A 116905-nucleotide genomic window follows, 5' to 3' on the forward strand; every position below is an offset into this window, starting at 1 on the left:
TCAGCGCTGTATGTCACGGAGCTGCTGTCAGCGCTGTATGTCACGGAGCTGCTGTCAGCGCTGTATGTCACGGTGCTGCTGTCAGCGCTGTATGTCACGGAGCTGCTGTCAGCGCTGTATGTCACGGAGCTGCTGTCAGCGCTGTATGTCACGGAGCTGCTGTCAGCGCTGTATGTCACGGAGCTGCTGTCAGCGCTGTATGTCACGGAGCTGCTGTCAGCGCTGTATGTCACGGTGCTGATGTCAGTGCTCTGTATTACGGTGCTGCTGTCAGTGCTCTGTATCTCCTGCACCCTCTTGTTTGCCTACCCTGGTCCCTGACCTTCCCTCTCCTCCATTGCCTTCATTAGCTCCATAGTCCTGAATTGTCAGAACAATTTCCCAAATAAAAAAAAAATGCTTGTAGTTATCGATCCCAAATTCACCTCATACATGTATTATGCTATTGTCCAGGTGGTGGGACTACGTGCTACCCCCTAATAATTACCCCGTGGCCGCAAATTCGACCTAAAGGTTTGCGAAATTCGCCTCCCATTGAAGTCAATGGAGCCCGCGGCGAACGGTCGTTTTCGCGAACGTTTGTGTCCGTTCGCGTTTCGCGTTCGCGAAACGTCCCGTCGGAAGTTCGTCCATCACTAGTTGGGACAAGATTAGGAGGGTTTTTAATGGCATTATTAGTATTTGAGGGTTTGTCTTGGTTTGTGTCTTGCAGACAATATGGATCCATTCAAAAACCCAAATTTTATGGGGCTATTCCTCGAACTCTACAAGGAGATGCCCTGCCTGTGGCAGTTCCACAACGAGTTTTATGCCGACATAACAAAGAGGAACGCAGCACTGGAGAAACGGCTTTCTTTGGTGCGGATCATGGTCCCCATGGCAGACATGGCCTATCTGAATAGGAAAATTGGGGCCATGAGGAATACATATCTCAGGGAGAGAAAGAAGCATCTGGAGTCCTTGAGAGCAGGAGATACAGATGCCGTTTATTACCCCAGGATGGTTCACTTTGACAGGCTGCATTTTCTGGTAGACCAGGGGCAGAGGCGGCTCTAGACTTTGTGAGGCCTTAGGCAAAACTTAGACATGAGGCCCCATTCACGCCCATAATGGGAAAAATATTATAAAAACAATAAAAATTAACTGTATAAATGTGCATATATTAACTTAAATCCTAAGAACCATGAATTCACAGTTTCAATAAATTTGTCTAACCAATTATTCTTTAATCAAATATTAAACATATGGTGGGTTGGTGTGTGTGTGTGTATATATATATATATATATATATATATATATATATATATATATATATATATATATATATATATATATATATATATTATAAATATATATGTTACACGCACACAGATATAGATCAAATTGTGCAGCTGCCTGCTTATTATGCTCTGTGATGGTCATAGACTGTGGAAAATTATACAGCAGATGGTCAGAGCCTGCGTGTGGACAATGATATAGGAGATGGTCAGAGACTGTGTGCGGCCATAATACAGGAGACGGTTAGAGACTGTGTGCAGCCATGATACAGGAGATGGTCAGAGACTATGCAGCCATGATACAGGAGACGGTTAGAGACTGTGCCGACAGTGATACAGGAGACAATCAGAGACTGTGCAGACAATGATACAGGAGACGGTTTTATGGTAATGACAAGCAAACCCTTACCTGGCTAACACGGTAAGAAAAGTTGAAGCCACAGACAGGGTGCTGACAGACAATCACACCAGAAAGATACAGGAGATGGTCAGAGACTGTGCGGAAAATGATACAGGAGATGGTCAGAAACTGCGCAGCCAATGATACAGGAGACGGTCAGAGACTGCACAGACAATGATACAGGAGACGGTCAGAGACTGTGCAGCCAATGATACAGGAGACGGTCAGAGACTGTGTGGCCACGATATAGGAGACGGTCAGAGACTGTGCGGCCATGATAGAGGAGACGGTCAGAGACTGTACAGCCATGATACAGGAGACGGTCAGAGACTGTGTGGCCATGATACAGGAGGCGGTCAGAGATTATGCAGCCATGATACCGGAGACGATCAGAGACTGTGCTGCCATGATACAGGAGACAGTCAGAGAATGTGCAGCCATGATACAGGAGACAGTCAGAGACTGTGCTGACAGTGATACAGGAGTTTTATTATGGTAATGACAAGCAAACTCTTACCTGGCTAACACGGTATGAAAAGTTGGAGCCACAGACAGGGTGCTGAAAGACAATTACACCACAAAGATGCAGGTGATGGTCAGAGACTGTGCAGACAATGGTACAGGAGACGGTCAGAGACTGTGCGGACAATGATACAGGAGACGGTCAGAGACTGTGTGGCCATGATACAGGGATAATCAGAGACTGTGCGACCATGATATAGGAGATGGTCAAAGACTGTGCAGACAATGATACAGGAGACGGTCAGAGACTGTGCGGACAATGATACAGGAGACGGTCAGAGACTGTGTGGCCATGATACAGGGATAATCAGAGACTGTGCGACCATGATATAGGAGATGGTCAAAGACTGTGCAGACAATGATATAGGAGACGGTCAGAGACTGTGCGGACAATGATACAGGAAATGGTCAGAGATTGTGTGGACAATGATACAGGAAATGGTCAGAGATTGTGTGGACAATGATACAGGAGACGGTCAGAGACTGCGCAGCCATGATAACAACATAATTAGCATAATTGATAACTGTCTAATGCTTCTTCATCGTCAGCAGGTTTATGGAGAGGGTAACACTGCTGTATTACTTAACTGTAATAGAGAAGGTGGTACTGTCACACCATTCTGGGTGTACTGTCTGGCAGAGGAATATGAATCACAAAAATATCTGCACAGAATTATATATCTTTTGGTAGAGGAAACATTTCACATATGTGTGTGAATAGATGTTTGCCTGGCGTTAATTTTGAAAGCAGAATGAGCAAGATAAGTAGCAAGATAAATAATTAAAATAATTAAAATTAAAAATAAAATAAGCCCTCCAGTTTGAACAACAGCCAGCCTCATTAAATGGCATTCAACTGGAATGTACATGCCCTCAGCCTGTCATTCAACAAGTAAGGAGAAGGGCACAATTATGATCCCATCCAGTGGTGGCTGGCGCTCAAAATTTTTGGGGGGGTGCAAACAAACTGTGCCATCAAACGCAGCCACTGTGCCCATCAAACGCAGCCACTGTGTCATCAAACGCAGCCACTGTGCCCATCAAACGCAGCCACTGTGTCATCAAACGCAGCCACTGTGCCCATCAAACGCAGCCACTGTGTCATCAAACGCAGCCACTGTGCCCATCAAACGCAGCCACTGTGCCCATCAAACGCAGCCACTGTGCCATCAAACGCAGCCACTGTGCCAATCAAACGCAGCCACTGTGCCCATCAAACAAAGCCACTGTGCCATCAAAAGCTACTAAGGTCCAAAGAGAATAAGAGAACCAACCTTCAATATGGTGGAACTATTTTAATCCTATTGATCCAGGCAAACCAAAACCTCAGTAAAGCAGATGACAAGTTATTTTTACAATATGGGAAAATAAAACTGTACATGATACATGAACTATTATTCATTTGAGAAAAGAAGCATTTTGCCATGAATGAAGAAGCTACTCAAAAAATTGATAATATGACCTAAAGCCCATGCAGAGATAATATAGTCTTTGACTTGGGGGTGCATTGTTGTAGTTATATATATATATATGCACTATATTATATATATATATATATATATATATATATATATATATATATATATATATATATATATATATTGTGACAGAGCGAGGCTCTGTCCCTATGAAATTGGAGGAAAACGAGACGCAGACACAGAGTTTGCATATCTCCAGCCCTGTGTCTGGGTCTTGATGTTAACGAGCAGGGTGTGTGCCCAGCTGCATATAAGCCATATAAATGAAGGGCTGTTGGTGTGGAAGGTGGAGGAGTGTGAACAGCTTGCTGCTGGCTGAAGAGTGGTTTGCCCTGTGGGAGACTGTAGTCCGTGTAAGGGACTGGGAAAGGCTGACAACCTTGAGAGTCAGGAAGACTAAGGAAGTCGGTGAGTCCAGGGGGCTGGAAAGAGTTGACAAATCTGTTGGGAGCAAGCAGAGGAACTGTTGACAATTGAGAGCCAGGTGGCTTGGTATGTTCATTTGTGTGCTGAATGAATTTAAACCCCTGCGTGGGATTACTGGATGAACTAAATATTTTTGTTTTCTTATAATAAACGTGGGCTACCAGGCCCTTAACCATAAAACGCCTGCCTGATGTAGACTAAAACGTGCATCTACCAATTGTGCTTAATCACCCCAACATTACAAGTGGTGCGAGAATGCGGGCATGTAGACGGTGGAATCCGGGTCCTTGCTCCACAGTGAGTCGCATCAGGAACTGCTGCTAGCTGTGTGTGGCAGCCAGGCGAACAGCATTGCGTATACGTTTATTTGATGGACTGTGTTGAATGCGGGTTGTGTACCTGTGAAGGAAGAATCAAACATCAGATTTTTTTTTTTTTCCTTTTCTCCTTCTTTGCTGAGAACTGTTACAAGCTGCTGTGTGCATGTGATTGCAAGGATGAGGCAGTCAAAAAGCAAGAAGTTCATGTTTAATCAAGTTAAAGAGGATGTTGTTCCTGGCAGCCTGAGCCCAAAGGTGCCACAGCATGACGCAAGGAGGCCTCTGCGCTGCATCCGTTGTAGTGAGTGGGGACATGCTGTTGCCCATTGCCCCTTGTCACAGGAATGTTTGTGGAATAACCAAGCTGGATGGGAGGTTGATGAATTCTGGAGCTCATCTACTAATGATTGTGATCAGCTGTGTCCTCAGAAGTGGTATCCAATGGCAACGAGTGAGAGCCAGTCATGGAGGAGATGCCAAGAAGTGAGCTCAGCATGGTCTGAGAAGATGTCTCCACCTTGTAGGACCAGTAAAAAGGGGCCAGTGACATGTGAGACAGCGAATGAATGGTTCAAGCGGAATCGCAAAGAGTGGGGTGCACTGCAAGGGGCTGAGATCTTGGCCTCTGACTATGTGCAACCCATGCTGCCTACAGAGGAGGTGGGAGACTTCCTTGTAAGATTTGAAAAAGTTGCTGTAAAGAGAAAATGGCCTAGGGACCGGTGGCCAAAACTGCTGCAAACCTTATTGCGGATAGAGTTCCGGTCGGTTTACCATTTGATGGATGGGGGCCAGGATGACTATCGCAAGTTTAAAGAGGAAATCCTTCTTAGAGGAGAGTTCCATCGTATCATGGGCCGCCAGCAATGCTCCAGGATGGGAGAAGTGTCGCCGGAAGTCCTAGGAATTGGAAATCCAGAGAAACGTAAGGTTTTCTGTCATGGCCACTTAGGCAAAGGGGTCAGTCCAGAAAGGAGAGTATATCAGCCTGAATCCTGCATGAGGTATAGCCAACCAGCTTTGGAGCGCAAGTCTGCAGTTACCCCTAGCAACAAGGATCTTGTGTTACCTACAGGGGGCGTCAGTGGGTCCAGAAAGGCTGCAGTTTTGCTCCCTGGCCACATGGGGGAGTCAGCCTGTGGAGACACCACACCAGTGAGACAACGCACTCAAGTGAAGGCTATGACATCAGCTGCAGGAACTGGTAAGACTGTTTCAGTTTATGATGCTGAATCCAGTGAAGTGGGAGTATGTCCAGTGGGGAGATCCGCAGTACAAATGGACATAGACTTTCTGCATTGTGCTACCCAGAGCAGTGGGGAGGCGCAGCGTAAAGCCCAACTAGACGCAGGGCTAAAGACTGAAAAGGACATGGGGACTCTGCATATGCCTGCTATGATCCAGCAGATGGCTGGGAAAATTGAGCTAGGGGTGACCAAAACAGTGCTGGTACCATGTTCCCTAGTGACAGCTGCTGCAGGGTTGCCCAGGGAAACTTCCAAGGAGCTTGCAGTGTTGGAGCAGAGAGTTTCCCAGGTCAGCTATGGAGCTGCCCAAATAGGCAAAAGTGCCCCTTTACAAAGAGCAGGTGCTGTGAAGAGTCGCTCAGAGGTTATGGTGGCTCATAAACAAACCACAAAAACAGCAGTTGTGTCTACATGTAATGAGAATGCTAATGATCGTACTAACAAAAGTGATACTATTGCTAAACGTGATGAGTGTAATGACATTGAAACATGTATTTCTTGTAATGTCATATCTGAGAGTGAGGTTGGTAATGTGTTCACTACCAGTGATGAGAGTAGGAGATCTCCCATGACAGGCAGAGGCACAGGATTTTCCATGGAAGTCTCATGGGGTCTCCATGTGTTGGAGTCAGAGGCTGCCCAGGATGGCTCTGGTGCTATGCTGGTGGAACAAGGGGGGACTAATTCACACAGTGAGAGCGTATGGGCGCAGCCCCACAACCCTACGTGTAGCCCAGTGGGCAAGGGGTTAATTCAGCCTGCAAAAGCTGAGTGTACAAAGCTGAATGTGTCTGTAGTGCCACCAGAAAAAGGTGTTCAAAATGGTGTGCTGCACCAAGCTTTAGGTGATGAAGCATCACCCCAATACAACGTTGCTAAAAGTATGGTGTTACAAAATGATATATATAGAAATGACGAATGTACAGTTGAAGCTAATGAATCCCAGGTTTCTGTGCAGCTTTCTACAGCAGGTGATGCAACGCTGTGGAACGCCCATGGTGGAACCACAATGGACTGGGACAGCTGGGCCAAACAATTGTTAGCCATGCTGGATAAGGCTAGCTTAAGTAACAAGGGTGTGGACACAACTGCTATGCCAGACAGGGGGATCGCAGAGCTGCCGGTGGTTGAGGGCGTCTTGGTCCCTGCAAAGGTTGCTGCCCTCCACTCTGAAGAAACAGTTCAGGGCACTGGCATCGCAGATGTGTTGTCCACAGCCCCACAGCTAAATGATATTGAGTATCAACGTGATAGTGTGACTTGTAATGACCTGCAGAGGCTCACCAACACTGGTGCAGAAGGGATAAGTGTGAGACATGTGTCTGACAGCTCTCCAGGGGAGCAACAGGCCGTGATGAGTACCTCCAAGGAGGATGAGGTCTCTTCAAATGTCTCACCTTCTCAACCTGCAGTCGCTGAGCCCCTCCATGTCTTGGACAGGGTAGAAGACCCTAGAAAGTTCTGGTGTTTAGACATGGGATGTTTAGAGATGACCGAAACCTTACTGGAAATGCTAGAGTTGGTAAAAATGAACTTGCTGTATACTTGGGTATCTCCACCGCAGTTGGACCAGGTGGTGCTGCGTAGCACCAATGGGTGGAGCCAAGTGGTACAGGCAGTGCTGGGAAACCTTGACCAACAGTGGAATTGGTGGGACCAATGGTTACCCATTTGGCACAGGATCTCAAGATTCTCTGTGAGCGTACTTCTAGTTATTGATTGGTATGGAAGGCACACGAGAGAACTGCTTGAGATATCAGAGGTCTCTCCGTCTGATGCGGTGACTAGAAACATCTCTGCTGGTGTGGTCCGAGGTGTGGCGGAGCAGTTGTCAGTAGAGGGCGCAGATACTGCCTTACCCGCTAGGCCTCATGAGAAAGAACGGCCCAGAATGGACTCGGCAGTAGCAGAGATGCTTTCTGTCACTGGCCCAGAGGTACAAGTTAAGGTGCCTGGAGACACTGTGGAAGAAAGTGTTAATATTGGTTGCCATAACAATGTAATGTGTATACCTGAAAAAAATGGTTTATGATTAGGTCAGGGTAGTTTGTTAGAACAGGTACCCATGGAGTGTTGGACAACGGGTGAGATGGAGCTGTGCTATGGTCCCGTCGGATGTAGTCCCTCCTCAGGTCTTCTTCTAACAAACACTGAATTGGAAAGCTGTGATCTGTTAAGAGTTCGTTCTGTAAACAATGATTTGGTTGCAGTGGGTACCAAGAGAAACTGTTTTAAACCTGAAATACCGATGGTGAAGGGTAAAATGGGTATTTGTAAGGTGAAAGGAGGGCTCAAGGAAGGCAGAGTTCCCCCAAGAAAAGTGAATAAGCCCAGGGACCCCAAAAGAAGAGGAAGGCTGAGTATAGGAAAATATAGGAACCTGTTAAGATCCAGGGGGGAATGTTCCTGGAAGCGCACCCGGAAAAAAGGTTGGGCCTACGTGGCTGACAGCCAGCACAGAGGTGTCCCAACCATCATGATGGGTGCTGGTGTTCCTCCCTCCGGATCGAAACAAAGGGGGGGGATATGTGACAGAGCGAGGCTCTGTCCCTATGAAATTGGAGGAAAACGAGACGCAGACACAGAGTTTGCATATCTCCAGCCCTGTGTCTGGGTCTTGATGATAACGAGCAGGGTGTGTGCCCAGCTGCATATAAGCCATATAAATGAAGGGCTGTTGGTGTGGAAGGTGGAGGAGTGTGAACAGCTTGCTGCTGGCTGAAGAGTGGTTTGCCCTGTGGGAGACTGTAGTCCGTGTAAGGGACTGGGAAAGGCTGACAACCTTGAGAGTCAGGAAGACTAAGGAAGTCGGTGAGTCCAGGGGGCTGGAAAGAGTTGACAAATCTGTTGGGAGCAAGCAGAGGAACTGTTGACAATTGAGAGCCAGGTGGCTTGGTATGTTCATTTGTGTGCTGAATGAATTTAAACCCCTGCGTGGGATTACTGGATGAACTAAATATTTTTGTTTTCTTATAATAAACGTGGGCTACCAGGCCCTTAACCATAAAACGCCTGCCTGATGTAGACTAAAACGTGCATCTACCAATTGTGCTTAATCACCCCAACATTACTATATATATATATATATATATATATATATATATATATATATATGCGCTATAAAATATATATTTAAAATATTGTGCTTTCGGCAAAGTCAATGCTGTATTCTAACTTGACATTACATTGGAGCAAGTACAATTTACATTATATATATATATATATATATATATATATATATATATATATATATATATATATATATATATATATATATATATATATATATATATATATATATATATATATATATATATATATATATATATATATATATATTACAGTTATAGACACTACCTACCCCTGCTCCTCGCCTTGCTGACTAAAGGTGGCAGGATTTAGAGAAGCAACACACAATGCTCTCTCTGTGCCCTGCAGTGCAATCTGGGAGTTGTAGTCTCTGCAGAGCACAGGCACCAGACGGCCATGTTTAAGACTGTGTGCCTGTGCTCTGTGGGAGAACTACAATTCCCGCCATGCACTGGGGCCGCCGTTGCTGACTTTAGGGGAAGGGCTAGGACACGGAGGACGGCGCTGCAGCAGTGGAGCCTGCTATTGGACGCAGGCAGACTGACCATGCCCACACCATGTCGAGTGACTGTGGACATTAGTGTTATCCCCCCCCCCTCATCCACCAACGCGGAGCGTGGCGATGGATCAGCTCACTCTGCACCACAGCTGTGTGCAGCGTGCCCGCCGCCCACTCCACCTGCCGCTTGCAAATCCCAGTCCCAGTGTCCCACACTGAGACACAACAGCAGCACAACACCTAAAAGGCAAATTAGGCAATTGCGCGACGGCGAGACCCTTTCTGTAGGCGAGGCCTAAGGCAATCGCCTAATTTGCCTAATTAAAGAGCCGCCTCTGACCAGGGGGTTACCCAGGCCACCACTCAGGCCACCACTCTCCAGTCTTCCTTCAAGGCATCCTTCACCACCAGCTGAGGCTTCCATCGTCCAACCTGGGCCTTCCAGGCAGCTACATGTGGTGGGGCCCAACTTGAGACAGGTATTGCATTGTTGAACATATTTCTTGTGTTACATTTAATGATGTTAACTAGATGTTCTTATTGATCAGTAAGTTGTGATTTATCAAAGTGGTTTACATCTCAATAGACAGTAGTGACCAAAAATCATTGGGACAGGAAAGAAAAATGCTGGTCTCAGAATGATTGTCTGTTCTATTACTGTAACATTCAATTAGCAAAAGCCAGGAGCACAAAATGGTGTGATTGATGAGCAAAAAACTAAAACTATGTCCCCTTTTCATACACAGGTGTGACTATGAGCATCAAAAGAAGTTCGTTCTTGCAGCATTGTAAAGAACAAGAGAATGCGCTTCATGAATGAATTTTTAACATTGCAGCGTGACAAATTTGCTATATCGCTTACGAGTAGTAGTTTTACCTGAACGAGCGCTTCCGTGACAGAATTTGAATGTGAGCATGCGTGGCACCTTGTCCGTCGGAGTAGGCTACACATGATCGGAGTATGTCCGATCGGACCAGTTTGTCAGAAAATATTTCCAGCAAGTTGGAAAATTGGGTCCGACGGATATTCCGACAGAATCAGTCCGATGCATACCACACACAGTCGGATTATCCGACAAAACGGTCCGATAGGACACATTCCGTCGGAATCTCCGACCGTGTGTAAAAGGGCTAAAAAGTAAGTAGTTGTCGTGTGTTCATATTATTATTATTATTGCTTGCATACTGCTCCATGTGCTTTTCTTTAGTGTTGTACAGTTTAAAATGGCCACTTTCATGTTCATGGGTTCAATCGTTTGTAGTAAACATTGTTTATCCACTTCAAATACGATGTTTTGGAAAAGTTTCTGTTAACTACATTTGTTCAGGCCTATATCTAGTCAAAGGAAGGTTATTGTCTAGAGGGGTTTGTAACTAGAATGAAATGCCAACTTGATTCAGTGTAAAGGAGAGGACACTCAGTAGCTGTTTACACATCTGGACTCAGGAGCACTAGTGTGGGACACCAGAACACCCTTTTTATTAGGGTGTCCTACACACGTGATCCAGTGGATACTATAGGGGTGTCTCCATCTGTCAAACTTTCACAAAAAAGGTAAGTATTCCAGCTTTAGAAAGTCTCAAAAATAATGTTTTCAGCTTTGAACTCTGCCAAAAAAGACAATTGTACGACACTTCCAAGCAATGTTTCATATTCCTATTTTTGCCCTCAAATATCTGTGTGCTAAGTATTCCTTTTTTACATTCACATAGGGGAGAGAAGACTTGGAACGTCTGAGGACACCAGGGACTCCACACCTCCCAAAGAAGGGGAAATCCAAAAACCAGAAGCGGAGGAGGAGGAAGGAGAGGTTGTTGAAATTGGCACCACATCAGGTGAGTGTCTGAGACCACAGCTTCAGGTAATAGATGTATGCCTGCATTTTTATAATACATGGTGTGGTTTTTTGGTTTATTTTTAGGTGATGTGGATGTTGTGGAAGAAGAATCACATTTTACCAGTGAAAGTGCCCAGATCCTCATCAGGGAGATAATCGCTATTTAGATAATCTCAAGAAAAACATCAATGAAGTTCAACAAAAAATGAAGAACATCATTGATGTTTTAGGGAGAATCTGAAACACCCAAAACTAGCTAGCATCGAATTTATATTTTAAAAAACAGTTTTATATTTTGACAAAAGTCAAATTTGGAAGAGGCACACAGTGCGTCAACATGTGCTATCTCCCATCATGGGGGATCAATGTATGCGTTTTGTGGGTGCAACCCCTTCCTTGCTACTAAAGTGGCTGACATGAAGGGTTTGCACCCCCAAAACACGTACATTGATCCCCCATGATGGGAGATGGCACATGTTGACATTAGGCATGGGATCAGAAGGAAAATGCCCAGTTTGAATCACAATTTGTGTGCATCTTCCAAATTTGGCTTTTACAGGGGGGACACCCCATCTGATGAAGGCAATATCAACACAGTTTGGACATACTTATGTCTGATATGCCCTTTAATTTTCAAAGTTGAACTTTGTAAGTTCCTCAATTCTGTATGTTAAGCTTTGATACATGACTGTTTCCTCAAAAACGGCAAGTTATATTAATGTTACCAAAAATAATGTTAAATACACCAAAATATGTTGGTTTGTTGTAAAACCCTTTTATAAACGCACATGTGAATGCGCTTTGAGTAAAAAGTTTAATTATCAACAATGTGCAGCTTTTTTTTTTCAATGCGCAAACCCAGTGTTTGTAGTAAAGTTGTTGTTTTCTGTGACAATGGGTGTTATTTAATAAAACCAAATCCACTTTGCACTCCTAGTGCAGTTTCAAGTGTAAATAACACCCACAGTGCTTTTGAATTTGCCCCAATCACACCATTTGCATGACTCCACACATTTCTGCCATGGTGCTGAAAATGAGGAATATTTTTGTTAGTAATGCACTACATACATTAACAACAAAAACAAGGTGTGTGTATCAGGCCAACAACATAATAATAATATTATCTGAATAAGAGACTGTCACCTCATCTTGCACAGAAATATGGTTTGCACTGTTAAAGAAAAAGGCCCAAAAATAACCCAAAAAAAAGCTAGGCCCCCCTACCTGCAAAGTACTCCATGTATTGGTTTCTGACCTTGCCGGCGCTTTGGGGGGGGGGGCAAGCCAGGACGGCCAGCTTCAAGTACCGTCAGGTTGGCATGTGTCGGAAAGTCTGCCTCAGGCCCAACTGAGGCCACATAGTTTGGAGAGTACTTTTTTTTTAAATTTTGCAAAATGCAGCAGGTAAGAACTATATGGTGCAGTTTATATTCCGCCATGTGGATGTGTGTCAAAAATAGGCGAAACCGGCTGGCCATTATGCCAAAATCATTCTCCACCACTCTTCTGGCTCTGGCCACCCGGTAATTAAAAACCCTCTGGTCCGGGGTGAGGGTCCTCATCGGGAATGGTCGCATAAGATGGTCCCCCAGCGCAAACACGTTATCCATGACAAAAACAAAGGGGAGTCCTTCCACATTCTCCTCTGGAGGTGGCAAGCCCAAACTGCTACTCTGGAGACACCAGTAGAACTCCGTCTGCACGATCACTCCACCATCCGACATCTGGCCATTTTTCCCCACGTCCACATACAAGAACTCGTAGGTAGCTGACACCAACGTCAACATCACGATACTATTATACCCCTTGTAACTATAAAAGTAGGACCCCGAGTTGGGGGGTGGGAGGATGCGGCATGTTTCCCATCAATTGCACCTCCACAATTGGGAAAGTCCCAATGGGTGGCAAAGTGGGAGGCCACTGTCTGCCATTCCTGTGGCGTTGAAGGAAACTGTGGAGTCAAACAAGAAAAAAAATAGTAATTTTGCACATCAACATTGCAAGCAGATTAGACACAATAATTTTTGGCCAACATCAGTATAACATTTTTGGAAATGAGTATTTAAAGAAAAAAGTATAAGGTCCCCTTATCAGATTCCTCACCCCATCTGATGGCCCATTGAAAAAAATTAGGGTGAGGGGGGACGTTTTGGACAGGTAACCCTCTCCACTTCATTAAGAGCTGAATGCATAAATAATGTGATACTTTGGCCAGCCCCTCCTTACTTACACTATTGGCAGCCCATTGGACAGGTAAGAAGTGTCATAATCCAAAAAAAAAACACTAAACAAATGGAAGCACATTTTTACATTCTGCTATTACCTATCAAGATAATAATAGGAGAAAAAAACTTAAAACAGTAGCATTTGAAAGTATTGAGGCAGACCCTTCACTACATGCTTTGTGGAATTCATCCATAAATCTGACCACAAAAGAGGTAGGTATAGTGTGTATTGGGTTTGGAAAAGTCAGCAGATAGAAAAAAGCCTCTGGCACTGTGCATGAATTTAAGGACACACATAACATTTGTACACATTTTAGGGGGCGTTTAGGGGAAAGCACTACTATGGAGCTGACAAAATAAATTGCTAAGTGACTAGGCTATAGGTGTATATGGGCCCAGGAGAGCATGCTGGAGAGGTTAGTGAAGGCAAATATGCATGAAGGACAAAAAAGGAAGTTTAAAAGCTTCCAGCATACATGAGGACAAAGGGGCACAGCATATTAAACCATATTCCAATCATGGTAATTAGGGAACGATGAAAGAAATACAATACATTAGCAAACATTAAATACATAGAATGTGATGTTAAAGGAGAAAACTTACCTTAATATAGTCCTTCTGCGGGACCTGAATGATGGCAGAACAGGTCTCTGGAATAATGATCCCCAGAGCCTGGGGGGAGATGCCTGTGAAGAACTTGAGGTCCTGAAGACTTCTCCCTGTCGCCAAGTACCGCAACATGGCAACTAGCCTCTGCTCCGGAGTGATGGCTTGCCTCATGCAGGTATCCTGCCTGCTGATATAAGGAGTCAGCAAAGCCAACAGACAGTGAAAAACGGGGTCCTTCATCCTGAGATAATTCCTGAAATCATCAGGATTATTCTCCCGGATCTCACAAAGCAAAGGCATGTGCGAGAATTGGTCACGTTGGAGCAACCAATTCTTGCTCCATGAACTCCTCCTCGCCCTGTTCATGGACTGGGCTTGTGTCAAAGCCAAAAGCCCAACATCAAGCCCCTGCACATCACGAACTCTACGACGAGTAAGTACACGCGACATGGCTTCAAAATGGTCGACTGGTCAGAACGGACGCACCAATAAACAGCAAGGCCTGAAAGAACGAACTGAAAATCAGCAACGAGCAGACAATAAGCACTGAAAATCAAAGAGTACTATATAAATATAAGCCACAATGACAAACAAATGCAAACTGACTACACGCACTGATAAGCAGATACACACCGACAAGCACAAACTGTAGAGCAGTAACAATCTGAAGCACAAGTCTGAAAAGCGTGCATTATCTCTAACCAAACTTCTACTAACACACGATAAACACAAGATCAGCAGATGGAGCCCAAAGGGTGCCGCACGTGGTGCTGAACTTCCCTTTTATAGTCCAGTCGTACGTACAATCTTGACGATTGTAAATTCCGACAAATTTGTGCGACCGTGTATATGCAATGGATGGATGGATTTTGTTGTCGGAATGTCCGACCGTGTGTACAGGGCATAACTTTACCATTATTTTTGCTTGTTCCAGTCTAGAATCTCAGTAAATACTGAAGACCTTAGACAACCTTGAACTGCACATGTACAGCTATAAGGCACAGAACAGGAATGTCTAGGTACAGTCATATGTTTGAAAGGGCACTGCTGTTAAGGACGAATTCAAGAAAAAAAACTGCTTAGGCACAATTGTCATTTTTAGATGATCCTTTCAACCACTTGCTGACTGCCCTATAGCAGTTTTACTGCCACAGAGTGGCAGCTGTGCACTGGATCAAATGTATATACAGTATCTCACAAAAGTGAGTACACCCCTCACATTTTTGTAAATATTTTATTATATCTTTTCATGTGACAAAACTGAAGAAATTACACTTTGCTACAATATAAGTAGTGATTGTACAGCTTGTATAACAGTGTAAATGTGCTGTCCCCTCAAAATAATTCAACACACAGCCATAAATGTCTAAACCCAGTGGCGTAACTAGAACCTTCAGGGCCCCGATGCAAGAAACCATGAAGGGGCCCCCTGAACCCCAGCCAGGGCCCTTCCGAGTCACAGGTATGACCTTTGTGAGCCCTGTAGTTCCACCACTGGTATCAGTCGTTTTATTTTTTTTTTATTTTTTTTTAGGTGCCCCATTGGGGGACTGTCCCTAGGCAGGATGGGGTCCCCGTCCCCAGATGAGATGAGGTCCTTTTCTCCAGGGCAGATGAAGTTACTGCCCGCAGGTGAGAAGGGGTCCCTGTCCCCAGGGGACGTGGGGGTCCCTGCCCCCACGTGAGAAGGGGTCCCTGTCCCCAGGGGGAGATGGAGGGGGTATGTAATGGTGTGTGGGGGATGGGGTCCTCTCACTAACCATGACCAAGCTGTAGGCCGCGCACTCATCCATGTTGGCCTGGGCTCCATCCAGTGTGCTGGACGGGTGATCAGCATATCTCCCAGAAAGACCTTTCATCATCTGTGTATGACGGGGGAGGAGGGGGGCTGGCAGAAAAGTCTGCAGTGTCCTCCGGGGAGCCGGCTCTCATAGGGCTGCACTGCATCTGTGTGCTTAAAGTTTGTTTACCCGGGAGAAGTATGCAGTGCAGCGTGGGCTGGACTCGGAACAGACATCAGACTGAGCGGCAATGCATGGAGCAGGAGAGGGGTACTCTGAGGAGCCGGCTGAGGACACAGGTCATGCGGGGAATGCACAACGAAAGAGCAGCCAGTGCGATAGTCGAGCATGGAGCTCTGCTAGTCACCCTCCACCTCCAGCCACCCGTGTGCATGGTGCACTGTTACCCCTAGCTGCCTATGCTGCTGCCGGCCATATGTAGAGGGGGCTGCATGGGCCCCCTGTATCACAGGGCCCGGTTGCGGTCGCGACTGCTGCACCCCCCTATAGTTACGCCCCTGTCTAAACCGCTGGCAACAAAAGTGAGTACACCCCTTAGTGAAAATGTCCAAAAAAGCTTCATCGGTTACCACTGGAGTCCTCCTCCATGATGACATCACTGAGCTGGTGGATGTTAGAGACCATGCGCTCCTCCACCTTCCGTTTGAGGAAGCCCCACAGATACTCAATAGGGTTTAGGTCTGGAGACATGCTTGGCCAGTCCATCACCTTTACCCTCAGCTTCTTTAGCAAGACAGTGGTTGTCTTAGAGGTATGTTTTGGGTCGTTATCATGTTGGAATACTGCCCTGCGGCCCAGTCTCCAAAGGGAAGGGATCATGCTCTGCTTCAGTATGTCACAGTACATGTTGGCATTCATGGTTCCCTCAATGAACTGTAGCTCCCCAGTGGCGGCAGCACTCATGCAGCTCCAGACCACGACACTCCCACCACCATGCTTGACTGTATGCCAGACACACTTGTCTTTGAACTCCTCACCTTGTTGCCGCCACACCCGCTTGACGCCATCTGAACCAAATAAGTTTATCTTGGTCTCATCAGACCACAGGACATGGTTCCAGTAATCCTAAAGTCCTTAGTCTGATTGTCTCCAGAAAACTGTTTGCGAGCTTCCTTGTGCATCATCTTTAGAAGAGGCTGCTATGTGGGGTGACAGCCATGCAGACCAATTTCATGCAGTGTGCGGCGTATGGTTTGAGCACTGACAGTTTGACCTCCCACCCCTTCAACCTCCGCAGCAATGCTGGCAGCACTCATACGTCTATTTCCCAAAGACAACCTCTAGCTATGACGCTGAGCACGTGCACTCAACTTCTTTGATCGACCATGGCGAGGCCTGTTCTGAGTGAAGCCTGTCCTGTTAAATCACTGTATGGTCTTGGCCACCATGCTGCAGCTCAGTTTTCAGGTTCTTGGCAAACTTCTTATAGCCTAGGTCATCTTTTTTCAGAACCTCAGACAATTATTTGCCATGAGGTGCGACGTTGAACTTCTAGTGACCAGTTTGAGAGAGTGAGAGTGATAACACCAAATTTAACATGCCTGAGACCTTGTAACACCAACGAGTCACATAACACTGGGGAGGGAAAATGGCTAATTGGGCCCAATTTGGACATTTTCACTTAGGAGTGTACTCACTTTTGTTGCCAACGGTTTAGACATTAATGGCTGTGTGTTGAGTTATTTTAAGGGCACAGCAAATTTACATTGTTATACATGCTGTACACTCACTACTTTATTTTGTAGCAAAGTGTGATTTCTTAAGTGTTGTCACATGAAAATATATAATAAAATATTTACAAAAATGAGGGGTGTACTCACTTTTCTGCGGTACTGTATACTGACAGGAGAGAAGTCGTGAATCCTGTGTCTCTGCAAAGCAGTAACTAGAATCCATGTCTTCCCCTAGTAAAAGCACCTCCCACACTGTAGTAAAACACAGGCTAGGCACAGAGTTAAACATGCGTATAGGCACTGCAACCTTTCCACAGAAAAGGTCTGCCAGGTGCTCAGACCTTGGGGCTGCTGACACCTCTAACGTGCCAATAAAAAAAAGGAAAGGAATGGTCGGCACTCAGGATGACATCCAAAATAGTATTTCTTTATTAAATGCGTATACAAAGCTGTAAAACAGCCTAAGCGTTTCGGACGTTTGTCCTTAGTCATGGATAAGGACCAACATCCATAACACGTAGGCTGTTTTATAGCTTTGTACATGCATTTAATAAACCAATACTATTTTGGATGTCATCCTGAATGCCGACCATCCCTTTCCTTTATTCCAGGCACACAGTTAACCCTTTTGTTCGTCCTTGATGTTAAACCCTTCCCAGCCAGTGTCATTAGTACAGTGACAGTGAGTAAGCACTGATCCCTGTATTATTGTCACTGGTCCCCAAAAAGTGCCAGTGTCCGAATTTCCGCCCCGCTATAAGTCACTGATCACCACCATTACTAGTTTCATACTTTTTAAGGTTGAATAAAGACACCAGTCCAACCTGAGTGAGTTTCTACAATTGTCCCTATCCCTGTACATTGCACACTCACATCGGTCCCTACCCTCAAGGAGCCCACATTCCAAGGTCCCCATTCATATACCAGGGCCAATTTTGGACAGAAGCTAATTAACCTACCTGCATGTCTTTGGAGTGTGGGAGGAAACGGGAGTACCCGGAGGAAACCCACGCAGGCACAGGGAGAACATGCAAACTCCAGGCAGGTAGTGTCGTGGTTGGGATTTGAACCAGCGACCCTTCGTACTGCTAGGTGAGAGTGTTAACCACTACACCACTGTGCTGCTGTAAAAAAAAAAAAAAAAAAAAAAAAAAAAAGATCCTGTAGTTTATAGACGCTATAACTTTTGCGCAAACCAATCAATATTATGCTTTTTAACACATATGGGGATTTTTTTTACCAAAAATATGTAGCACAATAAATATTGGCCTAAATTTATGAAGAAATTAGATTTTTTGATTGTTTTATTGGATATGTTCGATAGCAAAAAGTAAAAAAAATTTTTTTTTTGTTCATAGCGCAAAAAATACAAAATGCAGAGGGGATCAAATACAACCAAAAGAAAGCTCTATTTGTTGGGGGGGAGGACATAGTTTTATTTGTGTACAGCGTCGCACGACTGCTCAATTGTCAGTTGAAGTAACACAGTACATCGCAAAAAAAGGCCTGCTCATGAAGGGGGTTGGGGGATGGGTGTCAAATCTTCCAGCCTAAAGTGGTTAAGATGGCAAAGAATCACTTTTTGAGTTCAGCCCTACATTGAAGTCTCATTAATATATATGCACTCAAATTGACATTGTACTAGCAACCTTCATCTCCAGTCTTACCCCAACTTTCCTGTAACAGCAATTGTCTAGAGTCAGAATATCACTGTGTATCAAAATGGACTCCAGAGTAAAGCTGGCCATACACTGATCAAAATTTCACTGGTTCAACGTAGACTGGAGTTTCAATCAGTGTGTGGCTGTCCCTGATCAACAGATGTTGATTGTATGATCAACTTCTGTCCAATGGACGTTCTGAAAGTTCTTTACGATCAGCTGCAGGAGCCGATGTCAGAATACAATGTCCTCCATTCACCTCATTTGTGTAGATGGAAGAGTCTGTGAGTTTTTTTTTTTTTTTCATTCAGTCTGTTGGCAGTGTATGGCAAGCTTTTGACCGGCCATAGACGGTTCAAATCTTGGCCGGTTCAACAGGAACGGGCCGAGATTTAAACCATGTGCAGGCAGGCTGAATGTACCACGTTGATCGATCAACTTGGGTACAACCAACCTGCCAGATTTACTTGTGATTAACGCTAGCGGCTGCTATAGCTACTAGCAATAATCACCGTCTTCTCCCCGGGCCGGCAGGGACGGCTTCCCCAACCCTCCACTGCTGGGAATAGACTATTGCTTGGCAGAAGGGATACCCCTGTCAGCACTGTCTGTGCTGATCGGGGGAATCGTGCAAATTTCTTCACTGATTGCACTAGGTCTAAGGTAGGCCATAGATGGTGCAAATTTATTTCCTGCAACCACAGAAAGAAATTTTCACTGTCTATGGCAGGGGTCTCAAACTGGCGGCCCTCCAGCTGTTGCAAAACTTCAAGTCCCATGAGGCATTGCAAGGCTGACAGTTACAAGCATGACTCCCACAGGCAGAGGCATGATGGGACTTGTAGTTTCACAACAGCTGGAGGGCCACCAGTTTGAGACCCCTGGTCTATGGCCTGCCTTAGACCTAGTGCAATCAGTATCTAGCTTCCAATAATAGTATTGGTCTGACACATCCCTCCACTTCTCTTCAATACAAGTCTGTGTGAGGACACTTTATAACTTTTTTTTATGGTATTTCCAAGCAAGAATCTGTCATAAGCTATGATAAAAGGGTGTTATGCCGCGTACACACGAGCGGACTTTTCAACATCCAAAGTCCGAAGGACTGAGTCCGTCAGACTATCCGATCGTGTGTGGGCTGCAACGGACTTTTGACTCGCCAAAGTCCGAAGGACTTTAGAATATGGAACATGCTTCAAATTTTTCCGAAGTAACTCCGCCGGACCCGGCCCCCTTCGAAAAATCCGCTCGTGTGTATGCTACTCCGACGGACTAAAACCGACGCTAGGGCAGCTATTGGCTACTGGCTATGAACTTCCTTATTCGAGCCGAGTCGTACGTCATCACGTTCGAATCCGTCGGAGTTTAGTGTGATCGTGTGTGGCCAAGTCCGCTCAGCCGAAAAGTCTGTCAGAACTTCCGAAGGAGTTCCGTCGGAGTTCTGCTGGAATTCCGACGGAACTCCTTCGGAAGTCTGTCGGACATAAGTCCTCTCGTGTGTACGGGGCTTTAGGCTTCAAAAGAGCTTTAAGGCCTCCCTGAGGAGTAAACAATGAAATGGTTTGTATGTCTGTCTGGAAAGGGAGTGAATCCATACTACAGAGGAACTTGTCTAATATTTCACTACAAAAACATTTATACATATCAGGAGTTCTATTTTCTCAATTCCTATATGCATGTTCATAGTTATTGACTCCCTGAATCCAGACTAGGGCTGCCACCTGTCTTGGATTCACCTGGACAGGCCGGGTTTTGAAGCATGTGTCTGGGTTTCAGTCCACCTGAAACCCGGACACATTATTCAGACAGGAATATGGCTCATAACAGAGCTTGACAGGGGGGTGAGGGGGCCAGGCAACTAGGATTTTCAGAAGGAGGTCATCCATCTTTTTTGCACAGGCTTATTTAAATTTGCTTGATTTTTCTAACATTAAAAGTAGTAGCTTGGCCAATAGGCTTTGTTGCAGAGTAGAAATAACATTAAAATAAATGGGCTTCTCTTCCCTCTGGCTTGAGTCCTGCTATTTTTAAGCATGACACTGATTGTGTGCGAACCTCTGGCAAGTGGTTTGGTTTGGAATGGAGCTGGGTGTATTTTCTTGGCTGGGTATCAGCTTTGTTGTTGTTGGTTGGACGGGGGTCAGACATGAGGTTTAATTGTAATGACTTTCAGTGATATTAGGCAAGGGTTAATTGCTCTGCCATGACTGCTTGCATTGTCCAGCACCGGTTTCTGCCAGGCAGGGAGGGTTAAACGATGTGCGCTGATCTGCACTATGTTTGGTTACATTCCTGTGCAGAGAGTTTTCGGATGTTTATATTTAGAGCATGTGGAACTTATGAATAGGGAGAGAGACATGGAAAGAATGAGATTTCTATCTATATCTGCACATCTATCTGCTCGCTTATTTGTCCGTAGTTCTGTCCATCATTTGGCTTCAACAGTTCATCATTCTGTCCATCCTCATACAGCAACTGTCTTATCCATCTGCCAGAGTGTAATCTATCTGGCCATGCTAGTAGGTGCTGAATCGATTTCTGTTTATAAACTGTGATCTGGCTTTGTCATTTATGGTTCAGGAAGAACAATGTGTAAGAAGTCAGGGGGTAGGGAAAGGGAAAGATAAAATGATGCTAAAAGAAGGAGGGAGAAGGCAGATATAGATGAAGAGCAGTTAGATGGGAATAGTGTTGGGAAAGATTGTGTTAAAAAATTACAATATTGAGAAAGGGAATAATAGCACTATGGAATTGAGGCCAAAAATGGAGAAGGGGTGTATTAAGTAGAGGGGGGCTGAGTTCAAGGTGACAGTGGAGGCAGAATAAAGGGGTGCTGTGGGGAGACTGTAGAGGCAGAATGCAGATGTGGGGTGACTGTAGAGGAAGAATAGAGGGGTGCTGTGGGGTGAATGTAGAGGCAGACTAGAGAGATGTGGCAGGGTGACTGTAGAGGAAGGCTAGAGGGGCGTGGCAGGGGGGGGGCTGTAGAGGCAGAATAGAGGGGTGCGGTGGAGTGACTGTAAAGGAAGAATAGAGGGGTGCGGCAGAGTGACTGTACAGGCAGAATAGAGGGGTGCGGTGGAGTGACTGTAAAGGAAGAATAGAGGGGTGCGGCAGAGTGACTGTACAGGCAGAATAGAGGGGTGCGGTGGAGTGACTGTAAAGGAAGAATAGAGGGGTGCGGCAGAGTGACTGTACAGGCAGAATAGAGGGGTGCGGCAAAGTGACTGTAGTGGAAGAATAGAGGGGTGCTTTGGGGTGACTATAGAGGCAGAATAGAGGGGTGTGGCAGGGTGACTGTAATGGAAGAATAGAGGGGTGCGGCCGAGTGACCATAGAGGCAGAATAGAAGGGTGCGGCAAAGTGACTGTAGTGGAAGAATAGAGGGGTGCGGGGGGTTGACTGTAGAGGCAGAATAGAGAGGTGTGGCGGAGTGACTGTAAAGGAAGAATAGATGGGTGCGGCGGAGTGACTGTAGAGGCAGACTAGAGGGGTGCAGCAGAGTGACTGTAAAGGAAGAATAGGGGAGTGCAGCAGAGTGACTTTACAGGCAGAATAGAGGGGTGTGGCGGAGTGACTGTAATGGAACAATAGAGGGGTGTGGCCGAGTGACCATAGAGGCAGAATAGAAGGGTGCGGCAAAGTGACTGTAGTGGAAGAATAGAGGGGTGCGGGGGGTTGACTGTAGAGGCAAAATGGAGGGGTGATGTGGAGTGACTATAGAGGCAAACTAGGGGAGTGTGGTTGGTTCACTCTGGAGGCAGAATAGGGGTGTGGGATGGGGTAGCTTTCAGGGCAGAATAGAGGAGTGAGGTGACTTTGAAGGCAATAGGATTGTGGTGGGGTGACTGTGGAGGCAAAATAGAGGCATGTGGCGGAGGGGCTGTAGAGGCAGAATAGAGGGATGTGGCAGAGTGACTGTAAAGGAAGAATAGGGGGGTGCATCGGAGTGACTTTAGAGGCAGAATAGAGGGGTGCGGCAGGGTGACTGTAGAGGAAGAATAGAGAGGTGCAGTGGGGTAACTGTAGAGGCAGAATAGAGAGGTGTGGCGGAGTGACTGTAAAGGAAGAATAGATGGGTGCGGCGGAGTGACTGTAGAGGCAGACTAGAGGGGTGCAGCAGAGTGACTTTAAAGGAAGAATAGGGGAGTGCAGCAGAGTGACTTTAGAGGCAGAATAGAGGAATGCGCCGGGGTGACTGTAGAGGAAGAATAGAGAGGTGCAGCGGGGTGCCTGTAGAGGCAGAATAGAGGGGTGCAGCGGAGTGACTCTAAAGGAAGAATAGAGGGATGCGGCAGAGTGACTGTAGAGGCAGAATAGAGGGATATGGTGGGGTGACTGTGGAGGCGGAATAGAGGGATGCAGTGAAGGCAGAACAGAAGAGTTCAGTTGGGTTACTGTGGAGGCAGAAAAGAAAGTGTGTTTAGGTGACTGTGGAGGAAAAATCGAGGAGGGCAGTGGGGTGACGTGAAGGTAGAATAGAGGAGTGTGGTGAGGTGATAATGGATGCAGAATATACTATAGTACGTTGGGGTTGTGAAGGAAAGGAAAGAAATTTGCAAATAGAATGTATAAAGGTGTGAGGTTTAGGCCTTATGCACACTGGACATTATAAAAATGCCAGTAGCGTTAGCTGTAAAAAGCTGTAGCTGTAGAATGAGTTTTGCAGCGTTTTTGCAGTGGCGTTTTTTAGCTGTAGCTTTTGTTAGCTTTTTTAGCAAAACTATACTCCCACTACTAGTAAACTATAGTTATGGCTCAAAAATGTTGACAAACGCTGAACAGCCATGTTTTTCATACATTTTAAGCTTTTATCAGAGTTGGAGCGTTTTTACAGCTGAAAAACTCCTCTTAAAACCCACTAGTTCTGGGGGGTTTTTTTCAGCCAGAAAACGCCCCTGCCAAAAAAAATGCTGATAGCAGCCTATGTGTGCATGGACATATAGGATAACATGCTGCAGAGTTTACTGGCTGTAGAAAAAATGCCTGAAGCCAAAAACAGCAGCTGTAAAAACATCCAGTGTACATGAGGCCTTAAAGGCAGCGCAGAGAAGCTAAAGGATGGAAATGCTGCACAACAGGGTGTAAAAGCAGAATGGAAAGGCCAAGGGGCCAAGGAATGTATAGGCATAATGGGTAGGATATATGGGGTACAAATCAGAAGAAAGGGTAGCTGAGGCATTTTAGGCATGATAAGGGGGCTTATGCCTCGTACACACGAGTGGAATTTCTGTCGAAATAATCTTGGATGGTTTTTCCGACGGAATTCTGCTCAAGCTTGGCTTGCACACACACGGTCACACAAAAGTTCTCTGAACTTTCGACCATCAAGAACACAGTGACGTACAACACTACATCGAGCCGAGAAAATTAAGTTCAATGCTTCCGAGCATGTGTCGAATTGTTTCCGAGCATGCGTGTTTTTTTGCGCGAATTGCATACAGAATATAGTACAAAATTTCCCCTTACAGGGTGGGACTTTATAGGCATGAAATGTGACACAAATAATTTTGTAACAAAATTATTTGTGTCACATTTCATGCCTATAAAGTCCCACCCTGTAAGGGGAAATTTTGTACTATATTCAAGATTGGGATGTTGGCTGTCTATTAGCAGAATCCGTTACAAACCTACATATTCTTCTAAATTGCATACAGACGAACGGAATTTCCGAACTTTTTCCGACGGAAAAATAGAGAACCTGCTCTCAATATTTTGTTGACGGAGATTCCGCCAGCAAAAGTCCAATGGAGCATACACACGGTCGGAATTTCCGACCAAAAGCTCACATCAGATAGAATTTCCTCTCATGGGTACGGGGCATAAGTGGTATAAAGGCAGGATAAAGCAGACAAAAAAATAAAGGCAGGATGGTTTGAAGGATGTAAAGGCAAGACACCTTGAAGGTTGGTTTATAGAAAACATGGATATGTGGTATTATGGGTGGGGGATAAAATCAGATTTGGGTGGTTAATGTGAAGTTGCATGGTTAAGAAAAAGAGAGATTAGATCATTTAATAGTAATAACAGGGGAAAAAGGAAAAATATTTGGGTGGACGTACTGGACTTTCAGTGGTTATATCGGGATGATGGGAGCAGTACAATAAAATCAGTTAGTGGAGCTATGAGGGTGGGATATAAAGTGGTATAAAATTAGGATAGGGTACCTGGGAATGAACGTGGGCTACTGAGAGAGTGATATAGAGGATAGAGTATGAAGACAGGACAGAAATACAAAGTGGTGCAGAGGTAGGACTGAGAGATGGATGTTTGGTTATAAAGGGGGGTTAGAGAAGCAATGAAGGACAGAATAGTGAGGCTATATGACAGGTAGCACAGACTGATAGGGAAGTTGCAAAGAAGAAAGTGAACTGTAAATAAGGGCTTGCAAGTATTGGAAGAACTAAAGGAAACTGAGGATATCAATACAACGTTGTAGGAATAATGAAAAAGTAAATACTAAAATCCAAATATGTAAGGAGTGTGGGGCATGCTAATGGAAAAATAAGAAGCAGGCTTTAGAATAGATTAAATGTAAACATATGAAGACTAAGGGAGACTGCAAAGCAGAACTAGATGAGGAGTGAAGTCTTTATCAGAAGGAACAAGTGATTAGAAAAGAGGAAGAAGAGAATGAGAAGGCAGGGAGGAAAGGGAGAAGGTTGCAGAAATAAATAGGAGTGGTCAGGGATGGATATCACTGGAAAAACCTGATTGGACATAACAGAAACAAGCAGCAAAGTGAATTAGTTGGCTTAGTGAAAACGAAGTAAGTAGTTCAAGCTTGTAGGAGTTAAAGAGACAAGGGAGGTGCAGAAGGGGGGTTGGATAGTGACAGGAAGGAGGGAGAAAAAGGGTGGAACAGAAAACAGAATTTAGAGGATAGGGAGAGAGAAGCTGACAATGAGGATTACCTAGTAAAGGAATAAAGTGGGAGAGAGTCACGTCAAGCGACGATAAAGAGAAAACAGAAAATAGGTGTAAGTATCCGTTGCCAGTCCTTTGTCATATTTTAAATTCTTCATTACAGCTAGCTAGAATGTTGTGACAGGTTCCATGAACATTCATTAACACTGGCATGTATTTAAAAATGTTATTTACAATTCAGACACATTCTTAATATCTAGGTGTAGTTATTGATAGGCAGAAACTATTAGACAGTGATTAGTAATTACTTTTAGTAAAAGTATAATTTGATACCCATGGACTAAGTATGATTTGTAACATACAGACTTCAGGGGCGTGCAATGATCCCTCGGCAAATGTGACATGGACGGGTGGCCTTCCCATTGAATCTCCGTAACCAAGGATGGAGCATACAATCCTAATGCCAGCACTCCTAAATCTGGATGCTTTACTGGACCTGGTCATCTGTGTATGCCATGAATTGGCCACGTCTCCACTGGCCCAGGAGACGTACATTGCGGATTTTCTGCACTGGGGTGAGTGTCTGTCTTTTCCATGAAACTAATGGCTTGGGTACCACATGTGGTTCCAGCAGCCCCTCTACAACCCTTCAGCATGTTTAACTGACTACTTTCAGCAATATGCATTTCTACCAAGCAGAGTTTGCCTATAAGGAGCTAATTTCATTCAGTTTTTTTTTTTGCACATTGCACAAATTACATAGTGGTTTTGAAGCTGACAAAAGTTGGAAATCTTTACAATAAACAAATATTTGTTATCTTGATGAAGTTTCATCATACTGCATAACTGCGTGACATTAAGTTTAGAAACCACAGTGCAAAGTAAAGAGACTTCTTTGTTTTATGTGACTACTTAATAATGCTCTTTTGTCTGTGTGATCCTGTGACTGTACCATATGTGTACCAAAACCATCATGCCTTAGTTGTTATGCCTGTCATTTGGTCACATTTTTTTCGTAATTCTACATATAAAGTAAGAGGAAAAAAAAGATTACGTGATGCTTTTAACAATGTAGTGCAATGAGCAGTAACTAGACAGCAACAACCAATCAGAGACGGGCTTTCATAGATTTACTGCAGTAAGACTCAATATAGCCACATATTAAAATGTTTTTAAAAGTCAATTGTTTCTTCTGAATACATCAAAAGATGTTTCCTCCTGGTGTCTATATGCACAGTATTTACTTTTTCTATGACAAATGTGTTTCTTCACTTAGATCAGATCTCTGAAGTGGTCATAAGCAAAATTGTATGTTTTCACTTCTTTTTCCGATGAGCCCAAAATCATCTGGATACAAAGGATTTTTGGAGAAGTGCCTTGTATTTTACAATCTAACTGTATTGTAACATGTGCAGCTGGCTTAACACTGGTTGTTCAATGGTATCTAATCACTAATGATGCAAGTTGAAAGGTCTTCCCATCTCTATCCAATCCATCATGACTTTTCTTTTTAATATGATTAATGTTTCACTTTGACACACACAATGTAAATGGATCATTTCGATAAAAGGAACAGTCTCACAATTGTGTAGTATTTCCCAGCATGCTGGAAAAACTCTGCATGACATAGCAAGCAGTTGATGTTTAACTAAGTGCTCATTACCACTTAACAAGGATCCCATTACCCTACTTGATTATGAAAATGGTGCTCACACAGCCTCTATAAAGGGTAGCTTTGATTTACTGCTGTTACCATACTTGTCTATCTGAGTTGGTAAATAAGTGCCTTGATCTCTGTTATGGTACAATTTAGATATGGCGTTTTTATATTTTCACCTTCCTACCTCGTGTTCTCTCCTATTCTTGTTCTCAGTTAATGTATTCTGAAAATCTATATGTATGTGTGTATATATATATATATATATATATATATATATATATATATATATATATATATATATATATATATATATATATATATATATATATATATATATATATATGTATGTTTACACACACTAGTCTGACTGGCTGGGTTGGTTGATAAGGCAGGGAGTGCCGATGTCTGCTGCATAACGCCCTGTAATTAGAATTACATGTCTGGCTGCTGCATGAAGTAACACAAACCAAAGGGGGCCTCATTCATCCCCCAACGTGGTGATAATCAGATTTATCAGCACAAATATTGCAGAATTAAGTTATAAGACCTGCCTTGGGGTTTATTCCATGCAAAGAGCCATATGAAAGCTGGGCGCTTCATCAATGATGGCACAGTTAGGAAGAACTTTGCAGTCTTAGGCTTTAACTTGGTGCCAAATGCCTCCTGGGGGTTCCTTCCAGTTGTATGGCAGAGGCCAAAAAATGCATGGCTGCACCTTCACCTTCCACCTAATGCCCTTTTTCTAGGGCTACACAGCAAGATGAGAGAAAGTATTCTTGGCATCAGCTTGGTAGTGACACACGACAGCCTACAAGGCAGCTGACTTAATTCATTGTTTGCTAAAGTGTGGGACATGAGCCAGGGGTGGTACATCCACCTTGTATCTGAGACACTGCATGGCATGGATTTTTTAGCATGGCTTTAAATGGAAGGTAATATATGCTAAACTGACGCAATATACTTTTCCATACTATACTTGTCCATCAGCAGCTAATTAGAACTGCTCTAACCGGCTGATGACCAACGCTGCTTTTTAACAGCTTGGTAAAAAAAATGCATATTTTGCATCAGTTTTGTATATCTTATCTTCCATTTCAAGTCGTGATAAAAGAGATGTTCCTTGACCCCTGAAACACAGTGGCTCTGTGATAATGTTTTTATCTTACCTTGGAATAAATCTGTATCTAGAAAATTAAACTTTTTTTGGTGTGGTGCTTCAGTCTCAGATTCCCTCAGTTTATGAACCAAGGAGACAGTGGAAGTCCATTGGCGTGGAGAACCTGCCAGCCCTAAGTGTCCAGACGTCATATCATAATAAAATACTTTATATTTAAATAATCATAAGGTTCTAATGCTGTCTCTCCACCAGGGTACTAACAGTAATTGTGGGTCTTATTTAAAGTACAGGTAGCACAAGCAATGGGTAGTTGCTTGTCCATCGATTGGACAAGCGATGGCCTTTGTTTGTGACCAATTTTTGGGCCCCTCCATGGAATTACTTGTCAAATAATAACACTTTGTGTCCTATATATAGATCAATATCTAGATAGAAGTGAGCCAGGGTCAGGCCTACATGACAGTGGGATGGATCTCAGCACCCATTTGACCCACATCTAGCATAAAAGGACCCTTGTGCTCCTTCACATACTCCACAAGTTGTATGTAATATGTCAGAATCTCTGAATCACATATGACTGTGTTCCAGTAGGACAATTTTCCCTTTCATTTTAACAATGGCCTAAAAAAAATATTGCAGGTAAAAGCTGATTAATTGCTATGGGGCAACTCATTGGTATCGGTGCATTAAAACTAGAGAGAAAGTCTTGATGTGGAAATGCATGAAAGTGTTCATTTTTTGGGACTGATTTCTTAAAATCACATCAAAATGGAAACCGTTGCCTACAATAACCAACAAAAAAATATATTTTTATAAATGAAGCCGTTTTAGTTGCTATGGACAAGGGCTCAATTTTCCTTTGATGCAAATTTTTTTTCCCAAGATCAGGCCTTCTTATTTCAGACCCTTTAAGCAGGGTCAGGTTCTGTACTTTAGGACCTCTCTGAGACACGTGTAGAATTTTGCTGGTCTCTTATGAATTAAATGACTGCTCCTCATTCCAAGATTATGATGGAGTCGAGGGGACCATGCCGAATGTGTCTCCTAGGGAGAGGGAATGAGTTAATTCCCCAGAAGGGGGGAGGTAACTCTATTACATTAACCATATGTGGAGACTGTAAGAGCACAGACTGACAGAGGCCATATAAGGAAGAGGTCTTACACTGCTCCCCCTGGACCGAGTGCTCATACCGCTGTCCCCACACCCAGTGCTCCTTCCTTGCTCCCCCTCACAACCCCTGTCATGTTGTAATCATTGACCCAGACGCAAGTGTTTCCCCCCTCTAAGAATAAAGGGCCAGTAAATGATAAAAGTTGGCAATATGAAAGATATATTGATAACGTATATATGAATGTATGGCATCATTTCATAATCTATTGGGACTATAGGCTGTGATATCAGGTACAGATTTATTCTAACATAGGTAGAGACCTATTGAAGGACATGGCAGTCAGTCCTTTTTTTAGCTCGAAATGGCTGATATTGTAAAGAAATAGGTTGCACTCTGGTATGCCAAAAATATGAATACAGTGAGAATCATGCAATTCTGTCAGGGAAACTTTTTAAGGACGACTAAATACAAATTCTGAGCTGAATCAAGTATAAGAGTGTATAATGATATATATGGATGAATATCCACAAATAATGTTTTAGGACATTGAACGGAATATATCGAAAATTAAAGGTGTTTACTGGGAAGGATTTTCTTTTAGTCACACAACTAACTCCCTGTCTAGTATTCTCACTGAAGGAAATGAATAGTTGTCAATCTGGATCTAACATTTGCCAAACATGTACAGTGCCTTGTGAAAGTATTCGGCCCCCTTGAACTTTTCAACCTTTTGCCACATTTCAGGCTTCAAACATAAAGATATAAAATTTTAATTTTTTGTGAAGAATCACCAAGTGGGACACAATTGTGAAGTGGAACGAAATCTATTGGATATTTTAAAAATTTTTAGCAAATAAAAAACTCAAAAGTGGTGCATGCAAAATTATTCGGCCCCTTTACTTTCAGTGCAGCAAACTCACTCCAGAAGTTCAGCGAGGATCTCTGAATGATCCAATGTTGTCCTAAATGACTGGTGGTGATAAATAGAATCCACCTGTGTGTAATCAAGTCTCTGTATAAATGCACCTGCTCTGTGATAGTCTCAGGGTTCTGTTGAAAGTGCAGAGAGCATCATGAAGACCAAGGAACACACCAGGCAGGTCCGTAATACTGTTGTGGAGAAGTTTAAAGCCAGATTTGGATACAAAAAGATTTACCAATCTTTAAACATCCCAAGGAGCACTGTGCAAGCGATCATTTTGAAATGGAAGGAGTATCAGACCACTGCAAATCTACCAAGACCTGGCCGTCCCTCTAAACTTTCAGCTCAGACAAGGAGAAGACTGATCAGAGATGCAGCCAAGAGGCCCAAGATCACTCTGGATGAACTGCAGAGAACTACAGCTGAGGTGGGAGAGTCTGTCCATAGGACAACAATCAGTCGTACACTGCACAAATCTGGCCACAAAAAATTTAAATTTTATATCTTTATGTTTGAAGCCTAAAATGTGGCAAAAGGTTGAAAAGTTCAAGGGGGGCGAATACTTTCGCAAGGCACTGTATATACATACTATATACACTATATTACCAATAGTATTGGGACGCCTGCCTTTACACGCGCATGAACTTTAATGGCATCCCAGTCTTAGTCCATAGGATTCAATATTGAGTTGGCCCACCCTTTGCAGCTATAACCGCTTCAACTCTTCTGGGAAGGCGGTCCACAAGGTTTAGGAGTGTGTCTATGGGAATGTTTGATCATTCTTCCAGACGTGCATTTATGAGGTCAGGCACGGTATTGGATGAGACCTGGCATGCATACTCTGCTCTAATTCATCCCAAAGGTGTTCTATTGGCTTGAGGTCAGGACTCTGTGCAGGCCAGTCGGGTTCCTTCACCCCACACTCACTCATCCAGGTCTTTATGGACCTTGCTTTGTGCGCTGGTGCGCAGTCATGTTGGAACAAGAAGGGCTAACCCCAAACTGTTCCCATGAAGTTGGAAGCATAAAATTGTCCAAAATGACTTGGTATGTTGATGCTTTAAAGAGTTCCGTTCACTGGAACTAAGGGTCCAGCCCAACCCCTAAAAAAAACCCCCACACCATAATCCCCCCTCCACTAAATGATTTGGACCAGTGCACAAAGCAAAGTCCATAAAGGCATGGATGAGCGAATTTGGGGTGGAGGAACTTGACTGACCTGCACAGAGTCCTGACTTCAACTCGATAGAACACCTTTGGGATGAATTAGAGCACAGAATGCCAGCCAAGCCTTCTTGTCCAACATCAGAGCCTGACCTCAGAAATGCACTTCTGGAAGAATGGTCAAACATTCCCATAGACACACTCCTAAACCTTGTGGGCAGCTTTCCCAGAAGAGTTGAGGCTGTTATAGCTGCAAAGGGTGGGCTAGCTCAATATTACACCCTACGGACTAAGACTGGGATTATGTACGTGTAAAGGCAGGCGTTCCAATACTTTTTGTAATATAGTGTAGGTACCATTTTTTCTTTTAGGCAACGCCTACAGAGGCACACTCCTAGTCTTTTTTGACTTCCTTCTTGACTGACAGCATGAGTATGGAAAGCTTACTAGCAAGTGATAAAGAGCGTCTAGAGCCCTATCTACAGAGATGGTTGGGGTGGACTATCACAACAAATGTGGATTTGAATAGAATCATAAGACATGCTCAGTCTTTGTTCTCGAATGTACCCTCATATCTTTCTTACCCCATGTTGCCTCTTCTTTCCTCTTTATCAATGTAAACCCATCTACTACAACCTACCACCATAAAACCTTGACACAAGGCAGCCCCTTCTCTATCATCAACCTTTCACTTCTTCCTACACTGTCCCCACCTACCATTACCAGTGGTGTATTTACGTTTTGTGCTGCCCTAGACCTGACTAAATGTGTGCACCCCTTAATTTAAATATGACCCACCCCTTCCTGTCAAGGCCACACCCGTTCCTGTTTAAGACCCACCCTGTCACCTTTAAACCACACCCCTTGCTTTTTTATCAGTGCTGCCTTATTAGTGAAGCTTAAGAGTGGCACCTCATCAGTGCAGCCTTATCAGTGGCCATCAGTGCCCATTATTGCAGTCCTATCAGTGCAGCGCTGCCTCATCGGTGCCCAGCCCAATGGTGCAGCTTATCATTGGCCATCAGTGTTGACTTATCAGTGCCAATCAGTGCAGCCTCATCAGTTTCATAATATCGCAGCTTATTAGTGTATATGAATTATGTATTGATTATTGCAGTACATGAATCTTCACTGAATGTGGACTGTTTAAAGCAAAGTGTCACCCAAACATGGAGGCTCTGCTTATTAGCCCCCCCCCCCCCCCCACCCCGCCACATTTAGCACCTTTCAGGGTGGAGGGGGACCAGGTACTTGTTTTTGACAAGTACCCTTCCCCACTTCCGGGAGACGGCATCGTCCCTTGGAGGTTTGGTCCTCCTTCCTCCGCTGCCAGGCCATTCAGAAAGCACAGCCTGCTTTGCACATGTGCAGTAGGGAACCGGCTGCGAAGCTTCACTGCTGGTTTCTCTTAACATGAATGGTGGCGGCATTAACCGAGAGCTGATCAAAAAATCAGCTGGGGTGCCGATATCGCTGGATTCCCTGGATACGTAAGTGTCCTAATTTTAAAAGTCAGCAGCTACAGTATTTGTAGCTGCTGACTTTAAATTTTTCATGGGGGGCCTGGACCGCCTCTTTAATGAGTTTGCATTGATTTCACCATGCACGGAGCACTTTGCACATGCTGAAATCAATGCAAACTCATTAAACAGTCCTCATTCAGTGAAAATTCATGTAATGCAACATTTGCATTGATTTCAGCATGTGCAAAGTGCTCCATGCATGCTGAAATCAATCTAAACTTTGCAGTACATGATCTTTCCTTGAATGAGGACTGTTTAATGCGTTTGGAGCACAGATCAATTTATTGCAACAAGATCTGCATATGACTGCATGGAGGCGGGAAGTAATGTATGACTGCATGGAGGGGGGGAGGTAATGTATGACTGCATGGAGGGGGGAGGTAATGTATGACTGCATGTAGGGGGGGTAATGTATGACTGCATGGAGGGGGGGTAATTATGACTGCATGGAGGGGTAATGTATGACTGCAAGGAAGGAGGGGTAATATATGACTGCATGAAGGTACATACAGTGTAGACAGCTGCAAGGAGGAGGGTAGGTGAAGCATAAGGCTCCGCCTCTGCCAGCAAGATTGTGTGCAGCTGGTCTGGCCAGTCGCTCCGCCCCCCCTCAAGCACTGCATATTGCCCATAATATATTTACAAGTGCTCCGCTAAAGCAAGCCGGCCACTGTATTTTTGCGGAGGCGGGCGCGGGTGCCGGGACGGCTCTGGGCGGGCTTTTTTTCCGTGTGGGGGCGGGTTTTTGCTGCCCTAGGCCTGGGCCTTGTCGGCCTAGGCCAAGAAACAGCACTGACCATTACCTTGTCCTTACCTACAGTTCCCCTCTCTGTCTGTTGGTCATGCTAAACTAAACCCTCCCCATTCTATTTCTCCTTTTCATGTTTAATCCTGGTGGCTTATGTTATTGACAGAAATGACAAGACACTGAGGGATGTGTATAAAAAAAAGACAGAATCTGGAGCAGCTATGCATGCCTGTCTATAGGCTTTTATCTTTCATTTTCAAACCTTAAATTGGTTGTAAACCTCAGACATGAAATATGAACAAAGCATATCCCTCTATAGTGTGTACTTTTCTCAGTCTAGACAATGAAGTGTCATTTCATATTTGTCCGCTGCCTCGTTTCTCTGCTATAATCATGAGTCACTTCTGATGGATTTTACTTCCTCTTTATTCCCCTGCAAAGTAAAAGCATAATGGGCTAGTATGCATCACATACTAGCCCATTATGTTGCATCCACCTGTAAACGAAGCACGCAATGTCTATGATGTTCCTGCTGGTGGCCGCGTCAATCTTCACCCCTCTTCCTTTTGGGGCCATGGACTTTGGCTCTTCGACTGGCTGGAGTCCCGTGACGTCACTTCCGCACATGCGCTCAGGAGCCGACAGTCAGGGCATGGGCCCTATAGAAACGGCACAATCGTGCCCTTTCTTTAGTGTGCATGCGCCAATGATGTTGACACAAGCGTATATGGCAAATATCTTCTAAACCATGCAGGTTTAGGAGATATTTCCAGTATCTAGAGGTAAGCCTTATTATAGGCTTACCTGTAGGTAAAAGTGGTGTGTTATGCCGCATACACACAAACTGCCGTAAAGTCCGCCGCTGTCTTCGCCACCTTCTGTTCTTCTCTTCTTGAGATGTTGATTCGTCGCTGTCTCTGGCCGCAATGACAGGGACGCGGCGTGCGGCGACTTATATAGGGACATCGCCAGGTGATGTCCCCACCCATTATGATGTCACAGTCCCAGCATCCTCAGAGGAAACACATCCCTGTCATTACGGTCAGAGACAGTGAGGAGTCAACATCTGAAGAACAGAAGGCGGCGAAGACAGCGGCGACAGAAGACCGGGCCACCGCCAGTAAAAGAGCTGGAAGAAGGAGCGGAGGCCCGGCAAGAAGAACCGAAGAGGGGGACAAGACCCCCGAAGAGGGGGACAAGACCCTGAAGTCGGAAGAAGACCCCCGGATGGCAGCGGTGACGAAGAAGAAAGCTAGGCTTCTCCGCTAGTAAAAGAGCTAGCAGAAGATAGCCGAGGAGTCCGGCGAGAAGACACCCCAAGACAGAAGAAGACCCCCAGAGCTGTGCAATAAATAATTTTTAACCCTTGTGTGTTGTGTTTTATTTAAAAAATTTTCACAGGTGAATGGGTAGGGGTACATTGTACCCCATACACATTCACATAGGGTGGGGGGGCGGTATCCGGGGGCCCCCTTATTATAGGGTGTTCCCGGATTCCGATAAGCTCCCCGCCCGCAGACCCCGACAACCAACGGACAGGGTTGTCGGGAAGAGGCCCTTGTCCTCATCAGCATGGGGACAAGGTGCTTTGGGGGGCCTTCCCCAAAGCACCCCCCCATGTTGAGGGCACGCGGCCTGGTACGGCTCAGGAGGGGGGGGGGCGCTCGCTTGTCCCCACCCCCTTTCCTGACCGGCCGGGTTGCGTGCTTGGATAAGGGTCTGATATGGACCTAGAGGGGGACCCCCACGCCACTTTTTCGAGGTAGGGCTTCCCCATACCATGTGCCAGGGCCAGCAACGTGTCTGATTTTTTCGGCGTTGGGGTTCCCCTTTAAGTCCATACCAGGTGGCGGGGCCAGCGACGTCTCCTTCGCGGGCTCCGCCTACCTGGAGACCCGCTCGAAATGAGCGGACTTTTCTCCGGGCGGGAAAAGTCAGTTAATTTCAAAAGTACGGCAGACTGGCATACGCACGGCCGGATTGTCCGCCGAAATGAGAGTCCGTCGGGAAGATTGGAGTGCAAAACTACTTTCTAAGTCCGCCGTACTTTCGGGTCAAAAAATTCTGCCGGAGGCTACACACGGGGGGATTGTCCGGCGGACTTGAGTTTGCCGGACTTTTCCACCCGATTGTTTGATCGTGTGTACGCGGCATTAGACTTATTGTGCCACTCTACAAGTCCTTTCTATAGTTTGTCTTCCTATCACTGATCTTCTGGTAGAATATCTTGCCACTGGTTATTCACTTCACACAAAAGCTGTTCTTGTTCACTCTGGACAGTTAGAAATGCCGCTGATCATACTCAGCACTCAGTTCTCCATGTAGTCAGGAGTAAATGGACCGCTAATGCACTCAGGATCTTTGAGGACACGTGTTCTGTTCATGTGGTTCCAGATAGCATACGGAGAACACTCTGCATACTGTTCATGTAGTACAGGATAGTTTATTGAGGATGTTCAGAGCTCTGTTAATATGGAACAGGCTTGGATATGGAAGGCATTGCGTGCAATTCTCTCTTTTCGTAGTGCAAGTCAAATGGAACTTGATTTGCACAAGTTACTGATTTCCTTATGTTGTGTGCTTAAAGACAGCTGTACCTATTTTCTATTGCTACATGCACACCCCACCCTCTAAGTTAAATAGTGTTATCCTCTTATTCCTCCAGATGCCTACTTACCTCTGTAGCAAAGCAGGTTCCTCCTTAGATACTTTATATTAAGACTAGAAATCCTTAGTGTGCAGCCTTATTTAAGTAAATAGGAACACAATGTGAATGCATGGCCAGGGCTGAACAGATTTTTGTCCTACAGGCTAGAAATATCAATGAAGACCACAGCTCTGCAACAGAGGTAAGTAAACATCTGGCAGGGTGTGGGTTTAGCGCTCTGTAGCTTAGGGAGCTGGGAGGATGGATAAGGCAATATAACATAGTGAGACAAGGAGAGATAACCCCTTGTGGTGCAGCCTATTGTTTATCTTTAGCTTGCAACCTGAGCACCAAGCTCTCCAGATGAAAAAAATAATGACTGTCCAGGGCATTTTGTATGTTTACCAAAATAAAGACTACAGGTACACCTTCAGCAATGTAACATTTAATATAATGTAATATAATTGGAACCTGCTGGTACCTTTCAGTTACCCCTGTGGCCACACACTTTTTGTAAGGTTCCCAATAACTTGAAGTGGAACTAAACCCTTTTTTCCTTTACAGCCAAGGCAGTTGCCATCTTAGCCTCTGTTCGATCTACAGTTGTCATGGTGCTGCAGATGTAAACAGTTTTGACACCTCCCATTTGATGGCTTGACAGTTTGGTCCAGAGTAGAAGCAGATGTGACAGCTATTATTCACGACATGCCTTGAATACAACTGTTTTGGAAATCACTTAAATCGGTTTAATTCTCCTTTAAATTCAAGAGAGAAACACTTTCCATGGCTTATGTTTACATCCATTTCCTAACAAAGTCCAGCTTGCCTCCCCTTGTCATTAGAGAGCAGTGCAAATGTTTTCCCCAAAGAGGAGTGCACAGCCCAGCACCAAATTCCAACCAGACCCAATTATTCAAATACCTCTGTAGTCTAGCACATTTGGTCAGTTCCCAAGGCCATTCTCTCCCAAGAGGGTAATATGTATAAGGTGCTCTTATCACTTCTGACAGCCCCTATGAGTTGGATTTGCTGGATCTAAAGCTGTTAAAGTATCTCAGGGCCAATATCCCCTAAAAAATATTCTAAGGCTTCTCTTATGCCGCGTACACATGATCGGATTATCCCGCGGACCAGAGTCCACCGTACAATCCGCCCGTGTGTGGGCTCCGGCGGACTTTTTGTTCCCAAAAGTCCGGCGGACTTAGAAAGAAGTCTTGACTCAAAATTGTCAATTGGCAATCCGCCTGTCTGTGTGCTAGTCCGCCGGACTTTTGAAATGAACGGACTTGCCCACACACAGAGTAAAAGTCTGTTCATTTTGAACGTGACTCCAGGTAGCCAGGACTAGCGAAGGAAGTCAATGTCGACGCCTCCATCGGCGAGATTGAGACCTCGCGAGCCCCTTCGCCTGGTATGGATTTAAAGGGGAACCCCTATGCTGAAAAAACGGCGTGGGGGTCCCCCCAAAAAAAATAGCAGACCCTTATCCGAGCACGCAGCCCGGCCGGTCAGGAAAGGGGGTGGGGACAAGCAAGCCCCCCCTCCTGAGCCATACCAGTGCCCTCAACATGGGGGGTGCTTTGGGGAAGGGGGGCCCTGCGGGCCCCCCACCCCAAAGCACCTTGTCCCCATGTTGATGAGGACAAGGGCCTTTTCCCAACAACCCTGGCCATTGGTTGTCGGGGTCTGTGGGCGGGGGTCTTATCGGAATCCGGGAGCCCCCTTTAATAAGGGGGCCCCAGATCCCGGCCCCCCACCCTATGTGAATAAGTATGGGGTACAATGTACCCCTACCCATTCATCTGGGGAAAAAGTGTTAATAAAAAACACAACACAGGTTTTTAAAATACTTTATTAGACAGCTCCGGGGGTCTTCTTCCATCTTTGGGGGTCTTCTCGCCGGACTCCTCCGCTATCTTCTGCTCTTTTACCGCTAGCTCTTTTACTAGCGGAGGAGCCTGGCTTTCTCCTTCATCGCCACCGCCATCCGGGGGTCTTCTTCCGACTTCGGGGGTCTTGTCCCACTCTTCGTTTGAGCAGCAGGAGGAGGTTTTCAAGCAACCTAGAGTTAGAGGAACCTCAACTTAAAGGACTTTACATCCTGTTACAGCAATAGTTAGCACCTGCTCTTTAGGTTTAAAGTCCCTTCAGTGCTAATTTGATGCGTTACTTGATAGGTATAGCGATAACTAAATGTTCTGTATTTTTTAAATACATTCAATGCTCTCTTTCCTAATGTAGTACAGGATAAGTTATGGAGTTCGTAATGTTAAATTTACCCACAGCAACCACCAGAATGTATCCTAAAGTGTTTTGACAAAGTCAATTCTAGTTAGTTCTGCAATTTAGTATTTAGAACTCTATATCAAATAGTGTTTTCCTCTTCTTCAGATGGTTGGCGATTTATAGCCAAATGTGGATTTCAGCATTCTATTTTTGTGGTCCAGAACCAATGGAAAAATCACATACTGTTCTAAACCTTTACTACTATTGATATTTAGTAGCTATTCAAGGACCACTTTATTATAAATAATAGAACTGATTCTGTACCACATAATAATACTAGAAAGAAGGGGAGTTAATGGAGGAAGCTTAAATAAGTAAGTTCCATATACCATATGCTATGGTCCACCATAAACAAATATTAACCTAAAGCCAATCGCCCTCCACCCAAATAGATAACCAGATGTACAGGGTTATAAAATCAAACCCTTATGACACATGGTGACCTGTTAGTCAGATAAAGCTTAGTGTTAACAGAATTAAAACATATCTGGCCTACAAAAGAAAAATATAATATTTTGGAGCTTTCCTTAGACGTAACGGCTGCATTCATTTTATTTTTTTCATGAATTGTTCTCTTTATTTGAACCTAATCATCCTACCAGTAACAATCTCCCTGTTCTAGGGTGACAACACTAAGGCCCCTTTCACACAGGGTGGATCCACTGGACGGACTCCGATTACTCCGTTGATCCCTGCTGAGAACGTGGGTAACAGGACCATCTCTGCTCACTGTGGAGAGATGGACCTGTCAGAGCCTCCGTTGTTCTCTATGGGGAGATTGGATGAAAATGGACAGCCTGTCCGTTTTCATCTGATCCCATCCGCTGGATGGATTGCAAACGTATCGCCATCCATTTGTTTTGAGTTGATCTTGTCAGATCGGATGGCAGGCGGGTATCAGCGGACACATCTCTGCTGACATCCGCCTGCCCATAGAAGTCAATGGGTGGCCCGCTCGGATCTGCCTGAATAACAGACAGGCGTATCTGAGCAGGCCGATTGTGTGAAAGGGGCCTAACACTGCACAGTATCTATTTTGTATCTGTTTTATTACTTTTGTAGGTCAAAAAAGGAGCAGGGTTGTCACCCCATGTTGCTCTCCTGATTTAGATTACAAACACCTCCTGCTCTCCTCATCTGTATTACAAAGAGGGGTGTTGTTTTGTAGGTCAAAGAAGATAGCTGGGAAAGCTGATAACATTGCTTAAGATTTGAGTACAGTGTATAGAAAGTTACAAGACATCTAACAAGATCAACGGGTATGTTCCTGTACTCACAGAAAATGTATTTGGTCTAAAAAAAAAAAAAACCAAGGCAGCCACCTAATCTAAGGACCGGTAAGCTGCAATTATCTACATTTTTGCTCTAGGGCAGTAGTATCCAAACTGCGGTCCATTGAACTAGATATGGCCATTTGCTTGCTTTCATCAGGCCCTTGGGGCACTATTTCATCCACTGATACCAATAATGGGGCATAATTCCCCCCCTGAGACCAGTGAAGTGGCACAATTCCTCCAAATTATACCAACGATGGAGCACAATTCCTTCCAATGACACCAATGATGGACCACAATTCCTCCCAATGACACCAATGATGGACCACAATTCCTCCCAATGATTGAGCACAATTCCTCCCAATGACACCAATGATGGAGCACAATTCCTACCAATGACACCAACAATTGGTCTCAATGACACGAACCATGGGACACAATTCCTCCCAATGACACCAATGATGGGACACAATTCCTCACACTGATACCAAAGATCGGGCATTGTATATTTCCACTGATAAAAATAAAAGGTGAGATTGCGCTATGGATAGATTATAAAGTGAGAAAAAATGCAATAGGTAAGAGCTGCCTCTACCTTGTATATCCAACCAAATAGGGTGGACTAGGCTATGTAGAAAAGAGGGAAGTAGATCTGGCGCTATACCTTTAAAGCATAATTTAAAAAAAAAAAACGTTCCAATGTGCAAATAATATTGTGCTCCTTCTTTATCCTGTGATATATACCCTTCCTGCTAAATGTGGAAGTGAATTAATTAGGTAATAACTGTGATTGAATATCTCAGGGTGTTAGACCCCCTAAGGTGTTTTTAGGTCTCTCCCAACCGGATAATATAAAAAGGTTAAAAAGACACCTTCGGATTGTGGTTAAATTTTATACAATATGTGCTAAAATAAGTGATGGTAACTGAAGTGTTAAAAGGTGATAGTATGAAAGGCTTGGGAAAGAAAAAAACAAAACCTATGTATTGGCAACCTATATACGTGCCTATGTGCTTAATACATAATAATAACAGATCTATAATACTTTACAACCAACTACATGCATATCATGATGTGCATATGATTAAATAAAATAAATTAATTAATAGTCCCAAAAAATGGTGAAAGTGACTTGTGCAGACAATTTGTAGCTGTTTCTAAGATGAAAAAAGCTCCCTGTGCGTTTTTCCAGTGCAAAATATTGTTATTGCCCTCACCAGATACCCTGCCCCTGCAGGGGTGGATTTGCCTTCACACTGTAAGCCCCTGTGCCACTTTCTGGTGTTTCCCTGGGAGCTTTGTTTTTCATCAGCTGGAAATGTTGCCTCATTCAAGTATTTAATGAAAAAGAGGGATATCTTTTATTTCTATTTTTATTCTATTATTCTTATTTCAGTTTCATTTTTATTTGTGTTGATTCTTTTCAATTTTAAATCATATTTTATTTCATTTATAACTTACCTTGTATATATCTGTATTCATTTATATTATTTTAGATATAAGTTTAATTGTTTTATACATACCACAGATTGTCCGATGTAATCCTGTGCTGTAGGGGTCTTTATATCCAATTTACGGCACAAGACTTTTTAACATAAATGTGAACTGGCATGAAATTAAATGTATGTAACTTTATAGGATGCAGTCCAATTTCCTATCTCTCTTATTACAACTGGCAGTTGTCCATACCCTCGCCAGTTTGCAAAGTATGAGGAACAACTGTGTCCCCTCAATAAAGATGGTGCTTTTTGATTCCGAGCATGCGCAGAGGAACACTGCACCCTAAATAAGTGGAGAGGTGCACCAATATGGGTGCTCCAGATGACGTCTTGATGATGAAACGCGTAGGCCATGGCCATAGGACGTACACTCTCCACAGTAAGCTGTAGCAGCCGGCGGCGGATTTAATTGTATTGCGATTTTAAAGTTTGTCACATGTGAGTAGTCTTCTTATTTAATAAATACATTGTGGAAACATATTACACTATTGATATCCCTCTTTTTCATTAAATACTTGAATGAGGCAACATTTCCAGCTGATGAAAACAAAGCTCCCATGGAAACACCAGAAAGCGGCACAGGGGCTTACACTGTGAAGGCAAATCCACCCCTGCAGGGGTAGGGTATCTGATGAGGGCAATAACATTATTTCGCACTGGAATAACACACGGGAGCTTTTTTCATCTTAGAAACAGCTACAAATTGTCTGCACAAGTCACTTTCACATCTTTTTGGGACTATTAATTAATTTATTTTATTTAATCATATGCACATCATGATATGCATGTATCTTTTGTATGAATGATAGATCACTATACATGTTATATGCATGCACGTAATTGGTTGTAAAGTATTATAGATCTGTTATTATGTGTGTCAATAAGACCCCATATCTCACCTCTAGGCTGGGAAGCCTAAAATAAAAAAATAAAAAAAACGATCACGGCTTCCCAGCCAAATCGGCGCCGTTATTTTGAATGCAGAGGCCGGGCGTGATGTCATAACATCGCGCCCGGCCTCCGAACGATCATTGGGACCCCAAGGACCATCTGGTCCACCGGAAAATCTCTATGGTATCATCCGGGGGCCAGCGGATCCTGTGACTGACTCACCGATGGAAGCGGTGAGTCGGTAGAAGCACCGCTATGATCGTTCTTATGGTGCAGGGAATCGCCGGCTGAAAATGCCGATATCTGAATGATGTCTGTGGCCTCAGGCATCATTCAGATATAACCACCGAAAGCCGAGGCCGCCCCTGGACATCCTACCGGGGCGAAGTGGTTAAGCACATAGGCACGTATATAGGTTGCCAATACATAGGTTTTGTTTTTTTCTTTCCCAAGCCTTTCATACTATCACCTTTTAACACTTCAGTTACCATCACTTATTTTAGCACATATTGTATAAAATTGAACCACAATCCGAAGGTGTCTTTTGTCTTTTTAACCTTTTTCTATTATCTGGTTGGGAGAGACCTAAAAACACCTTAGGGGGTCTAACACCCTGAGATATATAATCACAGTTATTACCTAATTAATTCACTTCCACATTTAGCAGGAAGGGTATATATCACGGCATAAAGAAGGAGCACAATATTATTTGCACATTGGAACGTTTTTTTATTTATGTTTTAAAGGTATAGCGCCAGATCTACTTCCCTCTTTTCTACTTATTTCCACTGATGTCGGGACTTTTTCTACTTCCAATGGCCACAGTCCAGCCTACCAAACTTCGAGGGATGGTAAACTGGCCCCTTGTTTGGAAAGCTTAGAGACCCCTGCTCTAGAATTTAATCATAATTACAATTGCAACACAGGTGGTCAATAGTACTAGACTGTACATTCAATTCTGCATATACAGCGTATTCATTCTTAAGGGACAAAATTGCATGGGTTCCATACAAATTGTCAATGTCAATGTTGGTTGTATTTATTTTCTGTTTATTTGATTGTGCTATCAGAAAAATAAAAGTGATGCAATTTACTTGTTTTGTAATGTTTTGTGCGTAACCCATCAACCTTTAGGTTTATTTTTTTCTTTATGGTAAGTATACTGTGAAATAAATATTCTTATTTGAATAACTCCCATTATCTCCTGTATTTTTTCCTTGTGGCTGAGAATAAGTTAAGAGTGGTTAGAAATAGATAACAGGCCCAGGTAAATTTGTTTAGATGACCAGCAGATTACAAATATGTCACGTAAACCTAGCAACACTATATTTATGGACTTGTACAATCACCTAGTAAAACTATTTTTAATGCAATGTGTATTATACATGTTTGCAAATAGTCTTCTGGGTTTACAGTGACTTTAACATCTAGATTGTTGCATGAAAGTCACTGAAAGTGTCAGTCCATTTAGAATTGAAATGTTGACAATGTGTAGACATTGGTGATCCACTGGCTGAGATCACCCTACCAGACTTCCTGGTCGTTTTTTTCTTCCACTATGAAGTACTACCCTTCTTAATATTGCAAGAAGAAACGAATGTCGCGTACACAAGTATCAGACTATCCGGCGGACTTAGTCTGGCGGACAAACCGCTGGACTTTCCGAACGAGCTACTTGCCCACACATGGCACTTTTGCGACGTACTAGGTCCGGCGGACTATCCGCCGTACTTTTGAAATGAATGGACTCGCCCACACACACACAGAGGAAAGTCCGTTAATTTTGAGCGCGGCTCCAAAATGAGCGGACTTTCCCCCGGGCGGGAAAAGTCCATTTATTTCAAAAGTACGGCGGACTAGCACACACACGGCCATATTGTCCGCCGAAATGCGAGTCTGGCAGACAGATTGATGTGCAAAACTACAATTTTAGTCCGCCGGACATTTGGGTAAAAAAAGTCCACCGGAGCCCACACACTCAAGTCCGCCGGACTTTTCCACCAGATTGTTTGATCGTGTGGCTTAAGACTACTTTATGTACAAAAGCTCCAAAATGAAGTGGAAGGGAAGACCTCCTCATATTGACTATGATGTATGGGTGGCTCTGGGAACTCAGGAGAAGAAACATTTTTGTGGATGTTCCTGATAGATGAAAGCAATATGTTATTTAAAGTGGAACTTCACTCTTTCAATCAACATTGACTATTTTTAATCCTTATGCTGATAGCATTAGTAAATAGATAGAAACTATATCGTCTTTACTTGTTTTAATTTTTTTGTTTTACAATATTTCAGTTACATGTTTGAGCTGAGGGCAAATGGATTCCAGGAAGTACTGTAAATGCTACAGGAAAAATCTGCCCTTACTCAAGATGGCCACAGCCATAAATGCTAGGGGGTGTTTTTTTAAAGTGATTTCACAGCAAAATAAAGCATGGATACATGGATGGGGAAGTTTATTTTGAATATTAATAATGAATTAAATAGCGATTTTGGTTTGTGGTGCTCCAATGCAGTGTAGTTCTGCTTTAATCCACTGGCACCTTCATAAAGCTGAAACATCAGCCTTGGGTGGAATGACCCATTAAAGTCCTGTAGTCATAGTGTCATTTAATGCATGCTATGTATTTGTTATCTCAGGCATGACGTATAATCTCAGTTGGCAAACAGTATGAACAATTTAATGCCTATTTACATTTAAGATTTTTTATTAAACAGTATGGCGTCAAGGTTAAGACTGATACACTTGGATCTTGAAATGTTCAAAAGCACCAATTAAAGAAAAACTTGGGTGTAGTTAAAATATAAATTGCATCTCTGTGTTAAAAATAAGGTACCATATCCCATCACTAGAAATCTGATTAAAATATACATGGACTTTTGTTAGTACCCAATAGACACATACAACTATTTATTCCAAAGTATATAATTTATTACACAAATCAAGTACAGTAAAACCTTGGTTTGAGAGTAACTTGGTTTGAGAGTGTTTTCCAAGACAATCAAAATTTTTTAATAAATTGTGACTTGATATACAAGCAATGTCTTGATATATAAGTAGCGTCATGTCACAACTGAGTATAAAAGAGAAGAGAGTCGCCTCTAAGTGTAGCAATATGGTTACATTTAATGAAGGTACAACATTTAGCAACATATTGACTTATATAAATGGTTGTGGAATGAATCATTTGAGTTTCCATTATTTCTTATGGGGAAATTTGCTTTCATATACAAGTGCTTTGGATTACGAATTATGCTCGCAATCAAGGATTTTACTGTACATTATTAAAAGATCATCCTCTACAATCATGGAGAGAATTTCCCTAGACAACTATACAGGTATAAATCTTATGCCTCAATCCTGGGGATGTGGTATAATGCAAAGGAACGCAAACTCCAACCACTCATGTATACTCTTGCCTCCCTTCTCCTTTCAGTGAAATAGAACAAGCCTTGGTTTATTGATTTTGATTCTATGTTTTATTACCTGTACTGGCCTGCTCACATATCCACCCCCGGGAAGGGATCTTACCTGGGTTCTGTGCAGGTTCCTACCATTTAACTGATCAACTATTAGTGTAAACTACACCCCCGTTTCTGTCTTCTGAAGATACTGCTCACTCCGCGAAACATGTAGAGCACATGTGTCAAATACAAGGCCCGAGTCTGGCCCTCCGGGCCATTTCATGTGGCCCTCCCATCTCTCCTGCAGCTGCTGTACTCCCCTCGTCTCCTCTCCCACCTTGTCTCAGCAGTCAACAGCAGAGAGGAGAACAGAGCTCCTCCACCAGATTCTGCTTTCTCCCTGCAGCCACAGAGAGGCTTGTCTTGACCCCTTCCCTTCTCAACAGTCAGCAGCAGAGAGGAGGGCAGAACTCCTACAGATTTGTTGCCTCTTTGTGCAGCCAAAGCACCCCGTCTCTACCTCTAATCTCAGCAGTCAGCAGACTCTGGCAGCTGACTCCAGCCCTCCTCCAGACCCTGCACTTTCTGCTTCCCAGCCTTGCCATAGGAAAAGGTAAGGGAGATGCACTGTGATGTAAGGAAGGGTGGTGGACTCTTGGCTTCTGATGGTGGGGGCTCTTGACATCTGATGTAAGGGGGGGGGCTCATGACATCTGATGTAAAGGGGGAGGGGAGGCTTTGGAAATCTAGTCCTACAGATACAGCTCGCCCTTTCATCGCAACCATAATACAGATACGCCTGTGATAAAATTGAGTTTGCCCCCCCAATGTAGAGGATCACAATATTTGGAGTTTGTGTTCCCTTGTACTTGATTTGTGTAATAAAATGTATACTTTGAAATGAATTGTTATATGTGTCTATGGGGTGCCAAGAAAGTCCTTGTATGTTTTTTCTTCAAATAATAAGGGTAAATTGTCTGAAATATCAGCAAAATGGCAAACCAAAAAAGCTATTTCTATTATCAAACCCCTTCCTACAAAGCAGTGTATGAAATCCTGTAGTTATAATTTTAAGTGAAGGAGGGCATCTCTGCAAACCCTTTTGTGCTTGCTTACTTTCTGCCTACCCCTGCAAGAGACTATGGGGACTCATGAGGGATGGAGGGATGACATGGGTGGTTTAACCATTAACTTGGGAACTATTGGCGATTTTGGGATCTCATAGCCCTTAGCGTAGACCCAGGACAATATAAGAGTCCTTTCCCCCCTATGCAGGTCCCCCCTGTCTGTATGTTTTTGTACATCGTGTTTAGGGCAGTCTATTAATTTCAATGGACTGTGCTACATGTGAACATCACATGAATGAAGTGCAAGCACCTTTTTTCTTTTTTTCTTTTTTGTGCACAGCAGTAACGCGCATGATTTTTTTTTTTTTTCAAATATACGTTTTTATTCAACTCAAAACCCCTGTGAGGACCCCACAGTACAATCATAAGTATACATGTCACTCGAGATACATAGAATATACAGAGGCTGAAAACATTCAATACAATTTACATTGTATAGTCTAGTGTAGAGTAGTGGATCGAACGTTCATCCTCAACCAAGATCACACTAGTCAAGAGCCGTGTTCGCTTGGGTGTTACAACGTTGGGGTTCTCCCCTCCTGCTTTTTCCACTTTTCTTAAAGGGAGAGAACCGAAGTTCCCTTGGGTGGAGGTAGGTAGGGGAAGGAAAAAGAGAAGGGGGGGGGGGTGAGAAGAAAGAAGAAGAAAGAACATGGCGGTAGCCGTTTATCGTTGACTCTCCAGAGAGACAGGGGCAGGTTATGACCCCAGCAGACACTGCCCTTCATCAGAGTAAAACAAGATTTTCCATATATCCCAGGTCTTCTTATGAGCCTCTTGTTTATGTTGTGCAGTGAGGATCATATCAACACGCATGATTTTTACATCTGTTCCTGCTTTGCATAAATGTGAATCTATCCTGAATCAACCTTTGTTTAAATCAATCATCTCAGCAGTTGGCATCGATAAACAGTGCATTACGGGGATCAGCTACCTTTTTGTTTCAACACCTTCGGTGCCAAGAGCCATAGCCGATGATTTCTATTATGCTCTGATGTAATCACTGGAGAAACTTATCTCACACTACCTAATAGAAGGTATCCTTTAAATAAGCATGTATAAACTTTGTTTATGCACCCTACCCCATGTGATACCAGGCAGCCAATTGTGGAAAGCAGAATACATTGGGGTCCTTCATAGATTCCTTGTCTGAGTCATAAAGGTCAGTCAGTACAGCCTGCAGACAGGATCAATGTCAACAAAGCAGCAAGCTCTAAAAAAAATACAGTGAGAGAAAAGACTGATGTAATAAATTATATTTGCAAAGTAGCTTGGTGCATGTGCATGTGTCTAGTAGTAATTAGTTACATTCAACTGGACTTGTTCTGCAATGTTGGAGACTATTTGTAGCTTGTTCAAGCCACTTCTTTAGCTCTAATAAGTGTCAGGAAAATACTCCAGCATTTATATCCAAGCAGGTAGCACCAACACCTTGATCCAATTATCATGGAAAGGCAGATGTTATTGTCTAAGGATAGGACAGGAGCTGTTAAAATTGTGGAGCCACCCTGCTCTAGTTATATAAGCTCATCCTAGGTGTCAGGAAGGCTTCATAAATGTTAATCCTTCGATTTACCTCTGTATTGTTGTCAGGAAGCTGCAGTAGAGATGTTAAAACCGCATCATATGATGTTGAAGGCCTCCACCCCTGTTCGGTGTTGGTTGTTCCAGTGTGATGTAGATGGTGATTTTCACGCCTCTTGCAGACCAGTTGTTTTCTTGGTCCAAAATGTGCACTTAACTGTTCTTAAAAGAATGTCCGTTTTCTTTGAGGAGTAGGAAAATTTGACCTGTAAAATTTACTATCCTATGTTGGGCCGTTTGTTGATAGGTTCTTTTGTCTCCCCAATATACAGCTTTATGTATTCCTCACTACAGTGCACTGCATATACCAAGTTACTTTACCAGTGTTTGGGTGTCGGGTCCTTTGAAACGCTGAGCTTGAAAAACACAGGGATGTGATGTTTGTTAAAGTGGAACTTAAGCCTAGTACAAGTTTGGCCAGCTTCTGTTGGACAAGAATGCCAGAAAACCAGCAGCCGACTAGCTCCTGATCGCTCTCAGCCAATAGCCCGGTCAGAGCACAAAAGAACAGCAGGGGAGATCGCTGCACTAACATCGGAACATTAGTACATCTGCTTTGACTGTCATAGCACTCCTGAGATGTGGGTAATTAATATTTGATAATCTATATTTGATATGGACATGGAGTTGCCTGCCTTTCTCTCTTTTACTATTGTCTAAGTGTTGTTCAAACTACACAGCAGCCAGAGCACTCTATCGTGGACTTCACTTTACATCCAGGAGGATCCCTTTGTGAGAGTGCTACAATCCCTTGTCTACATTGGGCACTGATAGGTAGCACTGGTGGGCCTTGATAGGTGGCACTGGTGGGCACTGGCAGGTGGCACTGATGGGCACTGGTAGGCATGCACTAATATGCACCTGTAGGTGGCACTGGTGGGCACTGGCAGGTGGCAATGGAGGGCACTGCATAGCAGCAGTGCCTCTCCCTGTTCAGGACCAACGTCCCCCTGTCATTAGCTGGTGATCAGCTTTTTTCCCCCCCAATGATCTTCTATTTACATCACATGATCAGTCGTCGTTGGCTGATCACTCCGATCTGTGATCAGCCGAGTCTCATTGCTTTGACAATAAAACCTGAAAGATGATTGGTTTCTATGCAGAGCTGCACCGCTCTAGACCCCCCCCCCCCCAAAGTTTCAGTGGACTTCACATATTTTTTTCTAGTCATTTAAAGGAGAAGTACAGCCAAAGCTTGCTCGGATGTATTTCCTCTACGGATCACAGAAGTGCAGTTCATTCTGCACTCCTCTGACCCGTTTTCTGCAGACAGCTGGCTGAAGTCACAGAGCCGGTCCAGGAAAGATGGCGACCATATGGATCCATCCACATGCCTGGACCAGAACCTGGCTCAGCCTCTCAGCCAGCTACTGAAAGCCTAAGCTGGCTGCTCCCACCCCGTCCACAGCCCAGTGCTCCAATGAGCGTGTGTGTGTGTGTGGGGGGGGGGGGGGGCAAAGCAGAGAGCTGGTGACTGACAGACACCAGCTCTCTGCTCATGGAGCTCTGAAATTCAAGTGATCGGCGTTGTTTGATCACCCGGTTCTCAGTTTTAGAGCCAGTGTTGGACAGATGCAGCTTCAGACCGAAGCTGCATCCGCCTAGGTATATATTGTATGGGTTAAATTTTACCATCAGTCTCCCCCTTACATTTGAGGGACCTGGAAGTCCTGTTATTAAGACCACACACACACTGGATCATACAAACAGAGACTTGTTTGATGGGCCCGGTTCATCATGTTAAATATACAAAAGACATGTGGGAGGGAACATCTGTGCCCACCAATCAGATAAAAATATATTGCATATTTTGATAAGTGCATTAGATGACAGATTTCCTTTATTATAAGGAGAAACCCTCCTGTATTAAATTACCAGTCATAGAGATACACATATTTAGAATTCTTTATGTATTAGTAGCTAGGCAAACTATCATGTTACTTATAAGAGTTTATAAAAACTAGAACGGTTTCCTATGTCTAACAGCCAAGACATTGGTCCGGTACATATCTTCACTTACAAGTTCCTCATTTTAAGTTTCACAATTAATATATAACTTTCTGAAATGTACTTAGAACAAACAGCTGCAAAATAGAACCTAAAGTAGCACTCTACAGCCTGAAATCTTATTCATTATTATATTAAATTATTTAACCCTTCAAGCATGATTCCAAAACAAAAAACATTCCCATATTTCTCTTTTAAGTCCTACCTATAGGGATTCCACCTGGCCAATATTTTTCTACCTTGGCGAGTAAAAATGGAGCTTGTTGCCAAATGTACTTAATAGATAAGAGCTTTTAAAGCTGAACTCAACAAAAACTTTGATTGAGATATATTCCTCAATAATAATAAGGTCAATAAACCTACTATGTGTGCACCAAATACCTTTGCTAACCCAGATATTACAGTGTAGCAGTTGCAGGTACATCAGCATTGTGCTGCACATAGCTTGTACAGAGAGCTGAGTTGCAGGTTGCACTCAGAAGGTCTTCCCACTACAGGCTACCTACGGGGGGGGGGGGGGGCAGATACAAGGAGAGGGAGCAGCAGTGACTGATCATTATTAAAGATCCGGTAGAAATACACACCAAGATTCAAGTAGGGATACACATGTCTCTTGGTCTCTTGTATTTAGTCAGGGCTGTTTTTAAGGCAGGGCAAAAGGGGCAGCTGCCTTTGGTTCTGTCATTGTTGTGGGACCCAAAGCAGCTGCCTCATACTTGCCAACTATCCTGGTTTAAATTCCCTCATCCCTTGAGGTTTTAGTCCTGTTCTGTGTCCCAATATCTCAGTGTGAAGTGCTGCTACTAATGCTGCCCATTGTTGTGTAAAGACGACTCACCTGCAGACCCTGTGTTTACATGTGAATTACCGGCATTTATATGTAAATAGTGACAGCATTCATATGTAAATAGGGGCGGCCGGCAGCATTGATATGTATATCATGCCTCCCCTGAGGTCATATCTGTAGTAATCTCTAGCAACCAATCAACAAGCAGAAATCATGTGCTGTAACCTCTAGCAACTAATCAGTGAGCCATAATGTGTGCTGTAAACTCTAGCAACCAGTCAGTGAGCGGTAATGATACACTGTAACCTCTGGCAACCGATCGCAGTAGTTGCCTGATCTGATTCAGTAAACTGATTTTGAGTCTAGCTGCTATTTATTGTATGTCTCAGAGCAGGTGGAGAGCAAAACTGCATGGGGGGGGGGTAAGAAAACTTTTGCCCATGGTCCAATCAATATTAAAGACGGCCCTGTATTTAGACAATATTTATTTAGCTCAGCGTTTAGCTGTAGGATCAGTATTTTTTCTTTGAAAAGTAGACAACCACACCTACCTTGATGAATCGGTGGTTCAGTTTCCGATGACTGCTCAAAAATAGTTTTTTTTTTTTATAAGATGAGTATGGCTTATTATACTTCAGAGCTGAATTTCACTTGATAATTCATCATGTCTGTCGGAGTGTGCCCACCACCATCCACCATTCATCCATCAATATACAGCCGGATGTGTCTATCTATTATGCAGGATAAAATGTAGCCTATTTTACTTTTATAAAGACTAACAAAATGCACCCTTTCCTTGAACAGCTAATTCAGAATAGTGTTATTCATGTAAATACAAGTATCGTTAGGTATATGACTTATTTAGTGTTACAACACTTTAGTAAGGTTTACGGAAACATAGGGAATGGCCGTACCAGTCACAACGACAGAGGCATTTTTTTATGGCCAGGGTGTCATACATTTGTACCAACATTTGAAAATATTTTGGAGGGACATCTTGAAGGGATTGAAACTATGTCTCCTGATGTGGGTGTGGTCAATTCTTGCAGCATGTGACTTGTAGTAGTATACTATACCCCATTGCTGATTTTTGCAATATATGACCCAAGGGTACACGGAAAAGATTGTCAATGGCAGCAATTATCATCCCTAGCACTGGTGTTAGTGGCAGGAATAGTAACCCCCAGCATTGGTGTCAGTCAGCTGAAAAAACAAATACTATTTATTGGTGGTCAGTGGCAGTAATATTAAATGCTGTTTTTTGGTGGCAATGGCAGTAATATTAGCCCCACCTCCTTCATTGGCAGTAATAATAAATCCCCCTTCATTTATGGTCAGTGGCACTACCATTAAACCCACTCCTTCAATGGTGTCAGTGGAAGTAATATTAACTTCTGCCATCATTGGCAAATAATGACTATTAAACCCCTTCTTCATTGGTGTCATTGGCAGCAATACTACCCCCCCAACGAATTGGTGGTGAGTGGCAGTAATATTAAACAGACCTGCATTGGTGCTCAGTGACAACACTATTAAAGCCGGTTCATTGGCATCAGTGGCAGTAAAATTAAATTCCCCTTTATTGGTGGTTAGTGGCAGAACTAATAAACCTCCCTTCATTGGTGTCAACTGCAGTAAAATTAAAACCGCCCTTTATTGTTAGTCAGTGGTAGTACTGTTATACCCCCTGATTGTTGGTAGTTGATAGTTGGCCTGGAACTATACTGGTACTGTTGGGGATAGATCACTCTGCCTGACAGTACCAGAGTTATTTTTATTGCTGGAATGCAGAGAACAGTCAAGCACCCACTCATCATAGTTTCTATTTGCCACAGATCATGTGGAGCAATCTTTAGGGCAGGAACAGGGGCCAAAATCCCATTACTGGCCCACCAGATCTGGGAAACTTGTCTACTACAGTATGTGTTGTGAATGTTCTGTACGGCTTGCTGCATGCATTCTGTGATGTATATGCTGTATGTTTTCTTTGCTGTGTCATGTTTATGCTGTGTTTACAGTGTATGAGCACAGTCTGTTCTTTGTTGCATATGCTTGACATGTAGTTTTATGCATAACACAGAGCACACATAACAAAACGATGTATCTATCATACACCAAAGGCACCAGTTGAAGAGGGCATCATGTCACTCAATGTAGTAGGGATGGTGCAGACATTTGCAGGACCTTTTGCTACTCCGTGTGTAAGGTAGGCTATGAATTGGCAAGTGCTGGCACAAATTTTTACAAATCCCTGCTCCGCTTCTTGGATAGGATATTCGCCCACCTGTTGTTAAGAACCCTCCACCATATTATGTCATACTGCCGGCCTGAGGCCCGCTCATGATATTCCTGATCTGAGGCCTTAATACTTGAGAATAAAGGAATTTGCACACAGTAATGCATTTTTTCGTACTTTACTGTAACTTCCATGACATATAACAGTGACATACTAACGTAGATTTTGACACAGAATACCACACATAAGGTTAGACGTTATGTAGCAGTCATTTCCGCACGTAGTGCAAGTGTACATAGGCCTAAGTATGTACACTTGCACTACGTGCGGAAATGACTGCTACATAACGTCTAACCTTATGTGTGGTATTCTGTGTCAAAATCTATGTTAGTATCTTCCCTTTACACCTCCTTTCCTCTCCCTGGAAGCACCACAGAGTTGGGACCATTTCCCTATGTATACTAAGTCCACAGCATTAGCTTGTCAAATTCTTAGAAATGGCACACTTCTTCCCAGGCTTCCACCATTATTCACATAAGAAGACTCTGTCCAGGCCTCCATTAACCTAATCAAATCATTGCAGGACCTGCAGAAGAAGGTCAGGGGAGACAGTGTGTGTCTATTCCTCTCATGGTCTGTACCACCATTTCTGGGACTTCAGCCCTGCAAAAGGGCTCTTTGGATCCAGCTCTGAAGAAGTCTACATCTTTTGTAGTACTGGGGTATCTTACTCCCATGCCCCATCTACCTTGAGCCCCTCCCACACTGACATAGACACTAACTACATACATAACGTCACTAAAGGAGGGACTTTCCTAAAAGGGGAGCTAACACCTGCTTATAATTTTTCCCTTACCAAACCATAATGGCAACACCACCATCATGTGTCAAGCAAGATAACTGCACCTGCCAACACGTCTAGAAATGCTCACACACTCACAGGGACTGCAGAGATTCACAGCAGGCTGGATTCAAGAATTAACTACCCTCTGGATATATATCAGTACTACCTAATGCTGTCTTGAATATTTAGAAGTGTGGACCTCTTACAGTGCACAATTTCAGTGCTTGCTTACTATAGGTGCTATTTTCTTTAGATTTGTCCCTGTCTGTAAATGATGTGGTCTGCACTATATAGGATGTAATCTGTACTGTGTTGTGTGCATGCTTTATTGTGTTTTTGTGTTGGTTTATGTGTTCTTGCTGAAGAAACCCAACAGGGGGCGTACAGGTTGGAGGAGCTATTACCCAACACGTTTGCACCTTTGTATCAACGTGGTGACCTGATGATATGCTTGGTATGCATTTATCGATGAGTGTTTTTAATCCCAGTATTTGATTTTAATAAATGATTTGTAGCAGAGAGCACTTTGGTCCTTCATTTTGTTTTTTATGGTTATGCATGGATGATCAAGCATTTAAAAGTGGAATAGCGCAGGGCCAGATTAAGAACATCATGGGCCTGGTGCTGAGGATTTTGGTGGGGCCTTTTATAAACAATAAGTAAATAAAAATGCAAACATTTTTTTGTTATAACAAATTAAATTAAAGAGAGAGAGGGAGGATGAGAGAGAGAGAAAGGGGATGAAAGAGGTGTGAGGGGTAAGGGATCGAGGATGAGAGAGAAAGGGGGGGGGTGAGAGAAAGAGGACGCACATGAGCATGTGTGGGAATGACATCAATGCAGCCTGGCCAAGGCAAGTGACCGAAGGCACAGAACCCAGAAGGAAGACCGAGTGAAGATGTTAGTGCCCAGGCCCCACCGGATTGATCACAGCACAGCACTGGAGGGCTCAGTCTGACAATTTAAGTGTACCCTAATGTGCTAATATGCTGGGCATACTTGTACATTATGGCATAACCTACCCCAGGGCCTCTAAAAAGTAGTAATGTTCGAAAAGTTTACTACTGCTTTAATATCACGAGCCTCTCATGGGGCCCTTGGGCAGTGCCTAAGTGCATAGTTGTCAACATTTCAAAAATATTTTCAGGAACGCTTTTTTACAATTGCTATATTTAGAGTAGCTGACATCCCCTATGTTCCTCTATACATCACAATAGTAATTACAAAATTAAATAAATACTAATAATGGGGCAGAACAAATATGAGGACTGTGAGATTTCCTTTAGTTGAACTGACAAAAGTGTACCCATTCTAGAGCTGGTAACATTGAGGATATTCAGTATAATTTTAAAGAACAGTTTTTGTGGGTAAGAGGCATAGGGGAGGAGTATGGATGGTATAAAAGTGGGAAGTATGTGCAGGTGAGGGAGAGGAATGTGGAGGGTCTAACAGTGGGCACTATGTACATGAGGAGTGCAGAGGGTATGGCAGAAGGCACTATGTACAGGAGAGGAGTGTGAAGGGTATGACAGTGGGCAGTATGCACAGCAGAGGAGTGTAGAGGGTATGACATTGGGCACTATGTATAAGAGAACAGTGTGGAGGGTATAACAGTGAGCAATATGTACAGGAGTGTGGAGGGTATGATAGTGGGCACTATGTACAGGAGAGAAGTGTGGAGAGTAGGACAGTAAGCAGTAATTACAGGAGAGGGGTGTGGAGGGAGGGTATGACGCTGGGCACTATGTATAGGAGAGGAGTATGGAGGGAATGATAGTGAGTAGTATGTACAGGAGAGGAGTGTGGAGGGTGTGACAGTGGGCACTATGTATAGGAGAGAAGTGTGGAGAGTATGACAGTGGGCACTATGTATGGGAGAGGAGGATGAAGTAATCTGGGAAGGAAAAATGTAAAGGTTTGTGGAAGGATGTTTAGGGACTGCGTAGTGGTTAATCGGGCCATACATGGATTGAAATTACACCAATTAAGCAGAGACCAGCCATAGTCAATCTATGTATGGGCTAGCTGGTTTTACACAAGTCAACCTATTAACCAACTTGAGTACAACCAGCCTGTCAGGTTTTCCCCAAAACAATCAGTGCTGCCAGCTATAGTTAGCAACACTAATCATTGTATTCACTGGCAGAACACAATAACACTGCGGGAGTGATCGCCCCATTCACAGGTCAGCAGGTGAGAGGGTGTGTGGGGACAGGCTGGGGGAGATACTAGTCAGTCCCTGGGTAGGCACTGGTTAGTATCAGAGCCAGATACACACAGGTTACATACGCCACCATCATTAGAGCGAGAGCAATAATTCTAGCACTAGACCTCTGCTGTAACTCTAAACGTGTAACCTGTAAAAAAATGTAAAGCATCGCTTAGTACACAACAAAAAATAGTGCTAACTTTAGTGGTTTTTTTTAATGAATTAAACTGTTTCTTTCCAAAAGAAAAGTTTGAAAAATTGCTGCGCAAATGTCATGTAACATAAAAAGTTGCAAAGACCACAATTTTATTCCATAGAGTGTCTGCTAAAACAATATATAAAGGGTTCTGAGTACCGTAATTTTCTAGCATAAAAAAATGATGATTTTTACATGTAGGAGAGAAGTCTCAGAATGGGCCTGGGTGGCAAGGGGTTAATTATCATAAGTAATATACAAATAATTATTATGAGCACTGTGAGTTCATCCTCTCAGTCTGCTGCAGAGTGTTCCAGATTGTGTTTAAACTGGCCGCCCTGTATGTAGCTTCTGAAGGCTGCGCAAGCAGCCCTGTATCTCGGGAACCATAGATGATAGCAGCCCCATATTTTAACCAGTGCTGGAGTGGGTCTTTAGCTACCTAGCCCCCAAATGTGGGGTCTCTGTGACTCCTGATCGCCGAGCTACAATCCTCGAAGTCCATCTTTTTTTTTTTTTGAATTTTTTTTTTTTTTTTGGGCAAATGGGCCTATCTTGAGAAAGGGGCCTGGAGCTGCAGCTCCAATAGCCCCTATGTTAATCCGGCCCTGGAATAGCATGGTCCAAAGGCATTCTCTGCAGGAGTGTTCCAGCATCATCCCAAAAGACATTATCAAGTGATTTTGACTCTAATAGAGTCATAGCCGGAAGGTGAGCAGGCATTCTGTCTATTGGTGGTGGTCACTGAACGCACTCGATTATTTTGAAATGTCACGTGGAGTTACCACATAGGAGGAATAGTCATTCACAGTGGGGACGGTTAATGACACGGATGTACATTGGGACTTATGTTTAGAATTATTATCAATATGTTTTGCAAAGCAAAGATACTTATGCCAACAGAGGCTGCACCACAAATTATGATAGGGTCTGGTCAAAATGGTTAGAAGAGCCTTCCACGGTTTCCGATATGTCCACAGCATGATGTGTCTTGTTTTTTAAGGTATTACCATTGGGGTAGCCCTACCTTGATGTAATTTCAGTTTTACGATTTGTTCTCACTTACCTGTTATTATGCTACTACTGTACTCGAGGAGACATGTCTTATGCATTGCTGATGTAACCCTCTTTCTTGGATATCTTTACTCTTTGAAAAGTTTTTTCTGTTTAAGGCCCCTACAAGGGTTCCATCATTGTGAGAAACTTGTTCTTATTTTTTATGTCTGTTTTTGATGTTAAAATTCAATAAACATAATAAATATATTTTCTAAAAAGGTATATAAGAGCCCTCTGTTTGGAAATTCAATGTAAAAAGTTACCTTTAAAAGACGCTCAACGTGTGGCCTTGTATTTTTCCATAGTGATGTCTAATATCCTATCTATAGGGGGTACAATCTTCCCCAACTTTATGTAACATGTATGTTTGTCATTCGACAGCTGAACCATTTGTGCAGAATCTACGGGCACAGAGGATGAAGAGAAGCGATTTTGACATCATCAAGGTGATTGGACGGGGAGCATTTAGTGAGGTAAGACCTGAGCCTGGTATGTGGAGATCACTGACCTTTGCAGGATGCCTAATCTCCATGTAATGTTTAACCATGCCATATGAGGAATGCCTTACATAAGTAACCAAGATCAAATAACATTCTGAACATATTAACTGATTAAGTAAAGGGGCCTGAGACAAGTGGCTTTAATTTAAGAAACGGGAAGAAAAAAATGTAATTTAATCCATATTACAGAGACAGGTTTTTGGCTGGAACTTTAAATAGTTGACAGAATTTTTTGTGCAATGTAAAAAAAAACTGTCTGTTTGGACAGAGTTTGTTATGGAGCCTTTGGATACCCATAAACATGAGCTGATTGTTGCCTGATCTGGATAATAATGGTCCTATTCCCAAGGACACTCCACTGGCACCCCCTGTCCAGCTGTCTCACAGAACTTCCACAATGCATTCTCATTAAGGTTGCTAAGAGAAAAAATATAAAATTAGACTTTATATAAGCATGATTAAAATCCACTAATAACGTTCCCTGATACAAAATACCCCCTACCAAATTGACATATTTGATTGAAAATTAGTGAGCACCCAGGTCTGTACCATAAAGTGCAAGGATCAACTTCTCTTTCATTGGAGGCATGATTACTGTAAAGGGATTTAAACGAGCCTTATAGGGTATAACAAGTTTAAGCTACAGTACATATCCAAAACAGCTTCTGTCCAAGGGACATGACCAATAAAGGTCTGTCAACCGGCTCTCGCTGTACACGCTGGCTGGAGTATTCTGGCGGGTGGTGGGTCCCCCTGTCAGAACACCATAAAACAGCAGGGGGGGGGTAGCTGTACTAACATCAGATTGTTAGTACAGCAGTTCCAACCTGAGCTGTCAGTTTATTTCTCATTCAGTCCGCTGGGTTGAACAAAAAATAAAAATAGAAGTGTGTACAAGGTTTAAAGCTCCCGCTGTACTATTGTATTCCTCCCCTGCTGTCAGAATGAAATGATCACTGCTGCTGGCTATAGTTGTTGGCAGTGATTGTACACAAAAAACAGACAGGTTGTTTGAACTGAAGTCGATCTATAGATCGACTCCAGTATAACCAGCCTGCCCATAGATGGATCTAAATTCGACCAGTTCCTGCTGAACCAGTCAAATTTCGATCCATCTATAGCCGGCTTAACCTCCCTGGCGGTATGATTATGTCTGATTTTTGATGCTGAAAGCGGTACATTGTTTTGCATGGAAATTCAGCGTTTTATATTGTAGGCCTGTAATTCTTAGTAATAACTCACTTAAATCTGTCCAAACAAGAGGCTAGTAGACATCCCGGGTATGATAAAGTTTGAAACACAAAATCATGAATTATAATATAATAAATAACTATAAATAATTATAACAAATACTAATAGAATAATAATAAAATGTATTCCATAATGTAATCAAATCAAAAACACAGAAATTTGCTCATTTGCAGAATTGTCACTGTCGTCACTTTCAGTGTTTGATGACGAATTTCCCCACAAATCACCATCGCTCAATTCTGCAAGTGATTCTAATTTACTATTGATGTTTTATAGCTGGTCTAAAACCACTTTTGACATAAAGGGACACTTTTTGGTTGTTACGGACAATCTCAAGTTTCCAGGCAGAAAAAACTGTATTTATAATATAAAAGTGCATGCAGGGCACTGGACAGACCACTAGGGACAAAGGGGATGTGTCTATTTTATACAGTACTGTAATCTGTAAGATTACCGTGTACTGTATGTGTACTTCGTTTTTACTTTTTTGAATTTGGCACCAATCTCCGCTCCCGTGCGTCGCAACGTCGCAGGGAATGGAGCTCGGCGGCACTTGGCACTGTGTGAATCGAGCGAGGAGACAGCTCGCACACACAGCGGGGAGACATCGCAGGATCCAGGGGACAAGGTAAGTAACTTTCTCTGTATCCTGCGACGCGATCCCGAGTCTAACTCGGGGTTACTGCTAATGGTACTGAAATTCCACCCCAAGCCAGACTCGGGAATACCGCCAGGAATGTTAAGGGGGTAAAATCTTCTGGGGCTGAAGTGGTTAAATGTAACCATATTGCTATACTTAGAGGTGCCTCTCTTCTCTGTTATACTCTGGAGCTCCTGCTGGATTTTGCTTCTAATCCCCTTGTGGAGGCTGCCATTTGTGGATGGACATTTTATGGTTGCACAACCTATCACATTGCTATAATCTTTTTATATGGACTATAAACTGAAGGACTTGAATAATTGGTCGTGGAACGAATCATTTGAGTTTCCATTATTACTTATAATTAGAAATTTGCTTTGATATACGAGCACTTTGGATTACAAGCATGTTTCTGGAATGAATTATGCTCGCCATCCAAGGTTTTATTGTAATAATAATAATAATAATAATAATAATATAGAGGTAAAAATATAAAAAAAGAGCCCAGTTGTACAATTTCTGTCTGACTGCATACCATCGGATCACAGGACAAGCATTGCACAACTAAAATGTAATTTACTGGATGATTCCTGTTATTTTCTCCAAATAAAGCCAATGGCTGGCAGGTATGCCTGCTTAGTACATAAGCATTCAAACTCACCCAACACGTTAAAGAGGAACTTCAGTGAAAAAAAATAAAATAGAAAAATTCAGCAGCTGCAAGTACTATAGCGTTTGATTTTTTTAAAATGAGGTAGTTCCCAGTGCCTGGGGTCCAGCGTTGTTTTCCCACAGTTGGTTCTTCTTAGCACTGCGGCTCCCCAGGGCTTCTATTTTGAATATGGAAGCTGACTGTGATTTCCTAAGGAATCACAGCTCCCCACTGCATACATGCAAGAATACCTGGTGCTTCAAGGCTAGTCCTGCAGCCATCTGGGAAGTGTAGCATATTCCAGAAGGCTGTGGCTGGTGGGTGGGTGGCTGGGGGCTTGCCTAAGTGCACATCATTCTTGGTGAAAATTGAGGAAGTGGGAGTGGGTACCTGTCAAAAAAGAAAAAGGTACCTGCTCCCCTTAAAAGAAAAAAAAACTTTTTATGTCAGCCAGGGACTTCGACAACACTATACACCTGCTGAATTTTAAAGGTCTGTTCCCTTCCCAACAATACCGTGCCACTCTGTTACTAAATCAAGCCATACTTCTACTTCACCCCAGACAGCAAGAATAACTTGGCACAAATTTGTGGCAGTGTTGAATTGTAAGTGTGTTAACTTGCTGCACATTTTCACTGGCAAGTTGTACACTCGCAGATCACTTGAAGCACACGTTCTAGTTGCAAATTTGCATGGCAAGTCTCTTGCAATAGCAAAGTTGCAGTGGTGAGTCTACAGCAAGAGCTTTGCAAGTCTACAGTATGAAAATTCAGCCACAGTGCCCCCTGTGGTGGGATGACTATTGCACAACATAAATGAACCAGAACTTGCAGCAGACTTGCAGGATATTTGCAAAGAAAGTTGATCTGGAGTCATGCAATGCGGACTTGCTGCAAATGCGCAACAAATTTGTGAAGCCTGGCAAGTGTATAAATAACTTAGCAAGTCATTTTCAAACTTGCAGCGCAATTGTTTGCTATCTGGGATTCTGCTGTATGCAGTACAAATGTAAATACAATATTCATCAGGGAATAGCGTAACACCCCATGTGCTCATTCTGTTAATGGGCATACTGGGGAATTCCAGTGAATGCATTTTGCCATCTGCTCGAAAATGAAAATAACATAAATTTTTGGTGAATTAACCATTAACATAAGTAATATAATCTGCACTAAAAAAATATCAGTTTTTTTTAGTATTTGTATTTATTCTGAAGAGCGAAGTGCCAAACTAAAGTGGTAAATTTTCAAAAACGAAAAAGACATGTAAATCAAATGCTTTGTTTTTGTACAACCAGAATTCTGGTTGGTTTCTGCAAGCCACCGTTCTATTTTGAAATTGTTTTCATTCATTAATTCCCATGTCTTGTAATAGCTGAGTAGTAAAATCAGCCTTAGAGTCAACTATCCAGAAGCTTTATGGATTTTGGCACAGGCTCAAAATGCTTTTGGCTCAAAACAAAAGACATGTGTAAATCAAAATTTCCATAGTATTTGCATTTTATCTAATAAGAACAGCAAATAATTTGATTCCACAAAGACTACACAAGGGATGCCTTGGGCCTTTCTATATTTAAAGCAAAAGTTTCAGCAAGTTTTAATTCTTAAATATAAAAGTCCTGTCTGAGAACAGGCACCAAAAAATGTCTGCGATCAAATTTATGAGCCGGAAAACTTCCCTTTGTGCACCCCGCTAAGCATGGGTTCACTTGTTAATAAGTGATCAGCTCCTCTAACTTTGAATGCTGCTGACACCCACCATCTCCCTACCTTAGGCCGCGTACACACGGGCGGACTGTTCGCCCAACCTTGTCCGCTGAACAGTGTTTGGGCGGACAGTCCGCTCGTGTGTGGGCTTTCAGCGGACAGTTTCAGCGGACAGTTGGACGGACAAAGTCTTTCGGAAATTCCGAAAAACTGTCCGCTGAAACTGTGTTTGAGCGAACAGTCCGCCCGTGTGTGGGCCTGTCCGCTGTACTTTCGAAATGAGCGGACTGTTCCCGCTCGGAAAGTCCGCCCATTTCGAGCGCGTGTACAGGTAGGCGGGGCCCGCGAAGGAGACATCGCGGGCTCCGCCGCCTGGAATGGGCTTAAAGGGGAACCCCAACGCCGAAAAAAATCGGCGTGGGGGTTCCCCCAAAGTCCACACCAGACCCTTGTCCGAGCACGCTACCCGGCCGGCCAGGAAAGGGGGGCGAGCGAGCGCGCCCCCCCTCCTGAGCCGTACCAGGCCGCGTGCCCTCAACATGGGGGGGTGCCTTGGGGAAGGGGGGGCCGCGCGGCCCCCCCACCCCAAAGCACCTTGTCCCCATGTTGATGAGGACAAGGGCCTCTTCCCGACAACCCTGGCCGTTGGTTGTCGGGGTCTGCGGGCGGGGGGCTTATCGGAATCCGGGAGCCCCCTTTAAGAAGGGGGCCCCCGGATACCGGCCCCCCACCCTATGTGAATGAGTATGGGGTACAATGTACCCCTACCCATTCACCTGTGAAATAAAGTACAAAAAAAAACACAACACAGGGAAAAAATATTTTATTGCACAGCTCCGGGGGGTCTTCCGTCTTCGGGGGTCTTCTCGCCGGACTCCTCCGCTATCTGTGTGTAGCTCTTTTACTAGCGGAGGAGTCCGGCTTTCTTCCTCCCCGCCGCCGGCCTCTTCTCCCGACTTCGGGGGTCTTGTCCCCCTCTTCGGTTCTTCTGCCGGGCCACCGCGCCTTCTTGTAGCTCTTTTACAGGCGGTGGCCCGGTCTTCTGTCGCCGCTGCCTTCCGTTCTTCTGTCGCCGCCTTCGGTTCTTCTGCCGGGCCACCGCGCCTTCTTGTAGCTCTTTTACAGGCGGTGGCCCGGTCTTCTGTCGCCGCTGTCGTCGCCGCCGCCGCCGCCTTCCGTTCTTGTTCTTCTTCTTGTTCTTCTTCTTCTTCTCCTGGAGATGTTGACTCGACGAGCTCTCCGGCCGGAATGCCAGGGCCGTGCTGTGCGGTCACTTATATAGTGACAATGGGGCGGTGTCACATGGTATATGTCACATGGGTTGGTCACATGGGTTGATGTCACATGGGGACTATGACATCGTAAGGGGGCGGGGTCACCATGTGACCAACCCATGTGACATATACCATGTGACACCGCCCCATTGTCACTATATAAGTGACCGCACAGCGCGGCTCTGGCATTCCGGCCGGAGAGCTCGTCGAGTCAACATCTCCAGGAGAAGAAGAAGAAGAACAAGAAGAAGAACAAGAACGGAAGGCGGCGGCGACGACAGCGGCGACAGAAGACCGGGCCACCGCCTGTAAAAGAGCTACAAGAAGGCGCGGTGGCCCGGCAGAAGAACCGAAGGCGGCGACAGAAGAACGGAAGGCAGCGGCGACAGAAGACCGGGCCACCGCCTGTAAAAGAGCTACAAGAAGGCGCGGTGGCCCGGCAGAAGAACCGAAGAGGGGGACAAGACCCCCGAAGTCGGGAGAAGAGGCCGGCGGCGGGGAGGAAGAAAGCCGGACTCCTCCGCTAGTAAAAGAGCTACACACAGATAGCGGAGGAGTCCGGCGAGAAGACCCCCGAAGACGGAAGACCCCCCGGAGCTGTGCAATAAAATATTTTTTCCCTGTGTTGTGTTTTTTTTTGTACTTTATTTCACAGGTGAATGGGTAGGGGTACATTGTACCCCATACTCATTCACATAGGGTGGGGGGCCGGTATCCGGGGGCCCCCTTCTTAAAGGGGGCTCCCGGATTCCGATAAGCCCCCCGCCCGCAGACCCCGACAACCAACGGCCAGGGTTGTCGGGAAGAGGCCCTTGTCCTCATCAACATGGGGACAAGGTGCTTTGGGGTGGGGGGGCCACGCGGCCCCCCCTTCCCCAAGGCACCCCCCCATGTTGAGGGCACGCGGCCTGGTACGGCTCAGGAGGGGGGGCGCGCTCGCTCGCCCCCCTTTCCTGGCCGGCCGGGTAGCGTGCTCGGACAAGGGTCTGGTGTGGACTTTGGGGGAACCCCCACGCCGATTTTTTTCGGCGTTGGGGTTCCCCTTTAAGCCCATTCCAGGCGGCGGAGCCCGCGACGTCTCCTTCGGGGCCCCGCCTACCTGTACACGCGCTCGAAATGGGCGGATTTGCCTCCTCCTTACGTGGGCGAGTCCGTTCATTTCAAAAGTTGAGCGAACTGTTTGGCAAACAGTTTGCTGAAACAGTCCGCTCGTGTGTGGGCAAGTCCGCTCATGCAAATTTTGAGCGGACTGTTTGCCGAAACTGTTTGACGAACAAGGTTGGGCAAACAGTCCGCGCGTGTGTACGCGGCCTTACACCTTTATTAACCACTGGGGCATTGCACAGTAGGTGGCAAGTGGCCAACCTTTTAACAATTAGTTGAAGCCAAGATTGGCACCCAGAACAGAATTATATGACTAATAATTGAAATAGCAGACTTAAAGTGGTAGTAAAGGCTAACTTTTCTTAACTATTCCTAAAGAGGAGCTCCAGACTCCCCCCCCAAAAATAAAAGTCAGCAGCTACAAATATTGTTGCTGCTGAGTTTTAATATAAGGATGCTTACAGCAACTTGAAAAATATTCACACCCCTTGAAATTTTCCACATTTTGTTATGTTACAACCAAAAACGTAAATGTATTTTATTGGTATTTTATATGATAGACCAACACAAAGTGGCACATAATTGTGAAGTGTATGGAAAATTATAAATGTTTTATTTATAAATAAATAAATTATTTTACAAATAAATATGTGAAAAGTGTATTCAGCCTCCTTTACTCTGATACTCCTAACTAAAATTTGGGACCTGTTATGTGTCCCAGAAGGCTGCAGGGGAAGGAGAGGGGGGCCAAACTTCCAGTTCGCTTCAGCAATCCGACCAGAAGTGGGAGCAGGTATCTGTCAAAACCAGGTATCTCCCCCCCCCCTAAAAAAAAATGGGGCAAATGTGGAAGTGGAGGGGGGAGGATGCAAACAAGTGGAGCTTCCCCTTTTGGGTGAAGTTCCACTTCCCTCCCCCCTTTTCCTTTTCCTACCCCTTTTCCTACCTACTCCACCATTTTGTGAGATTGTCTCTGATAGATTGTTCCCTGCAAAAGTGTCACAGATTTAAACAAGCATCAGAACAACTTGTTTTTTTACCGCTGATTTCTCTTCTCTGGCAGCATAAATTAGAAAATGAAAAGTAATATCTGCAGTATGCTAGCCTACCTTTGGCTGAACTTACCTCACATGCGGCAAACTCCCTTTAATGTTCTGTTAAAATATGTACACCGCAGGTGTGTGCATATAGAAATATTGTGAATAAACCGAAAGAAAATGGAATAACCCGCGCTTAGACTAAAATTATTAAAAATGTAATACTATTTAAGCTACTCCCCTCAAAGTGCAAAGACTGCCTTCGTGAGATGTGGGTTGTAGATAGTAAGGGGGTGCTATTATAATAAACCTTAGGTGATACCAATAAAGTGCTCTAGTGCTTAATAATACCGCAGGTATCTCACAAGTCAATACATGCTTCAATATACATTGAATAAATGAAATCAATCAACTCAAAAAGTGTCCATATACATAAAAGACGTGAACCTGAAGTGGAGTAAATCCTGTGCCCCGTCACCGCTTAGGAGAGATTACACAAACACGTCACCCAGTGAATTTTGGTAAGTAGCCTACTCACCGACTCACCATGACCCCTTTATTTTAAAAGATAGGTCAGGTGAAGCTTTGGCAGGTTTAAGGAGCTGCCGACCTTCATGGAGTAACTCTGCTTAGGTGTACCAGGAGTAATGTTTGTCACTGCACGTTTGGCGAGTAGGGTGTCGGTCCTCGGACCAATCCTGAAAGTCTTGTGGGAGGGTGGACATAGGCCTTCTGGCTTGGTTCGCCCTCTCTTGGGGGGTCTTCCTTTGGGGGAGCCCCTACCCTAGTACCTGGGTGGGTCTGTTTTGGCAGACCTTCCGGAGAAAGGCGGTCGTCCGGATTCGGCTGGATGGGCCATGATTATGGTACCTTAGTCCCCGTCTGGAGCCTAACGCCCCGGAGATCAGGGTTAGGTCCTTCCTTGGGAGGACAGCAGACACCCGTGGCACGGTTTTGTGTTTCACTCTTTATGTGTGTGCACTTTTTTTGGCACCGGGTGGAAGTTTTTTGGGGTGTGTTTTGCACGCCATAGGCTTTTTTCAATAGAAAAAAAAGGAGTAATGTTTCAATCCACGATTGCTCAGGAAAAAATATAGAGAGAACGGGACCATGGCATAATATTGTTTTATTTAAAATAGCATAAAAAACAAAAATAGCCAAATGTCCTCTTATTTTAAAAGTACCTTGCCTCAGCACTAGAGGGAATGAGCGTATCAGACCGGGTGAGTTGGAAACTAGCCGTGCCGCTTCAGCTGCTTGCATTGGCGTGCGTTCCGCCCCCTGGATCCCAGGAACAGAAAGTTTGGATCAAACGATGTTACCGGGATGCGCCTCGATGTACGCTTCGTCATAATGACGTTGTCAGGTGTAGTGTGTTGCTGATTGTTTTATTGGTGACTATGGTCCCAGCTGCCTTGAGATCATTAAAAAAGATTCTCCTGTGTAGTTTCCTGCCCAATCTCATGATCATTGAAACTCCACGAGGTGAGATCTTGCATGGAGCCCTGGACCGAGGGAGATTGACAGTTATTTTGTGTTTCTTCCATTTGCGAATAATCGCACCAACTGTTGTCACCCTCTCACCAACCTGCTTGGCGATCATCTTGTAGCCCATTCCAGCCTTGTGCAAGTCTACAGTCTTGTCCCTGACATCCTTGGACATTGGTCTTGGCCATGGTGGAGAGATTGGAATCTGATTGATTGCTTCTGTTGACAGGTGTCTTTTAAACAGGTAACAAGCTGAGATTTGGAGCACTCACTTTAAGGAAGCCAGAAATATTGCTGATTGATGGGGGATCAAATACTTATTTCACTCATTAAAATGCAAATCAATTTATAACTTTTTTTGAAAAGCGTTTTTCTGGATATTTTGTTGTTATTTTGTCTTTCACTGTTGAAATAAACCTACCATTAAAATTATAGACTTTTGATCATTTCTTTGTCAGTGAACAAACATACAAAATCAGCAGGGGGTCAAATACCTTTTCCATCATGATAGATAGATAGATAGATAGATAGATAGATAGACCTTGTAAAGAATACCTCCCTTCTCACCCGTTGTGGAAGTTAGCAATGCCCTGCTCTATCTAAAAGAGTGGGGTGTTTCAGCACCTGCCCAACCTATATTCAGTATAAATGGGCCCCTAGCTCAAAGAAAGCCCTTACTCTGCTGCATAGATTGGGATATTCTTCCCTTGAATAGAGGAGGTGCTTTGCAATTCACTGGTATTTTGAAAAAGGTGCTCATATAAATGGCTTTTACTTTAATGTAATTCTAAAGCAATGACAATTTTTTCAGCAGTTTACAGAGGAAAAGGAATCCATCTTAGCAGACATTACCGCAAATGAAAGGCGCAGTCTATTGTCCTTACTGCAGTTGCACAAACACACACTGAATAATGGTGGCCAAGAAAGTGATATGTTTTCCAAAAACAGGAGACTGGATGACATGAGCCCATCCCCATTCATGCAATGACTTGTGTAATATTGAGCTATGATTGAGCTGATAGTAACCTTTCAGTATAGTAAGTCTTTCTGTCTTATCAATACAAAAGATAAGAAACAGCAGCCCTGCAGCACAGAACCTTCCAACAAGTTGTCTGTGAAGATTTTATCTATACAGGTCACGCTATACGCTATAGCTAGCTAGTAGTTACTCACATTTGACTTAACTTGTTTAGTAACGTTGATGATGTTTCACAGCTCATCCAAGTGACGAATGAATTAAAGTAAGTGTTAGAAACATTACCCACCTTTTATACTCACACGGGAAAATCAGTCACCTTAATCCAAACATTATGGTGTCACGGGATGTGTCAGGCAAATGTTGAATATCAAAGAACATGACTGAAGGTGTGAAAAGTTGTGAAAACACCCTGTTCTAATTAACATAATCCAGTCAACATGGTGCCGAGAAGTCTAGAGCATGTGCTAACTGTTTGAGTTACACAGCTAAAAGTGTGGATTGTTGTCAAATTGCAGGGATAAAGATAGCTAAAAGTAGTTATTCACATCCAATCAAACACGTTCTGTAATATTGAAAATGGTTCAGCAGTCATCCAAGTGTCTTCCTCAGTTTCAATCAATATTGGGAACATCCCCAAGCATTTAAACCCACATGAGCAACTTGGTCCATTATCTAACGTGACTAAATGTAAAACCTTGGGAAAACATCCTGTTTTCAGTTACATAAACCACTCATGGTGGTGCACTAAGTCTGGGACTAATGTCAATCGATTGAGTTGAAGGTGTGAATTGTTGTCAAGTACCTGGTGTAGAGATGGTAAAGCTACAATATAGTGGTTGTTCCTGTTCAATATTAAAAAACAAGTTCAACTGAATGCGACTACTGTTAGCTTTCCAACATGTTGAAAAATATTGTACAATAAAGAGCATATTTAAAATGTGTTTATTACCCACAAAGGTAGCCCTAGACACCCCCTATTCATGTATCAGGCTGTCAGATTGTGGACAAAATTGTTCTTTGCTTTTCTAAGGCCAGTTGGGGTGAAAGCCAATTAGAGTATGAGTATATTTTTGAGCAAGGGAAGAAAACCCAAATATATGGTCAAATCAGTGTAAACACATTCACAATCTCCTTGTTTTTATTACTGCTTGGCTCCATGCAAACTGGGCTTAAAAAAACATCTGTTCTCTTGGCAGTAACAAAATGCTCATATAGAGCATTTTTTGTACAAAGTTTGGACAAGTTTAGGAGAGTTTTCCGTTTTTTCTGCCAGTAAGCTCCAATCAGAAACACGAACGAGAAGGATTTTTTTTCCTGCCTCTAAACGCTGAGCTCAAAATATGGCTCTAATCGTCCTAATGTGCATGGACACATAGGATAACATTGAGCTACTTGTACAGGCAGAACACAAAACTCCTGTAGAAGCAACGTTTTGTAAGCCAGTGTGCATGGAGCCTTAGTGAAGGTTTAGACTGTAATAAGTAACCTTGGCACTCCAGCTGTGATGAAACTACAAATCCCATCATATCTCTGGGAGTTATGCCTGTACCAGTCAGTCTTGCCGTGCCTCTTGGGATCTGCAGTTTCACCACAGCTAGAGTGCCAAAGTTGCCTGGTTTAGACCATTATCACAAGCTTATATTGTTTATTGTCTCTCCACTGCTGAGTATTCTTCTCTTTCCTGTCCTACAAACTGTGTACCTCCCAACTTTTTGAGATGGGAGTGAGGGACACCTATCAGCAAAAGTATGAAGGCATAGAACACCTTGCCACGCCCCCTTAATGGAGAATTGTACAAAAAAACAAGATTGGTTAAACACATAAGTGCTTTTTTTTTACAGCTACTATTCCTTTATATTGGCCTTTGGAATTTACAAATGCAGCGATTTAGTAATCAGATGGAAGGTTTAACGCTGGAAAACACGTTTTGATAGATAAAAAGTGCATTTTATATACATCTATATAGATCAGACCAAAATGAGGGACAAATGAGGAGGAATGAGGGACAGGGGGACATTCTTCGAAATCAGGGACAGTCCCTCAAAATCAGGGACAATTGGGAGCTATGTAACTGTGTACACCTGCATGGTAACTGAAGGTAGAAAGCTTTTTCTGGAAAAGTGGATAATATATCCCCAATACATTGGGTTAGCATAATTTTATTCTGCTGACTTTATATTGCTTTGTTCATTACATGAATTTGTAATTATATAGACCTTTGTGACTTTTTTTTTGTACAGCTCATGCAATCTAGTATGACTTTTAGAGCCACTGACGCTATCTTTACATATTGTATTACCATTTAGATGAATGCCTTCCTTCCCTTTAGCTTCTCCATATACTATATCCATATCCATACTATATCCATTGATGTGCCTAAATCACAGCATTTATCTCTAGATACCATTTTATGCTTGTGTTCTTTTACTGTGCCATGGACTCTCTTTTGTCCTGTACAAGCCTATATCCTTATTACATAACAAAGAGCAGAACTATATTGTACTGCTATTTCAATTAATTTACTATTACAGTGAGGGTGGATCTCCCCAGCAGAGAACCCTAATGCCGCGTACACACGTTCGGACTATCCGGCGGACTTAGTCTGGCGGACAATCCAACGGACATTACAGCTGAGGTCTGCTGGAATTTCAAGCGAACGGACTTGGCCACACGCGATCACTCCAAACGTCCGGCAGATTCGAACGTGATGACGTAGAACAAGGAAGTTCATAGCCAGTAGCCAATAGCTGCCTTAGCGTCGGTTTTAGTCCACCGGACTAGCACACAGACAAACAGATTGTCCGCTTAAAGCCGAGTCTGGCAGACAATTTTGAAGCAAGTCTTATTTCTAAGTCCGCTGGACCTTTGGGAAGAAAAAGTCTGCTGGAGCCCACACACGATCGAATTGTCCGGCGGATTAGTCTTCTGGATAGTCTGATTGTGTGTATGCATTATAAGAGTACTGAAAACCTGACAGAGGTGCTACACTTTTTTCAATCTATTCAAAACAAATAAAAATATCTGGCCTGGATTTTATATGCAATGCATACTGCAGATGTGATGTATGCATCATTTGGAGGATGGATCAAGCTTTAATACACTTCAGTTGAGTTAGGTACTACTGTTACATGCACTCTACTGCAACTGAATCCCAAGGATCTCCAGAAAAGCCTGGATAGTTGGTGGTGGAAGGGAGTTAGATTTGGCAGAGGAAGCTTCATTCTTCACCCCTTAACTCATTATGTATTCTTCTGTCTCCATCAGGTTGCAGTTGTGCGAAACAAAAGTAACGCTCAAGTCTATGCCATGAAGATAATGAACAAGTGGGACCTTCTGAAAAGATCAGATGTGAGATGAAAGGACTTACAGAGGGATGGTGCAGCAGGGGAGAGGGAAGTGATCCAAGGAGTAAACTAAGCAAATCACGTGCTGTTTTATTCTGTGCAGGTTTCCTGTTATAGAGAAGAAAGAGACGTTTTGGTGAATGGAGATAACAGGTGGATAACACAGTTGCACTTTGCTTTTCAGGATGACAATTATCTTGTAAGTTACTTCCACCTGCTAATTAACACAGTAAAACAAGGCTATTGAGATTGAGTCAACCTATCAACCTAGAAAGAAGAACACTTTTTTTGCATCATAGCAGCCAATAAAATTCTTTTTTATATTCTCTCATAATAGAATGGAATGCTATTCTATTCTGGGTCCCAGGAGAGCACAAGTAAGTGCACTCCTGTGACCCAGATGTATCTCCAAAAAAGCTTTGCCCATACTTCTATTTTAAAATGGTAGGCGATTCTAGACTAGTAGAAATCTTGCAGGCTGCATGCTATTTCTCTTTAATATTGCTTACTCATTTTTCATTGATACTTTATAGAAGTTGTTAGTTTTTTTGCAAACATAAAAAAAACATAGACATAATGCCAATGCTATAAAAAGTTCCATGGCCTTCAGTTTTATCTCAGACAAAAAGCATTCAGTTGTCTTTTAAGCTGGATACACATTATACAACTTTTGTTTTATGATTTCCTTTAGATTTACTTTCAACTATGTAGTGCAAGGTATAAACAGAAAAGTCAGTGCTACTACCCATACACCACATAGATAGCAGAGCTCCCAGGTGCTCGATCCACAGTCGCTGGCTAGAGTAATGTAGAAAAAAGTATCCACACTCCGGTTGTTGCTCTTAACATTTCTTAATTTTATTGAACAGCCACAGTGAACAAACGCAGATTAAGTCAATTGACGCATTTCAGCCTATAAGGTCTTAGTCATAACCTATGTAGTGCAAAGGCCTACCTGATTGCATACAAATTGAAAGTGTTTAGGTCTGACCTCATATTATATGGTTTTGGTAAATCTAAAGGAAAAAATCTAATAAGAACTGTATAGTATGTATCCAGCTTAAGAAGGCATATTGGATTTTGTTATTTGTGAAGCCATCAGTCAGCCAAATTAAAGCCCAACTTCATTCAACAGATGTCAGCAAAAAGATTAATGCATTTATATGTTCAATAACTGTGTGGCACATGCACATATGTGTGACAGCATAGAGGTAAGCCTAATGCCATGCTGCCACTTATGTTTTGTGCTGGGAGCATAGGTGTGCACAGCCTATTGCATTAGAGTGTGCACCACATGCTTTTCTCTGCCTTTCTCTGCAGCCTCAGCTGCACTGGACAGTGCATGAATGGGAAGTACTCTGTGCTAATTGACTTCCTTTTAATTCATAATCTGAAGCATAGTAAATACGGTACTCCCGATCCTGTGATTACCAGTCACAAAACTGGGAAGGCCATGTAACACCTCCAATTATGCAAACATTTTGAGGGCTGTCGGAGACGGTGATAAGAGGTCACAAATAATAACATGAATTTTAAAAGCAGCTTATGTAAGTATCTGAATTTGACTTGCTATCAGTCTTCTCTGTACATCAGCACTCAGAATAGGAGTGAGAGTGGCAGCACTAGGAGCCAGTCAGGACTGTTACATATATCTATACCAGGGAAGGAAGCAGTGAGAGCAGTGGATGGAACATCTGCTCCTCCATCACATTCCCATCAAAGCCTGGGGACAGAGAGGTGACCTTGGTTTATTGCTTAAAGTAAACTTAAACCTTCAAAAATCCCTGACTTATGGATTTCTATAGGCCTTGCCATGGTAGGTGAAAATATACCAGGCAGATGGTTGCCTTAGAGTATCTCACTAATGTGAGTATACCCCCCACATTTTTGTAAATATTTTATTATATCTTTTCATGTGACAACTTTGAAGAAATTACACTTTGTTGCAATGTAAAGTAGTGAGTGTACAGCTTGTATAACAGTGTAAATTTGCTGTCCCAATCAAAATAACTCAACACACAACCATTAATGTCTAAGTGGCTGGCAACAAAGATGAGTACACTTCTAAGTGGAAATGTCCAAATTGGGCTCAAAGTGTCAATATTTTGTGTGGCCGCTATTATTTTCCAGCACTGCCTTAACCCTCTTGGGCTTGGAGTTCACTAGAGCTTCACAGGTTGCCACTGGAGTCCTCTTCCACTCCTCCATGACAACATCACGGAGCTGGTGGATGTTAGAGACCTTGCGTTCCTCCACCTTCCATTTGAGGATGCCCCACAGATACTCAATAGAGTTTAGGTCTGGAGACATGGTGGCACAGTGGTGTAGTGGTTAGTACTCTCACCTAGCAGTAAGAAGGGTCACTGGTTCAAATCCCAACCACGACACTACCTGCCTGGAGTTTGCATGTTCTCCCTGTGCCTGTGTGGGTTTCCTCTGGGTACTCCGGTTTCCTCCTACAATCCAAAGACATGCAGGTAGGTTAATTGGCTTCTGTCCAATATTGTCCCTAGTATATGAATGGGGACCTTGGATTGTGGGTCCTTGAGGGTAGGGACCGATGTGAGTGTGCAATGTACAGGGACAAATGTAGATACTCACTCAGGTTGAACTGGATGGACTGGTGTCTTTATTCAACCTTACTAACTATGAAACTATGAAACATGCTTGGCCAGTCCATAACCTTTACCCTCAGCTTCTTTAGCAAGGCAGTGGTCATCTTGGAGGTGTGTTTGGGGTCGTTATCATGTTGAAATACTGCCCTGCGGTCCAGTCTCCGAAGGGAGGGGATCATGCTCTGCTTCAGTATGTAGCAAAGTGTAATTTCTTCAGTGTTGTCACATGAAAAGATCTAATAAAATATTGACAAAAATGTGAAGGGTATACTCACTTTTGTGAGATACTGTATATGCTGAGATACAATACATATACCCTTCAGTATTATATGTACCAGTAAACTGGCCTGAGTACCTTTTCCACTATGTTAATATATATTGTATATGCTCCAACCTCTGAAATATGGACTGTGTGCTTTCCCATGGCTATTGAGCAGATTTATACGTGCACTAGAAAATACCAGTTAAAGAATAACATTTTAAATCTGATGGCATTGCTGTGGTGAAACACAGACAGTTCTTATTTCAAATACTTTCATAAATAAGGTCCAGAGAGACACACAAACTAGAGTTCACCGAGCATATTGTTCACATGAACATGGCTCCAATAAGGCTTTCTGTTTCCTTCTTAGTACCTCGTAATGGATTACTATGTGGGAGGTGACCTGTTGTCTCTCCTCAGTAAGTTCCCAGATGGATTACCTCCCCAAATGGCGATCTTTTACCTGGCTGAGATGATAATGGCTGTCCATTCTGTCCACACTCTGGGCTACATACACAGGTGAGTTAGTCACTGGTGATAGCTGAGGCCCATGGTATTGTTTCTTGAGTTGCTTCTCTATTTCCCTGTATTTATACTTCCATCTTCCTCAGGGATATCAAACCAGACAACATGCTTTTAAATCGATCAGGTCACATCCATCTTGGTGACTTTGGTTCATGTTTGAAGCTCAGAGACGATGGCACAGTAAGTCCTTCCTCTAGAACAGCGGTCTCCAAACTGCGGCTCTAGGGCCAGATGCAACCCTTTACTTGCCTTTATCTGGCCCTTAGGACAATCGTCCTCCCACAGACACCAATAATGGGGCATCATTCTTCCCCCTGACACCTAAGATGGGGCATCATTCCCTCCCACTGATACCAATGATGGGGCACTATTTCCTCCCACTGATGCCATCAATGGGGCATTATCTACTTTCACAGGCTATAGTATGGCCCCCCTAAAGCCAGGACAGTAATCTGGCCCTTTGTTTAGAAAATTTGGAGACTTCTGCTCTAGATTGTGCTTCTCTCTTCAATCTTTCACATTGGTTGTTGTGATTAACTAAAACATTTTCTCTTTTCTCTAAGGTATCCTGTTCTGTTGCAGTGGGGACCCCTGACTACCTTTCCCCTGAAATCCTTGCTGCCCTTGAAGACCATAGTTTATGTTACGGTGCGGAATGTGACTGGTGGTCTATAGGGGCTTGTGCTTACGAAATGTTCTTTGGGCACCCTCCTTTTTATGCTGAGTCTGTGGTGGAAACATTTGGAAAGATTCTTCACTATAAAGTAAGGGAAACATTTCATATTATCTATTTTTTCAGCTTCTAAGTACCTTAAAACACAAAAGACATGCATCTATTTCGCTTAGTGGGAACTGGCAGATAACAACTTGCTATGAAAATATCCTCCATTCTTTTTTCTTGGAAGCACAGACAGGATCTGATTTGTTTTTTTGTTTTTACTTCCTCTTCTAGCACTTACTGTAGGTAGACTAGGATATGGTATCTGCCATTTTGGGATGCAGAAATTTTCAATGATAGTTAAAGTGGAACTATGGATTAAATAAAAAAATGACATATGATGCAGTCTTTCGTGGCATTAGGGGTTTTTCGCAGGGGCAGCTGAGATCCAGTTTTTATCACCCCCATTCCTGCTTGAGCAATTACATGCGAGTGGCCATGAATAGCTGTGGGAGCTGTCAGCCTCTTGTTTTGAATGGAACTTCCCACCTGCAGCTAATTGCGTGCACCTCCACTGGGTCCCCTGCATCTAATTGCAAAGGGCCCCATTTGCATGTGTGAGTGGGGCCTAAAATACCTAGATCATAGGCGTGTGCACAGGGTGTGCCAGGTGTGCCTAGGCACACCCTAATCACCACATGTGGTGCCAATTTCCCCTACTGCCCTTTGCCCACCCCCTAAAGCACTTCTGCTTCCATCCTCTTCTCTCACGGCTGCTGTATTTATTTTTGCTTCAGTTTGCAAAGAAAAAGAAGCTGTTCAGTACAGAGCACTTCCCATTCATTCACTGTCCAGTGCAGCTGAGACTGCAAAGCAAGGGACTGAGGAATCTCTGTCTCAAAAGTGAGACATCAGGAGTCTGTTTCGACCTCTGATATTTTGTCAAAGCCCACCCAACGGGGCTCCTAAAACATTTTCCAAAAGTAACATTTTTAGAAAATAAATAAAATTGTAAAAAAATAATAAAATAATAAAAAAACGTCTGACACTGTCCTCTGCCCTACTGACGAAGTCCATTGCTCTACTGACTTACACCATCCACTGCTCTACTGACAATATACACACACACACGTGTGTTTGAACTCTGGGGTGCACACCATAATGCAATAGGCTGTGCACATCTATGACCTAGATGTTCCTCTGCTGTGTGAATAGTTGGGTTCATTCTGCTGGACAGAATTTAAGAGTATAGATAGAGATTTAAATAGATAAAGTTGGCCTATAGAATCAGAGATTTGGTGTTAGGTGTCACCAGATAACCCGATCGTCAATAGAGAAAGGATTTTTCACATGGTGTGACCTAGTGTACTCAAGCAAAGCCAGGTCAGACACCGTATATTGTGTCACTGGTATGAAGTTTGCTTTTAAAGTACCTTTACATATGATTTTTTATTTATTAGATAGCACTCTTTTATCACTATATGGTCAGTTTATCTCAAATCTGTCAAACTGGGCAATGAAATTGCAATATACCAGAAATCACACCAGAGGTAATCATCCAGGAACATTTAATTTTGCACATGACAAGACAAGAATTTATTACTTCTGTATACATACAGTGACAGATGATATTCCCACTGATGTCTTTGAAACAAAACAGATGGACAGGATAACATGAAATAAAAAAAAATCACTTTTGTTCTTTTTTTTTCATCACAGGAGCACTTTAACTTTCCCTCCTCAGCCAATGGTATACCACCTGAGACTTTAAACTTCATCTCATCTCTCATCTGTGAGCGGGAGAACCGTTTGGGCATTGGTGGACTCCAGGATTTCCAGATGCATCCACTTTTTGCTGAAATTGACTGGGAGGGTCTTAGGGACTGCATGCCCCCTTTTATTCCTGAGTCAGTGGGAGCCACAGACACTTCCAATTTTGATATTGTAGAAGATCGGCTTTCAGAAATGGTCAGCGGTGGAGGCGTAAGTATGGGTATGACTTATTACTCTCTGATCAATTTAAAGGGTCAGTCCATCCTGAGCTGTACTGAAAGTATTAAAGAGTGTTGGGTTAAATGTTCCACTGGATGCTTATACCGCCTGGGGAGTCAGGCTGCAAGATCACTATATCTGAGGTCCTACCTCCACTATAAAAGATCTTACTTCTTTTTTCATTTGTGCTATTTTATTGTGTATACAGCAGGAGATGTGAGGCCGCGTACACACGCGAGGACTGTTCGCCCAACTTTGTCCGTCCAACAGTTTCGGCAAACAGTCCGCTCAAACTTAGCATGGACGGACATGGCCACACACGACGGACGAACAGTTTGCTGAAACCGTGCGCGATGACGTGAACGGCACGTACGACGGGACGAAAAATACGACGTCCTATACACTGCATTATAGCTTTCGCCGTGAAAATCCTTTCTGAGCATGCGCGCAACTTTGTTTGACGAACAAGCCTACACACGAGCGGACTGTTCGCTGAAACAAGGTTTCAGCGGACAGTTTTACGGAATTTCCGAAAAACCTTGTCCGTCAAACTGTCCGCTGAAACTGTCCGCTGAAAGCCCACACACGAGCGGACTGTCCGCCCAAACACTGTTCAGCGGACAAAGTTGGGCGAACAGTCCGCGCGTGTGTACGCGGCCTCAGGCTTCGTGGCATGGCAGGGCGTGTTTAGAGCTGGGCACTCCAGATGATCAGTCTCAGCATTTGTGACATTGAGAGCTCTAATGGGGTCCTAAAGGGACCAATCAGGTTTTACCTTTCATTTTATTGAAAAGCTAACTCAAGGATTCTGACTGGTCGCTATGGGCAACAACTCCAAGTTTTGTGCATATTTTCTTTTTAAGCAGTTTAAATGAATCAACACCAATGTGTTCTTCTATGGATCAAATGGTTGGTCTAAAAGAAATATAAGGAAGCCAGAGATGCAGGGCCAGATTAAGAGCATCATGGGCCCGGTGCTGATGATTTTGGTATGTCAGTGTACAGGGTTCAGTAGAATGTAGAGCAGTGTAAAGGGGTCAGTAGTATATAGGACAGTGTACAGGGGTCAGTAGTAGGTAGGGCAGTGTACAGGGTTCAGTAGGATGTAGAGCAGTGTACAGGGGTCAGTAGGATGCAGGGCAGCCTACAGAGGTCAGTAGGATGCAGGGCAGCCTACAGAGGTCAGTAGGATGCAGGGCAGCCTACAGAGGTCAGTAGGATGTAGGGCAGCCTACAGAGGTCAGTAGGATGTAGGGCAGCATACAGAGGTCAGTAGGATGTAGGGCAGCATACAGAGGCCGGTAGGTATGTAGGACAGTGTACAGAGGTGAGTAATATGTAGGGCAGCATACACAGGTCAGTAGGATGTAGGGCAGTAAACAGAGATCAGGGCAGAGGACTAGGAATCCCCCGGCAGTGGAGAGGGATCAGCAGATCAGAGGACAGGGGGCCTAGATGGCACATTACAGGGGGGGTCAAAAGGCCAAATTACATGGGGGTTAGCATGGCACAGTATGAGGGAGTGTCAGCATGGCACAGTATGGGTGAGGTCAGCATGGAACAGTATGGGAGGTGATCAACATAGAACAGTAATGGGGAGGGGTGTCAGCATGGCACAGTAGGGGGGTCAGCATGGCACAGTATGGGGGGGTTAGCATGGCACAGTATAGGAGATTAGGAGAGCGCAGAGCACAGTGCAGAGAGTGAGGAGGACAAAGTTCAAGGGGATCAGCAGGGCGCAGTAGAGGCAGTGTAAACCTATGGGCAATAACAATCTTTGATGAGCCCAGCTTCTCACAGTCCTTCGTGAAAAAAGAGGTGCCATCTTCTCATTGGTCTAACAGTACTTCTATGCTAAGCTGCAGTAACTCAGCAGACTTAGCACAGAGGTGCCTGCAAGCTAATGCATGATATACTAGCTGAGCTCACCTGCAGACAAGCTCAGCTCCGCGAGCGCTCTCCTTCTTCTTCCCTCTTCTTGGCGGGCGCAATCGCAGATGCCGGGCACATCCCTATCCTGCCCACTCAAACAGCAATAGCCAGAAGGCTCTGCCCAGAGTACATTTATCCTGCAGGAGAGAGCCTGATTCTGCCGGGGAGTGGGGTAGTGGGTGGAGATTCAAATCCCAATGTGAACCCCGTAAAGATTTGGAAGTTTATTTTTTTTAAATAAACAGGTTATACCGACCTGCTCTGTGCAATGGTTTTCCCCACCATCACTGCTGGCTCCTCCATCCTGCTGAAAGCCTCTTCCTAGGGGGGGTACATGTGCGGGCTCGATTTTTCCATTGGTGTGCGCAGCCTATTTAATTACGGTGTGCATTCCAAAGCTCAAACACACTGTACTGATCACTCACTGTGTTCATTTGGAAAGGGGTCGGTAAATTACATATTTACAGGCCCCTTTCCCTACTCATCCTAAAACATCCCCCTCTGTGTGTGCCCACAGCAGCAGCCAGTGGGAGAGAAGCCAGCAGAGCGGGGGGGGGGGGGGGGGGGCCAGGGCAGTAGGGGGAATCTGCACTGCACAGGGTGATTAGGGTGTGCCCAGGCACACCTGGCATACGCTGTGCGCACACCTATGAATATGAAAGGCTGCTATTATTGATCACCTTGTGAAAAAGGTCTAAAAATTTGCAGAGCTGAAATTGACTATGAATAGCACTATAATGCATATTTGTTTTTAGCATCCTCATGATCCTTCTGGAATCCTGAGCCCTGGGCAGCCACCTGTTTTTTTCTCAACAAAAGTGGAGTTATACATTTTGTTGAAAAAAAAAAGAACAATCCCCTTCTCTATGATTTATGTACATTGCAAGGATTTTAACAGAGATTTGGCAGATCCCTAACATTTTCTGTTCTGAAGAACAAACTGTTCCACTAGGCAATTGCAGGACTGATTCTTTAGTGTCTACACTCATTATAACCATCTGATGTGCTTTCAGTGTTCTAATGAGGAAAGTGGCAGTGTTTGTATCTCTTCACAAGTAATTAGTCTCTGGGGAGTATATCACATAAATTAAATCCCTTCCCTTCCCTTTGCAGCGGATGCCTAAAATTTTAACTTATATCTTAGTTCAGACAGCTGAGTAAATCAATGATCCAATCACTCAAATAGGAAGTTACATTTATGCCAGTGTTCTGTAAGCCAACTTTGTACAGAACACCTCCAGGTTGCTATATTGCATAGACATTTTTGATGGTTTTGGAAAATTACATTTGTCACAGATTAAAATTAAACTATTGTTGTAATATTAAATTACAAAATGGCTTGTGGGGCAATTTTATTATACATATCTTTTTTTTTTTTAAACAAAAGTGTAATTCCCTTTTTGCTATGTAAATCAAGTATAGTTAATTTATAACATAATCTCTATAGTGACAATGCTTGTTTTTTCAGGAGACAATCTCAGACGTTGGGGACAGCTCCCCTCTTGGAGTCAACCTCCCATTTGTTGGTTACTCGTATACATTCAGGTGAGCACAGCCATTAAAATATAGATGAGAAGATCCCATCAAACATTTATGCATGTCAGTAAAAATAGACGTATCATGCTGGACACAATATCTGTTATTTTTAGGGAGGACAGCAGGGAACATGTTTGGGGAAACATGAAAAACATCTGTGAATGTAAATCAGTATCAACATCAGACCATCAGAAAATAAACCACAGAGATGACTTGGTGAGTCTTTTCATAATCTGATATATTAAAACATGTAAAGAATAACTAGTATGTACAACTCTTGGTAAAAAGTATGGAATCGCCAGTCTTGGAAAATGTTAATTCAATTGTTTAATTGTGTCAGAAAATAAAAGAATTACAGACATACCTCAAAACTATTTTCATTTAACATTCCAACCTTCTAGCGTTAAAAAACACTTTAAAAGAAAAAAAACTGTAGTCAGTTGCAACTGTTTTTGCAGATCAAGCAGAGGAAAAAAATATTGAATCACTAAATTCTGAGGAAAATATTATGGAATCACCATGTAGTTAACAGTTCTAAAACAAACATCTGCATCAGATTACATCCTGAAAAATTATGTCATCATCACCAAACATCCTTTCAATTGATGGAATAATTAAAGTGTCCAAAATATCAATATAAACTTGTGCATTTATTAAAGATTTAATGACTGTCATCTCTGCCGTACCTTTATCTGACATGGAACACTGTCTCATTAAAGTGGTTTCTAAACCCTCCCTAGTGACTTTTACCTATAGGTAAGCCCAGAATAATGCTTACCTATATGTAGTGGAAATATCTCCTAAACGTGCATCATTTAGGAGATATTTCACTTGTAGTTCACCGATGAAGTAATTGGCGCATGCACTGTGAAGAAACATTTCTTCCCCCAGCGTGTGCCGCTACTGACGGCTCCCAAGCACATGTGACATCACTCGGCTATGGCCAGTCAGAGAGCCAGAGTCCTTGGCCCCCAGAAGGAAGAGGGTCGAAGATGGATGCAGCCTGCACAGGAGACAGCGACGGATCCATTTGCAGGTAAGTGTCACATAATGGGCTACTATGCGATGTATAGTAGCACATTATGCTTTTAATTTGCAGGCTTTGCAGGGAGCAAAAAGTTAATCAGGGTTTACTTCCTCTTTAAAGCCAGAAGGTTGGAATGTTAAATGGAAAATAGTTTTGAGGCATGTCTGTAATTATTTTATTTCTCTACACAAAACAATTGAATGAACATTTTCCAAGAGTGGTGCTTCCATATTTTCTTGCCAGGGGTTGTAATAGTACTTAATATATTAAAATCGAATGTAAATAATGCTAGTACATGTATATAGTCAAAAACAGTGCAGCGCTAATCATGAATACATTGATGTGCAAAAATGGTGATATGAGGTGACTCATATAAACAATATATGATAGAAATGCAAATCTGTAAAAAAAAAAAAAAAAGGAATATCACAGTCATTGATGAACTAAAGAAGTCCAAAATAAAGTGAATAAGTCTGTAGCGGCGTATATGGTACTTGCATGATCCAAACTGTGATGATTAATCACCTAGAGAAGAAGAATCACTAACGTGAAGAAATCTGCCATCAAATGGAATATAAGGAGGCTTACCGGAACATATGGACACAACTCAGCTTATACCAAATGGGTCAATGAAGGCAATGGTGTCTCAACACTTGGAGTCCCCAGCAACATACAGTCCATTTGGAGATGATTGGAGTGGAGTGTCTATATCCATGTGTTGAGACACCATTGCCTTTATTGACCCATGTGGTATAAGCTGAATTGGGTCCATATGTTCCGGTAAGCCTCCTTATATTCCATTTGGTGGCAGATTTCTTCAGGTGGAGATTCTTCTTCTCTAGGTGATTGATCATCACAATTTGGATCACACAGTTATCATATACGCCTCCACAGACTTACTCATTTTATTTTGGACTTTTTTAGTTCATCAATGACTGTGATATTTAATTTTTTTTTGTACAGATTTGTATTTGTGTCATTTATTGTTTATATGATTCACCTCATATCACCATTTTTGCACATCCATGTATTAATGATAAGCGTTGCGCTGTATTTATCTCATTACTTTTGCACAAGTTGTCCATTGTGGTGCTGGTTGCTGTTTTATAATTTATATTTCACAATTTTTGAACATTAGCATGGTATACCACTATATATTTTACATGTATATAGTCCACTTCTTGCTCAGTACTTCCAACACAGTGATTATCGGGCGGCACAGTGGTGTAGTTGGTAGCACTCTTGCCTAGCAGTAAAAAGGGTCGCTGGTTTGTATCCCAACCACAACACTACCTGCCTGGAGTTTGCATGTTCTCCCTGTGCCTGTGTGGGTTTCCTCCGGGTACTCTGGTTTCCTCCCACACTCCAAAGACATGCAGGTAGGTTAATTGGCTTCTGTCCAAAATTGGCCTTAGTATATTAATGGGGACCTTGGATTGTGGGCTCCTTGAGGGTAGGGACTGATATGAGCGTGCAATGTACAGGGATAAGGACAATTTGTAGACACTCACTCCGGTTGTACTGGATGGACTGGTGTCTTTATTCAACCTTACTAACTATGTAATTATACTTTATTGTTTCTCGTATCTCTACTGACAACATTTTGTCAACATACTTGCAGAGAAAACATCTTGCTCTGCAGGTGGCTTGCCCTGTTCCACAAAAGCTTTATTGAAACATAACACATACAAGATATGCTTGATCAGGAGATGTGTTTACAATAAGGGCCCTTTCACACTGAGGAGTTTTTCAAGTGCTTTTGCGTAAAAAAAAAAAAGAAGCACCTGAAAAGCTTGAAAAAAATTCTTCCCCATTAAAGTCAATGAATGTGTTCACACTGAGGCGGTGCGCTTCCATTGCGGTGAAAAAAATCCTGCTTGCAGCATCTTTGAAGCATGTTTTGGGGAGCTAAAAGAAACGCACCAAAAACTAACCTTCCCATTAGCAATGGAAACTGGCAAAAATGTGCCTGTGATGCGTTTTAGGTCCAGTTTTTAAATCACATGACCTTTAAAAACCGCACTGCAAACGTGGAAAAACCATATACGTTTCTGCAGTGGATCTCAGTACAGCGAGTGTACAATCATCTCAGGATGTATGAAGAGAACAAAGAGTATAGACAACTATACCAGTGGTTAGGCATAGTGCCTCAGAGGCTGAGTTAATTTTGATATTGGAGAGGGATTGAAATTGCTCCAGGTCTTGCATACAAATTGGAAGAGTGGTGAAAAAAATAGGATAAAATCATTCGCAAAAGCTGCAAGTTTATATTTTCTATTTACAGTGAATATGCCCCTAATATTTAGGTTTGCACAGAGGCATCAGAAGAGATTCTCTAATGTCAGCACATAGATCAGCGGAGATAAGCGACAACACTGTCTCCTGCCATTGCTGATTCCGAAGGCATTTGATAGGTGTCCACTCACCCCTCTTGTCTGGGGATTGACATGTAGCGACAGTATGAAGTTATGCAGTTTGTCCAAGACCTAATCATTGCAATACTACTGTCATGTAGTCCGGGGCAACTTTATTGAATGCCTTCTACAGACATCTCCTTCTTTGTGTGTGGGGTTGAGCCAATAATGAAGATTGATAGCCTTTACTATGTTATCTCTGGCCTTCCAACTGGGGGTGAAACCCACCTGGTCGAGGGTGATCCAAGAATTGAGAAGTGGGGTCAGGGGATTGGCCAGAATTTCAACAAATACAGTGGTGTGAAAAAAGTTTTTGCCCCCTTCCTCATTTCCTGTTCCTTTGCATGTTTGTCACACTTAAGTGTTTCGGAACATCAAACCAATTTAAACAATAGTCAAGGACAACACAAGTAAACACAAAATGCAATTTGTAAATGAAGGTGTTTATTATTAAAGGTGAAAAAAAATCCAAACCATCATGGCCCTGTGTGAAAAAGTGATTGCCCCCTAAACCTGATAACTGGTTGGGCCACCCTTAGCAGCAACAACTGCAACCAAGCGTTTGCGATAACGTGCAATGAGGCTTTTACAGCGTCCTGGAGGAATTTTGGCCCACTCATCTTTGCAGAATTGTCCTAATTCAGTTACATTAGAGGGTTTTCGAGCATGAACGGCCTTTTTAAGGTCATACCACAACATCTCAATAGGATTCAGGTCAGGACTTTGGCTAGGCCACTCCAAAGTCTTCATTTTGTTTTTCTTCAGCCATTCGGTGGTGGACTTGCTGGTGTGTTTAGGATCATTGTCCTGCTGCAGAACCCAAGTTCGTTTCAGCTTGAGTACACGAACAGATGGTCGGACATTCTCCTTCAGGATCTCTTGGTAGACAGCAGAATTCATAGTTCCTTTTATCACGGCAAGTCTTCCAGGTCCTGAAGCAGCAAAACAGCCCCGGACTATCACACTACCACCACCATATTTTACTGTTGGTATAATGTTCTTTTTATGAAATGCAGTGTTCCTTCTACGCCAGATATACTTGGACACACACCTTCCAAAGAGTTCCACTTTTGTCTCATCGGTCCACAGAATGTTGTCCCAAAAGTCTTGGGTATCATCAAGATGTGTTGTGGAGAAATTGAGACGAGCTTTGATGTTCTTTTTGCTCAGCAGTGGTTTTCTCCTTGGAACTCTGCCATGCAGGCCATTTTTGCCCAGTCTTTTCCTGATGGTGGAGGCATGAACGCTGACCTTAACTGAGGCAAGTGAGGCCTGCAGTTCCTTGGACGTTGTTGTGGGGTCTTTTGTGACCTCTTGGATGAGTCGTCGCTGCACTCTTGGGGTAATTTTGGGCGGCCGGCCACTCCTGGGAAGGTTCACCACTGTTCCATGTCTTCGCCATTTGTGGATAATGGCTCTCACTGTGGTTCGCTGGATTCCCAAAGCTTTGGAAATGGCTTTATAACCCTTTCCAGACTGATAGATCTCAATTACTTTCTTTCTCAATTGTTCCTGAATTTCTTTGGGTCTCGGCATGATGTGTAGCTTTTAAGGATCTTCTGGTGGACCTTACTGTGTCAAGCAGCTCCTATTTAACCACTTGCCGACCGCCGCACGCCGATGTACGTCAGCAGAATGGCACGGGCAGGCATAAGGGCTTACATGTACGTCCTTGCCTGCCCGCCGGTCGGGGGCCCGATCGGGCCCCCGCCCGGTGCCTGCGGCGGTCGGTATTCGTTCGGGAGCGATCCCGGACGAGGGGACGGCCATTCATTCATGGCCACCCCCTCGCGATCGCTCCCGGCGAATGAAAATGTCCGGTGACATCACTTCCTCTCCTGTAATGTAAACACAGGAGAGGAAGTGATGTATTCTCTCCTCCGTGTCGGTAGTTTTCGTTCCGGCACCGAGGAGAGAGGTTCGGTGAGTTGCACCAACACACCCCACATACAGTAGAACATGCCAGGCACACTCACACCCCCCCTTTACCCCCCGATCACCCCCCAATTACCCCTGCCCCCCCAGTCACAGTGACACCAATTGCTTTTTTTTTTTTTTTTTTTTTGCATTGGTGTCATTTGTGACTGTAGTAACTGTTAGGGCAGTTAGGGTTAGCCCCCTTTAGTTCTAATGTGCCCCCCTAACCCCCCCAATAAAGGTTTAACCCCGTGATCACCCCCCGTCGCCACTGTCACTAAGGCTGGGTTCACATTGCAGCGGTTTATGAGAACGAATGTGATTCGCACCGCACTGCAGTGCAAATCACATCCGATCTCTGTGCGATTCGAGTTCAGCTATACAGATAGTATGGCTGAATTCGTGTCGCACCCGCCGCACCCGCCGCAAATTCGCACGGGACCCTTTTTTTGGCCCGCAGCAGAATCGGATCGCATGGGTGTTCACACCATGCGATCCGAGTTTGCAGATCGCACTGCGATATGCGAACTGATCTGGGGGTGTCATTAACATTTCACTGACACTCCCAGCAGTTCGCATAGGGCAGTGTGAACTGCCGCCGGGAGGCATGCGATGCGGGAACCCGCCGCGGATTCATGGCGTTCCCGCATCGCTCCAGTGTGAACCCAGCCTAATAAGCGATAGTTTTTCTGATCGCTGTATTAGTGTCACAGGTGACGCTAGTTAGGCAGGTAGGTATTTAGGTTCGCCGCAGCTTTTTATAGCGCCAGGGACCCCCATATACTACCGCATAAAGCCCCCTGATTGCCCCCTAGTTAACCCTTTCACCAGTGATCACCATATAACTGTTACAGGTGACGCTGGTTGGTTAGTTATTTTTTTATAGTTTCAGGGCACCCGCCATTTATTACCTAATAAAGGTTTAACCCCCTGATCACCCGGCGGGTGTCATTTGTGACTGTAATAACTGTTAGGGCAGTTAGGGTTAGCCCCCTTTAGTTCTAAGGTACCCCCCTAACCCCCCCAATAAAGGTTTAACCCCGTGATCACCCCCCGTCGCCAGTGTCACTAAGGCTGGGTTCACATTGCAGCGGTTTATGAGAACGGATGTGATTCGCACCGCACTGCAGTGCAAATCACATCTGATCTCTGTGCGATTCGAGTTCAGCCATACAGATAGTATGGCTGAATTCGTGTCGCACCCGCCGCACCTGCCGCAAACTCGCACGGGACCCTTTTTTTGGTCCGCAGCAGAATCGGATCGCATGGGTGTTCACACCATGCGATCCGAGTTTGCAGATCGCACTGCGATATGCGAACTGATCTGGGGGTGTCATTAACATTTCACTGACACTCCCAGCAGTTCGCATAGGGCAGTGTGAACTGCCGCCGGGAGGCATGCGATGCGGGAACCCGCCGCGCATTCGTGGCGTTCCCACATCGCTCCAGTGTGAACCCAGCCTAATAAGCGATCGTTTTTCTGATCACTGTATTAGTGTCACAGGTGACGCTAGTTAGGCAGGTAGGTATTTAGGTTCGCCGCAGCTTTTTATAGCGCCAGGGACCCCCATATACTACCGCATAAAGCCCCCTGATTGCCCCCTAGTTAACCCTTTCACCAGTGATCACCATATAACTGTTACAGGTGACGCTGGTTGGTTAGTTATTTTTTTTTTATAGTTTCAGGGCACCCGCCATTTATTACCTAGTCTCACTAGTGTACCCCTAAATTTAGGGGTGTCTACTTTCCAAAATGGGGTCATTTGGGGGGGGTTTGTGCCATCTTGGCATTTTATGGCCTTCAAAACTGTAACGCCCTTAGAAAGCCTGAAGGCGGTGCTTGGTTTTCGGGGCCCCGTACGCGGCTAGGCTCCCAAAAAGTCCCACATATGTGGTATCCCCGTACTCAGGAGAAGCAGCAGAATTTATTTTGGGGTGTCATTTCACATATGCCCATGGCATGCGTGAGCAATATATCATTTAGTGACAACTTTGTGAAAAAAAAAAAAAAAAAAAAAAGTTTGTAATTTTCCCGCAACTTGTGGCAAAATATAAAATATTCCATGGACTCAAAATGCCTCTCAGCAAATAGCTTGAGGTGTGTACTTTCTAAAATGGGGTCAATTGTGGGGGTTTTGTGCCATCTTGGCATTTTATGGCCTTCAAAACTGTAATAGGTAGTGAGGAGTGAAGTCAAATATTTACGCCCTTAGAAAACCTGAAGGCGGTTCTTGGCTTTCGGGGCCCCGTACGCAGCTAGGCTCCCAAAAAGTCCCACATATGTGGTATCCCCGTACTCAGGAGAAGCAGCAGAATTTATTTTGGGGTGTCATTTCACATATGCCCATAGCATGTGTGAGCAATATATCATTTAGTGACAACTTTGTGAAAAAAAAAAAAAAAAAGTTTGTAATTTTCCCGCAACTTGTGGCAAAATATAAAATATTCCATGGACTCAAAATGCCTCTCAGCAAATAGCTTGGGGTGTCTACTTTCTAAAATGGGGTCATTTGTGGGGGTTTTGTGCCATCTTGGCATTTTATGGCCTTCAAAACTGTAATAGGTAGTGAGAAGTGAAATCAAAAATTTACGCCCTTAGAAAGCCTGAAGGCGGTGCTTGGTTTTCGGGGCCCCGTACGCGGCTAGGCTCCCAAAAAGTCCCACATATGTGGTATCCCCGTACTCAGGAGAAGCAGCAGAATTTATTTTGGGGTGTCATTTCACATATGCCCATAGCATGTGTGAGCAATATATAATTTAGTGACAACTTTGTGTAAAAAAAAAAAAATATTTTTTTTTTGTCATTATTCAATCGCTTGAGGCAAAAAAATAAAATATTCAATGGGCTCAACATGCCACTTATCAATTTCCTTAGGGTGTCTACTTTCCAAAATGGGGTCATTTGGGGGGGTTTTGTACTGCCCTGCCATTTTAGCACCTCAAGAAATGAGATAGGCAGTCGTAAACTAAAAGCTGCGTAAATTACAGAAAACGTACCTTAGTTTGTAGATGTGACAACTTTTGCGCAAACCAATAAATATACAATTATTGACTTTTTTTTTACCAAAGACATGTGGCTGAATACATTTTGGCCTAAATGTATGACTAAAATTGAGTTTATTGGATTTTTCTAATAACAAAAAGTAGAAAATATCATTTTTTTTCAAAATTTGCGGTCTTTTTACGTTTATATCGCAAAAAATAAAAATCGCAGAGGCAATCAAATACCATCAAAAGAAAGCTCTATTTGTGGGAAGAAAAGGACGCAAATTTTGTTTGGGTACAACATTGCATGACCGCGCAATTACCAGTTAAAGCAGCGCAGTGCCAAATTGTAAAAAGACCTCTGGTCATTTACCAGCAAAATGGTCCGGTCTGAAGGTGGTTAAGTGATGCCTTGATTGTGAACAGGTGTGGCAATAATCAGGCCTGGGTGTGGCTAGAGAAATTGAACTCAGGTGTGGACAACCACAGTTATAGTATGTTTTAACAAGGGGGCAATCACTTTTTCACACAGGGCCATGATGGTTTGGATTTTTTTTCACCTTTAATAATAAACACCTTCATTTACAAATTGCATTTTGTGTTTACTTGTGTTGTCCTTGACTATTGTTTAAATTGGTTTGATGTTCCGAAACACTTAAGTGTGACAAACATGCAAAGGAACAGGAAATGAGGAAGGGGGCAAACATTTTTTCACACCACTGTATTTTTATGTCTACATATATTTTTTTTTAACAGAAAACCTATCAAAGAATGTCTAAGTTTAGTAGAGAATATAGGTCTGTAGTTAGACACCTGAGTCCTTCCCCTTCTTGAAGATCACCATCAGAAAAGGCTCCTGAGAGGTCGGTTGACAAGTGCTGTGACTTATCTAGGGTATTGAAATCCTTCAAACATCTCTGGTTTAGTAGATCTGGCAGACATCTAGTGCAGTGATTCTCAACCAGGGTTCCGTGGAACCCTAGGGTTCCTCCAGAGGTTGCTAGGGGTTCCTTCAGCATTGGGCAATCTCTGCCTCACAGATAAGTTCCCACTCACACCATTGATCATTTTAGCTATCTGTAAGGAGGTAATTCTTCCCAATGACCACAAGTGTAAGGACCATTCTTCCAACTAACCATCACACTAATGTATCATGAGTTGTAGATTTCTAATTTTTAGCAGGTGTTCCTCGAGACCAGAGAAGTATTTCAAGGGTTCCTCTGTGTTGAAAAGTTTGAGAAAGGCTTATCTAGTGTATTGAGCTGCAAGTCTGTCTGGCCCTGGACTCTTTGCGAGCTTCATCTGCTTCAACGCCAGGATGAATTCCTCCAGGGATAGTGGGGCCTCTAGTTTCCTGATATTCTGGGAAGGTAAAGGCTTTGAGCAGTATTGGTCCAAGAATTCCTGTGTCTAGTTGGCTTTATGTCAGACTGCGCGAGGGACATTCTGTTGGGAGCCTAGGTTGTAGAGTTTGCTGCAAGTCACAAATTGTTTATCTATCTCCTCGTTCTGTAATTAATGGTCACAACCACTCTCTGGGCTTGCAGCACCCTAGCCAGGAATATGCCACTTCTGCTCCCCTGTTCATAGAACAGTTTCTAGGAGAACATAAAGCGGCATTGAGTTCTTTTCCCAAGTTTCTCTAGCAAAAGAGTTCTGTAGTCTAATTCCTGGAGGGTCGCTTGGGCCTGTGAGCTTTTGTGTTGCATTTCCAAGGCATCTATACAGTCAAAGAGTTTGTGTAGAGCAGCCTGATGCCCTCTTTTGCATTTTGCCTCCATGGCTAGGAGAGCGACCCACGCTACACATTTATGTGTCTCCCACTGTGACAAGGGAGATGCCTCTGGGGTGTCATTAGTTGTAACCTATTCTGTCAGGGTATGCTGCAGAGATTTCAGATTAATTGGGTCACTTAGCAAGGAGGCATCCAAACTCCAAATTTTTGTGTGGGGATCCATCTATGGAAAGGTCAAGGAGAGTGTTATTGGATGCTAATCAGAAAGGACATCCAATAATACTTATAAATACTGGAGGGCTATCCTGAATTTCTGTATATAAACTTGAAATATGGTACAACATGCAGGTATATATATTTTTTTTAGAAGTCCTGTACCTGGAGCTGCTTCACCTCTGACTGCACAGAAAAAATGTGATAACTATGTAGCTTTTCTTGTTTTGAGGCCGGGTTCACACTGGTACGACAAACGCTCCGACATTGGGAGCTCATGTCGCATGACGTGTGAAAATCAATGTTTCCCTATGGGAGCCATCTTAACTGGTCCGACACAAGTCGGTCAGACTTTGAAAATGCTTCCTGTACTACTTTGGTCCGACTTTGATCCTACGTCAGTCCATTGACTATCATTGAAGTAGGATCAAAGTCAGATCCTTGTCCTAACCATCCAACTTTGGCATCTGACATTGTGTTATTTCCTGCCCCCTGCTGTAGCCCCTCCTATTGTGCGTTAGTTTTGGTTGGTCGTACTATCTGAAAAGTCGGATCAAAATAGTATCCTGTTCATGAAAGTCAGATGGATGTAGGAACAATGAAGGACCAATTTAGGATCAATGTAGGACTGATGTCACAGAGCAAAGTAGGATGAAAGTCCGACTTGTGTAGGAACAGTTAAGACGGCTGCCATAGGGAAACATTAATTTTCACACGTCATGTGACATGAGCTCCCAATGTCGGAGCATTTGTTGTACCAGTGTAAACCTTATTCAGAATGGGGCAGTTTTTTTTCTTTCTTTTCCTCTGAGAAAGAAAGGCTGACAGAAAAAACTTAAATAAGCAATCTTTGGAGTTTGTTTAAAAAAAAAAAATATGAATGTCACAACTGTGACTCACAAGCATTCATTCAGCCATTACAATTTCTGGCTGTATTTTGCATAAAGTGGTATTAAAACCAAAAGCATACGTTTTATTATATTGCAGCTTACCAATGTTTAGATGTAATGACTGCATTCGTTTTCTTTTAGGCTTTCTTTCTTTTATTTTCACCTGGTGATCCATCCAGTAGGTCTGTTGCTATTCAAAAGAACAAGCTATCCTGCAGTTGTGGCAGTTGCAGGGTTGAGACAAACCATTTAATACTGACAGGGGTGCTTACAATGATCAACTTTTTTTTTAAATATAAAAGCTTTATCCCAAAACGTTAGTGTATTTTAATCTGCTAGTACATCTAACACTCCCTTCCCCCCAGACTGACAATGCCGCTGTCCAAAGGTGTCCCTGTTACTCCTTCATCCATGTAGGCACTTGAATACAGGAGGTGTGTTATTGGCCAGATCACCAGGTGAAAACAGAGGTGGAAAAGCCTAAAAAAAGAAAACGAATGCAGCCATCACATTTAAGAATTGGTAAGCTGAAGTATATAACATTTTTGGTTTTGGGATTAATACTGCTTTAATGTGTTGTTTTCCTAGTATCATAGACTTTATCTAGTAGCCATTAAGTACTTTTTCTCCTAAAATGCCTCAATCAGCAAAATCAGGGAAATACCGCATTATGACCACTGAAGTTGATGATCATAGGAAATGAACATATTCAGCAAAATATACAGTAGTCAGAATTTGTGATGGCTAGGTGAATGTTTGTGGCATTTATCCTCTGATGTTTTTTTTGTGTCTAAAAACATACTCAAGCTTACTAATAGGCTCTTTTGTTTTCAGTATCTTTATTTTTAACCTTTATCCAAACAGGATATTGTGCTAAACCTGTTGGTTAATAGGAGAAGCAAGGACTTTGCTAAGTGGGTTTGATATAAAAAAAAGTTGTCAGTGCCTCCACCCAGGACAGGACCTCTATGAACAGAGAGGATTGCCTTCCTGGGAGATGAATCGGTAATCTAATCATAGTTACATAGTTAGTCAGGTTGAAAAAATATTGTACAATCCCATATAACCAATTCTATACCCACCGTTGATCCAGAGGAATGCAAAAAACTCCAGTAAAGCATGATCCAATTTGCTACAGCGGGGGAAAAAAAAATCCTTCCTGTTCCCCCCGAGAGGCAATCGAATTTTCCCTGGATCAACATTACCTATAAATGTTAGTACTCAGTTATATTATGTACATGTAGGAAATAATCTAGGCCTTTCTTAAAGCAATCTACTGAGTTAGCCAGAACCACCTCTGGAGGGAGTCTATTCCTAATTTTTAAAGCTCTTACTGTGAAGAAACCTTTTCGTATTTGGAGATGAAATCTGTTTTCCTCTAGACGTAAAGAGTGCCCCCTTGTCCTCTTTGTTGACCGTAAAGTGAATAACTCAACACCAAGTTTACTATATGGACCCCTTATATATTTGTACATGTTGATCATATCCCCCTTAATCTCCTCTTATCAAGAGTGAATAAATTCAGTTCCTCTAATCTTTTCTCATAGCTGAGCTCCTCCATGCCTCTTATCAGTTTGGTTGCCTTTCTCTGAACTTTCTCCAGTTCCCCGATATCCTTTTTGAGAACTGGTGCCCAAAACTGAACGGCATATTCCAGATGAGGTCTTACTAATGATTTGTACAGGGGCAAAATTAGATTTCTCTCTCTGGAGTCCATACCTCTCTTAATACAAGAAAGGACTTTGCTCGCTTTGGAAACAGCAGCTTGGCATTGCATGCTATTATTGAGCTTATGATCTATCAAAACCCTCAGATCCTTCTCCACTACGGATACCCCCAGTTGTACCCCCCCTAGTATGTATGATGCATGCATATTCTTAGCCCCCAAGTGCATAACTTTAGATTTATCAACATTAAGGCTGGGTTCACACTGCTGCGGCTACGAGAACCGGATGTGATTCGCACCGCACTGCAGTGCAAATCACATCCGATCTCTGTGCGATGCGAGTTCAGCCATACTTCGCATCGCACCCGCCCCAAACTCGCACAGGACCCTTTTTTTGGTCCACAGCAGAATCGGATCGCATGGGTGTTCACACCATGCGATCCGATTCCTGTCTGAGTTTGCAGATCGCACTGCGATATGCGAACTGATCTGGGGGTGTCATTAACATTTCACTGACACTCCCAGCAGTTTGCATAGGGCAGTGTGAACTGCCACCGGGAGGCATGCGATGCGGGAACCCGCCTTGGATTTGCGGCGTTCCCGCATCGCTGCAATGTGAACCTAGCCTAAACCTCATCTGCCACATAGTCGCCCAATTAGACAGAGCAAAGTCAAAGTAACTGAGAGTAGAAGAACTGCTGCAACCAGCATAAAACATTAACCATATAAGAGAATATAGATTTACAACAGCCTGGAATGGGGCTTCACATTGGTAGGAACAGTGGTGTGGCACTGGAACTCAGAGTAAGTCTATCTACTCTGTTCTTTAGTCCCTCCCTGGTAGGTTATAATAGTTTCTTCTGGTCTGGGTGGAAATACAACAGCAGCAACTCCGTGGACAGGACATGAGGCTCAGTTCTCTCTGTCTACTTCTTGGAAACTCCCCTATATAAAGATGTTGATGTCCTTCAATCTGGGGTTTCTGACCTGCTCTCTTTATTTTATTATGTACATTCTTGACAAATTTAATCTAAGGAAATTTGGTCACACTCTGATGGAGAAACCATCATATTGACAATGTTGAGAGTCTGATGTCCAAACTCAGCTTTTACTCTAAGCCCTATTTAATTATTATATCCGTATATGCAGATTTTATTCAAATGGACACATGAATATGAAAAGTGGCTATATTGTCTTAATGTGAAATATTGTTTTTTTATGTTGATAAATACCTTTAATTATTTTTTAAACATTTGTTGTGAGATCATACCTTCAATTAACTTCTAGTTGATGTGTTTTTTATGTGTTTTGCGTTTTTGGGAGATGCCTGAGAAACCAGAAAAAATGCAGCAGAAACGCATCAAAAACGCAACCTGCTGCAGCAAAAAAAAGTCCCAGACCCTTTCCAAAAAAGTACAGTTGGAAACACACAGATGTGAACGCGTGAAACCATGTTAAATGGGACTGTAGTGCATTTCTGTAAAACTGAAAACCCACTGAAAAACGCATAGGTGTGAACCAGGCCTTAATGATATTTTTAAATAAAAAATGGGTTAACACCTACATTCTCTATGCAATGGATTTGCACAGAGCAGCCCTGAACTTCCTATTCCTGGTTCCCCCACTGGCACTCCTGGCTCCTCCTCTTCGGCGAGTTCCCCCCATAGAAAGCTGCTTTTATTTTAGACCCAGAAGAATGATAGCTCAGGCAAGTGGGGGGTGGGTATGAGGCGCCGGTACTGATGTCAAAACAAGGACTGCATTAAGGTAAAAAAATGTTTAGGCTTTATAACCACAATTTTTTTTTAATATTTAACATTTTTCTTTAACCACTTCTCAACCAGCCGGTGCAGTTTTACTGCGGCAGACTGGCATGGGTGGGCGAAACTATGTAGCTGCAGGTTGGCTCCTTTAAGCGGGATAGCAGGCGCACCCGCTGCATTGCGGGGGTGCCGATGCTCTTGGCCGGCGGTCGCGCGCGATCACAGGCACGAGAGGCAGAACAGGGACATGTGTGTAAACACACAAATCCCTGTTCTGTAAGCTGAGGAGAGGCAGATCGTGAGTTCCTAATAGCTAGGAACCATGATCAATCATCTCCTATAGTCAGGAAAAAAGGACGTCAATTTTGTTTAGGTACAGCTTTGCACGACCGCACAATTGTCAGTTAAATCGATGCAGTGCCGAATCACAAAAAATGGCCTGGTCATTGAGCAGCCAAATCTTCCGGGCCTGAAGTGGTTAAAATATCTGGTGATCCTGCCATGAAGGTCCTTGACAAGGCTCTGTGCCTGTCTCCCAGTTACACTTTCCCATTGTCATACTGTCACACAGGCTTCTCAAACACATTATTTAGCATGTGGTTTAGACTCCTTTCACGCTGGGGCGGTTTTCAGGGACTTTAGCGCTGGAAATAGCCTCTGCTAAGCACCTGAAAACCACCTCCCATTCATTCAAGTGTGACTTTTCATACTTAGGCGGTGCGCTTGTAGGACGTTCCGAAAAGTCCTGCAAGCAGCATCTTTGGGGCGGGTTGGGAGCGCTCCCAAAATGCCATGCCCATTGGAATGAATGGGCAGCGCTTCTGAAGTTCCTGAAAAGTGCTTCGGATGCGCCACAACACTGGAGTTTTTAACCCCTTCTATGGAGTTAAAAGTGCCGCTAGTGGCAGAAAAGCCGCTAGCAGGGCAGTGTGAAAGGGGTCTCACTGTTGTCACTATAAGTAAACCCATCCTGACAAATGCCAGCTGTTGGAATGCATGTCAATAAATAGCGGATTCAGATAGACCTGCAGTGTTTAGATTCAACAAAGCATAATAAAGGTGAAAAAAAGGCAATTGTCTTTGATGCACAGGTCTCATTTTAAAAAGCTTTAACACATAGATAAGGATCGTTATTTTCAGCCATGTGGCTGTAATTTTCAATGGTTATTGGCACCAACTGATAGCTTTCACTTTTTTTGAAAATGTAGATTCTAATCCTGGAATGTTAGCTTTGACCCTAAGGTGCTTTAGCTAATTAAAGGTCAGGGTTTACAGGAATTTCTGTTTTGTTTTATTAATATGGATAGCTCTAATCTTAATCCATAATTCCAGGACTCTTATGTGGACCCCTCACTACTGTCTGGTCTTCGTAGTGCTTTGCAAAGTGAGATTGAGACACGTGAGGCTTTGACCACTGAAATTAACCTTCTTCAAACAACCAACCAGTGCCTGGCCAGGTGAGAGGCTTTTCTATATTTTTTTAGAATGCATGTGCAGTTTATTTATTAGGTTGTTCACAAATTGATATGCCCACGATCGTACATACCCCAGCCCTCAAGTTAAACTTACAATAAATATATTTTACAGTGCTGGAATGGTGTGACATTCTGGAGAAGCAAGGCATACAAATGGGGGTTAGGGGGATAAGGAAAAGGGAGGGAGGGGAATAAGAGGGGTGGTCAGGCAGGCAGAATCTATGCATGCAGACCATATTTTACCATATTTTGCCAGGCAGCCTCAGATCATACTGTATATGTCAACTAGTATATAGGACATACATAGCCAGGCACCAGTTATGATAGGATGGTGGAGAGGAGACTTTCCATTTAAGAAGAATTTCTCTTCTAGAATAGTAAGATGCATGAAAGAGCAGTAATTTAGCAAGTTTTTGAATGGGAAGATCATCATAAATGCCCAGCAATAGCACAAGAGGATCTAGTGTTATAGGTAGATTAAAGGAGAAGTATGGCTGGAGCTCTTTTGGTCATACTTCTCCTCTGGGTCACAGGAGTGCCCTTAGTTCCGCACTCCTTTGACTCAGATTCAGCTGACAGCATGGTAAAGAATTCTAGATGTATAGAGTGCATCTGGAAAGTATTCACAGCGCTTCACTTTTTTTCAAATTTTGTTATGTTGTTCCAAACTGAATTAAATGTATTATTTTCCTCAAAATTCTACAAACAATACCCCATAATGCCTCAAATCTTTTTGAGTATGATGCTACAAACTTGGTGCAACTATTTTTGGGCAGTTTCTCACATTCTTCTTTGCAGGACCTCTATCTGGTTGGATGGGAGCGTCGGTGCACAGCTATTTTCAGATGTCTCCAGAGTTGTTCAACTGAGTTCAAGTCTGGGCTCTGGCTGGGCCACTCAAGCACATTCACAGAGTTGTCCCGTAGCCACTCCTTTGTTATCTTGGCTGTGTGCTTAGGGTCTTTGTCCTGTTGGAAGATGAACCCTCGTTCCATTCTGAGATCCAGAGCACTCTGGAGCAGGTTTTCATCAAGGATGTCTCTGTACATTTCTGAATTCATCTTTCCCTCTATCCTGAATAGTCTCCCAGTTCCTGATGCTGAAAAACATCCCCACAGCATGATGCTTCCCCCACCATGCTTCGCTGTAGGGATGGTATAGGCCAGGTGATGAGCGGTAGCTCGTTTCCTGCAGACATGACACTTGCCATTCAGGCCAAGAGTTCAATCTTTGTTCCATCAGACATCAGACCAGAGAATTTTGTTTCTCATGGTCTGAGAGTCCTTCAGGTGCCCTTTGGAAAACTCCAGGCAGGCTGTCATGTGCCTTTTACTGAGGAGTGGCTTCCATCTGGCCACTCTACCATACAGGCCTGATTGGTGGAGTACTGCAGAGATGGTTGTTCTTCTGGAAGGTTCTCCTCTCTCCACAGATGTTGGAGCTCTGTCAGAGTGACCTTTGGATTCTTGGTCACCTACCTGACTAAGGTCCTTCTCCCCCGATCGCTCAGTTTGGCCGGGCAGCCCGCTCTAGGAAGAGTTCTGGTGGTTCCAAACTTCTTTCATTTACGGATGATGGAGGCCACAGTGCTCATTGAGACCTTCAGTGCTGCAGAAATGTTTCTGTACCCTTCCCTAGATCTGTGCCGCGATACAATCCTGTCTCGGAGGTCTACAGACAATTCCTTGGACTTCATGGCTTGGTTTGTGCTCTGACATGCACTGTTAAAGAGGAAGTAAACCCTGATGGGTTTACTTCCTCTTTCATTCCCTGCAAAGGCAAAGCATAATGGACTACTATGCATCGCATAGTAGCCCATTATGTGTCACTTACCTGACACAGGAGCCAGCGAAGTCGCCGCTGTCCCCTGTAGTCCGCCGCATCCATCTTGCTGGTGGCGTCTCGCAGCTCCACTGCTGTCATTCAGCGAAGCAGCGATTACGTCACTCCCGCGCATGCGCACGGGAGTCGACACGCGCGGCAGCTCCATTCTTGGAAATACCGCGCTCAGTGCGCCTGCGCGCCGCTGTCTACGGCGCATGCGCCGTAGACAGCGGTGCCCGTTTTCGGGCAAATATCTCCTAAACCATATAGGTTTAGGAGATATTGCTTGGACCTACAGGTAAGCCTTAATCTAGGCTTACCTGTAGGTCATAGTGGTTTGTAAGGGTTTACAACCACTTTAACTGTGGCACTTTATATAGACATGTGTGTACCTTTCCAAATCATGTCTAATCAACTTAATTTACCACAGGTGGACTCCAATCAAGTTCTAGAAACATCTCAAGGATTATCAGTGGCAAAAGGATGCACCTGAGGTTAATTTTGAGTGTAATGGCAAAGGCTGTGAATACTTATGTACAATTGATTTTTTCCTTTTTTTTTTTTATAATAAATTTGCAAAGTTTTCAAACAAACTTCTTTCATGATATCATGATGGGGTATGTTTGTAGAATTTTGAGCAAAATAAATAATTTAATCCATTTTGGAATAAGGCTGTAACATAACAAAATGTGAAAAAAGTGAAGCTCCTTGAATACTTTCCGGATGCACTGTACATACATTATCTCACAAAAGTGAGTACGCCCCTCACATTTTTGTATAATATTTTATTATATATTTTCGTGGTGACAACACTGAAGAAATTACACTTTGCTACAATGAAAAGTAATGAGTGTACAGCTTGTATAACAGTGTAAATTTGCTCCTCAAAATAACTTCATTTCTAAACCACTGGCAACAAAAGTGAGTACAACCCTAAGTGAAATTTTTTAAATTGGGACCAATTAGCCATTGTCCCTCCCAGGTGTCATGTGACCTGTTGGTGTTACAAGGTCTCAGGTGTGAATGGGGAACAGGTGTGTAAACTTTGATGTTATTGCTCTCACTCTCTCAAACTGGTCACTGGAAGTTCAACATGGCACCTCATGGCAAAGAACTCTCACAGCTTGTATAACAGTGTAAATTTGCTGTCCCCTCAAAATAACTCAAACAGCCATTAATGTCTAAACCGCTGCCAACAAAAGTGAGTACACCCCTAAGTATATGTGAGAAGTGTCAAAATTGGCCTGGGAGTCAAATGGGTTAATATACCTCTCCTACGAACAATAGAGGGAGAGCAGACCAGGTCTCTCATTTGGCATTAAAGGGGTTATAAAACCCTCATGTTTTTTCCACCTTAATGCATCCTATGCATTAAAGTGAAAAAACACCTTGCAGTCACCAGCCCCCCCCCCCCCCCCACCGTTCTACTTACCTGATCCCCCGTAATCCAATGATGCGGGTGGTGAAGTCCGGCATTCGTGTCTATGGATGCAAATTCTGGACTCGGGAGCTCGCCCACAAGGTGACCCCCAGGAGAGCGCTTCTCCTAGGGGCTTATCTAAAGTAAGGGAGAGCCACGAGAGCCGCAAAACGAGCTGCACAGTGGAGGTAAGTATGACATGTTTGTTATTTAAAAAAAAAAAAAAAAAAACGAGCCTTTACAATCAATTTAAGTTGAACAATCAGTGGAGTAATATTGAATTCCAGGAAGAACTTAAGTTCTATAGCAATGTGGATTCCCACATACTTAAACTGTTAAACACAGGGGGGAAATAGTTGCCAACTAACGTGCAAATTTGTTTATGGGAAAAAGAATAGGTTTGAATCCCATTATTCTTTTAGCAGAATAATACCCAAAATCACCCAAGGTTTGCAGAGTGGTGGCCAGGTAGCACTTAGTATCATTAAGATACAGGAATGCATCATCAGCATATAATGAAAACTTGTCCTTCATTGTCTCCACCTGCAGACCACAGATATGTGGGCGGTTGGCACAAATTTGAGTTTCCAGGGACTCCATAGCCAAAGCAAAAAAGCCTGGATAAAGGGAACAACCCTGCCTCGTGCCTCTATGTAGGGCAACAGGAGTTGACAGGATATTGTTGGCAAACACTCTGGCCTTGGCAGCCTATAGTTTGACTCATTGTATAAATGGCCATTGCATTATTGGCTCTGTCTGGGCAATGAGTGATGTAATTGGTTCTTTGCACTCTGTAATGCTATTTGTAAGAATTAATTAAAGTATACCCATATTTCCCTCCACAGTCGCCTTTATGAAGCCGATCAGCTGAACTCTGAACTTCAGAGTAAAATACGCTCATTGGAGCAGCAATTAAGAGATAGAGAGGTACCACAGGATGAAGAGAGAGGTAAGAACAGACCCCATGTCCTTACAGACAGATATACACTTAAATAAAGAAACACATTTTTCACCTGTGATCTATTTAACTGTTATCATGCCATCTATTGTTGACTTGCTTGCAAAGAAAACAATGGTTCTCTAGGTGAAACCCTTATCTCATACTTAATGCATAAAGCTCTATCACTGCTGCACTGCAATTCGTTTTTTTTCCCTATGCCTTTTCTGTCCATCTTTTCCACTTTCTCTTCTTCTGTCTAGATCTGTCTCTTTGCTTCTCTTGTTATCACTAGCACCCTCTCTGTTCCATTAACAGAGTTTCTTTGATGTCTCTCCTCCACCCTTTTTTCAGACAAAGTTTTCCTTCCCCGAAGATGTGAAACCTGCAACCAGAACTCTGAACCTACCTCTAGGATTAGACAAGTGAGATTTCTGTAGGAAATAGAATGGGGCTCAAGGCTGTTGTATTGGAACATGAAAGTGTAATAGCGTGTCTAGCTTAGGAAATTTCAAAGGGGATCAAGTTTATAGAAAAGGAGTGATAAAGCACGTACAGTAAGAGTTTATTGGAGTCTAGATTTTAAAATTTTGAAATGAACGGTAGAACTTTGTTAAAAAACAATTACGACTACCCAAAGATTGAGGACTTTCAATTTTATACAGATAAGAAATGCTATATTTTCTGAATTAGACCAATGAATGGATGAACATAAGGCGTCAGCAATTTCTTTTGTGTTGTTTACAATAGAAGCACATTTTCTATCCCATTTAAAACACTCGGTGGCTCCTAGATTGGACTGGCTGGATTCTGGAGTTTACACTGATTTGTCAGCCCCATATAGGACATTTATTTGGGCTTCATAGGACAAAGAGCAATAGTTCACATAAATCCGTAGCAACCAAGTCGATATTGTCTTTATTTAACCTGTTTATGCTACAGTTAACCATACCATATATCTTAGATGGATGGCTGTGGATCCTTGCAGATGCCTCTGCTTATTCATTCTTGGAAAGAATCCAAGCCCATCGTTTTAATTTTAGGCCAGTCTATATGGTTTCCATTGTGATATACAGTACACAGCTGGTCATATTAGTGGCAGACTTCTAAAAAAAATGCTGTTCATTTGACACCCACATCCATTTTTTAAAGTAAATTAAACTGTCCTAGTCTTAGTACTATCTGTGAAGCAGTATTTGTAAACATTAAGGTATCCAACCGGGTATAGAAATGCTATAATTTGTGTACCGTTGTGACAACATTTACCCATTTACCCATAGCTGGTCCTATTATGTAACATTCTACCAACCTTAATCAGCTTGCCATTTCTGATTGTTTGACATGAATTACTACACATCTCTGTGATTTGTATGGTGCTATTAAATAAACCCTAGAGAATCACACATGATTTTGGTAGGAAGCATAGTAGAAATGTCAAGCTATAGCTGACCATGAAATTGTTGAATGTGATGGGTGGACAGATTGGAAACTTAATAGGGAGGCCCATGTAAATCTGGGGAAATAGGAAAGATTTAGCAGATTTTTTTTTTCTTGCAACCCCCAGGGCTGACTCCAAACCTTTGTCTGTCTTCTTTCTCAGCTAGATAGCTGTATCCCTTCCTATTGCCACCCCTTAGTGACACCAGTTCACCGTCACATGCTGCTCTTCTCGCGGGTATGTCACATGCATGTCACCTGTTGTCTTGTTCTGTGTAAAGAGGGGTAGAATCTAACTCCCTTCTGTGTCTTTACAGAAAAATGATCAGGTCATCAGAGTCTGTGACATCATGTCTACCAGAATATGGAGACCTGACATCTTGTGTGTGTTTTACCTTGTCCTGTGTAAAGGGGTAGACTCCCCTGTCTTATCGTGTGTTTTGTCCTTCAAGTTTAAAGCAAACCTAATGCCTGGTACACACAGGCCGAAGATCGGCCAGTTCAACAGAAACCGGCCAACATTCGGCCCATGTGTACAGCAGCCTGTCTGACAGAAGCCAGCTGAACGTCTGGCTTTTTTGGGACAGGCATGCTAGAAAAACATCTGCCGATCAGTATCCGATCTTGCATTCAATGTCTGCTAGCACTGACTGGTGTGTTCTGGCGCTGGGGCAGTCCCCCTGTCAGAACACAATAGTTTAGCGGGGAGATCACTTTACTAAAAATCCTATTGTTAGTACTGTGACCTCAGTACCTCAGTTTTTTGTCATTTAGCCAAACTAAAAAAAAATAATAGTGTGTACTAGGCATTCCTCAATTTTAAGCTTTTAGAAGTGAACATCCAGCCTATATATAGGTACCACAAGATGCCCCATATTACCTTAATGAGTTAGAAAGGTCTTCTGTGCCATTCTCTAATTTAGTGTCACCTTGTTACTTGGGGTGTGACTTTCACTGACGCACTGGGTAAGCTCCACCATTTCCACTTTCGTATAAGAGTGCCTGTAATGGCCACCATGGCAGCCCCAATGGACACAGGAACAGTTGTTGGTGGATCTTGGCACCTCTGAATTAGATCCCTCTGATTTAATTTTACATTGCTACTGGGGCCTGACTTTCCCTGACATGATGGCCACCAAATACATTAACACTGTTCAGTGACAGTGCTTCTAATATCCTCTGAGGCCCTCTCAGTGGACATTGGAGTGGCAGTTGGTAGAACTGCCAAGTTTAAGACCTGCCTGCGTCATGTTTATACCCAATCTTATCATTTTTTAATAGCAGTAATAGGATGTTCATTTGCAAGAAAATAAGGTGCAGTTCCTAGCAATAGAGATACAAAGAAGCTGGAGATGGAAATGTAATTCATTTTTAACATGTGCTTCTCCAGTTTTCACTCTTTAGTTTTGTTATTTTTCTGTCATTGACTTAGAATATCATTGTCAGTTACACCTCATTCCCCTATACCTATAACACTAGCAAAATGATATGCATTTATTAAGGAACCACGTATGTGATATTGTGTCTTAACATTTCACCTAATTTAAAAAGTTAATCACGTTTCCTACTCTGCTCTTTGGCAGCCTAGTGTACAAAATGATGGATACTCATTTAATATAGAGATTATATTTTATTTTAATACCTTGACTCTGAATTTTACAGGTACCTAAACCAAACTCATCCTGGATGGGATACCTCTGGCACATCTGGACTTGGCCCTTGACGTGGATGATGCCTCCTCTGCTCTGAGCAACATCCTTGAGATTTCACTTTCAGAGGCAGAACAATTAAGGTTTACATGTCTTGAGCATTATGATGAATATCACTGCCCCGAAACAGATATTGCTCTATAGACAATTCAGTGTGCTTTCAATCTGAACCAGATGTTTTTTTTTTCTCACAAATGTCTTAAAGAAGTCTGACACAGAAATGTTTTTGCTGCAGTATTCTGTATTCAGTGATGTGAGTTTTTAGGTAGAATGACTAAAATGAACGCATGTCTTAATTCAAGTAACCAGGTGCCTGAACCTTGGCCAAAAGCATTAGTAGTTTTTCTGGCTCCCTAGTATTTGATAGACTGTGTTCTCTTGAATGTAGATTAAACACACAAGATGGCCGACTCCACTGTGTGTAGGTGATGTGCACTTTAAGGTTTATGATCACACTGTGAGTGTTCACTTATGATTTTAACCAGAATTTTTAGCTGCTGTGGATAAGCTGCATGACGTGTGAATCTTTTCACTGTAGTTGAGGGTTTTCATGGAAAAGCGCTGAGACCTCTGAACATTTTTATGTACTTGATGGTTTTTCCATATTTTAGATTTTTTTTGTAGGAATAATTTTGCATTATAAACTTTATATACATCTCTCCAATGAAATTGGTTATACCGGGACTTTGATGTCTCTGATAGATTCCACCAGTTTTTCCCTTTTCTGACTGCAAAACATGCTTATTATCGGTTACGATTCTGCTTCTAAATTAACCACAGATACTTCCCGCCAAAGATTTTTCTTTGTGGCCTGTAAACCATATGATCATATTCTCCTTCCCTCCTTTAGTACTTAATAGCTAGTCTGCATAAAACACCTGCATATCAGTAAAAATTGTGCAGCAATGTTTTTTTGGTATCTGTTACCAAAACTGAAAATGAAAATGTCTATAATTGGGAGGCTGCACACAATGTGTGGAAAGAATAGAAAGAACCTGACAATACAGTAAAGTGATTCTGGAACATAAATAAAGAGAGCTTATAGAAGATATAATGAAAATGTTTATCCTAACATAGCTAACTATGTTACAGTAAATTGGTATATGCTGTTTTTGTGAACTGTTTAGGCCTCATGCACTCTGGGCATTTTTGTGAACCCGGGAGGCACAGGTGCAGAGTCTAGCCCCTCTACCTGCAGTCTTTCAAAGTCTCTTAACCTATACTTCTCTATACACAAGTACAACTTGGTTCAGCAACCTGCAGCAGCATATTTCAGCCTGTTATAGACTTTGACAGGTTGCAGCCAACGGGACTGGATGCTTCACCTGTGCTTCCCAAGCACACAAGAACGCTGTAAATTGATGCAGGGGCTAAACGCCCAGTGTGCATTTAGATGATTGATATTCTATAGATGGTGTGAAACGTTTAGGTTGCAAACATTATTACCAGTGGTTGTCATCACCAAAAGGCCACACATGTTAATCAAGTACTGTATATGTAATGCTGGAGAGAGCTGAGAGATACTGCAGACACATTGAAGGAAATTATAATTCGAGACTGTGGACATGCCACTTGCTTGATTGGAGGCTTGAGACATAGTGCAGGAAACAGTGAGAGACTGTGGACCCGTTACACGAGGCTAGTAAAAGATAACTGCTACTACTCTTTTCAAATCAGTGCTCACACTTCCATTTCAGACTGCTCTGATCCAAGGTTCGCACAACAGTACCAAAGGACCACATGGTGCCTCCAGGCCACAGGTTGGGCACCAGGGATGCATACACTTCTGCAAAGGGTTCAAGGTTCATTGTCATCTTCGTTCACAGCATATAACTAATTATCTCTTTAAGGAAAATCTCTGCTATGGCCATGCAGGACAATGCAACTGTTTCACTTTAATGTTCCTACCCAAGAAACAAATGTTCAACTTTTATTTGTTCCGCCTCCACTCTATTCATTTGTGAGTTGCTTAAGCTCCAGGTCTCTCTTGTTGGAACTTACATAGGCCTACCCATTGCCATATTGCATCACTGGGCCAATCACCAGCACTGTCACATTAAAGGAAGGGGTTAAGTTGCATGCTCTTCTACACCCAGATGTACCATGTATTTCTTTGTTCCCAGGGTTAAACAGAGCAGCAGGGGAGTGAAGGTGAGTATGTGATGCAGTAGAGAGTGGGATTAAATGTATCTTGTTGCTTTGTTCCTCATTGACAAAGTATAGTTTTGATTTAATCATTCCATTTAATCAGTTGACCTTTGAATAAAAGAACAAAGAAAAGATAATATGTGTATTTGAGCAATACTCAAAACTTCCACAGGTAAACTGTTTATTGGGCACTTAAAGCATATCTAAACTCAAAAACAAAAATGCAGTATATTGGCGTTTACTCGTTTTTAGTCCCTTTGCGGCTACACTCACTTCTCCACTGTTTCCATGGAGGCAACCATAGTTGGAGACATGTCTGGTACATTGTAGTTGAAGGGACTCATAGTTTATAAGAGAAAGATAACATTGTTTTTCTTGTCTTTAAAGCTTACAGGAAGTGACTAGGACACTGCATTTCTGGCAAGATCAACAAGTATTTTATGTACTTGCTGAAAATATTTTAAATTTCTGTTTTTGGGTTTAGATATGCTTTAAAGCAGATCATCCTTGGCATGCCTCAGTGCCAGGTTGAATAAAAATGGGCAAAGATTCCAAACCCAGAAACAGACTGGGTGAAGATGTTGGTGCAGGGAGGCTTGCAGACATAGCATCAAGGTAAATATTGGCAGTACTAGTTACCCATTAATATGTATGAATCCCCAAAGACAATTCAATAATTCAGTACAATGAGGTGAATATATATATATGTATATATATATATATATATATATATATATATATATATATATATATATATGTGTGTCTTGCAGGTTATTTATTAGAGAGAATAGAGTCACAGGATATCCAGTGGGTTGGACAGTTTGTATGATGGATGTGGTTCTGCATGTCAGTAATTAGACATTGTCCATTGTGTAGTGAATGACAGATATGCATGTGTGGTAAAGTAAGTATTGTGTGAGATTTCTGTTTATTTTTGAATGTGGGGTTTTCAACTTTTTGGCATACTTCAAGTATTCCACTCAAAACTAAATTAGTGGCTAAATCCTTTATGCTCCGTTCACATCTGTGTGTTCTGTGAACACGTGTAGAAATGCTTGAAAAATGCATGTCATGCTTGCGGGGCCATTAATTCTTAATGACACCCTAAACTCAGCCAGCAAACTCCCATTTTTTGCACATTGCCAAACATGCGACAAACATGCTAAAACGAGCAGTAAAAAAACATATGTGCAAAAAAGACGCATGAGCTTCTTTGTCACATACAGTATGTCATGCACAGGGAAGCCCTATGCTGTTACACAAAAAATGTTCAAGAAAAAGCACAAAATAACACACTTCTAGCAAATGCTTGATGTGAATGCAGCCTTAGATAAGTTAAGGCAAGTAAGTAAAACTAACTTAATACATATTGGTACATAGTATACAGTATACTTCCAATGGTGTTTTCAAAAATAATTATCACTTTTAGAACTTAAAATCTGCCTAATCAAATGCTTATAAACCTTGGTTAAACCCAGTAGGCTCAGTTATGCCACAGTTACCAGCATCTACTGAATAAGGCAGCATGTGAAATACTTAAAAAGTACTGCCAAGTTTTTTCACGCTTTTCAGAAGCTGTACTGGGATCTCACATTCAACTGTTTGTAGACATTTGGTTAATTTTATTTCATATAATACTGCCTGATAGACTTGGCGCTCACTCTTTTTAGTATTTTGTATTTATAGAACTTGCTTTGCCTGGATGGAATGCAGACATGTCAACATGACTAGCTTCTTCTGGGAAATGTCTGGTATTTTCCATAGAAATTAATACATTATGCATTTTCCAAAATAAGCTATATACAGTAATAGTAAATAAAAATATCCTAACATTCCTGGTTTAAACAAGAGTTTACATACACCCAGCAAAGTTGGGTACTGATTAAATTAACTGCCTGGGATGTGATGTCCTTAGTGGCAAACAGCAGAACCAGAGCCTTTTGCCCAAACAACTGCACTTGTTCCTTAACTAAAGAAAACCAAATACCTGTAGATAGAACCACCTGACTCTTCCTCTTGGCTGGGGTCTGGAATGATCTGCTACATATTTGGTCATTTATGGCGATTGGAAAAACCAATTGATATGGGCATTCCATTCCATAAGGGTAAAGCACTCATATATTATACATTATATATATATATATATACAGTATATAAAGAACATACCAATAGGGAAGGAGCACAGTGACAATTTTTGTGTAATAAATGGCCGAGAGTGTCACCGTCCTAAGAGAGACTCAGGACTGGCAGATTTTTGACTATTTACTATAGATGAGAGTTGGCTGTTGTAGTTCTGATCATCACCAGATCTGTGGGGCTTTTTAACTCAGCTTGCATGAAGCTGAATTACACATAGTTGTAATGACTTAATTTTTCCACAAGAAAAAAAGAACAAACTCTGGCAATGATTAGCTTTTTTGATCAGTGGGCATGCATGCCAACCTGCCCAGTTGCATGTTAAAAAAACAAGACTAGGTGAGGCAGCCATATGTAGAGCCCAACAACAAATTGATTTAGTTTCTTGCCACTTGCTGTTTATTCCCATTTTCCCTCCTCTTCCCTGCTGCACCGATCATCCTTTGTAACACTGTGAAATTGTCAGTGCTTCTGGGTATAGAGGAAAATGTGACTCTCTCCTCCTAGGATGTGGTACATGAAGGCAGTCCTTAGCCCTGTAAAAGCTCTGAACAGATTAACTTGGAGCCTACACAGGGCATTTTCACTTCATTCTGGTGGGGGAGCAAAGGAAAAGTGAGTATAAGCAACCAGCGGGCCTGCAAAGAGTGAAACTGTTACTCTGTTCTGTATGGCAAACACACAAGTTCAGCCTAATCCTGTACTTTTATTAAAACTTATATTTCAGGAAGCTAACCCGTTTTGGCAGTCTTTTGCTCCTTTAGGTTCCAGTAATCAAAACCTTTGGTAGGTGTAATTATACTACCAGTCATTTCTGTTTACGGATTTCCATGCTGTTTGTGTTTTTGTATGGGTCAAGCAGTTGACCTAGCAAATCTGGTATGCATTAAAATGGAATATGATGCAGTCATAGAGCAAGGTTTCTTTTAACATCCTCTGTCATAGTTTGGTTTTAAAGTTAGTAGACACTAGACAGAAATTCTATTTGTTTATATCAGAGGAGGTCCCCCTTATATCAGGGTCCCCATCAGAGTCCCCCCTTTAATTAGGGTCCTTCAAAGTCGCCCCTTACATCAGGGTCCCCCATCAGAGTCTCCTTTACATCAGGGCCCTCAAAGTCGCCCTTACATCAGGGTCCCCATAAGAGTCCCTCTTACATTAGGGTCCCTCAAAGTCACCCTTATATCAGGGTCCTCATCAGAGTCCCTCTTACTACTATAAGGCGTAAAGTATGGCTCTAGCAGCAAGGTGGAAGCAGGTGTGGACAGAGGAAGTATTGTCTACCTGTATATGCTGGGGCAAGCACAACATTGGTTCCTAGGACCTCCCATAATGGGGGCATAACTCGGGGGAGTGGGGGTGGAAACCTTAGACATCCTCTTTTGACTTGAACCCTCAGTCTGTGCATATTGAAAATTTGCCACTGACCCTAACTGCGGGGCCAGATACAGTACATTGTAAGTATTCATACCCCTTGAAATTTTCCACATTTTGTCATGTTACAACCAAAAACGTAAATGTATTTTATTGGGATTTTGTGTGATAGACCAACACAAAGTGGCACATAATTGTGAAGTGGAAGGAAAATGATGAATGGTTTTCAAAAGTTGTTACAAATAAATATGCTAAAAATGTGGGGTGCATTTGTATTCAGCCTCCCTGAGTCAATACTTTGTAGAACCACCTTTCACTGCAATTACAGCTGCAAGTCTTTTTTGGGGATGTCTCTACCAGCTTTGCACATCTAAAGAGTGACATTTTTGCCCATTCTTCTTTGCAAAATGGCTCAAGCTCTGTCAAATTGGATGGAGAGCGTCTGAGAACAGCAATATTCCAGTCTTGCCACCGATTCTCAATTGGATTTAGGGCTGGACTTTGACTGGGCCATTCTAACACAGGAATATGCTTTGATTCAAACCATTCCATTGTAGCTCTAGCTGTATGTTTAGGGTTGTTGTCTCGCTGAAAGGTGAACCTCCGCCCCAGTCTCAAGTCTTTTGCAGACTTTAACAGGTTTTATTCTAAGATTGCCCTGTATTTGGCTCCATCCATCTTCCCATCAACTCTGACCAACTTCCATGTCCCTGCTGAAGAAGGATCCCCACAACATGATGCTGCCATCACCATGTTTCACGGTGAGGATGGTGTGTTCAGGGTGATGTGCAGTGTTAGTTTTCCATCACACATAGAGTTTTGCTATTAGGCCAGACAGTTAAATTTTGGTCTCATCTGACCAGAGCACCTTCTTCCACATGTTTGCTGTGTCCCCCACATGGCTTCTCAGAAACTGAAAATGGGACTTCTTATGGCTTTCTTTTCACAATGGCTTTCTTTTTGCCAATCTTCCATAAAGGCCAGATTTGTGGAGTGCACGACTAATAGTTGTCCTGTGGACAGCTTCTCCCACCTGAGCCGTGGATCTCTGCAGCTCCTTCAGAGTTACCATGGGCCTCTTGGCTGCTTCTCTGATTAATTCTCTCCTTGCCTGGCCTGTCAGTTTAGGTGGGCGGCCATGTTTGCAGTTGTGCCATACTCTTTCCATTTTCGGATGATGGATTGAACAGTGCTCCATGAGATATTCTAAGCTTGGGATATTTTTTATAACCTAACCCTGCTTTAAACTGCTCCACAACTTTATCCCTGACCTGTCTGGTGTGTTCATTGGACTTCATGATGCTGTCTGTTCACTAAGGTTCTCTAACAAACTTCTGAGGGATTCACAGAACAGCTGTTTTTACACTGAGATTAAATGATACACAGGTGGACTCTATTTATGAATTAGGTGACTTCTGAAGGCAATTGGTTCCACTAGATTTTAGTTAGGGGTATCAGAGTAAAGGGGACTGAATACAAATGCACACCACACAAAACTGTTTGCAAAAATCCTGGCCAATAGGTTGATCCTGCATATTCCAAGTCTGGTCCACAGAGACCAGGCAAGCTTTGTGCCCCTCCAAGAACAAGGTGACAACACCATCTGGGTGGTAAACCTGATACATGCAGCTAGATCATCTGGAAGGCCTCTTCTGTTACTGTCCACGGATGCAGAGAAAGCCTTCGACTGGGTAAACTGGACCTTGGTCTCCGGACCTCTATGATAGGCTGGATAATGTCCCTCTATTCTAATACCACAGCCGTGGTCAAGGTCAGCTAAACAAGATTCAACTTTTTCAACATTCACAATGGTACACGACAGGGCTGTCCCACTTGATATTTATACTCACCTTGGAGCCCTTTCTATGCACCGTGAGGGCAGACTCTGACATAGCTAGCTACCACAAAGCCTCAGGGATGCATAAGGTGGCAGAATTTGTGGACAACTTTTTTTTATTCCTAACAAATCCACTTAGCTCCCTCCCGCAACTGCTTCGGTCCTTGCAGGAGTATGGTGATCTCTACTTTTTCAAAGTCAAATCTTCTATCCTTAACATCTCTGGGAAGGGGAACATGGTCAACTCACTACGCTCAATGTTTCCCTTTCATTGAGCGACCGATTCTATCCCTTATTTAGGGGTTGATATTACTTCCGACCCCTCTAATTTGTACTTGCCAAACTTTTCCCCACTGCTGATCCATCTTAAAGCTGACCTCATCCGTTGGCACTCTTACCTAGAGTATTGTATTTGTTGCAAGCTCTTCCTATTTGCCTCCCGCCAGTGTTTTTCAAGCGAGTGAGTGCACTGTTCCGCAACTTCGTCTGGTCGCATTGTAAGCCCCGCATTAGACTATAACTTCTCCATCTTGCAAATCAAAGGGGTGGAGTGGGCTCTACCAGATGTGAAAGCCTACTACAGAGCAGCTCACCTCATTGCACCAGTACTTGGGAATCCTGAATTCCCTCCTTGCCTTCAAAATCCTAATTTCTTGCGATTAAACATGAGTGGGAGGTGCCATTTTTGTGACTTTGTGGGTCCGACGGTCAACCTGCCGCCGCTACAGGGGTATCTGCCACGGATCCTCCCTTTGACTTCTGGAGTGGCTTTCAGTTACGCAATTTTCTCCTGGGACGCTTCAGGACTCCAGGCATAGCTCGCCAGCTCACGGAACTGGAACACACTTGCCACCGGGGGGGGGGGGGGGGCAGTCCAGTCACAGTCTCTCAATGATTTATGGCTCTCTGATTCACATGGCAGAGAGATTTGTTCCACCCTTCCTTTCTAAATGGGAATTCGACTTAGGTATTCAATTCAAGAATTAGAAGATTCTTCACTTTTCCCAAAAGTCATCCATAGCTACCAGAGTCCAAGAGACCTGTTATAAGATTTTGACCAGATGGTACAGAGTACCCACTACCTTACATTGTTTCTTCCCTCAGGTTCCTAGTTTGTGCTGGCGGTGTGGCGCTACTGAAGAAACGATGCTTCACATTTTTTGTGATTGCCCTAAACTTCAGTCTTTCTGGCGCAAAGTGACCGACACGATCAAACACCTGACAAATGTAGACCTGGAGGGAAACCCGTCGGCATGTCTACTCCATCTTTCAGAGAGACCGATCAAGAAATACAAAGCCTCCCTTACCATCCAGTTGCTGAATGCGGCTAAGGCAACGCGGCTAAGGATCTCTGTTGGAGATCTGAGAACCCCCCTATCCAAATCCTTGTGGTTTATTAAAGTAAATTAACTAAGAGATATGGAAGACCTCACCACCACCTTGCACAACCGGGAGGACACCTTCCACGAGATCTGGAGACCCTGGCATCACTATGTGTATACTGATGCCTATTTACCGGAAATGGCGCAACAAGACTAACTTCTTGAATTTTGCCCAGCTACCCAGACGAGTGGTACTATCTATCTAATCTGCCTTCCCGTTTGTCTTTCTGATTCTGTTCCTACTATGCCCTGGAGACATCCGCTCTACCAACCTTTTCCCCTTTTTACAGTACCCCCTATTTACATTTACACTTTTAGCTCGGTTGCGGGTTGTTTGGTTAGATAACTGTATATCTTTATGCATATCGTAATCGCATTATGGTCCCATTTCAGAGCTAATCGACCCATAGGGCAGTAATATCACATGTTGTGTTGTCTCAAAGTTTTGATTTACTTTGCCCTACCTTATTTTATTTATTTATTTTTTTGCATATGTGTTTATATGTAGTAGGTCCTTTATGTAGTTACTCGATGACCGCCCACCCAGATTTCTAAGTAGTCTACAATTTACACAACCGGTTTATGGCCTCAGGGCCACTTATATTGAAAAGTTTTGGGGGTGATGTTATAGGATTGCTCATGTATGACCCTTTTTCTTTGCTGCGCATATGTGCTATTATATATATCGTACACTTTGGCTGTTATATGCAAACATCTTTGAAAATAAAGGAATTATAAAAATGCACGCCACACTTTTCACATATTTACAGTATTTGTAAAAAATGTTTTTCTTCCACTTCACAATTATGTGCCACTTTTTGTTGGTCTATCACACAAAATCCCAATAAAATGCATTTATGTTTTTGGTTGTAACATGACAAAATGTGGAACATTTCAAGGGGTGTGAATACTTTTTCAAGGAACTGTAAAATCTTGTAGCAGACCAGATGTGGCCCGTGGGCCATATTTTGGAACTCCCGGGTTAAGATGATAGAATGCGCTATATGTTTCCATTAGACGTTAGAACAGCTTAGCCTACCCAGCAATCCTTTCAGAAGGTATTCACTGCATGCTGTCATATTTCTGTCTATTGCACACTGATAGTCACACACCGTGTCCACAGAATGTATTTTTGTCTTGCAGAATAAGTTTCCATAGAATATATCCACAAGTCATATCGGTGTTCTAAAATATCTATATAAATGTATATATATACCTGTTTATATATAGATATATATAGATATCTAATATATTGATGTAATAAATTTATTTATGTTTTGTTACGATTAAAATGATGTATATATGAATTTTGTATATACTATTGTACATATTTGGAAGGAAGTGAATATTTGTGTGTATAGTAAAGAAATATATGGATGAGTGTTTCTGGGAGATGTTTGTATTTAAATATATTGTGTGAAGTTTAGTGATTAATAAAAAAAAAGTAAAAAATCTCACATTTCGAAAGAAGAACATCATTATTTTCTTTTTTCTTTTTTTTTAATTAAGGGCTCGTTCCCACTTGAGCGAAAACATTTTCAATGTACCCTGTTGAACGCAGCCTTGGGATGAGCTTCAATGCAGTTTAGAAACCTGCAACATGTCCGTATTTTTCAATCCTTATTGAAATCCAATATTTCTAAGCACCGCAGCTTCATAAAAATTAAAGAAATATCACACATTAACTTTTAATAAAGTTAAAAAATGTAGACCGATCTCTGTGCTTTAAAAATGGAATTCAATATGTTACAGGTCAAATTTTAATGTGTTGGCCCCACAAAAGTTCTAGTACTTTCCAGGTGCATTAAACTAAAGAAGGACCTTAAACCGGGCATCACTCCCGCTGAGCCATTGTGTTCTCCCGACGGGGGGACGGGGGGAGCTGTCCCTGCCGGGAGAACACAGATTACAATAGCCATGTAAAATCTGACAGGCTAGTTGTACCCAAGTAAATTGATAGATCAACTTGGGTACGTTAAGCCTGCCCATACATGGTTCAAATCTCGGCTGATCCCTGCTTTGCTCTCTTGCTGCTTCTTGACTATTCCTCCTCCAGTCACCAGGGGTCATGTCAAAGTTGGGAAAGAAAAGCCCTATTCCGTTAGAAATATACCTGCCTCCATACAGGGACACAGTGTGGAACAAAGCATGGTAAGTCAGTAATTCTTTAAGATCAGCTGGAAGATGCCTGCAAGCAATACTGGTGATTAGTAATTTGCCCACTGCTGCCTTTTTGGGGTGGAGCTCAGCTTCTATGATTTAGGTTATCTTTAATGTTCGCTCAATACTCTAAGATGGTAATATAAGTTAACATGTATGTTTACCTCCTCTAGCTGCAAAAGGCATCTAGTAGTGGTTAGTCTCATTTTACTGGACTTGTTCTGTAATGTTGAACGTGTTTCCTAACTATAATGTGATTCACCCATCATGTTTATTTTATTTTTTATGCTATTTACTGAGATGCATTGTTTTTGTTTTTCACGTATGCCCACATGTATCATTAAATATATCTTTGAATATTAATTGATTAATTTTATTCCATGTTTCCCAACTTATCCAAACCACTTCTTCAGTCCTAATAAGTGTCAGGGGACAATAAAACAGCATTTATATCCCTACAGGTAGTACAGACAGCCTAAAGTGGTTATAAAGTCTAAAAACATTTTACCTTTGTGTATTCTCTGCATTAAGGTAAAAAATGTTTCAGTATGTGTATCACCCCCCTTTATACTTACCTGAGCCCGATCTCAATCCAGCACTGTGGCCACCTGTAGCGGCTGTCTCCTCTTCTCCCTGCTCTTACAGGCTTTGCTGAGAACAGTGGGGGCTATTGGCTCCTGCTGCTGTCTATCAAATCCTGTGATAAGGGAGCGGGGCCGAGCCTCGCTGTCTG

The 116905-nt window shown here is 43.1% G+C and overlaps 1 protein-coding gene across 4 annotated transcripts; it reads left to right on the forward strand.

Annotated features, from left to right (window-relative positions):
- Positions 1–25832: 25832 nt before the first annotated feature.
- DMPK (DM1 protein kinase) lies at positions 25833–115469 on the forward strand. Of its 4 annotated transcripts, none has more exons than XM_077455773.1 (16): positions 25833–26047; positions 26299–26509; positions 58610–58701; positions 72124–72207; positions 72307–72402; positions 75451–75599; positions 75692–75785; positions 76169–76369; positions 77983–78246; positions 81656–81732; positions 81837–81939; positions 97666–97790; positions 101898–102001; positions 102344–102414; positions 103594–103664; positions 105089–115469. In XM_077455773.1, exons 2-15 carry the CDS (start codon positions 26377–26379, stop codon positions 103624–103626), a joined length of 1626 nt encoding a protein of 541 aa, XP_077311899.1. In that variant the 5' UTR covers positions 25833–26047; positions 26299–26376; the 3' UTR covers positions 103627–103664; positions 105089–115469. The 4 variants fall into 4 exon arrangements, 3 of the variants coding, with proteins under 3 accessions (XP_077311899.1, XP_077311891.1, XP_077311913.1); XM_077455765.1 differs by having other exon boundaries at positions 25835–26047; positions 103590–103664; XR_013262891.1 differs by lacking the exon at positions 102344–102414 and having other exon boundaries at positions 25835–26047; positions 103590–103664; positions 105089–105162.
- Positions 115470–116905: the final 1436 nt, after the last annotated feature.

This window comes from Lithobates pipiens, unplaced genomic scaffold, assembly GCF_037356315.1.
Source record: "Lithobates pipiens isolate NorthernLeopardFrog02 unplaced genomic scaffold, aLitPip1_a1.2 Scaffold_1, whole genome shotgun sequence".
Taxonomy (NCBI): Eukaryota; Metazoa; Chordata; class Amphibia; order Anura; family Ranidae; genus Lithobates; species Lithobates pipiens.

Excerpts from the sequence above, each read along its gene's own strand:
- DMPK (XM_077455765.1), top strand. The coding sequence starts at position 26,377 with ATGGAGCATACAATCCTAATGCCAGCACTCCTAAATCTGGATGCTTTA. Across the intron at positions 75,786-76,168 it reads AGCTCAGAGACGATGGCACA|GTATCCTGTTCTGTTGCAGT; the intron begins GTAAGTCCTTCC and ends CTTTTCTCTAAG. Across the intron at positions 102,002-102,343 it reads ACCACAGGATGAAGAGAGAG|ACAAAGTTTTCCTTCCCCGA; the intron begins GTAAGAACAGAC and ends CCCTTTTTTCAG.